Source organism: Thunnus thynnus, chromosome 2 (genome assembly GCF_963924715.1).
Source record: "Thunnus thynnus chromosome 2, fThuThy2.1, whole genome shotgun sequence".
Classification (NCBI taxonomy): domain Eukaryota; kingdom Metazoa; phylum Chordata; class Actinopteri; order Scombriformes; family Scombridae; genus Thunnus; species Thunnus thynnus.
The window spans coordinates 28,196,875-28,317,772 of NC_089518.1; the positions used below are offsets into that span (position 1 = coordinate 28,196,875).

At 38.7% G+C, this 120,898-nt stretch overlaps 13 protein-coding genes across 18 annotated transcripts; 8 read left to right on the plus strand and 5 right to left on the minus strand.

Moving 5' to 3' along the window:
* Positions 1 to 1,149: 1,149 nt before the first annotated feature.
* Positions 1,150 to 27,119, plus strand: septin5a (septin 5a). Of its 2 annotated transcripts, XM_067614355.1 has the most exons (12): positions 1,150 to 1,363; positions 1,533 to 1,546; positions 19,597 to 19,687; positions 20,121 to 20,207; positions 21,136 to 21,259; positions 21,413 to 21,547; positions 21,795 to 21,912; positions 22,044 to 22,145; positions 23,496 to 23,592; positions 23,703 to 23,838; positions 24,008 to 24,110; positions 25,484 to 27,119. In XM_067614355.1, exons 1-12 carry the CDS (start codon positions 1,318 to 1,320, stop codon positions 25,544 to 25,546), a joined length of 1,116 nt encoding a protein of 371 aa, XP_067470456.1. In that variant the 5' UTR covers positions 1,150 to 1,317; the 3' UTR covers positions 25,547 to 27,119. The 2 variants fall into 2 exon arrangements, with proteins under 2 accessions (XP_067470456.1, XP_067470449.1); XM_067614348.1 differs by lacking the exons at positions 1,150 to 1,363; positions 1,533 to 1,546 and adding an exon at positions 17,479 to 17,979 and having other exon boundaries at positions 25,484 to 27,118.
* Positions 27,120 to 27,167: 48 nt separating this feature from the next.
* gp1bb (glycoprotein Ib platelet subunit beta) lies at positions 27,168 to 30,664 on the plus strand. Its single transcript, XM_067614371.1, has 2 exons — positions 27,168 to 27,589; positions 29,207 to 30,664. Exons 1-2 carry the CDS (start codon positions 27,401 to 27,403, stop codon positions 29,825 to 29,827), a joined length of 810 nt encoding a protein of 269 aa, XP_067470472.1. The 5' UTR covers positions 27,168 to 27,400; the 3' UTR covers positions 29,828 to 30,664.
* Positions 30,665 to 31,296: 632 nt separating this feature from the next.
* On the plus strand, positions 31,297 to 44,060 carry dhx37 (DEAH (Asp-Glu-Ala-His) box polypeptide 37). Its single transcript, XM_067614385.1, has 27 exons — positions 31,297 to 31,432; positions 31,640 to 31,744; positions 32,448 to 32,617; positions 33,840 to 33,952; positions 34,070 to 34,445; positions 35,445 to 35,593; positions 35,699 to 35,791; positions 35,927 to 36,023; positions 36,385 to 36,498; positions 36,615 to 36,831; positions 37,828 to 37,926; positions 38,023 to 38,093; positions 38,186 to 38,321; positions 38,409 to 38,485; positions 39,014 to 39,246; positions 39,365 to 39,476; positions 39,594 to 39,700; positions 40,130 to 40,318; positions 40,565 to 40,689; positions 41,237 to 41,353; positions 41,442 to 41,614; positions 41,877 to 41,991; positions 42,438 to 42,575; positions 42,660 to 42,754; positions 43,243 to 43,316; positions 43,439 to 43,536; positions 43,639 to 44,060. Exons 2-27 carry the CDS (start codon positions 31,642 to 31,644, stop codon positions 43,713 to 43,715), a joined length of 3,468 nt encoding a protein of 1,155 aa, XP_067470486.1. The 5' UTR covers positions 31,297 to 31,432; positions 31,640 to 31,641; the 3' UTR covers positions 43,716 to 44,060.
* Positions 44,061 to 45,552: 1,492 nt separating this feature from the next.
* Positions 45,553 to 51,758, plus strand: ufd1l (ubiquitin recognition factor in ER associated degradation 1). Its single transcript, XM_067614397.1, has 12 exons — positions 45,553 to 45,698; positions 45,912 to 46,044; positions 47,947 to 47,979; positions 48,074 to 48,195; positions 48,506 to 48,636; positions 48,740 to 48,812; positions 49,344 to 49,412; positions 49,523 to 49,591; positions 49,668 to 49,718; positions 49,802 to 49,890; positions 50,792 to 50,876; positions 51,106 to 51,758. Exons 1-12 carry the CDS (start codon positions 45,696 to 45,698, stop codon positions 51,178 to 51,180), a joined length of 933 nt encoding a protein of 310 aa, XP_067470498.1. The 5' UTR covers positions 45,553 to 45,695; the 3' UTR covers positions 51,181 to 51,758.
* A 1,312-nt stretch (positions 51,759 to 53,070) lies between these two features.
* On the plus strand, positions 53,071 to 55,656 carry c2h22orf39 (chromosome 2 C22orf39 homolog). The gene is made up of 3 exons (XM_067614435.1): positions 53,071 to 53,181; positions 54,722 to 54,889; positions 55,018 to 55,656. Exons 1-3 carry the CDS (start codon positions 53,140 to 53,142, stop codon positions 55,147 to 55,149), a joined length of 342 nt encoding a protein of 113 aa, XP_067470536.1. The 5' UTR covers positions 53,071 to 53,139; the 3' UTR covers positions 55,150 to 55,656.
* A 586-nt stretch (positions 55,657 to 56,242) lies between these two features.
* mrpl40 (mitochondrial ribosomal protein L40) lies at positions 56,243 to 61,026 on the minus strand. Its single transcript, XM_067614424.1, has 5 exons — positions 60,830 to 61,026; positions 59,462 to 59,545; positions 58,067 to 58,222; positions 56,893 to 56,974; positions 56,243 to 56,764 (listed from the first exon to the last, which is right to left on the minus strand). The coding sequence occupies exons 1-5, from the start codon at positions 60,889 to 60,891 to the stop codon at positions 56,537 to 56,539; spliced, it is 612 nt and encodes a 203-aa protein (XP_067470525.1). The 5' UTR covers positions 60,892 to 61,026; the 3' UTR covers positions 56,243 to 56,536.
* A 207-nt stretch (positions 61,027 to 61,233) lies between these two features.
* On the plus strand, positions 61,234 to 66,518 carry acaa2 (acetyl-CoA acyltransferase 2). The gene is made up of 10 exons (XM_067614410.1): positions 61,234 to 61,392; positions 62,687 to 62,853; positions 62,991 to 63,119; positions 63,326 to 63,442; positions 63,589 to 63,736; positions 63,869 to 64,044; positions 64,575 to 64,704; positions 65,371 to 65,441; positions 65,570 to 65,724; positions 65,824 to 66,518. Exons 1-10 carry the CDS (start codon positions 61,377 to 61,379, stop codon positions 65,903 to 65,905), a joined length of 1,191 nt encoding a protein of 396 aa, XP_067470511.1. The 5' UTR covers positions 61,234 to 61,376; the 3' UTR covers positions 65,906 to 66,518.
* Positions 66,519 to 68,698: 2,180 nt separating this feature from the next.
* rpl6 (ribosomal protein L6) lies at positions 68,699 to 72,794 on the plus strand. Its single transcript, XM_067614459.1, has 6 exons — positions 68,699 to 68,869; positions 68,975 to 69,073; positions 70,473 to 70,616; positions 72,148 to 72,196; positions 72,311 to 72,495; positions 72,610 to 72,794. The coding sequence occupies exons 1-6, from the start codon at positions 68,723 to 68,725 to the stop codon at positions 72,760 to 72,762; spliced, it is 777 nt and encodes a 258-aa protein (XP_067470560.1). The 5' UTR covers positions 68,699 to 68,722; the 3' UTR covers positions 72,763 to 72,794.
* A 589-nt stretch (positions 72,795 to 73,383) lies between these two features.
* On the minus strand, positions 73,384 to 75,805 carry dynll1 (dynein, light chain, LC8-type 1). Of its 2 annotated transcripts, none has more exons than XM_067614479.1 (3): positions 75,685 to 75,805; positions 74,773 to 74,911; positions 73,384 to 73,778 (listed from the first exon to the last, which is right to left on the minus strand). In XM_067614479.1, exons 2-3 carry the CDS (start codon positions 74,902 to 74,904, stop codon positions 73,641 to 73,643), a joined length of 270 nt encoding a protein of 89 aa, XP_067470580.1. In that variant the 5' UTR covers positions 74,905 to 74,911; positions 75,685 to 75,805; the 3' UTR covers positions 73,384 to 73,640. The 2 variants fall into 2 exon arrangements, with proteins under 2 accessions (XP_067470580.1, XP_067470571.1); XM_067614470.1 differs by having other exon boundaries at positions 75,681 to 75,805.
* A 972-nt stretch (positions 75,806 to 76,777) lies between these two features.
* On the minus strand, positions 76,778 to 83,654 carry polb (polymerase (DNA directed), beta). The gene is made up of 14 exons (XM_067614447.1): positions 83,437 to 83,654; positions 82,155 to 82,212; positions 81,349 to 81,415; positions 80,178 to 80,252; positions 80,000 to 80,058; positions 79,729 to 79,778; positions 79,491 to 79,542; positions 79,346 to 79,400; positions 79,187 to 79,259; positions 79,015 to 79,085; positions 78,838 to 78,924; positions 78,628 to 78,695; positions 78,174 to 78,313; positions 76,778 to 78,033 (listed from the first exon to the last, which is right to left on the minus strand). Exons 1-14 carry the CDS (start codon positions 83,495 to 83,497, stop codon positions 77,939 to 77,941), a joined length of 1,011 nt encoding a protein of 336 aa, XP_067470548.1. The 5' UTR covers positions 83,498 to 83,654; the 3' UTR covers positions 76,778 to 77,938.
* Positions 83,655 to 84,051: 397 nt separating this feature from the next.
* Positions 84,052 to 88,864, minus strand: enkd1 (enkurin domain containing 1). Of its 3 annotated transcripts, none has more exons than XM_067614519.1 (9): positions 88,636 to 88,864; positions 88,187 to 88,301; positions 86,953 to 87,043; positions 85,921 to 86,145; positions 85,532 to 85,704; positions 85,292 to 85,447; positions 84,944 to 85,086; positions 84,657 to 84,793; positions 84,052 to 84,525 (listed from the first exon to the last, which is right to left on the minus strand). In XM_067614519.1, the coding sequence occupies exons 2-9, from the start codon at positions 88,274 to 88,276 to the stop codon at positions 84,365 to 84,367; spliced, it is 1,176 nt and encodes a 391-aa protein (XP_067470620.1). In that variant the 5' UTR covers positions 88,277 to 88,301; positions 88,636 to 88,864; the 3' UTR covers positions 84,052 to 84,364. The 3 variants fall into 3 exon arrangements, with proteins under 3 accessions (XP_067470620.1, XP_067470612.1, XP_067470604.1); XM_067614511.1 differs by having other exon boundaries at positions 88,486 to 88,864; XM_067614503.1 differs by having other exon boundaries at positions 88,187 to 88,864.
* Positions 88,865 to 89,418: 554 nt separating this feature from the next.
* Positions 89,419 to 98,829, plus strand: vdac3 (voltage-dependent anion channel 3). Of its 2 annotated transcripts, XM_067614528.1 has the most exons (10): positions 89,419 to 89,565; positions 92,364 to 92,482; positions 94,389 to 94,460; positions 94,692 to 94,741; positions 95,747 to 95,899; positions 96,048 to 96,100; positions 96,231 to 96,458; positions 96,668 to 96,818; positions 97,593 to 97,650; positions 97,735 to 98,829. In XM_067614528.1, the coding sequence occupies exons 2-10, from the start codon at positions 92,368 to 92,370 to the stop codon at positions 97,824 to 97,826; spliced, it is 972 nt and encodes a 323-aa protein (XP_067470629.1). In that variant the 5' UTR covers positions 89,419 to 89,565; positions 92,364 to 92,367; the 3' UTR covers positions 97,827 to 98,829. The 2 variants fall into 2 exon arrangements, with proteins under 2 accessions (XP_067470629.1, XP_067470637.1); XM_067614536.1 differs by lacking the exon at positions 92,364 to 92,482 and having other exon boundaries at positions 89,447 to 89,565.
* Positions 98,322 to 120,286, minus strand: ikbkb (inhibitor of nuclear factor kappa B kinase subunit beta). Its single transcript, XM_067614490.1, has 22 exons — positions 120,030 to 120,286; positions 117,762 to 117,883; positions 115,572 to 115,666; positions 110,917 to 111,037; positions 110,138 to 110,207; positions 107,794 to 107,882; positions 106,426 to 106,515; positions 106,224 to 106,348; positions 105,529 to 105,636; positions 105,304 to 105,433; positions 104,729 to 104,923; positions 104,512 to 104,626; positions 104,005 to 104,128; positions 103,763 to 103,914; positions 103,424 to 103,485; positions 103,197 to 103,297; positions 102,811 to 102,860; positions 102,613 to 102,712; positions 101,413 to 101,560; positions 100,982 to 101,079; positions 100,582 to 100,675; positions 98,322 to 100,431 (listed from the first exon to the last, which is right to left on the minus strand). Exons 2-22 carry the CDS (start codon positions 117,864 to 117,866, stop codon positions 100,372 to 100,374), a joined length of 2,232 nt encoding a protein of 743 aa, XP_067470591.1. The 5' UTR covers positions 117,867 to 117,883; positions 120,030 to 120,286; the 3' UTR covers positions 98,322 to 100,371.
* Positions 120,287 to 120,898: the final 612 nt, after the last annotated feature.

A 120,898-nucleotide genomic window follows, 5' to 3' on the forward strand; every position in this document is an offset into this window, starting at 1 on the left:
AATAAAGTTTGTTTAGAGAAAAAAAAACTTGATATTTTTTGAATCTGGATCAATTTGTGGGTCAAACTCCTGGAAAACAAAGTTCTGTTCTGATTGTAATATAATTCTTGCTGATGTCTCGCTTGTCTGCCCGTCTGTAAGTAAAAAAACAACAAAAAAAACCCCAATTTACTCCCAGCAAAACAGAACAATTGATACTGAAACACACAGCTTAAAGATTTTCTATGTATGTAAAAGGTGAAGGTTGAAGCTCCACAGCTTATTTAACAAACTGCTGAAAAAAAATCCAAAGGAGTTTTCAGTGGATGGAGGGAAGAGCTCCGTGTTGCTTCCTTGCAACACAGCTGAACAGATGTTCAGGATCTTTTATTTATGTTCAGTCTTTTTGAGGAGTTGTGGATCCAAATTACTGAAATGTCATCAGCGAAAGGACAAATGCAAATGAAAACGAACTCAGTTCTGAGTGTTATTTTTTTTTAAAAAGACTTTAATGTGTCCATTTTTATGTCTGACACTCAACATGATTCAACAATCACCCTTTTTAGTGCGTCAGACAATTGGTGAAGGAGAACTTCAAGCTAGAAAAGATGTGTCGCAAATGCAGCTTTTCGAGGATCTGCTGATATGATGTTGATCTTGGGATTACAGCATATTTGTGAGTGTATTCTTGTCTACAGGAAACATTTGCACTGATATTTTTAAAGAAACAGCTCAGGGAATCCTTAAAGAGCTTGAACTTGGTTCCTGTTAGCAGCACAATTGGTCTGAAGAGAGATATACAAAATATTTTTACACATGTTCAGTGTTTCTGGAGGAGATGTTGGCCTAAAGCACTGAAACAACAAAGTACATGATGAGTCTGGAGAAAGGAAGTTTCAAATGCAGTTGTTTGTCTCATGAAACATGCAGATTTGTAGTTTTCTGTGGTGAGCTCCCTGATTTGGACCTTGAATTATGGCATATTAAATAGACAGATTCTCAGGAACTGCAACCTTCTGGTTTGCTATTTTGCAAACTTCCTTCAAAACTAGAATCAATTTCTGTGACTTTTTTTTAAATAAAGAAGTGATTGAAGTGATGTCAATGTCTAATTTTGACCCTGAGCTCATCGTGTCATCCTGTAGGACCTTTGGTTGTAGAGAGCTGTCTACAGGACGACTGGCTGAGCTGTGGTGAGGAAGAGGAGGAGGAGGAGGAGCTTTGATCTGTCAGCTCAGCCCCGCCCTCCTGCTGTCTGTCCGGGGTTTGGAGGAGAGGCGAGGAGCCGCTTTCTGTGAGCCGTCGCTTCGGTAGAATCGAGGGAGGAGAGCGGCCAACATGACGAGCAACATCAGGTACAAAAGCCGGATCCCTGTTAAAACAGGTGAGCATTATTTCTGGATTTATTTATTTATTTTGTTTTGGTTTTACAATAATCTATTTATTCAGATTGAGAATCAATGCAATGATCGCTTCATGTCTCTTCTCTGGGCGTCGCTCTGCATCCGTGCACCTGCGCCTCCTTCTCTCATCCATCCTATAATGGCCAATAGAGGATAGCACAGAGGTAAGAGACGTCTTTTAATGTATCTATTTTCTGTTTTCAGTGCTGTTGAGGATGCGTTTATACTATAGGGTGTTGTAAGGATGCAGCCTCGTAAAGCACGACCTCGGCTGCAGCAGCAGCAGCAGCAGCAGCAGCAATATTTACGTTTTAAATCGTTCATTTCTTGCGTTTTATTTCGATGTGCGTGTTTGCTTTTCTGGTTTATAACGCAGCCATGCCATCACAGGCTGAGCGGTGACTGACAGTGGTGGTGGTGGTGGTGGTGGTGGTGGGGGTGGGAGGGATGAGGAGGAGGAGGAGGAGGAGGGGGGGCGGTTAGACGCGTATGTGAAGCAGGCCGGCGTCATAAGCGCTCAGGAGGAGGAGAGCAGCAGCCAACATGGTACCCAGAGCGCAGCATCCTTCCCCTCCATCCTCTCCTCCGCTGACCTCCCTCTGCCTGCGGAGTTATTATATTAGATCATGTTATATTAGACCGATTATTGGTCACTCATTTAACTCATACTCTGACCTAATAGTCAGCGTTCCATCAGAAGCACGACGCTTGTAGTGAACATTTCCTGGCCCATCGTTCAGCTGAGAAACACAGCTGCCACATGAGCCTTCAGGGGAGGTCGCATCCCTGATGACCCTGGTCCTCCTCCCCCTCTTCCTCTTCCACCTCCTCCCCCGCCTCTTCCTCTAGTGTCTGATGACAGTGGAGGGGCATTTGTTTGCATGTGCTGAGTGTGCTTTGAATTTTAAAGGCTGATTCTGTGAATTGGATCGTTAATAGATGTAAGAGTGGGCTTGAAATATCAATAGTCTGAATATTTGGGAGATAAAATTAAAAATAAGAGAGGGATTATTTTTAATGCATAAATAGTCTTTGTAGTAACTAATATTCTTCTACATTAAACACTAATAACATATTATATATATATATATATGAGCCTACTTAACCGTGTTTTCTACAGCTGCTGGTTTATTAGGTACATGTGGCTGAAACTAATGCAGATTAATACAGCAGCTCTGAAATAAATCCAACCTTCATAAAGGTTATACTGTCATTTCTTTGAAGCTCTTGTTGAGAGGTTATTTTTAGACTTCATGGTCATTTTGGAGGCTTGTGTTTATTTTGCTGTTGAACTGTAACTTCTGTTATACTTTATTCTCTATAAATAGGGTTTATAAAATATTAAAACATGTCTCAGCACAGAACAATACATTTCAACAGCCTGATCAAAAAGTTTCTGCATTAGTTTTTAGTTAGATGTACCTAATAAACTGTCAACTGAGTGTAGATTCACATCAGCTGTTCCTCATCATTCACATTTTCATTTTTGCACTCGAGTGCATCGAATCAGAATTTTTATTGACAAAGTAATACGTTAGAGTGTGTGAGGTTCTCTGATACAATAATATTAAGTGTGACACGAAACAAAATGAATGTTAAAGTAGAAATAAAGTGCATCGATCTCTTTTTTAAGAGTCCTTGAGGAAGACAGTGAATCCCAAGTTTCTCCTGATGTGTGTGCTCAGTATGTAGAGAGAAAAGTGTAATTAGCTTTAGACAAAAGTGATGTTCTGAGGTGGCATGTTCACAATTCTCAAGTCTGTCTTAAAACAACAGTCAGGCATCCAGATGAACATTGAAACAGGTTTTGCCATTGTGATATTGTTTTTAGACAGACATGAGTGAGCCTATCCTTTAAAGAAAGTGTTATATAAGGATGAGTAGTATAAGAAGTATACTTTGTCTCTTTGTGTTTTAGTATATTTTTTGTCCAGTATTTAGTCTCCTGCTGACCTTCGTCTCCCTCACTGCTGGCGGATGTAAGCTGGTCAGATTTTCATTCTCCCAGAAATTTACAGTTGGGCCAAATCCAGTTTTTGAAATCTCTGTGGTCACATGGTACCACCACAAACACACACACACACACAAACACACACACACACACACACAGAAACAAGCTTATGATGCTGGATAACCTGGATTAGTATGATTGTTGCAGATGTAGCGCTTACAGTTTGTGCAGAAACAATGAAAACAACCAAAAATTTCAATCGAAGCAACCGTTTCTTTCCTTGTGTAGATATTTGCAGCCTCTCAGATTCACAGTGATTCAGTATTTAGATTACTACTCAGTATTTACACCTTGTGAGTTCTGTCATTGGCTCTCATCCGGTCTTTACTCCCACATACTCGACTGCATCTGACCCTGTTGGATACTTTGAGAAAAATATCTCAGATTCTGGGCCAGCCAGGCTGCGGAGGAGGAGGGGGAGGAGGAGGAGGAGGAGGAGGAGGAGGAGAAACAGAGCTGGAAAGTAACTAAATGGTGCTCGGTGACTGACTGAATGCTGAGATCGTAACTGATAATCAATCCTAAATCCACCCTTCCTTCTCCTCTTCCTCTCTCCTTTCTCCTTCTCTTCTCACATCGCCTGAATGTTCCCGTCACTTCCTTTGCTGTGATATTACGTTGCCAGGCAACAGTCTTTTTTTAATCCGTTTTTCATCACTCCTTCTCTTATATGAATGAGCGGACTACGACGCCATCTGACCTACCCACAATCCTGTGTGGTGATCATTCTGCGTGTGGGCAGATATTCACTGAACATTTTCCATCACAGATCAGAGCTGAAATAGAAAATTTTGGTTTTTATCAGCTGTTAAATGTCACCTTGATACAGTGAAGCACGACAGTAACAAACAACTCCAATCACTTTCATATATAAGCCAATAACTAAAAAAACTCTGCGTCACCTGACTAAATGTAAATATTGAGATATTTCCAGTTTTATATTACAATAATCTAAAACAGAAACATCTGATTTTGATGTCAGAATATAAAAAAATACAGCAGGTTTTTCCCGCATATGTTCAGCAATCATATTACTAATAACTATAAAGTTTATTTATATCGAAACCAACAATTACAAAGTGCTTTACAAGGCAGAAACAAGAGGAACGTAGCACAGAATAAAAATTTATATAAATGAATAAAGATTATGAGATAGCCTTACAATAAAAGTGAGTTTTCAAAAGAAGATACTGAATGAAGAACAATCATAAAAGGAACAAATGCCACCACATTATTCTGATAAATGTAGAAGATGAAGTGGACGAGGCACCTGGGTACATGATAAACTTATTACTTTCTTTATGTTATACTTAATTGTCCTCCTGTTTATCTACATTGTAATTCTACTATTGCTACTTCTTACTATTCAGACTATACTACAGCTGTTACATGTCTTATCTGTCCTGGAAGAGAGATCTAAAGCTGAAACAAATAGTTCATTAATTGATAATTAGCTCAACAGAAAATTAATCTGCAGTAATTTTGCTAATTGATTAATAATTTCGGTCATTTTTTAAGCAAAAATTACAATTGTTCCCTGGTTCCAGCTGCTCAGTTGTGAGGATTTATTGCTCCTCTGGTAACACTTTACTTTAAGTCTCCTTATTTAGCATTTATAAGCAGTATATAAACGTTAAATAGTTTATAACAGACTGTGATGTAGAAGTATACACATATAAGGACATTTTAAGTGTTTATTAATGCATAGTATTTGTCAGCAATTATAACTCCTCCTATAAATATGTTTTATATGATTACAACTGTGTTTTGCTGTAATGTCATTAATTGTCTGTTTATATACCAATGGAGTTGTAGTTGTTGACAAATACATTTAGAAACACCTATATGTGCTAAAAACTACATTATAGTGTGTTACCAACCTTTTATTAACATCAATATTATAGCAAATACAAATACTAAGTCCTTATATGTGCGTATAACTACATTACAATGTGTTATAGACCATTTATTAAATGTTTATATAATGCTTGTAAATGCTAAATAAGGGGACTTAAAGCTTTTCTCTGTCATATATTAGAATAAATTGAATATTTTTACATTTCAGACTCTCAGTCAGACAAAACAAGTAATTTAAAGATATCAGCTTAGGCTCTTTTCACAATTTCCTGACATTTCATTGAAAGAACGATTTATCGAGATTAATCATCAATGAAAACATGTTACTTTAAGGAAGTTATCACACCTCGATATCACCACTGTTAAAAGGAAACAGGTCATCAGTCAGGCTGATTTCTTCCTGGAGCAGCAAACAGATGTTGAGTCACTTCACTTCAGATACACTCAGCTCAGCCTCTCCTCTCCACCTCGTCCTCCAGTACTCAGCCTTCCTCTCTTTAATCCAAACGCTCCCAACAAACAAACCCTCGCTGCCACAGATGGGACCCTCAGTGAGGACCAGCTGCAGAGCAGGAACAGGCGTATCTCGTGGGGGTTGGGTGGGGTGTTGAAACTGGGGATTGAACCCCCCCCTGTGGCTCCTGCTCTTCAGCAGAGGAGAGAAGAGGAGTCTGGTTCATCCAGGTCTTGGACTTCTTCTTTTATCACTATTTACCGTATTAACACCCAGTTTTCCCTTTGTGTTAAGTAGCTTCAGGGTTGGACAGTTTGTCTTATTCCACAGTACGACAGTGTCACATTTTTAGCTCCACATTGAAGCAATATGATGTTTACACAGTGTAATATTCAAATCCAAGATTCTGTATTTTTTTATGGCTGCTCCCCTGCAGCAAATTGAAATATTCTAGATGTCTTATGCATTATTTTATACACGAAATTCAGCCTGACATGTTTATTTAATGTGTGTCAGCCTCTGAACTGCCTGAGGATGCATAATTAATTTCAGTGTAAGCTGACAATAAAGTCATATCGTATCGTATTTCATATCATTTCTATCGTATCGTATCGTATCGTGTCGTATCAACTTTTTTCTATTTTTGGAAACTTTGGGATCTCCACTGGAATGTAAAGTAAAGTTTGGTGGGTTTGAACAATGTTTGGCTTCACAACATCAGTTTGTAGTGACTGGGTCGCTGCTTGTTCAGGAGTTTTAAATACAGTAAATAAAAAGCTTGCTGGATGGATAAACAGCTGAACAGCAGACACTTGAGATGCAGTTAAGAACATATGAACACACTATAACAAAAAACACTACATAAGATCCTTTGGTACGATCCTTCAGTCTGTTAGCATAATTATGACACAATAAACAAATAAATAAATGCTCTTAATCATAAATAACATGTAGGATGAAGCAGCTTCTGTCATCTTTGTTTTGCATGTGTGTGTGTGTGTGTGTGTGTGCGTGCTTGAGGTTTATTTGAGGTTTTTCTGGTAGGGAGGACATTTTGAGAAAGTCAGAACATATATTGGTCGGACCTCACTTCCTGACACAACTTCAAAGGGCTGTTTGAGGATTCAGACTTGGTTTTAAGGTTAGAATTGGGTTAAGGCCAGGGGATAGTGAGCACATTATATCAGTAAATGTCCTTACTAAGATAGAAGTTCAAACGTCTGTGTGTGTATGTGTGTGTGTGTGTGTATGTGTGTGTATGTGTGTTCCTGCCTCTGCACGATTTCTTTTGAATGTTTTTCTTCTGAGTGACGGTTGCTGCTCTTTTTCTCGTTCAGGTGTTTGAGGAGTTTCTGCCCTGCAGTGTCTTCAAATGCAGACAGTTTTCACTTAGTCACACTGCAAACATGCATGTAATGCCGGTGATGCAGTAGAGCGTGTGTGTTTGTGCGTGTCAGTGTGTTTGGTTCGTCTTATACCTGAAGCAAGTCCCTTCCTTTTTTCTACTCTTTTGTTCTGGATTTTTGTACGTGACACCGCAGCGCTCGTCATGCCTTGGCTATGCGTTTCAAAGAGCTTTTGGAAAGTAACTCGAGGCTGACCCAGATAGTGCAATTCTCTAGTATTGAGTCGGCCTCGATATGTTTGGGATTACAAGACTTTGGAAACAGGAATAAGAAGCCTGAGTAGTAATCCAATGAAACAAATGAAGAGAATTAAGATTTGAACTGTTCCTGGTGTTAGAAACAGCTGAAACAGCAAAAATACTTTTATCAATCACAAACAAACATTTTTGACTAGAAAGCACCTAAATGTTACATTTATATTCCTATTAAAGCATAAGGATGGTTTTAATCTAGATTTAGAGAGAGTTGAGACTGTTTGTCAGCTCTTGTTTCTTAAAGTTTTTAAGCCAACATGGATGAGAAACCCAAGAGGAAAGTCCTTTACAAGAGTTTCAACATTTTCTCTATTTTTTTATCACTGGAAATGAGAAATTTGGGGGGTTTGGATGTTTTCTTAGACAAAACAAGCCACCTCACGCTTTACTTCACAGTTTTTTGATATTGTTTAGACAAACAATTAATCAAATAATCAGCTCCATGTAAATTCCATCTAGCATCTTAAGTTGAGATGTTTTGTTTTTTTATTGTCAACGAAACCCAGGAAAAGACCAAAACCATCATCATGAGTTTATCTCTCAGTATTTTCCTTCTTCCCTTCTGAACCCAAAGACCACTGGTTCCTACTGGAGACATTAATCATTAAAAACATAAATATATGGTTTTATTAAACAAACTTATAAAAAAGCTCAGTTATTTCCTAAAACAGTTGGGCACTGTAGTTTCTAGCAAATGTTGCTCAAACAGAAGTCAATAGTGCATTCCTTGGGGATTTTTTTTTGCTGCGGATTAATACACATTCTAGTGAGAAGCAATGAAGGAACATGTCACCCAGTGCCGGAGTGTGTTTCATTGTTTTTGGACAAAAGTGGAGATCTATGGAACAGAGGAGTACTTCATATAAAGCTTTAGATACATTAAAAAAAACTTGTGGGATCAATTCATTGTTGGTCTTTTTATGGGATTTTTTGACAATAAGAAAAATATAAATTATTACCAGATGTATCTTTTCAGCTTCAGAATTGTCCTCCACCCTTTGTCCATGTGTCTCTTTTCCTTCTTTACTGTTATATATTCAGCTGACTGATTCCCTCAGCTAAATGTTCAGGGATTTTAGATGTTTGTGATACAGTTCGAGGTTATAGCAACACTCCCACTAAAGTCTGTTGTCATTGAACAGGCGGATGCTAAAACTAGCCTTCGATAGCCGAGTGTCCTTCAGTGAAGCAATTTTATTGTCGCCTGAGCAATTACATGCTGTCAGATTAGCATGTTAAAGAGCCGAGTGCATGCAGGCTTTTCATCTCCGAGGAGAGAAAACAGAGGAAAGGGGGTGGGGGGAAGCTTTATGTTGTCTCTCACTCCATCTCACCCGCCCTCACCCCTCCTATCTCCCCTTATCTCTCCCTTTTCCTCTCTCGCCTCACTTACTGGCCCACCAGTGGGTTGGCAGGCAACAATTTAGAGGAAGCATTGGGGGTTAATGGCGTGAAAGTGTCAGCTGGACGGCTGGGAGATGCAGAGAAGTCATCAGTAAAGGTCACTGCTCTTCACTGCTACATCTCAGGCCGTCTGGCTGCTCTGAACACAACACACCATTTTAAACCAAGTCGAAACACTGATTTTCAACATCATGGCAAGTCTACCAGTAATTCTTCGCTCACTTACTTAGATTTTTTTGAAAGCAGATTATAGTCAGCTATTGTTTAGAGACCAAGAATTAGAGAAATGTTTACTGTTATGGTGTTTCAGCTCAGTCAGAGAAATACATTCCTGTTGGGTTTACTGGGTTTATACCGTTGCCTAATTTAATACCCTGAGGGGTTTGCTGTAGAGCTGCAACGATGAGTTGATTATTAAATGGACAGAAAATTCATCTATTTTGATAATCAAATAATCGGTTTAGTCATTTTTTTAAAGCAAAGATGCCAAAAACGTGGTGGATTCAGCTTCTCAGATGTGACAATTTTAAGCTTTTCTGTGTCATACGTGATCGTAAACTGAATATCTTTGGGTTTTTGATTGTTGATCAGACAACACAAGACATTTGAAGACGTCACCATGGGCTCTAAGAAACTGTAGACAAAACGATTAATCAATTAATCTATGAAACAATCAGCTGATAGTGAAAATAATCGTTAGTTGTATCCCTAGTTTGCTGTTCCCACCTCACTTGATAGCAAACATTAAATCGATATATTTCTGTGTAACTGACATTACTGTAGTAGTTTACTGACTGAACGACTCCTCTGTCCTTGTGATGCTGTTGCACTACATTTCACATTTATTATTATCCTGTAGCTGCCACTTGTGGACACAGTTGCCACCACACAGCAAAGGTTATGTACAGTAGACTCACTTTAAAGGGGAACTCCAACGATTTTACACATCAAAATGTGTTTCCAGATGTTTGGGAGAACTACTGTGTATGTGAAAAAAGTTTTATAAAGTCGTTTGGGGCTCCAGAATGAGGTGTTGACATCTGATAAATCAGTGTCAGTTGCAGCTGAAGACAACAAGTTTGAAAGAAATTAGGTTACCAGACCTGCTCCTCATCTGTGCTTGAGGCTACATCAGCGGCTTCTAGCATAACATGCCTGAATCTGTACAGTTGGGTGAATCAAAGTTGCATTGTGGGTAATGTAGGCACCAGTTTTTGCATGGTTTAGCTTCATCGGTTTTGATCCTTTTCTTTTAAACTGTCCATCGTAAGATCAACATTATTACAGGGGTGCAGTGCTACATGGGTGGAGTACTCTTCTAAGGAAAGAAGATGGTCTCCACACACTTGAAATTGTTACAGTCAGGATGCCACATTGACCTTTTTATGTTGACAGTAAGTCTCTTAAATCAAAAAAGCTTTCAAAGGAGCTTCTTCTTTAGAAGGTTTTGATGCCTGCTTCTCTTTGAGTGATATTAAAGATGAGAAATGCTTCATCTGCTTAAGGAAGACATTCTCGTGCCCTCTGGGTCTTCACAAAATGGGACACATCACAACGGATACTCAGAATAGAGATCTTGTAAAAACATGTTAACCGATGGACCAATCGGAAATGATCCTGCGGTTTTAACTGGATTATATGAAAAATCTCAGTCTAGAGTGTTTGTTCTGCGACTGTCGTCTGAAAGAGTGTGTTTACAGAGTGTGTTTGTGTTGTGGTGTCTCATTACTGTACAGTAGCCTCTTGAAAGTGCTCAGCAGCCGGGAGTGATGGGTACGCTGTTGGACCGGACGCTCTGTATTTGTGTGTTTAGTGTGTGTGTGTGTGTGTGTGCGTACGCTGGCAGTGACACTGACTGCTGTGCCCTTTTGAGAGTTGTTTCTTTTAAGGCCACGACTATGAATGACTGAGAGGAAGGAGTTGAGCGCTGCCTGCTGATCGAGTGTCTGATCTCTGGATCGCTGCCTCTGTGGGAACATCCAACATACTGACTGGGTGACAAACAAACAAGCAGAGTCTCTAAAAACATATTCTGACAGACAAAGAGGCACTTCTTGTTCTCGAGAGAGAGAAAAAAAAAAGAAAAACTTGGAAGCACAAAGTCATGAGGATCCTGCACATCTTCCACATCTCTGCAAACATGTTGTTGTCCAAATGTTTGTGTAGACATACTTAGAGGTTAGTGTGGTGAAACAAGTAGTACAAGTCAACTTTATTTATGCAACACTTTCCAAAGCAGCAGACAGAGTGCTTTTAGCACTGATTTTGTAATTAATTAATCAATCGAGTAGACGGCCGACAGAAAATTAATTAACAATGATGGTTTTATTCACCTTTATAATATCAACAGAACCAATATCAACATCAACAACATAACAGTAACAACAACAAAAAAAACCACAACACAAAACTGTCCAGAAAAGTCCAGCCCCACATATCCTTGTTTTAGAAGACTTCTAGTCCCATCATCAGTCCATTACTGGTCCCAGTTCAGTGTCCCATCTCAAAAGCTTCCATCCCAGAGAGGATTGTCCTTTCATCAGTGTGTTGTATGTTTCAACAGAAAGCTCATCCAGGAAAGTTTATGAATGCCTGAACATTTCCTTTGAGTACAGAGTTCGTTTTTTCAAATACTTTTCTATACCACATTGTGGCAGAGGGAGAAGTGTCCTTAGTACATTTCAAAAGAGCACATTTTCTTGCCAAAAGTAGCAGTTTGTTAAGTAGTTTAAAGCCTCTTTTACACATGCAACCCTGAAATTTTTGGGACATTAGCCAAAGGAGATGTATGTATGAATGCAAATGTCCAAATCAGTCCGACTGCACATTAAACAGACTTTACGTTGACAGATCCCTCATACAGAGTCCGTGTAATGTCCGATTGAGCCCATGTGTGAATACAACAGGTCATTTTCCGGAGAATTCACAGTGAGCGAGCGAGCGTGTTGATGATGTTTCTATCATGTGGCGGACGCTGGATAAACGCAGCAGGCCAGCTAAGAGAAGTTTCAGAGAAGTGATACACCTGTAGCAGGTAGACTGTGCAAAAAGAGGCCTGGTTGCTTCTTAATTGTGATTTTAAAAATATTCCTAACTTGCCAAAAAAAGATTCTCTTGTTTTTTCTTGACATTTAACACATAGAGGTGTTTGATAACATAACATAATCTATTAATCATTTAAGTCACTTAACAAGCACAAATGGCAAATATTCAATGGTTTGTGCTTCTTAAATGTGATGATTTTCAACTTTTTCTCTGTTTTTTATGACTGAAAATTATAAATTTGTTGGGTTGAGATGGTTGGTCAGACCAAATAAGCAATTTGAAGACATCATCCTGGGCTCTAGGAAATTAAATGGACTTTTTTTCTCACGTTAAATCGATAAACAGACAAACAACACAGCAGACATTTTGACCTTTCGCAGCAGGAAAGGCGCAGGTGTAAATAATAACATTATTGGTGGCTCCATTCCAGATACCAAACCTAGAACTGGCTCACCTACATGCAAAGCAACTGTCATTAATGTAATTAATTCCAGCTGTGCTATTCCTGCTTTGACAAGTCAAAATACCTGCCGTGAAAAAGGGCCTGTTGACACAGAAAATAACTATTAGTTGCAGGCCTGAGCGAGAAAAAGGAAAGACAGTGTCACTAAACAAAAAAAACATGGATGCAAAGTGAACAAATCACAAAATTTAAAGTTAAGAGATCATGAAAAAAGACAAAAACAAGTGAGTCACAGCCAACTTCCTTGTAAACCTGTCATTAATCCTGACTCATGGTTTGTCCTTAATGTCCCTCTGCACCTGCAGGACATCCTACCGTCCCTCTCTGTGAGTGTTTGATCAGCTGTATAAGACCAGAGTCGAGTCACCACTGTGACAACCAAGGTGCTCCACAATAACATTTTAAAGTTGCCCAACAAGCCTGTTTTTAGTAAACTGTGATCATTTCTTGCAGATTTTTAGTTTTTTTTAATCCAGATGTTCAGGCAGTGACAGACGTCCTCTGCCGGACTGTGTGTTTGACAAGTCTTAGGTGTGTGTGAGTCTGCTCCTGTGTGTGTGTGTGTGTGTGTGTATGAGAAGAAAGGACAGCTGGCCTCTGAGAAAGACTGGGGGGGGGGGGGGTGTGGTTGTTGAGTTTGGTTGGGGGAGCTATTGTAAGACCATTTCAAGACATCTGTTCCTTTCTTCTATTCAGGTTGACCCTCCCACCCCCCCTTACACACACTCACTTACACACTCAGTCGCTCTCTTTCTACCATCACTTAAACCCTTCATCTAGTATGAATTAATTAATTAGATTTATTACTGTGTCATGCGTGTAATCTCGCCCAGCCGGCTGGAGCGGTGCGTACATGTTTCCAAACCCAAGCGACAAAAATAGAAAAGAAACTTGAACAACTTTCACAAATCTTCAAACCATCACACAACGTCAGAACATCAGAATAAACTCTAATCCAATAATCCATCTTGTCTTTTTTTCCAGGCTTTTGAGGCAAAGTTAACAAACTTAAACACGTCGAAATTAGACAGACGTTCTCATTTTTGATCATATGTACGCCAGGATTTTTGGGAGCCATTTCCATCATGATTTGTACGATGCAAAAGAAACTTTCCACTTCGCCCAAATCACACAACTCACACAATCCATCTCCTACCAGAGGAAGAAAAGCAGCTTTTAATTTTGCTTCTAGATAAGGGTGTTGTGATATATTGATATATATATATATATATTGATGATAACCGTGATATTTAAAGAATGAAATATTGATATAATGTTAATAAGACACATATGATAATATTGTATAAATAATCCAGCGGATCTTAAATCATTTACGTTTCTTTCCGTTCTCACTTTGTCTCCCTCCACCAACACCACACACACACACACACACACACACACACACACACACATGCACATACACACCTTGTGCATCTTTTATTTATCAGTTCACCTGGTTGTGTTTTCACTATCCATTAAGTGTAATTGTTATTGTTATATTGTTATATATATAGTTATAGTTACAGACTCTCTCTTCACCTCCGTACACTCATATTTTGAGTGTAATTCATTTGCCAGAAAAGAGACAAAACACACAATAAACAAAGTTAAAGATTATTTGATTGGTAACATTATTCTTTTCTCAGATTTTCTATAGATATCGCGATAATATCGTTATCATGAATTCTTTTGGCCACAATAATCGTGTCTTACTTCTAGATAAACAAGATATAACATCTGATACAGGGCAAAATGTTTGTGTGATATGTATGTATGTCTTTAATTTTGGCTTCAACGAGATATTTTCAAACCATTTTTCTTCAAACTTCAATCACATTATATACAAATAACTCCTGTAGATATTCAGCATATTCATCTCCTCAACTGCACACAAACACCTTCTTATTTATTGTCATTTTAATAAGATAATTCCACCGTCGGATCATTTCACATTTTCATTTTACTGACCCTGATACACAGATTATACCTCATCCTCACTTCCTCTTTTCTTTTGAACGTCACTCTCTGATGTTCGCATCATCCTGGATGAGAAAAGCAGGATTGTTTCATCCCTGTAGATCCCTCGAACCATTTCATCTGAGTTGAGTCTTTTGTCTCCCTCCTGTGGTGCGGAGTGGGACTGTAACATCCTGTACGTGGCATCATGACGGGGTGTGCCGACACAGGGAAAGAAAAAAGAAAAAAAAAAAAAAAAGGTCAGCTTCTTTTATTTCAAAGAGCATTTAAACTCTGCTGCCCACATCATATATGAGTCGGGCACACCCACACATACACATACGTACAGCTAAATCACATCTGGAAGCAATCGACCGCACCTCGATCACCTCTATACACACACGCACACACACACACACACACACAGACACACATACACACACACACACACACGGTCGACATGGTAGTTGATCTCCTTTACATTCTTTTCATTACAGTCTAACAGAAACGTTTTTAAACCAACGTCTTAGTCATTTTGATTTCACAGAAACCTCCCACATGCTCACAGATACATAACAATATCTGTTTTAAATTTTTATTTAAACAACTTAGTAACAGAAATAAGGTTTGATGTAAAATAGGTGACGTATATGAACTAAAATCAGCATCAAGTGAATTAATACACGCGTCACAATAAAAAGAAATCTGCCGTTTTAGACTGTGTTGCTGTGTGGATTTGCAGATAAATACTGAACAAATGATTAGTTAATTAAAATAAAATTAATTCTTGCTCATCTGGATCATCTCAGACTGTGTTGAGGGTTTAGATGTGTCAGCATTTCTTTGAGCTGTGACACAACTGCATATTCAGCAGGTTTTTAATACGGTGATTTCAAAGTTTATTTCTTATTTCTGTCATCGTGATATGTTTAGAAACATAAAATGTAGTTAATGTAAATGTTGCCTCTTCTGCCCTCAGTGTGCTTGTACTGCCGGCAGCGAGATAAACACACTTCTAATAAAGTTTTCACTGGAAACACTGCTGAAACTGTGAAAAACAGTATCAGACAACAAATTATATGATAATGATTACAAACAATGAGATTTCATAAACAATATGAAGACCAAAAGTGCTGTAAAATGAGTCAGATGTTAGTACAACAAGGAAACTGGGATTACTAAAGTTTAGACGAGCTGTCAAGAAAACAAAGTATCACCAGCGAAATATCAACATTAAGTTCTCACAGGAGGCACAACGTAGTGATTAATGTGGTTAACACGAGTAAAAGAGAACATAACAGTTATCCAACAGCAGCTTAATTCAGCAGTTACTGGGAAAGTTGCATTAGCAGACAGCTGGTATATTACTCACATTTGGAAGAAATAAACCGGAAAAGATCCTCAAACTTTTGTCTAATAAGTTTTGTTCCTAACAAAGTCAAAGAAGTTCATTTCAACAGTTTACATAAAACATATCCAGTGAATTATCTAATCTCCAGATATGTGGATGTTCATTTTGAGTTTAATTTCTCATGCTGTCAATAAAGATGTGATTTGTTGCCATGACAACATGGGTAACAAATCTCTAAACTGTGTTGTTTACTCTTTTATTTCATTGGGAGTTTTTAGGTTCCAACCCCCTTTCTTTCTTTTTAATTTTATTTTTATTTTATTATTACTCTCATAATTATTTATTTTCAATTTATTTTGAATATTTATTTGTCTCTCATTGCATTGACTGTGTTTACATGCTCACTAGTATCCTGGTTATGTTTTGTGCATGTTAACAGCTCATCCCAGGTTTGATAAACCTGGATATACTAACTGTAGTACTCCGATAGAAACCAGGATACTGTGGCATGTGAACACTTTATCCAAGTTTCTGAACCACCTCATAGCGGCTGAGATGAGGAGAAATCGAGACACACCAGCCGGCAGACGATCAGAAACCTGAACACTGTTACGATCATGTGTGCAGGGATGTGATTGACCAGGTTATTCATGTTCCATGTAAACACCACATCCCCAATATAATCAAAAACAGGATAAGGTTCAAAACCAGGATACTAATGCACATGTAAACACACTCATTGACTGGCAATGTTAATTAAGCGGTTGCCTAGCAACATAATGTTCAACTGAGACCAACTGCTGGTGGCACAGCATCATCTAAGTACATTTACTCCAACTGTACTTAAGTGCAGTTTTGAGATGCTTGTACTTTACTTTAGTATCTATATTTTATTCTACATGACACTGCAACTCCTCCACATTTTATACAGAAACATACTTTTTACTCCACTGAGTTTATCAAACAGCTATTGTTCTTTCAGATTAGGATTATACATAGAAACACATAATAAGCTTTTAAATACAGTAACTTACATTGTTAAAGATTTAAACCAGTGGTTAACTCGTGACCCCTTAAGATGTTCATGAATTGCTAACAGCCCTCTAAACTTCTCAGGTGGTTTCATTTAAATAAATGTTTGAGGCCCAAAGAGGTAAAATTATCCAACATTTTACAAAAAAAACTCCACAAAGATTAGAGAAAAGTCCAGTTTTTCTTCTTTCCCACCTCATTAATCTGATTCCTCAAATTTATCTTGTGATCCTTTGGAGGGGCCTGACCCTTATGTTGGGAACCACTGGACCTAACTACCTAACTTATATAAAAGTATAATAACATATAAGTATAATGATAATAGTTAAACTACCATACTTTTACTTTTGATACTTTAAGTACATTTTGCTATAAATACTTAATGTAATTTTACTTGTAACAGAGTATTTTGACATTGTCGTACTGTCACTTTTACAAAGGAAAATGATCCAAGTACTTCTTTCAACTTCAACCAACAAAATAATGAAAATGAACACACAGACCCCTCAGTGAACATATAGATTGACAAGTTAATTCCCTGATAATGTGATAATCCTCGCTCGGCAGGCCTGTACTTGCAGCATGTGGAGACGTTTGTTTCATTATCTGTTGTTTGTTCTGAGCTTCACTGCCGCATTTGTCACCATCAAGTTCGAACAGGTTCCTCTTGTGTCACAACTTTTAACGCCGAGGGTGACAAACACTTTCCATCCGTCCGTCTGTTACTTCTCTTTGCGAGCTGGTGGTCATTTTCTGTCAGTGCAGAGTTTTATTTTTCAACTGCTGGAGCCGGGGGGAGGGAGGGAATACAAGCTGAATGAATGAGTTTCTTTTAGACCTTTCTCCTTTTTCAGCCCCTTCCATCCCTCCCTTGTTTCCTCCCTCAAATTGCCACCTCTCTCTCTCTCTTACTGCCTCCCTTTCTCCATTTCTCTCTCCATCTCCCTCCCTCTCCGTGAGAATTCCTCCGTACCTGTCTGAACAGGGAGAGCCGGACCGCTGTAGGGCAGAGGAAAGAAAGACAGAAAGAAGGCAGGGGAAGAGAAGAAGAAAGGGAAGCACGAGAAGGAAAAGTAGGAGGAACAAAGGCACATATAGAGTGTGCACAAACAGGAAAGAGGAGAGACAATTTGGGAGCAGACGGAGAGTGAGAGAGGAGTTTTATCACGGCTCCTAATTTGCCCGTTCCCCTGTTGGGCTGGGTTTTTTTTTTTTGTTTTGTTTTGTTTTTTTTTCCACTTTCTGAGACCCGTGGCTATTTCCGTCCGTCAGTGTCGGAGCAGTTTAGGATGGATGCCATCATGCTCCAAGAGAAACTGGTGGAACGTTTACTGTGCCCGCGAGTGAGAACCGCCAGACAGAAGGTAAAAGAGTTGGATTTGTGGAGGGAAAAAAAACGGGGGCGAAAAAGTAGACAAAACAAGTTTCAAAAATAAAGATACAGAGTTTCAAGATCTCCGGTGCTCACTGCCAGCATCTTTGATGTTATCTCTTCCCCTCTGTTGAAGGTGTCTGTGCTGTTGTGACATTTCTACATCGTGACAGATTAACTGCCGAGATGATTTGTGTTTTTCTCCAAGCGCTTGTGTGATTGTTTGTTGATTTATGTGTAGCTTTCTTCACTTTCAATCTCTATGGCTCAGTGGCAAGCATGTGTGCCATGCACTGATTGCACCGCCTGTGGTCTGAGTGTGTGTGTCTATGTGTGTGTGTGTGTGTGTGTGTAAGCCTCACCCGGGGTGGGGGGGTTGTCGGAAATGCCTATGACAAGTTATGACAGCATATATGAGGATGCTGACTGTGTGTTTGGAGAGTGAAAAGAGCTTTTCAGGTCTGTTCAATGCAGCTTCTGTCCATGTGTGAATGCCCTCTGCTCTCCCGCAGCCGACGGGCCTCGAGTGTGTATTTTTATCCGCACATGTCAGCACGTACTGTAGGGTGAAGATGACGTTGGTGCCAGATGCAGCGGAGGGGAAAACCTACAGGACTGAGAACTATATTGTGTGACACAGTTACTGCAGAGACTGGTGTCCTGTGGTTCTTTGTGTGAGAGAGAGAGTAGTTTTAGTGGAAAATCTTAGATGCTGGTTATTCTCAGCTGCTCGCTGGAATGCTGTGCACGTGTTTTTCCATGCAGTTGTAGATTTTCTGTATTTTAGTCTGTTGTCTGTCTGTTGTGGTCGTTTAAATGCGTCAGAGGCTGCTAGATCCATTGTGTCTTCACATTTTAGTGATTTGATGTCTGTTTCTGTTTTATAGCCTTTTGGTTTTTAATGAAGCTGAAATTATAAGTCGATTATTCAAGTAGTTGAATAACAGAAATATAATGTGCAACTATTTTGATAATCAATGAATCATTTTTCAGTGTTTTCAAGTGTTTCCAGCAGTTCCAGTTTTCCAAATGTGAGGATTTGTGACTTTTTTTCTTGCTACTTTTCTTTGTTTTATGAGTGTTTTGGGGATTTTGTATTTGAAGTACAAACGATTGATTGATTCATAATTTATACAAAACAATAACTCAGGGCTGCAACAATCATATGTTTTTGTTATCATTAGCAGATACATTTTTTTTGATTCATCAATTGCACATTTGGCTTAAAAATGTCAGAAAATAGTGAAAAATGCCCATCACGGTTCCTGAAAGCCCAAGATATTCAATTAACTGTCACATGAGACAAAGAAAAGCAGTAGATCCTCACAAATGAGAAACAGAAGCAGAAGGAGATTTTTTTTGATTTGACTCATCGTTTGATCTTGTCAGAAAAAGACTGATCATAGTTTCAAGTTATCAAATTCCTTGTTTTGTCTTCTAAAGAAAGTCAGTTTAATATCACAAAAGCAGCAAATCCTCACAATTTAGAAGCTGGAACAAGAGAGTAATTGTTAGATGAACTGATAATAAAAATAATCATTATGAACAGCCCTATATTATTAAACTAATCACTTCCTTTATCCTTGGGTCCCTATTTTCTGTCTTCCAGGAGAAACAATATGTCGGTTTTGCAACTTTGCCCAACCAGGTCCACAGGAAGTCTGTGAAGAAAGGCTTCGATTTTACGCTGATGGTGGCAGGTCAGTTTGAAACATGACGGATTTGAATCGATTTACACTCAGTCAGCAGTTTATTCAGTACACCTTGCTAAAAATAACACAGTCTAATACAACAGCCCTGCAATAAATCTAACCTTCATGGTTCAGTATTTGTTTTAGAGAGACGATACAAATGTAGTTTATGGGGCAGTTGAATTATATTGTGTTGTATCAAGAGGTGTTTAGTCTTCCCTCATCAATATAAATAGAGATTATTACCACAAACTACAACCTCTAAATGACCATAATGTTGAAATAATCTCTCTGCAGGACATTAGTTTTAATTACACATACTTAATAAACAACAGAGATTATGTGTATGTAGTCCAGGTTGTTGGACTTACACACATTATAATAACTCTCTCTGTCTGTGTGTGTGTGTGTGTGTGTGTGTGTGTGTGTGTGTGTGCTGCAGGAGAGTCTGGTATGGGTAAATCCACGCTGGTCAACAGCCTGTTCCTCACAGACCTCTACAAAGACAGGAAGTTACTCAATGCCGAGGGTGAGTCTTTACACTATTTATCATTTCCCTGCATCAGTCATAATGGATCCACTGCTCTGTGGATATTTAACGCACGGCTGAGTAGTGATTGGTCAATAAATGCGCTCTGAGGTCTGTTATTTTTATAACCCAGAATGTCCGGCTTACATTTAATTATGTCACGCAGCTGCAGTCAAGAAGTCAAATTCAATTTGTTCATTTCTAATTGATTAAATGGCAACATTTTGTGCTGCAGACAATCGTGCTGAACTGTTGTTTTGGTGGATGTGTTCACATAACTCAGATACTTAGAATAAAATACTGTAATTCAGTGTTTAAGTTAAGTTTGGTTGATATTCTGTGTTTCTTATTGTCAATAAATCCCATGAAAAGACCAAAATCAACAATGAATTGATCCTGTTAACATGTTTTACCTGTGTAGTCAGTGGATGATATCTCACAGAGCTCCAATTTTGTCCAAAAACCGTTAAAAACACTGTTCCCTCATTATCATGAACACTGGCACTGTAGTTTATTTTCATTTGATCCCACATATATATCATCCTGCACCTGTAAATGTTCACTAAAGCACCAAACCTGCAGCTGAAAATAGTCCTAGACAAAGGCGATATTTATTCCAGTTTGAGTAACGTTTGTTAAAACTACAGTTCCCATCTGTTTTAGGAAATTATTTAGTCATTTAACACATTTGTCAATCAAAATATACAATATGACGAGCCTTATCCTTTTATGTCACATGGTTAATGCATTTGTAAAGCAGCCTGGTAATAAGTTGAATAATACCCATCAGTTATGCTAAAGGAATAGAAAAACAATAAAAACCTTTAATTGATCCATCAGGACTTATTTTGCACCCTGATCTGCTGTTTCAACTCTTTTTCTCGACATCACTCACTTTCTTCACCTTCTCTCTGTTGATGTTTTTCAGAGCGTATTAACCAAACCGTGGAGATCATCAAACACACAGTAGACATCGAAGAGAAAGGAGTCAAGCTCAAGCTCACCATCGTAGACACGCCGGGGTTTGGAGACGCTGTCAACAACAACGAGTGGTGAGCTGGAAGACTCGCTGACCTGACATGGGCCTAATTCAGCCTGTTCACTTGAATTCACTGTGCCTGAAGGAGCTGCTAATGTAGACTCTGTGTGTGTGTGTGTGTGTGTGTGTGTGTGTGTGTGTGTTTGTGTGTGTGTGTGTGTTCTAGCTGGAAGCCGATCACAGACTACATTGATCAGCAGTTTGAACAATACTTCAGGGACGAGAGCGGGCTGAACAGAAAGAACATCCAGGACAACCGAGTCCACTGCTGCCTCTACTTTATCCCTCCATTTGGACACGGGTAATAACACACACACACACACACACACACACACACACACACACACACACACACACACACACACACACACTCACACACACACACACACACACACACACACTCACACACACACACACACACACAGGGTGACGACAGGTGCAGGCATCGATTCAAAAACACCTTTTTTACTTCTGGAGTTCTGCATTTGATCATCACCTGTTTTGATTTGTAGGACTTTAATCACTTTACTCTGGATTTCTCTCCGCAGGCTGCGTCCGGTGGATGTCGAGTTCATGAAGGCTCTGCATGAAAAGGTGAACATAATTCCTCTCATCGCGAAAGCCGACTGCCTCACGCCCAACGAGATAAAGAAGCTCAAAGACCGAGTGAGTCCCAGAACTGCAGCTCCACAGTGAAGTCAGCATGTTTCAGACTGTTGACTGTAACAATTATTCTACTTTTTCTTTGTGTGTGTGTGTGTGTGTGTGTGTGTGTGTGTGTGTATGTGTGTGTGTAGATACGAGAGGAAATAGACAAGTTTGGGATCAAAGTGTACCAGTTCCCTGAATGTGACTCCGATGAGGATGAAGAGTTCAAACAACTTGACAAAGAGCTGAAGGTGAGTGAGAACAGATATTATACTGAACACTAAATAATATAATACAAACAATACACTCCTCTCTGCATTCTTAATACAGTTTTAGTGAAAACTGAATACTAGTATATATTAAATATGATTTTCATTAAATTACAAGAACACAAATCAGAAAAAAACACATTTTATTACTTACTTAGTTTCAGTTTTTTGAAATATCAGCATCTGAATCTTCTACTTCCACCCCAATACTATTGAGGTGAACAGAGATTTGCTTTTGTTCCTCACAAACACTCAGAAAACTCAACAGCAACATATCTTTCCAGCTGCAGGTTTTACTTTTACTTCAGAGAGATCGAGACACAGTTTTTATAAAATGTTGCTCGTGAGTTTTTAAACAGTTTTTCAATACTTTGAGCGAGGGCTGCAACTAACTATTATTTTTTATTATCAATTAATCTGCAGACCATTTTTTTCAATTGTTTTGTGTAGAAAATGTCAGGAGAAGGTGAAAAATGCCTCTTATTTGTTCACATCATAAAATATCTTGTTTTATCCAACCAGCAGTCTAAAACTAAAAGATATTTTGTTTACAATGATCATAAACAAAGAAAACAAGCGTTGTTTCTCTCATTGAAGAAGCTGCAGCTGGAGAGTTTTGGAAATTTTGGTTTTAAAAAAATGAATTCAAATGATTAATTGATTATCAAAATAGCTGCCAGTTAAAATTCCCCTCCATTATATTGGAGTGGTAGCAGAAATCTCAAACACAGATTTGTCACAAGATGAACACATAAAACCAAAACTACCTGCATGACTCGATACCTCTTCTTCACAGCAGACACTTGTCTGACTTGTTAGGTGATACTAAGACGATTATTAACTGCTGCATTGCTTTGTAATAGTTGCTGGAATTGAGCCATTGGAGTTATTAGTTCTACCTTTTACATTTACAGTTTGTCGTTTGGCAAGCGAGGTGACACAATCAAGCGTTGACATTTTTTTGGCTTCTAAAGGGCGTCAGGGCGGAAAACATTTGCACCAGAGCGAAGCAGAAAAAATGTCTCTTGTATTTTGGGTGAAGTGAACCTTTGAGTGATCTTAAACTGAAGTGTAGGAGCAGCTCAAAGGTGATAGACGTCCGTTAGTGACAAGAATCCACCAATCAGCTGGGAAAATCTCGGCGCTTGGAAAATAAACAAACAGCTTTTTACTTGTCTCAACAGTTAAAGTTAAGACTCTCTTGAGCTGCTCTGTGGCTTGGCTTTGTTTTGTGAATATGTATCAGGGCAGGACATGCTCGATCAGCTTTCCTTGGACCGATAACAATCTCTTTAAAAACATCCCTCCCTCCTCGTGTGTCTGTGTGTGCAGGAGTGCACCCCGTTCGCTGTGATCGGCAGTAACACAGTGGTGGAAGCTCGAGGGCAGAGAGTGAGAGGGAGACTGTATCCCTGGGGAATTGTTGAAGGTACATATATTATATATTTTGGGTATATTTCAGAAACTTGTATACAAACTAAACACAGTTTTGAACGTCACAGTTTGGATTATTAATTGATTTTACTCATTTGTTTGCAGTGGAAAACCAGTCACATTGTGACTTTGTGAAATTGAGGAACATGCTGATTCGTTCACACATGCACGACCTCAAAGACGTGACCTGCGACGTCCACTACGAGAACTACAGAGCACAGTGCATACAGGAGATGACCAGGTGTGTGTGTGTGTGTGTGTGTTGAGACAAAAGCAAAAGAGGCTGATGTGAGAGGGTTTTGTTAACATCACAGATAAGTGCTGATGTTTACAGATTTCAGTACAGATTTGCCTGCTTCACCTCTCCTCCTCCTCCTCCTCCTTTTCTTCTTCTTCTTCTTCTCTCACAGTAAACTGGCTCAGGACAACCGTATGGAGAGTCCCATCCCCATCCTGCCGCTGTCCACTCCAGATGTGGAAACTGAGAAACTAATCAAAATGAAAGATGAGGAGGTACGATGCAATATTTGACAAATAGTGAATGTTGAGATTTCTTTTAGAAGATGGGGAGCTTTTATCTTTCATGCATTTATCTTTGATAAGTCATAAATCTTTGCTCTGATACCACTGGCAGCAATCAAGTGTGATGAGGTTTAGTGTCGACTTCAGTTCATGTCTTTATACTTTAAAATAGTCACTGAGGAGCCTCAGATGTTGTATCCCTCTTTCAGTACAAGCTTTACTGTGAAATGGTCAAAGCTTGATGTGACTAAATGATTGTAAATTGAATTAAAGTCTTCAGTCTAATTGTCAACTATTCTGTTAAAGAAATAGTTAACAGTTTGTGGAAACAAAACTTTTATTCGCTTTTTTTTGAGAAATAGATGAGAAGATTAATACGAAGCTGGAGGCAGAAAGTGATATTAATCTTCTCATCTGACTCTCAGCAAGGAAGCAAATAACAGTTTCCGAAATATTGAACTATTCCTCCAACTCAGTGCATTTTCAATTAGAACAGCTAATGAACAAAGCACACACTACTACTTGAGTAAACTAAATTTTAAGGAAGTAGGGTAACATCTATAAAAAAAACCAAAAAAAACCAACTTCCTCTGCGTTGTAGACCTCTGTTGTCGTCCAAAAACAAATACAAAATCGCCGGTGAGCCGCACCGCTGCACTGGGTGACATGTTCCTTCATCTTTTCGGGTCATTTTTTAAGAAAAAAATGTCCAAATTCTCTAATTCCAGCTTCTCAAATGTGAATATTTCCTGTTTATTTAGTCATCTGTGATAATAAACTGAATATCTTTGAGTTGTGGACTGCTGATCAGGGCAAAAGAAGACATTAGAGGACATAACCTCGGTCTTTAAAAACATTGATAGACGTTTTTCACCATTTTCTTACATTTTATATACAAAACGATTAATCGATTAATCGAGAAAATAACCAACAGGTTTATCGATAATGAAAATAAACATTAGTTGCAGCTCCACTGAAAACAATGGCTGTTATTAGTCTTTGGAGACGTTTCTAAACAAACAAGGGAACATGTCACCGCAGCAGTGTGGCTGATTGACGTGTTTTGAATAGTTTTTGGACAACAATGGACGTCTACATCACAGAGGAATAAGATATTTCAGACTTTGGGTACACGCGCAATACATGTAGGATCAGTTCATTGTTGGTTTGGTTCTGACAATAAGAAAAATATTGAAAATCATCAGCCTTATCCTTTAAGTACAAACACCTACCTCAGCATCTAAATAGATACACTTCAAACACTACTTTTAACATCACACAATCTAAATCCTTCATTTGCAGCTCGATGTCGAAACACTGTGTTTACTCTCTTAAACCCTCCGCTCCGTCCTCTCTGTCTGCAGCTGAAGAGGATGCAGGAGATGCTGAACAAGATGCAGCAGCAGATGCACGAGAAAGACCAGTGATGACTCCCGGAGCAAAGCTGTGCTGTGGCGCCACCTGCTGTCTCTCTCCTGAACGACAAGCGAGACCTGTAGACATTGAACGGATATCGTGTGTTTAGTGGCAACTCTGGCTGTACATTTATCTTCAGTTCGGTGCTTTGTATAGTTCGTCTGCCTGGGAGGGTTGTTTTATCAGAGGGTTTTTTTTCTTCTCTGAAACTATCCGTTCGCCCACTTTGAGCCCCCATCCCCTCCTCCCCCTCCTGCTGTGGTTTAACAGTCTTAACATATATAATATAAATGCGTAATTTAAATTACTACTCAGTGTATCTAATTTATAAATGCGATGCTAAACTTTTTGGATATTCTGTCAGGGTATGAACATGTGTGCTACAAGATGTTTTGTAAAGACATTTAAGTTGTCTGTGATGTTTAGATTTGAACAAGGACATTGTGTTTTTTATTACGTGTTTAAGTGTGTGTGTGTGTGTGTGTTTTCGGGTGCATGAGTGTGTGTTTCTTTTATGAACTTCCTTTGATATCACCAGGTATCCGTCCAAAAATTGTCCCATTGGTCCTTAAAAAGGTACCGCAGTGACTTTGCTTTTGTTAAAAACCTAACCTTTGCTCTCTGATGATCATAAATACCTTCATAAACGTTTTTTTTTTGATCATCCTGGCAAGTCAGAATATCCTCTCCCAGCATTTTTTTATTTGCTGGCTGAGCTGAAAATGCACTTATCGCCAGTGGCTAACTGTGAATGGAGAGCCTTTGCCATAATGAGAGGGTAGGTGCAGTACAGGGTGCATGTGTAAGCATGCTGCCATTACTCATATCCGCTAAATGCTGTGGGCCTATTTTTACTGCTTTATAGCCGATGCCCTGTGCTTGTATTAAAATGCATCATGACCTGTGCTTTGTTGCCACTAAGGCATGGTAAAAAACAGACAAATAATGAGGAGCAAATTCTGTGTTGATGCTTTTGTTTTAAATATCTCTCCTTGAAAGTGAAGATGTGTTTTCTTGTGTGTGAGTTAAAATAATTTGAGTGTGTGTGTGTGTGTGTGTGTGTGAGTAATTGGGTGAGTGTGTGTGTGTGTGTGTGTGTGTGTAGACTGAGGAAAAAGTACATCTGTTGCCTGAAGGCTGTGAGCTTGGCCTGTGCCCCATTTATAAAGGTACGACAAATAAAAAAACGCTCTTGCTTCTCGTCATTCCAGCCTGGCTGCCTGTGCATTGTTTCTGTGGAGATTATCGAGTTTGTACAAGACGAGATCCAGTGAGCGCAGCACGACATCCTCTGTCACTTCCGGCTGTCGCAGAGTCAGATCAGCAGAGCTCAAGAGTGTGGGAGCTGCTGCAGGAACATTTATCTGCTGATTCATACATTTATCTCCTCCAGCCATTCTTTCCTCTGCAGAGCTGCCAGTCAAAGAGGACACAAGCATCACATAAGACATAACATTAGTATGAATGATAGAAACGTCTGTAATTTTGAGTCATAAATATTTGTTTTATAAGTAATAATCCTAGAAATCTCTTCATACACAATACATCTGATACATATCATACAGAACATCTTGTCTGCTGCATGTTATGATGCAAACGTGGATCTTAATGTGTGAGAGAAAACCCAAGTACATATTAATTCATTACTAATTTATTATTTGGAAACTAATGTGTCCATATATGTTAAATCATACGCTTCCCTAAAGAAAAAATTCTCATTTTTTGCATGTTCAGCTGATCTGCTCTGACTAAAGGACAAAATTGACCACAGTCTCTATTTAGCACCAAATTACTATTCTTTCCAGGAAACTTCCTGGAACATTCTTAGGAAATTAAGTACCAACAACATGAAGTGTTACTGAGATATGTTCAATGTCCTGTTAGAAGTCTGTGTGTGTGGGTGTGTGTGTCTGTGCTCTACATATGTGTGTACGAGCGTCTGCATGCATTGGTCTCTGACAGTGTTTTTTATCAGTGAGTGCCAGCTGGCAGTAACACACTTGGCCTCTCAGAGCGACAGTGAGAAACACAGTCGTCTACTGAAGACACTGAAGGTAAACGACTCTCCTCAGACCATATTAAGACTTTTAAGTTCAGTAGCTTTTATAGATTAGTGATATTTAAACACGGTGTCTCAGTATTTTGTGATTTCTTGCCCTCTAACCACTTACATTATGACCTCAGAAGTCTGTTTTATAGAGCATGAAGGAAACTTTAAAAAGCAAATGCTCCTGAAATGAGATATTTTACACCTAGTTGATATTTTTCATATTGATGTCAATATACAGTGTCACTTTTAGAAATCTCTTGAACTTCTATCTGCTTTCCAGTCGGCCCTATGTCAGGTCTTGAACCCGAGGCTAGTGTGTGTAGTGATCCAAACATTAGAGCCAGGAGTGTAAAATGTACTATATATATTATTTGTATGCTGTATGAGCACACAGTGTTTGTGTATTTTATGGCTGCTTTAATATATATTCCATGTTAAATGTTTGCATGTGGTATTTTTGTACGCAATACTTTATTAGGGCTGCAACTAGCAATTATTTTCATTATTGTTTAATCTGTTGGTTAGTTGTTTGGTCTATAAAATGTCAGAAAATGGTGAAACATGTCGAGCAATGTCTCCCAAAACCCAAGATGACGTCTTCAAATGTCAGTCCACAATTCAAAGATATTCAGTTTACTATCACAGAGGACTAAAGAAACCAGAAAATATTCACATTTAAGAAGCTGGAATCAGAGAAATTGGACATTTATTTCTTAAAAATCGATTATCGAAATAGTTGGCGATTAATTTGATAGTTGAGAACTAATTGATTAATCGTTGCAGCTCTACAGTATATATGACAAGTATGCCATAAAAATATATGTGTGCAACGCGAATGCATTTAAAAGTTTATCTGGAGCTTATATGAGGCTTCAGCAGTCTGAGTTAGTCGCATCATGTGGATATCTGTCACATTTACAGTCCTTTTATTATCAAACTGTTGACTGTTGTTTTAAGACAGACTTGAAAAACTGTGAACCCATCCTTTAACGCTCTACTGTATCTCTCACTGACACATTCACTTCACATCCTTTACTGAGAAAAGAGTTTCTGTAATTTCAGTCTTCCTGCACCCTAATATGGTATCTATCATACACAAGTCAGCCATCAAGAGATATAAAAGGCAGTGACTCTTTGTTTTTTTTGCTCAACTTGTAATGAAACAGATTATAAAACTCTCTTTTCTTCTCTCTTCTTCTCTTTTCTTCTCTTCTCTTCACTCTTCCTCTCTTCTCTTCTCTCTTCTTCTCTTTTCTTCTCTTCTCTTCACTCTTCCTCTCTTCTCTTCTCTCTTCTTCTCTTCTCTCTTCCGCTCTTTTCTTCTCTTCTCTCTTCTTCTCTTTTCTCCTCCTCTCTTTTCGTCTCTTCTCTCTTCTTCTCTTCTCTTCTCTTCTCTTCTCTTCTCTTCTCTTCACTCTTCTTCTCTTCTCTTCTCTTCTCTCTTCTTCTCTCTTCTTCTCTTCTCTCTTCTTCTCTTTTCTTCTCTTCTCTCTTCTTCTCTTCTCTTCCTCTCCTCTTCTCTCTTCTTCTCTTCTCTTCACTCTTCTTCTCTTCTCTTCTCTTCTCTTCTCGTCTCTTCTCTTCTCTTCTCTCTTCTTCTCTTCTCTCTTCTTCTCTCCAGTTATTGATAAGGATGAAGGGGCTTCTGCTCCTGTGTCTGCTCTTCTTCTGTGGAGGTCAAAGGTCATCAGCCTGTCCTCACCTTTGCTCCTGTGATGGCAGTCAGGTGGACTGCAGCGCCAGGTCAATGTCCTCCTCCTCGCTCCCCGCCAGTTTCCCTGCCGGCACCACTGAGCTCCGTCTCCACAACAACCTGCTGACCACCCTCCCTAATGGTCTGCTGGACGACCTCACCTCCATCCGCTCGGTCTCCCTTCATGGGAACCCGTGGGTGTGTGACTGTGGGGTCCTCTACCTGCGGGCCTGGCTTCGACGTCAGCCCACCAGTCACACGTCACACCTGGGCGTCAACTGCAGCTCCCCTCCCAGCCTGAGAGGGAGGCTGGTGGTGTATTTAACTGAAGAGGAGGTCCTGGATTCCTGTTATTACTGGTACTGTGACCTGGCTTTGGCCTCGCAGGTGTGCCTGTTTGTGTTTGTGCTGGTGCAGGCGGCTCTGCTGGTGGCCGTCATCGTGTTTCTGAGGAAGTTTGAGAGGCTGTCCAAGGAGGCGAAGAAAACCACAGAGGAGAGCTTCACAGAGGCGGACGGTCCGAGGGAGAATGAGTACAGCAGCATCTGAGATTGAGCTGCGTTGTGTGGTTGTTAGATACAAAAGGAGTAAAAGAGATGTTTATCCTTTGCACACTGGAGAGAAAATGTCTGTCAGATACTTTGAAGTTGCAGATTATAATTGCAAAGTAACTTTTTATGCAGGTGACAAATTAAAGGAGAAACCTGAATAAATCAGTGGAGAATCAGAATCATAAACAGGTTTATTGCATAATAAATTTGATTTTTCTTTTTGTGCATTACTGTATTGTGACCTTTTAAACTTCCCATAAATTTATAGAGAGTTTACCTACATTGCATGTCGATATTTTGAAATTAAACATGCAATGTGAGTAAACAACAGGAAAAACCTCAATAAACCAGTGGAGAATCAGAAACAGGTTTATTTCCAAATTGGTTTGCACATACAAGGAATTTGCCTCAGTGTTTGTTGTGCATAACAATCAAAAAATACAATGTTAGAGAAAATATAAGCACCCTCAAAGTCAGGTGATCATAAATAATATAAATATACAGATGCAGATGCTTCCACACAGGGCACCAGGGATCTCTGAATGGTTCGATGAGTGTGAAAATGATGTAAATAATCTGCTGTGTCACCACATTTTGGACCACATTGAAGCTGTTCTGGCAGCTTGTGATGGTCCAACTCCTTAACAGACTTTATGTTGGCTTTCTACATTTATAATAACCCTTGTAGTTGAAATTTCAGTTTCCTGCCATTGTATGTTTGAAAAGCTAAATAGAGAATAATAATGGAAGTGTGTGGAAACTTTTTATATTTCTCTGTTTAGCATCTTGAGATGCCTGTTTTTGAAGAGTGAATGAGAAATAGTTAAGACTAATGTGGGTTTTTAAAAAAATTGCAATCACAATCAATATATCAATCAATTGTTGATATTTTTCAATTGTATGTGTTTTTGTAATTGCAAAGTATATTATAGCAAATATTTCAGATGTAGAAAAATTGCATTTTAATACCATTTTGTGCAATTTGTTCATCTACCAAAAGAATACACATTATTCTGTACATTATATTTATGTAGGTCTCACACAATATTTCAGATGTCTTTTTGTGCATAACGGTATTTTTGACATTTTAAACATCCCGTAAATGTATTGTATAAATAAATATTATGTGGATGTGGATAAATATTTATTTATCCACATTATGTGTCAATGTTTTGAAGTTTTTTTTCTCTCAGCACTTTTTTTTTTAAATTAGTGACTGTTATATTTTGGATCCTGTTAATAAAGAAAATTAATGGAAATCCAGCAGGCATCGTGTGTGAATATTGATATAATTGAGACGAAATTATCTGATTTATTTGAACAGCCTCGAACACATTAGTTTTGAAATTTTGATCAATAAACAATACAACAATTAATACGCTATACATGTATGTAAATTAACAAACACTAGTTGGTATCTGGGGGAATTTCTTATTTTTGCAGCGGAACCTTTCTTCGGAAACAACGTTTTATTTTTTAGCGACGGACAGTTTTACCCGAAGGACCCACACATGTTTACACGTGAGGTGTGTGCAAGGCTGGATTTTTAAACATCAAGTGTCTAAATCTCAGATTATGTGGTGCGACCTCTAAAAATAAAAAGGTTTGTATTTATAATCTTTATAAGGATTAAGTCGCTTGTTTAAACAACATTTATTCTGTAACGGTTAAGCTAGTTTAGCTAGCTGTTGCTACATCGGTGTTTAGCTGCTAAAATGTCAAAATCCCTCGTTTCTAACGTAACGAGTCATTGAGTAATGAGTTTAAATACATGTGTTTGTTTTACATTTAATTTTCATACCTCAATTAGAAATGGGGAAACTAAGGAAGAAACATAACTGGAAGGGGAGGCAGCAGAGTGACCCCCAACAACCAGCAGATGAAGAAAAGACAGAAATTGTGCTGGAACTAAAAGGTAAAAACAAAAGAGAAATGTGGATCCAAATCTGTCTTAAAACAACAGTCAGGTGTCCATATGAACAGTGAAAGAGGTTTTCCTTGCTGTAATCATTCCTCTTGTTCATACTGGCAATGAAATGATCGCCTTCAAATGTGCTTGCAATATAAGTGATGGAGGACAAAATCAGCAGTGTGTTCATACAGTCATTTTGTGCAAAAATGCATTTGAAAGTTTATCTGAAGCTTATATGAGGCTTCAGTAGTCTGAGTTAGTCATATCAAGTGGATATCTGCCACATTTACAGTCTTTTTAGCATCAAATTCCCTTTGTGTTTCCCTGTTGAGCTGCAGTGGAAGTATAGTAACAAAAAGAGGGACTTTGGCACTAAAAAGACGTTGAAAGATATCTACTTGATTTGACTCATTTGGACGACTGACACTTCATGTTAGCCTCAGATAAACTTTTAACTGTCAATTTTGTCCCCCATCACTTACATTGTAATTGCATTATGAAGGGATCTTCTAATGGTCAGTATGAACAGGACAAATGATTACAGCAATAAAAACCTGTTTCAATGTTCATTTGGACACCTGACTGTTGTTTTAAGTTTGGAAAATTGTGAACCCGTCCTTAAAGTGAAATCCATGATCAGGTGAAACTGTATGGCCAGTCCCATTTAATGTCCCCTGACTTCTCTTGATGTCTTTGTTTTCGTCAGATGGAGCCAGACTGAAGGGTGTAGATGAGAGCAACGCTTTGGTCCTTCCAGCCAACAAAGCCAAGAAGAAGAAACCTTCAGTGACACCTGTTTCCACAAAAAAGCCCCTCACAAAGAAACAGAGGAAAGAGCTGCAGAAGGTGCTGGAGCGCAAGGAGAAGAAAGCTCAGGTGAGAGACGGTCTGATGCTGCAGATTGATCCAAACATGTTGTTCTAAAAGTGGTCAAGACTGTACTTACAGTTATCATCACATTAATGTTTTTAGTTGTGCTGAAACGGTTATTAATTCAGTTTAGTGACAGAAAATTAATGAACAGTTTTAATTGATCAAGTCATTTAGAAACTATTTGGATAATCTATTAATCTATAGTATTTTTTTCAAGCAAAAATGCCAAACATTCCCAAATTCCAGCTTCTAAATTGTGAGGATTTACTGCTTTTCTTTGTCTCATGTGATAGTAAACTGAATATCTTCTGGGTTTTGGACTGTCCGTCGGACAAAATAAGGAGTTTGATATCATCACCTTGGGCTTTAGTGAATTGTAATGGTCATTTTTCACAAATTTTCAAAGACCAAACAATAAGAATATTAAAATGCTGATTAACTGATTGTGGTAATAATAGTCGCATCCCTTCTTCCATGTTCTCAAATGTGAGTATTTGCATTGTTTTATATCCTCGTAAATTGAATACAGTTGAGTTTTGAACTGTCAGTTGGGCAAAACAAGCAATTTGAAGACTTCACCTTTGATTCTGAGAACTTGTGATGTTCATTTTTACTTTTTGGTGACATTTTATAGACTAAAATATTCACTGAGTGATTAATCAATGATGAAAATAATCATTAGTTTAACTCTTAGTCTTGAGTATTGTTATGTAAATGTGAATCGGGACTTAATGGTTAAATATAGATGCTTACAATTACACATCTCCTTTGAAAACCATCTGCTTAAAGGTGCTCAGACTCTGGATATTTGGGCTGGATATCGATTTATAATGTGAAAACTGTCTGAAACTGTGCCTTTAAAGTTGGTCTTGTAAGGTTTGCAGTCTTGCGTATTTATTCTTTGATCTCATAGTCCCTAATTTAAAGGCAAATTTTGCCAATTTTATTTAGGTAGAGGTTTTGTAAAGCTGCTTGTGTGTAGACAAAATTTAACTTTGCCTTTTTTTTTGGTTAAATGAATAAAAGGTTTTCTACAAAAACTCATTAGTTGTCATTATCAGGATGCCACTAGACATGTGATTGAACCAATTAATCCCTACTTGGTTATTCATAGTAACACAGCAGATCATCACATATACTGTTCATAACATTTTAAGTAACTTTATATCATTGACATAAAGGACTAGAGCACATCCCACTGACCCGTCCTGTCTGTCCTGTTCAGAGAGCAGACATACTGACCAAGCTGGCGGAGGTTCAGCTTCCAGAGTCTGAGCTGAAGCTGCTGTACACCACGTCCAAACTGGGCACAGGAGGGAAGCTTTACCAGACGAAACAGTGAGTTCATGAATGAAACATGTTAGCTCAGATAAACAAAGGAAGTACGATCAGTCCGTTTCTCAGCGGAGGATGTGGAGAACACGCGGTTTTTATATTTTTTGGGGTTATTTCCAGGTCATCAGACGAACTACAAGATGGAGACTCTGGACCGAAGATCAGCAGCCTGAGTGGAGCGAACAGGAAGAGGAAATGGAAAGTGGAGGAGGAGGAAGACGACGAAGAGGAAGAACAGAAGGCAGAAGAAAGTAGCGATCTGGAAACATCGTCTGATGAGGATGAGGATGGCAAGGACCTTGAAGTGAATGAGACCACAGAGATGAGTGAATCTAAGGAAACCACCTCTGACTGTCAGGAGGTGAAAGAAGAACAACAGACGACAGAGAAAGAAGAAAAGAGTGAGAGGAAGGTTTCAGATCAGGAGAAAGTCCAAATCAAGAAGCCGTCGCAGCCGGCCATCTTTATTCCAGTTGACAGGTTGCCAGAAATACAGGTGTGTGTGTAACATCAGAGAAAATGCGTGTAAACTACTCTTGTTTTCTTCAGATAGTTGGTGTCTTGTCAGTTTGCTTTATATTATTGGTTAATAATGCGCAGAGCGATTTGAGGCCAATATACATTTTTGTCTTTAGAGCTGCAACAATTAATTGATCGACAGAAAATTAATCACTATTTTGATCATTAATTTATCATTTTGAGTTATTTTTTTAAGAAAAAATGCTAGAATTCTTCTGCTTCCAGCTACTTAAATGTGAATATTTTACTCTGTGACAGTAAACTGAAGATCTTTTGGGTTTTGGATTGTTGGTCGGAACAAAACAAGAAACATTTTAGTTTGAATCTTGGGCTTTTGAGAAACTTTGATTGATATTTTTCACCATTTTATGACATATGTCTCATTTATAGACAAAACAATTGATTGAGGAAATAATCAACAGATTAATCAATAATGAAAATGATTGTTAGTTGCAGCATTAATCGTCTTTATACGTCACATATCTGGAACAAACTCAGAAAACTTGAGGTCTGTTCTGAGCTCTTTTAAAACAAAGCTGTTTGCCACTGCTTTTTTTATTATTAATATTAAACCTGCAACGATTCGTCGATACAACGGTTAGTCACTCATCAGAAAATTAATCATCAATTTTTTAAAATCAAGTCATCATGTACATCTTTTTTTTTTTTTAACTAAAAGGACAAATAATTGGTGGTTTCAGGTTCTCAACTTTGAGAATTTGCTGCTTTTCCTTGTTTTACATCATAGATATTTAATGACATCACCTTTGAAGAGCATTTTTCATTTTACAAAATTTTATAGACCAAATGATTAATCAATGGAGAAAATAATCATTGTTTGCAGCTGTTATTATAAATTGAATTCTCCCTATTCATTAATATCTCTCACTGATCATTTTGAATTACGTTGTTGTTGAAAGGTGCCATGTAAATAAGATCGCCTTTGCTTTAAGTTTATTTCAACCCGTCGCTGCAGGAGTCCCGTTTGAAGTTGCCGGTGCTCGCAGAGGAGCAGGTCATCATGGAGGCAGTGAGAGAGAATCCCTGTGTCATCATCTGTGGAGAGACAGGAAGTGGAAAGACCACACAGGTGCCTCAGTTTCTGTACGAGGCCGGCTACGCCAGGTAGTGCATCCTCTTTGTGGTCCTTTAAGGTCTAACTGGATACACGTTAATATCTGATATCATGTGACTGATTTCTATCCATCTCTTCGTTCTTGTTTCCTCCAGCGGCGCCGGCATTATAGGCATCACTGAACCAAGAAGAGTAGCAGCTGTCAGCATGTCCCACAGAGTGGCCAAAGAGATGAACCTGTCCACACGGTAACAAAAATACTCTCCCTGCAGACGTCTTAAAATATTTAGCATGAAGAAATCTGAAAACCACAAACTAATAGAGACTAAAAAATCTCTTTGTGACGACATATTTTGTAATGGTGCCTGTTGGCGTGTGTTTAGGGTCGTGTCGTACCAGATCCGATATGAGGGGAATGTGACTGACGAGACCAAGATCAAGTTCATGACAGATGGTGTTCTGCTGAAGGAGATTCAAAAGGTATTAACCTTACTTTCCTTAAAGAAGACTGAAGGAATATGGACTACTGGTGTGATGACTGTTTCACAACACAACAGATAACAGTTTGAGCTTCCTAATTAAGCATACTGCAATGAAACTATGGAACTGCTTATTATTCTTAGCAAATCAAATACAGCAAAATCTAAATTATTTACAACTATGTGTCTGTTGCATAAATGGCTCTAACAGTTTTTTCAATATAAATATGAATCATTAGATAGTTGAAAACTGTTTTTTACATCATTAATGCCCTCTGTGAGCCTTTAAGTGCCTTCATGTGTCTGTAATTATTTATTGTACCTAACTTGTAACTCTTGACTGTAACTATCTTGTCTTATAGGATTTCCTGCTCCAGAGGTACAGTGTGATAATCATCGACGAGGCACACGAACGGAGCGTGTACACAGACATCCTCATTGGACTGCTGTCTCGTATCGTTCCGCTCAGAAACAAGGTGATTCACGCTGCTGTGTGTGTGTGTGATGTGTTCTACAATGTGTATGACATATTTTATACTGTTTTTACTTGTTATTTCATGTACGTATTCTCTCTCTCTCCTCCTCTCTGCAGAAAGGTTTGCCCATGAAGTTATTGGTCATGTCAGCTACTCTGCGGGTGGAGGACTTCACAGACAACCGGAAACTGTTTAAGACGCCTCCGCCCGTCATTAAGGTGGACGCTCGCCAGTTCCCGGTCACTATCCATTTCAACAAACGCACCCCGTTGGAGGATTACGCCGGAGAGGCCTTCCACAAGACCTGCAAGATCCACCGGATGCTGCCTCCAGGTGCACAGACACATTATATCATTTGACAAATGAATCTATTGGTGATGGTGAAATTAAAGATCATAAAATAATAAGTGTGTTTTAAGATATCTGCTTTATATGTTTCTCCATTCTTATAAGTCACTGATCAGTTTTTTTGCTCTTCTATAAACATAAGTTATCTAACTAATGGCACATGTGCAATAAACTAAACAAAGGTTAAAGTATAAACAACTATAAACAATATCAAAACATCCAAACAACCGAAAAAACTATTCCCACTAACAAACTCATGATTATCAGTTACTATACCTGTGCAATATTATATATAACAATTACTTATTTGCTAACTCCCAATTATTTAAAGTCAGTTTTGGCTCTTACATGACCCGCCCACAGACAGACTCTCCTTTATTTGTGATATTAATGTTGGATTCAAACAGATAATGAAAGACTGATGATGATAATAAATGTATTTTTGTTAGTTACATGTGAATATTTCTTGAGGGGAAACCATTTAAACCAGTAATTTTCCATTTTTTTAACCGATGTCGGCTGCAGTATTGTCTCTTTAGGTGTTGAGTGGATCTTTTTTATTATAACATCTTATCAACTAGTCATGTTGTAACGAGGAAAGTTTGTTTTATTGAGATACGTTAATTTTGTGAAATAGTGAGAAAGCTTTGTAATATAACAAGATAAAGTGATATGATGTTATTATTAAGTTTAATTTGGTATCTAGTAATAATGAGAAAATATCTCAGAATTATGTGAAAAATATCTTGTTATAACATGAAAGGAAAACTGAAGGAAACAGTAAAATATTTTAAATAAACCAGATTAAAGAAAGAAGTGAAGAATTTGTGTAATATTAAAGTTTATACTTTTCAGTGTTGTTGTTCTAGATGTGAATTAAACACGTATCCATAGCAACGTGCAGTAAGCAGGACAGCTGTTTCTGGAGTTTGACCCGCAGTCCTCTGGTTGTTAACCTGATCCCATGTCTTCGTCCTTCAGGTGGGATCCTGGTCTTTCTCACTGGTCAGGCAGAGGTTCACGGTCTGTGCAGAAAGCTGAGAAAAGCTTTTCCCTTCAGGAAGGGAAACACAACCACCGGTGAGTGTTAACATGTAGCTGTTTGCTCACTCTCACACTCCCTGAAATACAGCATCTCTGAGCAGAGAGCATGTTTTTATATGTTACTCTGTCCAGGTGAGGATGAGGAGGCAGACACTTCAGAGGCAATGAGGAAGTTTAAGAAGGCCAAACAGAAGAAGACTGTTGTGAGTGCTGACTTTTACTTGTATCAGTCCTCCACAGATAGCAGTTTTTACAGATAGTTTAAATTATATTTATGACATCCGTCTGTCTCCAGTCGCTGCCTCGTATCGACCTGGATAACTATTCCGCTCTGCCGGTGGATGAAGGGGACGAGGACAGAGATGCGGGGATCGGAGAGGATGAGGATGAAGGCTCTGACTTGGACATCGGAGACGATCCTGCTGACACAGGCAAGATTCACCGCTAATTCTCCAAATGTAGAGGGATGTGTTTGAGATAAGTGTCCTTCGTAACGCTGCTGTGTTTTGTCTCTATAGAGGAGAAGGCAGACCCGTCTATTCCTCTCTATGTCCTCCCTCTGTACTCTCTGTTGGCCCCGGAGCAGCAGGCCAAGGTGAGATTATTATCATGTCAGCACTGAAATGGATGAAAATCATGATCCTGGAGAAGGAATTTGGTTGTTTGAGCATTTTGGAATATTTTAATTGGTAGCAAAGAGTAAAAATTATATATATAAAATAGATATCTTATATAAATATATTTAATATAAAAGGTGTAAAGTTTTCCATTTTGATTTATATTTGACTAAAATGTAAATGTAATGTACACAAGTTTCTTCGTATATTAATGGTAAGAACTGTCTTTTCTAACGTGATACTATTGTGAACTACTGACGGTAAGAAGCTTAAATGACCTCAAGTCAAATATAAATAGTATATTTTCTAACAAAAACTACAGCAGAATTAATATGATTGTGTATCTTTCTGTACTGTTGCAGCAGGAAAGTTGCATAAGTACGTTTATAAGTAGTTTAGAAATATTTAAATCTGTCTGCTGTTGCATTGTTAAACTCTAAAAAACCTCTGAAGATGTTTCTCTCTTACCATGATATCCTGTGTGTGTGTGTGTTTCCTGACTGCAGGTGTTCAGGCCTCCTCCAGCTGGTGCTCGTCTGTGTGTTGTAGCCACCAACGTGGCCGAGACGTCTCTGACCATCCCCGGCATCAAGTACGTGGTGGACTGTGGTCGGGTCAAGAAACGTTTCTACGATCGTGTGACCGGAGTGTCGTCCTTCAAGGTCTCGTGGACCTCACAGGCCTCAGCCAATCAGAGGGCAGGTAGAGCGGGACGAACAGAGCCGGGACACTGCTACAGGTCAGAGCTTTGATACTGTGCAGTTACAGTTTTTACTTGAGGAGGATATTCACATATTTTTGTCTCATCTCAGTATGTAAAATAGTTAATTTAATCAGTTTCTATGATCTTTCTGCAGGTTGTACTCGTCTGCTGTGTTTGGAGACTTCAGTCTATTCTCAGAAGCAGAGATCACTCGCAGGCCTGTGGAAGACCTGGTTTTGCAGATGAAGGACCTCAACATAGACAAGGTCAGTAAACACTGAACAACTCAGACTTACCAGCAGGCTGTGGTGTGAAATACTGCTGTAAAAGAGGAAAACATATTCTTTTCATAGAAACACCTTCATGTTTTTTTGTGTCTGCAGGTGGTAAATTTCCCCTTCCCCACGTCTCCCTCCGCTGAGGCTCTCGTTGCAGCAGAACAGCTGTTAGTCTCACTGGGAGCTCTGAAAGAGCCGCCTCGCACCGGAAGGTAAGTGTTGTTGTTGGATCTCCCTCTTTTTCTCTCTGGCTTTCTTGGATTACGTAACTATTTCTTCCAACAGTTCAGGTAGTGCTGAGGGATTTTTGTTTCTGCTCACACTCTGGTTCTTACAGGGAAACATTAAAAAACAATATTCAGTTAATCAGCATATTTTTATCATTTTAACTGACAATTTTACATACCAATGAGAGTACAACAAATTGGTATTTTAAATCCATCTCATTATTAAAGGAAATCAGATCTTGTTCATTGTTTTTTCCTTAAATCTTCTCATCTAATCACCCTGTTCTTTTTATATTTAAAATTTTAACTATCTCTAGGTTTACCCAGTGTGATCATTAGATAAATTGAGCAAATTAGTAGTCATATCATGTGTCTGTACTGTCTAAACTCTTTTTTTTTTTTTTTTCTTGTAAGCATAAAAGAGATGGAGCAGGCAAGGCTGAGCTGTCCCATCACCCCGCTGGGCAGAGCGATGGCCTCGTTCCCTGTCGCACCGCGTTACGCTAAAATGCTAGCGCTCGGGAAGCAGCAGGATTGCCTTCCCTATGTTATTGCTGCAGTAGCAGCCATGACAGTCAGGGAGATATTTGAAGACCTTAACAGGTGAGGACACATGTTTTAGGCTAATGTCTCTTTATAAGAACTCTTCCAATGTGGCCGTGAATGTAATCCACTGGAAAACAGACTGGAAGCTCTTCACTTGCAGAAATGTATTATTTTTATTTATTTATTTTTTAACATGAGATGACTTGAATTCACATGAACACATGCGTCATGTTTCAAGCTCAGTGCTCCTTTCAGGCAGTATGCATCATTTTATATTCAAAACACGTTTTTGTCTCTCCTCAGACCTGCAGGTAATGAAGACGAGAGCTCCAAGCTGTCCCAGCGTCGGGCTCGGCTGACCCAAATGAGGAGGCTTTGGGCTGGGCAAGGAGCCTCACTCCTGCTGGGGGACCTCATGGTCATGCTGGGTAAGTCTAATTTTGTTCAGGTTGCAGTATAGGAAAGTATCGTACTGTAGACTGCAGCAGAGTCTGTCAGGTCATGTGTTGACCTTGAAATGTCACATGACATCGCTTCAAAATCAGTTTTCTTCCAGGCTTTAGCATGAAGCAGGTGGGATTTATATAGCTTAACAACTGCTGAACATCTTGTGTTTGCTGACCTCAGATGGTTTAAGTCTTCATCTTGCTGCAGTGATGTACAGGTATACTCAGGGACCCTCTGACATCACTATTGGGTGCAGTTACAGGTGCAACAAAGCATCAGTGATGCTGGGTTTTGACATCAGGAGGGACTTGATTTGAAGGATCTAATTGAGACTTTCCCCCGAAAATCTATGATCACTGTTTATAGGACAGAACTTTTACATACACCCAGATGTGTGCAGATGTGTTAGCAAAAAAGTTGACAGCTCACAGGTAGAGAAAAAGACAAGAGCAGTTTTAATTATACAGCATGTTTATATGAAGTATTTTAATGTGTTTCTACTATATTTGTGCTCACATGTGACTGCAGGTGCTGTTGGTGCTTGTGAATTTGCCGGCTGTACACCTAAGTTTTGCGAGGAGAACGGCCTGAGGTATAAAGCCATGGTGGAGATCCGGCGGCTCAGAGGACAACTTACAAATGCAGGTACACACATGTGAAAAACATGGAAAACTGAACACATAATGTGCGGCAGAAACATTCCAGGAAAATCATTTGTGTTCTTTCATCTCAGTGAATGCAGTGTGTCCAGAAGTGGGAGTATTTGTGAATCCAAAGATGACTCCACCAACAGAGCACCAAGTGGTTTGCTTGCGGCAGATCGTTCTTGCCGGACTGGGAGACCATCTTGCGAGGCGGGTACAAGCAGAAGATATTCTTGATCCAAAATGGAAGAATGGATACAAGGTAAGCGCTGCTCGGATGATTGTTAGTTGTGGTTTTGGAGAATGTTCTACTGCATCGCTCTCCACCTCCTCATCAAGCCTACCCAAACCGTGCACCACCTATCCAGTCGATGGTGCTGCCGCCCAGTGGATGGCTGTCGATTGGGTCGTGCACGCTGTCGACTGGGCGGCAGCGCCGTCGACTGGATAGGTGGTGCACGGTTTGGGTAGACTTTTGAATGAAACAGCTCTCCATACTCATCTGTATCTGTTTGTACTCATAGACGCCTCTTATGGACGAACCGGTGTTCATTCACCCAACCTCTGCACTGTTCAAAAAGCTGCCGGAGTTTGTTGTCTACCAGGAGATTATGGAGACCACCAAGATGTACATGAGAGGTAAATGAGCTTTGTGAAACGCCAGAAATGTCACTGGTGTGTGTTAATGACAGTAACCTGAGTGTAAAAAAGCCCACAAACCAGATGCTTATTTCTCCTCACTGCATGACGATGGTTTAAGAAATTATATGTTTCTACTCTTAAGTTTTTTTTTCTGTTTGATTTCTAGACTTCATCTTCAGAACATAACTATGACTTTTATATGACACAACTTGACTATCGATGTGTTTACAGTGTGTGGTGTTGTGGTGATTTCTATTTTTTTGTGGTTAAATATTATGTCATCTTGTCGTCTTGTTTTTTTATTGTGTGTCAATAAGTCAAATTCCTCTTACAGTACAGTAACGTTCGGCTTGAAGTGTAGGGTGTAGTGTTGCTGCGTTTGCTGAAGTTTGGCTGATAGTTCACCATCTTGATAAATTTGTCCTCTGTTCTGTTTCTGTCAGGTGTGTCAGCAGTGGAAGCAGAGTGGGTTCCTCAGTTTCTGCCTCAGTATTGTCATTTCGGCGCTCCTCAGGAGTCGCCATCAACGTGGTTTTGTTCCTCCGCGGGCACCATCAGATGTCACCGTTCAAGCACCTTCTGTAAGTTCTGAACACCAGAGCTGTGTTTCATGCCGGAAGGCGTTTCTGCCCCACATTTAAGTAACGCCTGTGTATTTCTTGCAGTCCGTGTAGGTTGGCAGCTGCCTGCAGTGGAGATGGAATATCCAGATGGCGTTGAGCGCTACAAACTGTTTGCCAGGTTTCTGCTTGAGGGACAGGTACTACAGCAAAACCCGAAAGACTTCATCTCTTGTTGTCTGTGCTTCAGGTTTAATTGGGCATAAACTCAACCGCTCTGTCAAACAGTAACAGACCTGATCACCACCAGCAGCTAGAGCCTGAATAAAACCTGATATTTTAAAGTATCTGTAGCTGTAATCAAACAAAACTATTGTTACTGCACATAATATTAATCTATGATCAAAATAATGTGTGATTTAAAATAACTATAATATAAATCCAATCCTTCCAAAAACACATTCAAAACATACCTAATCCTTGAATAAATTAATCAATCCACATCTTTTGGGCAGGTTTTAGCCTCAATAAACAACATACTGACATGTTGTTGCAATTACCAGCCCAAACATTATGTGCCATGGGTTAAAAGGAACATTAAAATCTGAAATGTTGTCAACCACCATCTGCTGGAGTCTGTTTATTTTATACATCATGTTTAAAGGCTAATACTTTGTGTGGTTTGCAGGTCTGTCCTAAACTAAAGAAACACAGTGGCCACCTTCTCTCAAACCCCTCCATCATGCTGAAAACATGGGCAAAGTAAGTTGGTACTCTCTCACACACCCTGCTCTGACCTCTTCTCCCTTTTTTTCCACTCAATAAATAGACTTTTGTTATAAGGATCAACCTTTAGTCTGACTGTTGTGACTTTGCCGCTGTAGGCTGCAGCCCAGGACGGAGGCTTTGCTGGGAGCGCTGGTGTCAAAGAGAGTTGACTGCAGAGAAGCCCTCCTCTCCGCCTGGAAGACTGAAGATAAATGTGAGGATTTAATGTGCTTGACGTGACTCGTCTGATTTGATTAGCCTTCTTGCGTCTAACCTTATTGTTTTCTCGTGTGTGTTTTTTTTTCGGCTCCTACAGTCCTGTTGTCTGCATACTGCCAGTGGCTTCCTGAAGCCATGCATCAAGAAGTAGCCAAAAGTTGGCCTCCGATATGAACGCTTACATCTAAAAAGAGGAGGGAGAAGTAAATTACAGACTTTTCATCAGAGACCTACACTGACCTACAGATCAGCAGAACCTCCTTCTTCACTGTCAAAAGGATTTCTTCATACTCTGCTGATTGTTTTAAAGTGCAGCTGTCACAACACAACATTGCCTTTTTCACCAGTTTGTAATTTTATATACTTTATCTATGACTTGTACAGTTTTCTTCAGGCAGAAAATATTTCAAATAGAGCTCTATAATGACTTTTTAAATTGTTATCAGTGTGCTGCTGTCAGTTACAGTACGTCTGATTTGGTCTTCATAAGACTCATTAAACCTTAGTGGCTCTGAATAAGGCTGGTGTGTGGTTTATTCATGGTGTCGATGAGGATTAAACAGCAGCTTCACTAATCTCACATATAAAAGTCTGTTTACTACTCATGAGGACTATTAATCAGCCTGTGGAAACTGTTGTATAATGTCTTTTGTGGCTCTGGAGGAACTTTCTGTGTTGTTAAATAACCCTGATGATGTCAGGGCAGTTAAGGTCTAATGAGAAGAAGCTGCTGGTGGAGACTGAAAGTTCATTCTTGATTTTAGACACAGCAGTTGACAAAACAATCTCACCACAAGTCACATTTAGTAGCTTTCATGGTGCTTTTGATCATATTGGAGGATCCTCCGCAGCAGATGGAGTTTTCCCAGTGGTCGAGGAATTGTAGATATTTTTTATATGTCTGGGCACTTCATAGACTTTGAACTCTGTGGTTTAAATGGTAAAAAGGTTTACAGTTCATTCCTGACCTTTAACCATCTCACCACAAGCTGTTTTGTGATATAATTAAAAGCTCCAGAAAAGCTACCAAATGGACCTTACAGTGATATTGTTTTGTCAAATCCTAATGGTTGCATCATAATAAAGATTAGTCCATGTTAAGGACCAAAAGTCACAATAGCCTTTTCTGCTTCAATGTTGACTACTCTTTTTTTTGTTTTTTTAAATTCATCTCTTGTGAGTCCTGCAACTTTAAAGTCTCCCCACACAAAAATGTGTTTTACTTCTTGTTACTTCAGTTGGATGTTTGAGCTTCACTGTGCAGAATGATGTATGTATAGGTTTGAAACTAGAAGGTTGTTTTCACATTCATCTCCTGAAAGAGGAAAGTGTCTCAGTGCTCACCTTATAACTCAGTGTAAGGCGTGTACCTATGAGCTGATTTTGTGATATTAAAACTAGTTAGAAGCCAGTCGTGGTGCGAAACTTACACGAGTGTGATGTGGAAATTCAAAGGCTCCAGTGCACATGCACTGATGCATCTGCATATATTCTTCTACATACATCTTCTTGCCACTGCTGCTATTACTTGGTACTTTCATACTTTTTTAACATTTATACTTTTTATTATTATTATTATTATTGTTGTTGTTGTTGTTGTTGTTGTTGTTGTTGTTGTTATTGTTTTGTTTTTATATCTTATTGCACTTGGACCAGGACCAGAGTAATGCTCATTTCCTTTACATGAACAATGTGTTGGAAACACAATAAAACACTGCATTATTAAAGTGTATTATGAAGGAATGTTCTAATGGCCAGTATGAACAGGAGGAATGATTACAGCAAGAAAAACCTGTTTCACTGTTCATTTGGGCGCCTGACAGTTGAAAAATTGTGAAACTATCCTTTAAATATGATTTTAAACGTGGGTATTTTACTTGTAAGTAAGTATTTTTACATTGTGGTATTGATACTTTTACTTAATTAAAGGACCTGGGTACATCTTCGATCATTGCAGGGAGCATCTAATTGAGAACTACAAAAATGTCATTTCAACAGGCCTCTGCCATGTCGTCACTTCCGCCTGTCAGCGCGTACACTTCCGGAAGAAGCGGAAGACAACAGTGGAAATCTACAGCACATATGCAAATTTTAAAGCACTAAAACGCACAGAAACATTTCGATTTGGGTCGTTTGACAACCAAAGACGTCGACATGGTGAGCAGGCGCCTTGCTTTTGTATCTTTTGTCCGCCACTGACGATACATTTATATCAAAACAAATCGTAATTGTAGCAGTTTAGCTTACTTAGCAGCGGCTAACAACAACACGACAGCAGCAGAAAGATGCCCTGTCATGGTTCGGAAAAGGTAACCAACTCACGGTCAAAGGTGTGTGTTTTCTTAATGGAGTTTTTGGTTTGTTCCACAGTTTTCTTTCCACGTTTTCGACCACCCGATGTCCCGGGGTTTCCAGAACCGCTTCTCCACTCAGTACCGCTGCTACTCAGTGTCTATGCTGGCTGGACCCAACGACCGCTCCGACGTGGAGAAAGGAGGCAAAAGTACGTATTTATTCAAAGAGATGCCTTTATACGTCCATACACTGTTAGTTAAATGTTTCAGAAACAAACTGAATGTTTGTATATTTGGTCAGAACCCAAGAAATTTAGATGTAATCATCCAAAACCAGAAAATATAGATTAAACGATGTGTTAAAAACAACAGTCACGTGGCCAAATGATAATTGAAATAGGTTTTTATTGCCATAAACATTCCTCCTGTCCATACTGACCATTAGAAAATCACTTCATAATGCACTTACAATGTAAGTGATGAGAGCCAAAATCCAGCTGTCCAAATTAGTCAAATCAAGTAGATATCTATCAACGTTACAGTCTTTTTAGTGCCAAAGTCCCTCTTTTTGTTACTTCCACCGCAGCTCAACAGGGAAACACTGTCCGAGGAAACACAAAGAGAGAATTTGATGCTAAAAAGACTGCAAATGTGGCAGATATCCACTTGATATGACTAACTCAGACTGCTGAAGCCTCATATAAGCTTCAGATACACTTTTAAATGCATTTTTGCACAAAATGACTGTGGACACACTGTGGATTTTGTCCCCCATCACTTACAATGAAAGCATGTTTGAAGGTGATCTTTTAATAGCCAGTATGAACAGGAGGAATGATTACAGCGAGGAAAACCTCTTTCAGTGTTTATATGGACACCTGGCTGTTTTAAGACACACCTGAAAAGTTGTGAGCCTATCCTTTAATGTTTGAATGTTTTTGACTCTTTATTTTATTGGACTTTACGCTGATCTACATAAAATGACCAGGTGGAAAATGTGAAACTTTGATTCATCAGTCCACTTTGTCTTTTTCCATTTGGCAACAGCTCAGTCTGCACTATTCTGATAATCAATCAATCATTTGGAGTCATTTTATTAGAGAGAAAATTCCAAATTTTCTGATTCCAGCCTCTCAAATGTGAATATTTTCTTTATTTAGTCTTTCTTTAGTCCTCTGTGACAGTAAACTGAATATTTTTGCATTGTGGACTGTTGGTCGGGACAAAGAAGGACATTTGAGGACATTATCTTGGGCTTTGGGAAACAGCGATCAACATTTTTCACCATTTTCTTACATTTTATGGACCAAACAACTAATCGATTAATCGAGAAAATAATCAACAGACTAATTGATGATGAAATAATGGCCAGTTGCAGCCCTAAATTCACCTATGAACTCTGTTTTTATGCAGAGTTTCTCAAGTTGGATAACCCACCTGTGTAGATTTTACAGATTCCCAGAAAGGAGAGTTTTACCTTTGTATTGACTGAATGGATCAGTTTCTCATGTTGACTCATATTCAGATCTGCCTTAATGTCTGGTGCAGCCATCCTGTTGTTATGCATTAGTAGTTCTGTCCCATTATTAAATGCCATCTGATAATACAAGCTGGAGGGCTGAAAGATACATTGATTTTTATTGCACATTCTGCGTAAGACCATCTTTAATTTCCCAGAGTAATAGTACTTTGTTCTCTCTTTGTCCTGAGGTAATATTTACCTTCTGTGACTGCTGAGTGTCTTAAAATGTTGTGTCAGAGATCCGTTTTTGTTTGTAACACCAAATTCTTTGGTAAACTCACAGATACAACTTTGCCCATCACTGCAAACTCCTTCAGAATCGAACTGTCCGTCACTGTAACATGAAATGCAGGACAGTACGAGATGAAACAGTATGTTGTCTGCCACAGGTTCCAGCCAGTTCTCAGCCATTTCCAAGTAGATCTGGATTATTCCCAGTGAAGTGAAAAGTCACAAATTGTTCAAATTCATTCATACTTGTACCTCAGGTGTTTATACTGGTTGTTTAAAAGTGTTTATCTGACACTGAAGATATTTATGAGAGCTTATTTCTTATTAATGTCTCAACTAATCATCTGTTTCTTTTCAGTAATTATGCCACCTTCAGCTCTCGACCAGCTCAGTAAGTGCAAGTTAAATTGACACACCTCTTCATGCTGCTCCATGTATGTACTTTCTCCATGATTCTTACCTTTCTGTGTGTTTCCCCTGTACAGGCAGACTTAACATCACCTATCCGATGCTGTTCAAGCTGACCAACAAGAACTCAGACAGAATGACACACTGTGGTGTTCTGGAGTTTGTAGCAGACGAGGGAATCTGCTACCTGCCGCACTGGGTGAGAAACACTAGTTGAATGTTAGTGTCACAGGAAAAGAGATTGAACTACCTGCTGTGTATATGGAGTATAATGCTTAAGTAGGTGTTTGCTACATTATTGATATTTTACATAAATAGAAGTGGAAGCAAAAAAGTAGTTAATGGAAAAAAAGATACTGAGTTTATAGAAGTTTTAAAAATGATGAATGAGAGAGAACAGAGTTCAAATTTAACTTTGTTTCTTATTGTGACTGAGGTTTGACTTTTCATTGCCAATTCATTCCTTCCACAACTTTAAAAGCCGCTCTTCATGTATTTCCTCCCCTCAGATGATGCAGAATCTGCTGCTGGAGGAAGGTGGTCTGGTCCAAGTGGAAAGTGTTAACCTCATGGTGGCCACTTACTCAAAGTTCCAGCCACAGAGCCCCGACTTCCTGGACATTACAAACCCCAAAGCAGTGTAAGAAATATCAACCTGGAACATGAAATTGTACCTTTTCATATTTTACATTTAACTAAAGTATTAAACTAAGTTTGATTATGTTTTTTTTTCTTTTTTTCAGGCTGGAGAATGCTTTGAGAAACTTTGCCTGCTTGACAACTGGTGATGTCATTGCTATCAACTACAATGAAAAGGTAAAACGTTTTCTTTTGTGCAAAGTGACATCGAGATATGAAGTTATGAAGTCAGGAAGAATGACGGGAACTAGACAAAAGCCACCACAACAAACAAACAAAACAAATAATAATACAAAAATTAACTGTTATAATTATAATTGTAATAACAATGATTATTATAATAATGCAAACCAGTTATCGCTGCCAAGAGCGATTGTGCAGGGCACGTGTGTGTGTGTGTGTGTGTGTGTGTGTGTGTGTGTGTGTGTGTGTGTGTGTGTGTGTGTGTATTTATGACTGAAAGAGAAATGACAGACATGAAAAGGAAGAATAAGCAGTCTATTACAAAATAGATTGGGGGGAAAAAAGTGAATATGCAGAAAAGAGAAAAAAACAAACAAAAAAATAAGTATTAAAGCCAACCTGTAAATTGTCACCTTTGAGCACCGTCATTGTAAAACAGTAAGACTTAAAATAAATATGCAAATTAGTTTGTGGTTTCTGTGTATGTATGCCTCGCTGCTAATAAGACCAACGTGTTTGTTTCAGATCTACGAGCTGCGAGTAATGGAGACTAAGCCAGACAAAGCAGTATCCATCATTGAGTGCGATATGAATGTAAGTCCCTCCATATGTTGCTTATTATGCTAAAAATTTGATCCCAGACAACGGTCAATTATTCAGTTGTGTTCTTTAATTTTGCGTTTGTGACTCACTCTGATTCTCAGGTGGATTTTGATGCTCCACTGGGCTACAAAGAGCCTGAAAGACGACCTCAGCACCAGGAAGAACCAACAGTAAGGACCGAACCTGAAGGCACCTGTAAATTCTTGTGCTTCTGCACACTTTGACAAAACTCTCCTTCCTTCACAGGAGGAAGAAGCAGATCCCAGCAGTTACGCTGATATGGACACAGGATTCAGAGTGAGTAAATGCTGATGTGGGTCAGAGGCACCATTATGTCTTCATGACTGCTGATTAACTTCTAATCTGTTTCTCCTCCTCAGGCTTTCACTGGCTCTGGCAATCGTTTGGATGGGAAAACGAAAGGCATTGAGCCGAGCCCTGCTCCTCTTACCGCAAGCGACATCAAAAGGTTAAAATATGTTCAGCATATTATACATTAGATGGCCTGAAATTAAAACATTATAACTCCACAGTGGTTTAATAATTCAAAATGGTAACTCTGCCTAATGTTAAGGTCCATGCACTTTGGCTTTATTAGACAGGATTTGTCTGACAAGAGAAAATCTTCATTTGGCTGGTGAGCTGAATTTGGTCGTACATTTCGACACAGTGGGGCTGATTGGCAGCTGATGACACTGTGGTGTAGACGGTGAAGTTTCTGCAGTGTGAGAAATTGTCTCACATTCTCACTTTTTGTTTGGTGCTCCGACTGTATTGCAATGTCTTGAAACAGTAACTATAACTGTGCTGAGAATTGTCTCTCACAAGCTAAGAATAAGTTCACACTCTTTAAATAAGGAACATTTTTAAAAAATTGCTTTTCTGCGTTCAAATGTCGCTTTTTTTTTGGTGTCACAAAGCATGCTCAGCTTGCTTTTATTCTAGGTTTAGTTAGATAAAGTTTGTAGCTGCCTAGTGTGGTGCCAGAACTCATAACCTGACATCTCTCCAATTGTTTGAAGTTACTCAAATAGATGATGAAGAGAAAAAGAAGTGGCAATTCAGTCTGATTATCAGGCTACTTTGTCACCTGGTCATTTAACTACATGCACAACAGGACAACAGACTCACTGACAAGCAGGAATGTGTCAACATGTTGTCTTTTTTCCACTTCACAATGTGAGCATTCAGCTTCTGAAATGGTCAATATTGCGCAGTGTGTGGAAGCCCTGAGTAGCACCTGTTGGATCTTTATTTTACCACACATCACTAAACGTAAACAGCTGAAAGGTGCTATGGATCTAGACCACAACTAAAAGTATCTTTGGTATTGTGTAAAAAATTTTGACTTCTAATCTTTTGTCATACAGAGGAATTCCCAACTATGAATTCAAAATGGGCAGAATCACCTTCATCAGAAACTCAAAGCCGCTGCCCAGGAAAATTATCGATGATGTGAGTACCGTGAATGATTTTGTTAGTCGCTCCGTCAGGCTGTATTTACAGTATTTCAGTGCAGCTCCTCACCCTCATGTCCAGTACAACTTTGTCCCCCAGCACTGGAACTAAACTGGGTTTTATTTTGACTTTGACCAGGAGTTCACTGAATCAGTTTGCTATTTCAGGTTTATGTTGAACTTTTCTAATTCTCACTACTTTAATACCTCTTTTTTAATCCTCTCAGGATGACGCCATGAACAGATTCATCGCCTTCTCCGGAGAAGGACAGTCGCTACGCAAGAAGGGCAGAAAGCCTTGAAGAATCAAAGCGGAGAGACCAACATAATGTGCACGGACCCACCGTATCTATTGTCACCTACAACAGCAAAGTAAACTGCCCTTCAGATGCAAAGGGATTTTGTGTCTTTGTCCCTTTGATATTACAGTTGTACTGTTGAGGTGGGATTATATTTTATTATAAAGCTCTGGCAGCAGTTGTTTGATCAGCATAACCTGAGCTCAGTTAAATGCTGTCAGTAGTAATTTGGTATTCACAAGTCCAGACTGATTGGTTTGAGACAGGCTGAATAAATACATCACCAAGATATCAAGGATTGTTGTTTTGATATCAGATTTGAAATATGTTTCTCTTAGAGATATGTTCCCCCTTTCTCCAGAATTGTCGAATATTTACAATCCCCCAAAAATAGTCTTATCCTGAGTCCCATTTTTATGATAAAAATGGGAGCAATAATAGCTCTATACTTAAGTTTTTATTGATAATTGAAATAATTTTATGTTTGAAGATTTTTTTTCTGAGTTATAGGAATAATTTGCAAGTTTTTTCCCCTTTGGTTTATTTATAGACAAATAAAGGACTGTGTTTTGGAATGGAAATATGTGAAAGTGTTTTTTTTTTCTTGTAATATTTAAACATTTACAGTATCAGTCAAAAATTTGGACACACCTTCCCATCCACTTGAATGAGAAAGTGTGTCCAAACTTTTGACTGATACTGTACATAAACTACTTAATGGAGCAGAATAACAGACCGAGATATAATAATGTTTCCATATTCATTAATGATAGTGTCCTTGAACTGAGTCAAAGGACGAGTTCACAATTTCTCAAGTGTGTCTTAAAACAACAGTCAGATACCCATTGCTCCTGTTCATACTGACCATTAGAAGATCCCTTCATAATGCACTTACAATGTAAGTGATGGGGGACAAAATCCACAGTCCTTCTGTGCAAAAATGTATTTAAAAGTTTATCTGAAGCTTATACGAAGCTTCAGCCGTCCAAATGAGTCAAATCAAGTAGATATCTTTCAACGTTGCAGTCTTTTTAATGCCCAAGTCCCTCTTTTTGTTACTAAACTTCCACTGCAGCTCAACAAGGAAACACTGTCCGAGGAAACAAAGAGGGAATTTGATGCTAAAAGACTGTAAATGTGGCAGATATCCACTTGATTTGATTGAGTCAGACTACTGAAGCCTTCAAATGCATTCTTGTGTAAAATGACTGTGTGGACACACTGTGGATTTTGGTCCTCATCACTTACATTGAAAGCACAGTTGAAGGAGATCTTTAAAAGCCAGTATGAACTAGAGGAATGATTATGGAGGGGAAAATCTCTTTCAGTGTTCATATGGACACCTGACTGTTGTTTTAAGATAGATTTTGTGAACCTGTCCTTTAAGACACATTGCCTAGTCTGCCTTTGGTCAAATCAAACTACAGGAATGAGCAGGTCTAATGGAACAGATACAATTAGAAGTAACCTGAAATATTTAGTAGGTTGTGTTAGTAGCCAATAAATTAATTAAATCCCACAAATCAGGATGTAAAAGCCAAGAAGGATTTATTTACCAAAACAGGTATATCTCTTTTCAGATGTGTTAGAGCTTTTAATACATTTACACCAACTATGGTTACGACAAGAAGATAACACATGGGATGTTTCGTTGCATTTTGGTAAGTGCAAAAATGTTTTAATTAGTCTAAATATTTTGGAGAAACAGAAATGAAACCGGAAGTGCTCCTGGTTCAGGTCGCCTTTTTCTTCCCCTGTTCGCATTCCGTGAAGACCCGCCTTACTCCGCCTCTGATTGACTAGTACTCGTCGCCTTCGTTAGTTTGATTGGTTAGTATTAGGCATGAGGAGTGAGGTGATTGGTTTAGAGTAAGAATATAAAGGTCAGAGCCAATCAAAGGCGGAGTAGGGCGGGTCTTCACAGAATGCGGGTGGGAAAAAAGTAACGCGTTCAGGATAGCAATGCAGATAGCAATGGACCAGCCAGCAAAGCTAACATGGAGGGTAAAGTATCGAACAAATAACATTATGAATTACGTTTTTTGGTAAAGATGTTCCGATTTAGCTCATCTGTGTTGTTGTTGATAGACTGTAGATTGACAAATCTGAAAGAAGTAGGTTAGACAGTTAGCAAGGTGATTAGCTAGCGTTGCTAATGGTCAGTATAACCTTAGCAAAGTTAACGCTAAAGCAGTCAGACAGACCGAGGAAGCTTTACTTTAAAACCCGTCAAATATTTATTTCAGTCATGATTTGCTTTGAAGTGTAATCGTGCCAGATAAAATTTCTAAGAACAAATTATTGTAGATTTCTGTAAAAGTTACTGAGGTGCATCTCTGGCAACCACAGGGGACATTCAGACATGTTTTTTCCGACTCGTATTATGCCAAACACAATTAACATATCTTGCATTTTTAAATGTATTATTTAACCCTTACATACTTTTCAGCTCAAATTTGGGTTTATTACATTTGAGAGCAGTAAAAGATCTCTTAATGACTCTTCTAGTCTGAAATTTTATGACTTTTACTAAAGTGAACCAGAATATACAAAAATGGAAATATTTCAGCTTTTTGTCTGAGCACCTGATACACAGTTTACACATAGATTGTTCCAGGTTATATTTGACCCGGATTTCATTAAAAAAAAAAAAAAAAATCAAAAGTCTGCATTCAAAAATGTTGCATCCTTTACATTCAATAACATTCACTGAAGTCATGATAGCCGTTATGTTCTCCTGTTTAAGGTTATGTTGGATCTTAATATAGTGTGATTGTGAATGTTTTTCTTCCACTAGCACATAGTATTAAATCTAAATAATACATTCTCTCTGCTCTCTGAAAGCCTCATTAATTATTAATCACCCATTTATTAATGACTGATGAGGTATTTATGAATGAAAAATAGATTTGTGGTTCAGGTTCGCTATAGAGACCAATTATGAGGGGATACTATGAAGGGTAAGAATATGAACAGTATGTGAGGGTTAACCTTAATTTAACCAGGACGTCTTTTGAAATACATTATCTTTTTTTTTTAAGGCAGACTTGGCCAAAATGGCAGCGTAAAATAACAGAAACCTTCTTAGTGGGTGATTTAGTAATTAAAATATAATCATCGAAATCTTTCTTTTAAGAATGAGACGGGTTTTGTTTTGCAAATGTGTATCTGTGTATGACATATTTGTCTAATAAAATCTAACTTACAAGGTGGAATTGCTGTTCCCTTATTAGATTTATAAAAAATATGGAATCTACACAGCACAGTGCAATTATTATAGAGGACAATCATTGCAAATGTTTAAATAATAATTGAGTATAGAGTCCAGAAGGGGAATTGTTAAAAAATGTTTTTGAATGCATTTGTTTGAGTTTAAACTTCATCCCTAAGCCTACATTCATTGGTACAAACTTTGCACACACACCAGGTTTATCTCTTATTTTCATTTGTGGCCCTGTTAGCATATTAGATATAACCAGGGGAGGGGAAATGAACATTTTTCAGTTACATTAGTGATGATTCCTACCTTTGTCTGCCCATATAGCCGCCCCGGGCCTGTGACGACTATTGGAGTGAATTCAGACACTGTAAGAGCTTGTGGAATCGTTTCCACCACTACTACACTTACGGTACCTCCCCGTCCTGCCATCAGTGGAAAGAAGACTACTACAACTGCAAAGAGTGGGAGAAACACAAAAGCACCGAGGCCAAGGTACAACTTTGTCTTGTTGTAAGACTAGACTTGTATTTATTTAATGCTATTCAGGATCTCTGCATGTCCTGAAAATGAAACCAGTGAACTCAGTAGTAAAAATGTTTTTTTCTTTATGTCTACTGCAGGAAGCGTTGCAGAAGAGTGAAAGGGACAGAGTGGCAGAGCAGAGAAAGTTTACCCCTGTGTGGCAACTGAGGCAAGACCCTCCCAGAGACTGGCACCTGCCCCTGAACCAAGAAAAACCTCAGGACTCTTGAACTGTCACTCTTATCCTGCCGTCTTTGCTCCGTGGCAGCCAAAGCAAAATGAAACAGAGATTCAGGATGTACTGTATTTCACTTCATGGACATAACAAAATCCTTCAGCACCACATGTGCTTGAGAGACTGGCAGACACTCACGGCCATCTCAAGTTTTGCTCAGATATGTGTAAATGAATTGATAGTGATGGTAGCATCCAGTGGTCAGTGATGAAGATGACAGCAGCTTTTCAACCAGTGAATTACAAGATGGTCTCTGTGAAGGTAGTGTTGTCCTTTTTGTCAGTCATAAATATTTTAATCTTCATTGTTTGTGTAAACTGAAGCACAGAGGCTGACTTCACTCTGCCTAAATGAGTTTGACATTGAGTATAAAAGCTTAAGGTAAAGAAGAGGCCATATTGGGTCAAATTAGACTATTAATAAATTCTGTATCATTCATCCAAATAATGAAGGATTAGCCACAATGTTTTCATGTGGGTTAAATAAAAAAAAATGCACTACAGCTTTTGTTGGCATCAATAGGATATCTGATCTCCAATAAGCCTGTCAGTCAGATGGTCGGATAGATTGTCTCAGACTAGGACTGCAACAAAGGATTATTTTCATTATTGATTATTTTCTCAAGTAATCGATTAGTTGTTTGGTCCAGAAAATGGTAAAAGATGTTGATCACTGTTTCCCAAAGCCCACAATGACGTCCTCAAATGTCTCATTGTCCAAAGATATTCAGTTTACTATCATCGAATATTAAGGAAACAACAGAATATTCACATTTGAGAAGCTGGAATCAGAATTTGGAAATTTTCTTCTTAAGAAATGACTCAAAATGATTATCAAAATAGTTGGCAATTAATTTAATGGTGGACAATTAATCAATTAATTGAGTAATGGTTGCAGCTCTGTCTTTTAACCCCTGTCAACATGCTGTTTTTGATGCTATAGATGACTCTGTGATGAGTATATTATATAATAGTATTGACACATTAATATAATTGAAAAAGTTTTACCCCATGGAGTTGTGCATCAGTTTCATGCCTTCATGTGATTCACTTAAATAACAAGTTTTAAATAATTCAGAACAAATTGGATTCATTAAAAAAAAAAGTACATTTTAATATTTTGATTTCTTTCAAGTTACTTTTTATACAGAGACATGAATGTGGAAAAACAATTCCCATGAAAGTTCTTGCATTTGACACAAATGAAAGAGTTGAGATGACTGTAAGTCTGATACTCTTGTCGATAGTTGAAGAAAAAGATTTATGTGGAAATTGTCTTTCATACCTGCAGGCTGTTCAAAGGCTGCATCATGGTTTGTTGAATCAACAAATAAACAACAATACACACACACACAAACTGCGCCCACAACTTCTCCCTGTCCATCACTGCGTGTAGACTTTAGTGATGTCATTGTACTTCCCTTCCGGTGCTTCATGCTTGGTCTTTGGGGGTGTGTAAGTGGGACCTTCGTGAGTGAAGGGAAAGAGAAGGAGGTCTGGTTTGAGCGCCGCCTGGTACAGCTCCTCAGACTCCAGCTTTAGCTCCTCCAGCGCCTCCCTCTGTGCTTCCAGAGCAAGTTCAACACTTTGCACTTCAGCCATGTGCTGCTCCTGCAAGAACACAAGACTAATGAGCCCAACAAATGGAGCCCACAAACTGTACATAATGGAGTGCAAAGGTCAGAAGCTACATTTTCCATAAAAGCTTATGTGCTGGAGCTGTGGTGATAAGTGGTCACCTGTTTGTATCGAGACCACTCCTTCAGCAGCAGGGCTCGACCTTCGCTGTCTTCAAATGATAGCCTCGGTGCAGAGCGTTCCCTTTGTAAAGAGATTAATAAACATTTTATAGCACTTCAGTCTGCAGGTATGATAATGTCAAGAAAAGAACAATGGTACAGAAAGTCAAAGACAAATGATGCATAAAAATGTCTCCATGAAAGATATTAAAATCAGTCATTTTAATCTTGAGCAGCCATTTGTCCGACGTTGTTTTAAAGGATGGATTCACAGCTTTTCAAGTCTGTCCCAAAACAACAGTCAGGTGCTCATATGAACATTAAAACAGGTTTTTCTTGTCATAATCATTCGTCCTGTTCATATTGGCCATTAGAAGATCCCTTAATAATAAACTTACAATGTAAATGATGGGGGACAAAATCCACAAGCCTCCTCCTGTGTAGAAATGTATTTATGTGAAGCTAACATGAAGGTTCAGTTGTCCAATTGAGTCAAATCAAGTAGATATATTTCAATGTTAGTCTTTTTAGTGCAAAAGTCCCTCTTTTTGTTATTATACTTTCACCACAGCTCAACAGGGAAACACTGTCTGAGGAAACACATACTTGACTTAAGACAGACTTAAAAAACTGTGAACTTATCCTTTAATATCTGGGAGGCTTGATGCCAAAACACTGTGTTTTTAATTTTCTCTATGGAACAGTCAATAGGAGGAAGAGTCCTGCAATCTTGCTCAACTGGGGTTGTGATATAGTTTTTATCGTTTTTTGTGTCAAATCCGTCCCTAAATCAATGTCCAAAAATTAATCAATGAAATTCTAAAATTTGACAGAGGAACAATTCAGGGGAAGTGATTTTAGTCTGAAAGCCCCAAAGAAACTGATTTTACACATCAGATTAAAACCCAACAGGGAAAAAAAGTAACCTCCTTGGATGAATCAACCTGAAACCACCAAAACCAGCAAGTCTAACCAATCCAACAATGTGGTTAATCTATGCTATTTTAATAGATTTAGTAGTTTAGACTTGGACACACAGGCTGGTTTTGGGGTTTTCAGGACATCTGTTGACAATAAGAAAAATCCTCGTTCTTTAATGTATACTGTTGTCACACGCAGATGCATCAACAAAACAATCTAACATGGTCACTTGCAAATGTGAAATGAACTGCACCTTGTTTCATCCAAGCATTTGGTTGGAGTGATGAAGTCCTCTATCGGGATGAGCTCGGGTGGAACCTTCTCCAGCTTTTTCAGCTTTTTCCTCAGCCTGTCTCTTATCATCTGCTCCCTTCTGGGGTCCACTTTCTTCTTCTTTTTGGGTTCCGCTCTTACAGAAACACAAATCACTCTTTTAAGTACACATGTTCAAAGGTAATATCATCATATCCACGTCATTTTAGAGTTATACAGTTGACAGTAATTACATGTACTTAACTCTAAATCTGAATGTCCAGACTTGATTTGAAAGTGACTCATGAGTCAAGAAAAGTTGGGCACAGCTCTGATTTAATCAGCATGATACAGTTCTATTTTTATAGCAGGAACACACTTCAGCTGTACAATCTGTACTAAAAAGAACATCACAGTCATGGCTGCAACTCACAATTATTTTCATTATTGATTAATCTGTTGATTAAATTCTCGATTAATGGATTAATTGTTTGGTCCAGAAAATGGTGAAAAATGTTGATCACTGTTTCCCAAAACCTGAATTGTCCCCTTAAGTGTCTTGTTTTGTACCGACCAACAGTCCACAACCCAAAGATATTCAATTTACTATCATAGAGGACTTAAGAAACCAGGAAATATTCACATTTCAGATGCTGAAACCAGAGAATCTTGATTTTTTTCTTAAAAAATGACTCAGAACGATTAGTCAATTATCAAAATACCTGGCAATTAATTTAAAGGGACCAGTATGTAGGATTTAGTGGCATCTAGTGGTGAGGTTGCAGATTGTAACCAACTGAATAACCCTCCCCTTCATGTGTGTAGAAGAACATGTGGTGGCCGTCAAAGTTGCGAAAAATGCAAAAGACCCTCTCTAAAGCTGGTGTTTGGTTTGTCCGTTCTGGGCTACTGTAGAAACGGGCTCCGTGGAAGAGGACCTGCTCCCTATGTAGATATAATGGGCTCATTCTGAGGTAACGAAAACACAACAATTCTTAGTTTCATGGGATTATACACTAATTAAAACATACTTGTGAATATTATATTCCATTTCTGCCAAGTCCATTCTGCTAGTGCCACTAAATTCTACACACTGCACCTTTAATAGTTGGGAACTAAGTGATTGATTGACTAATCATTTCAGCTCTATTGTGGAACTTGATGTTGACATTTTTCACTATTTTCTGACATTTTATAGGCCAAACATTTCCCAATACAGTATATAAACAAAATCTTTGAATAAATTGAGATCAATAAAGTTGTTTTGGCAGAGAGCCGTTGGACACTTTAGCCTCTGTAACTTCCGTTCAGGATCATTTACTCTCATTCTGACTTTTTGGTTGAAACTTTTTCTGAGGGCAGTTGCTTTATAATAATAATCCATTGTATGTCATACCTCAGAGGAGCTGATGTCTTCAGTGTCATCACTGGTGCAAACCAAGGACTCTGAACAGCATGGTGATTTTCTCCCAACACAAAGCTGCAAAACAAGACATAACAAACAGAGTACAAGGTCAAAACATGCTGCCTCCTTGACCTGCATGTGGACTAAGGAGCATGAAGTTCCAATACAGCAATGCAAAAATACTGCACTACAAGTAAAAGTCCAGCATGAAAAATCCTACATAAGTATTAGCAGAAAAATGTACTTAAAGTATTCAAGTAAAAGTACTCATTTCGTCCCTCTGACTGATATATTATTATACATGACATCATTATATTATTAATACTGAAGCATCAGTGTGTAAGCAGCATGTTACTGTTGTAGCTGCTGGAGGTGGAGCTAGTTTGAACCACTTTATATGAAGTTAGCTAGTTTAGTCCAGTGGTTGTGAAATGATTAATGAGAGAGGAAAGAAGAAAAAACAAAGTTCTGATACACAAATCTGTTTTCAGATTTTGGACTTTTCCTCTAATCTTTGATTTTAGGTGAAATATTGAATCATTTGAACATTTGCTGAAATTAAACCATGTGAGAGTTTTAGAGGGGAAAAAAACACTATTTGGTGGAGCTGTTAACTCACAGACATCTGAAATGTGACCCCGACTACACACTACTTTTTGTGAGACGTCAAAAGCCAAAAAGGTTGGAAACCACTGGTTTCATCTTTAACAATGTGTTGTATTTTAAAAGCTTGTTATATTATCCATTGTGTCAAATCTTCAAAGAAAAGTAACCAAAGCTGTCAAATATATGTAATGGAGTAGAAAGTACAATATTGTATTGAAATGTAGTGGAGTGGAAGTATAAAGTAACATCAAATGAAAATACTTGCTGCAATAAACAACAGGAGTATGAGGGAAATAGGAAGCCATGCAATATTTTATTTTGTTTCCAGAGCTGGCCAATTATGAGAAGATATATACAGATATATTGCTGTTGCAATATAATACATTCAGTGGTCATTTGCATAGAAAACAGACAACTCACAGACATCTGAAATGTGACCCCAACTACACACTGCTTTTTATGAGACGTCAAAAGCCAAAAAGGTTGGAAACCACTGGTTTCATCTTTATGAATGTGTTGTATTTTAAAAGGTTATGTTATCCATTGTGACTAATCTTCATCTGAAAAGTAACTAGAGCTGTCAAATAAATTTACTAAAGTAGAAAGTAGCATAAAATGGAAATACTCAAGTAAAGTACAAGTGCCTCAAAATAGTACTTACGCACAGTAGTACTTGAGTAAATGTATCTACTGAATAACCTTCGCTGTTAGCTCCCTGTTAGCTAGCAGAGAGATTTCACTACAAACACTCACCTTGAAGCAGCAGTTTGTCGGGATAAAAGCCTGCAGAGACAACGCGACAAAGCCACAGACATGTTTCCACTGGGCGTTGTTTCACTGTAAACTCATAGTCGGTGTCAGATTAACAGAAATGCTCACATGTAGTCAAATATCACTTCGCTTGTCTCCTCCTTGCTCTCTTGAGTGAACAGACGTTACGGGACGCACAAAGATGACGTCAAGTCCACAAGTTTGCGCCGCACTTTCGAGTATTTTGTTTGCGCTGAAAAATAAAATACGGCGTGAAATCTTGAATATTTCACATACACTGTCATCAAATAAAAACAAAGTGAGATATTTATAATTTTAAATAATTTTAAAATGTGTTGATTTGACTGTATATGTAACATTTTTTGTCGAATCTTACTGCCTGAGTGGGAAATGATCCCAGCATTATTTGGGGGAAAGGTCGGAGGTACAGCAGGTCTTTATTGTCACTGCGAGGTAATTGAGAGTGATTCAAGAAGAAACTGCTCGAAAGAGTTTTATCCTGACAGTGTTGGATTGTTGAATCGGCATTATGGCACTCCTCAGAGGTAAATGAACTCTTTTTAGTTGAGTAGGAAGCCAAGAAAGCATGCAAGCTGTAGCTGTGCTGCTGTGACGATATTTGATGGTAGAGCTAAATCTTGCCAATTAGTGTAACATTATTATAGTAACTTAAAATGAATGTAATCCCTGTAAAGTCGACTTTATTTTAAAATTGTAATGTCAGGACTGCATGAAAAGTTTTGCTGATCATAACGTTACTGGAAATTAGGCGAAAGGTGACGAGGTGGCGTCACCCTTATTTGCTTTATACAGTACAGTGTGTTACTTACTACTACTACTCACTACTTTTCACCACTGACACAGATCTTTCCACTTTTCTCTTTCTGTTTCTTTAGTTTTTTGGTCCACTCTTTATAATAGTTAATGCAGACATAATACGGGGTCGAAACCTTTAAAAAAAACAACCAAAAAACTTGATACTTGACACACAACATTAACACCCACCTCTTAAACATGACAGCTATTACTATAAAGTTAGTACAAAACGAAAACAAGAGCTTATCGCTAATGCTATTAATGTAATGTCTGATAAGAGATAGATTAGTTTTTTTTATTTTAGAGTGAATACCTCATATTAGCTTAAAAACTTCTAAATAAACGTTTGTAAGGAAAGAGGGCTGTGGATTTTGTCCCCCATCACTTACATCATGAAGGGATTTTCTAATGGTCAGCGTGAATATGGGGAATGATTACAGCACGAAAAATATGTGCAAGGGTTCATTTAGACACCTGACTTTTTTTTTTTTTTAGAGTTTGCACATGGTCATACTATTATGCAGTATGTCCTTTCAAAGATGGCACCACACTTTAGTACATGTTAACCAACAGGGTTAACTTGCAGATGAAAAAGTACCTTCCTTACCTGTTTCACTGTAGATCCCTTTGATTGACTGTAATTTCACTTTTAATAGTTATTTAATCAACAGTCACAATATGTAGTTCTTTAAAAAAAAAAAAAAGTTAAAAGAAAAATATATAATATATAATATAAAAATAATCATTAAACATCAACCTTGTGTTTGTGCCTGTGTGCAAGCACGTGAAATATTCATGGGAAAGAAGAGTTTACTGTACTTTGAGTATTTAAAAAACCTCCTTGATTCAGTGGAACAATTCCTTCTTAGTGCGTCTGATGTTAGTTTCTCCTTAACATCTTTTATCTTCTGCATCTTGATACCATCCATTTCTGCAATGGGCACCACCCAGCACTGGCTGTGGCCTGGTGATGGGTGGTATTAACGCCTCACTGCTGTATTAAAATACTTTGTTTCTCTGCAGGTGTATTTATTGTTGCTGCCAAGCGCACTCCATTCGGCACCTATGGAGGTGTTCTGAAGGATCATAGTGCAACAGATCTGGCTGAGCACGCGGCCAAAGCTGCACTTGCTGCAGGCGGTGTGGCACCAGAGCTTGTAAACAGTGTCATCATGGGGAACGTCATGCAGGTATTTTAAATCAAACAGATCAAAAGTCACATTTAACACACTCTGATCACAAGGACCAACACATGCGTATGTGCTGACTAGTGTTTTGGATTTATTACTCACCTTTTCATTCGTCTCTGTCTCTCTTCTTATTTCAGAGCTCAGCTGATGCCCCCTACATCGCACGCCATGTTGGTCTGAGGTGTGGTGTTCCCATCCCAGTGCCTGCTCTCACTGTGAATAGACTGTGTGGATCTGGTTTCCAGTCCATCATCAATGGTGCTCATGTGAGTACTCCACCGAGAGCAAAGGATGTTCTGGCAGGAATATAAATGCAGAATAAATCACATTATTGTATATTTGTAAACGACTGAAGCAATGCCGTGAGGAGCTTGGTCTCTAGTAAAGTAGTAAAGTCACAGTATTTCACTTATATCAATTAAAACATAATGTGTGTTACCTTTTTCTTTTTACCTACTATGTGTGTTTATAGGAGATCCTCCTCAGGGAGTCAGAGGTGGTCCTGTGTGGGGGCTCAGAGAGTATGAGCCAGGCCCCGTATGCTGTTCGCAACATACGATTTGGTACAAAGTTTGGATTCGACCTCAAGGTTTTCTTGATTTTTATATTTTCTTGACTTTCTTATCAACAGTCCCTTGATGCTTACAGTCTGAACATCATCATGAAGGCGGCTTGTTTTAAAACTCCTAAAAGCTTTTGACACAAAGCTAAAACTTCCCCTCATCTGCTTGACAGCTAGAGGACACTTTGTGGGCGGGACTCACTGACCTGCACGTCAAAATCCCAATGGGCATCACAGCAGAAAACTTGGCAGAGAAATACCAGATCACACGAGAAGACTGCGACAAATATGCATACCAGACGCAACAAAGGTGGAAGGCAGGTCAGAGAAGCTAAATTTTAAAATATATTTTCAATAATTTCATGGTTTGCTCACCATACATGTATTATTTCATCTGAGAAGTAAAGCACATTCTTTATATTTTAAGATCTTTATGTGTTTTTCTGTCTCCAGCTCACGAGGCCGGTCACTACACAGCAGAAATTGCTCCCATTGATGTGAAAGCGAAGAAGGGCAAGGTACCGATGACTCAGGATGAACACCCTCGGCCACAGACCACACTAGAACAGATGGCTAAACTGGCCCCTGTCTTCAAGAAGGGAGGGACTGTAACTGCTGCCAATGCTTCGGTGAGCTAATTGATGACTAATCTTGACGATCTGAGGCGATCAGCTTTTATAGTTCTATCTACCTCCTCAGAGTGTCATTGAACAGACACCTGCCGACACTGGAGAACGCCCCACTGTGGATATCAGTGTGTGATTCAAGTGTGCCAAACACACTGACTTATTTTCCGCCATCTGGCATCTCCCGGTATCAAGCAAATCACAAGGCTATTTGTGTATTTCACTACAACAAGATGTTCTGAAAAACTATGCAGTTGTAATATTTGACATCTGGTGTTTCCTGGACATCAGTAGTGTTTTATGTGCTATTTCTTCATGTATCACCACAAACCAGAACTCCTGAGACTCGTCGTCTCATAGATTTTGTTCTAACCCAGAAACATTTTGGAAATAAAAAAACATTGATGAATTTGATCAAAAGTTTTTAATTAATTGGTACACACAAGTTAAGATCAGATCTGTGCATAGGAACTTTTCATGAATAAATGAATAAGTACCATTACTAACTCCAATGTGCTCTTCTTTATCTTCAGGGTGTGTCTGATGGTGCTGCTGCTGTGGTGATTGCAAGTGAGGATGCGCTGAAAGAACACAAGCTCACTCCGCTGGCCAGGATTGTGTCTTATCATGTGTCAGGCTGTGACCCAAGCATTATGGGAATTGGTGAGTGACAAATCAAGTCAAATCAACTTTATTTTCCACTTTTGTTGCACAAAAGTATAAATTTGTCCTCAGCTTGCATGACAATCGACATCAGATATGACATCATATACATTGTACGTCACAAAAACAGTAATCTCTATAAACAGATATTTGCAATGAAAGCAGAATCTGTTGGCAATGGGACAAGATTTTGTTACCGGAAGCGTTCTGGTTTCCGTTTGTAGTCTGTGTAGTATTGACCAATCATATTTGAGCAGGCTGATGTTGCATGCAGGTAAACAGTCCATGTGGAGAGCAAAAGAGGTGGAAAGCATTGGCCGAAATGCTATCTCGGAACCCATCGGCTATCATCTGATGACAATTTAGCTTTTTATTAGTTTTTTTATTAAAATTGACCAGTATTTATATGCATATATCTGTTTAAAGAAATTAGCTGAAATGTCGTCTGGACCGTCTCAAGTGGCTAATCAGACTGTAAGCAATGACTGGCACATGGAAGAGGAAGTCTTAGCCTGGATATCTGTTTGCTACACCAGAACCCCTGAAATATTGGCGTCAGCCCCCAGAGGCTAAATCGTCATCAGACAGATAGCTGATGGATTCTGAGATTACAAAAATGAAAATGAATGAATTATTATTTGACATGGTTTCCTTAAATCATCTCAGGCCCAGTTCCTGCAATCACTGAAGCTCTCAAAAAAGCCGGTCTTTCTCTCAAGGACATGGATCTTGTGGAGGTACAACACCGCAGTTAAAAACTTAAATCCTACTTGAGTTTATGTCACACATTTTATATACAGTATGTGTTGATTTATTCAGATAGTGGCTACTCGTTTGTGTCATCGATGTCATCTGCTTTACATAGGTGAATGAGGCTTTTGCCCCTCAGTACCTGGCTGTTAGCAAGGCTCTCGGACTGGATCCTGAGAAGAGCAACGTTAACGGTGGAGCTATCGCCATCGGACATCCTCTTGGAGCTTCTGGGACACGCATCACTGCCCACCTGGTTCATGAGCTCAGGTAATAATGTTGTTATTAATAATTATGTTTACAATAAATCAGCTGAGATGTCTGTACACTTGTTTGCTAAGATTAATTAACTTTTTTTCTCCCTGACAGGCGACGAGGGGGCAAATACGCTGTTGGCTCTGCTTGCATCGGAGGTGGCCAGGGCATCGCCATCATCCTTGAGAAATGCTAACTGAAGAAGCTGTATACTTGGAAGGATGCCTGAAGAGGAATATCATTCACAGACACCATCTGCTCACGTAAAAAAAATTGCTCAAATTAAACCTGATATTATTTCAAGCCTTTCACATACACATAAAATGGCAAATGTTCTCTACCATGAAGCACCGATGCTCAGCTCACCCTGGCAAACAAAGAAGAATAACGCATTACTATAAATCAGACTTTTTTTTGCTGCTTACTCTTTACTTCTTTCAGTCTATTCATACAAAAATGTGCAATAAATGTTCCAGTCCAGAGTTGCCTTGGAAGTGAATAGTAAGAGCTAACTCAAGTTTCCGATCCACATGTCTGTGGTACTGGTGGTACTGGTGTGCCAGCGGCTGTTTCTGTGTGTGATTGAAATACAGAGCTAGCTTGGTTACATTAACCCGTGTAGCATATTATTAACTCGAAAGTACTGTCAGTGTTGAGTTTAGAGGAACTGCGATATTTGCCTTAAAATGTTCGGATCCACTCCATTATCAGGGAACTGCCGAAACATGTCTGACCTGTGTTGGGTTCAGAAAAAAACGATTTTGTATTTCTGTGTCAAAGAATCTCAATAAATTACAGTTTGGAAAATACATGTGAAGTTTTGTTTTTTTCACATTTTCATACTGATTAAGCATCAGCATCAGCCGCAGTCTGTTAATTTTATAGTTAAGCATGGAATTGATCTGATCTGATGGTAATTTTTATTTTAACTAACAGCTTTTATTGTTCAACATAGGCCTGCATAATCACTCTGTTTTTTTGTTTTTATCTCTTGCTTCAAAAGCAAGTTGACAAAGTGCTTCAAAGACATAAAAACAGAAAATACACAGTGCAATTACAATTTAGAATAAGTTCAATGCAACCAAGAAAAAGAAAGATAATGAATAAAAATCTTCAGAATCTTAAATTTGTTTTTACATTTATAATTTATTTTATATTATTTTGTTACATATTTTCAAAATGGTTCAGAAAAACTGATTACATAGAAGCATAGAGAAAAGATTATTGAATGTAATTTTTTGTATATGACTTGGACATTCACATGCTTTATATTTGTAAGTTTTTTTAGACTGCAATGACCTTTATTTTTTTAATTATTTTTTTCTAAAAGGTTTATGAACAATGCATAAAAAGGGGATATCAAATCTGCATGCACAATAAATTGTAGCTTTGTTAGTATGAGCAATATGAAAAGAAATTAGACTGCAAATGTGCTTCACAATATTTAGAAGGTAAATTTTTGTGCTTTGCTGATACAGAGATTGTTTTGGGATTTGTAAAAGATTAAAGTTGCTTGTTCTGGATTTGTGTATAAGATTTTTCCATAAAAGGCCAGGTTGCCTCATACTATCCAACTCTATTGATAGCTTGTATGACCAGATAAAACAACACTATGTAGTCAGAGAAATTAGTTTAGTTAATTAACTAAAATTAAAAAAGAAAAGTGTATCCAAAATGTCGGAGAGTAACAGCCGTTAAAAACAAGCGCAACATTGATTGTATTTGAAATTTACAAATGAGCATACGGGAGAAATCTCTTTAGGACTACAAGTACCATCACATCCTTGAAACTCGACGCTACGTACGTCAACGTCATCTTGCAGCGTCCTTATATACGTCACATGCCCGGATGTCGGTCTTTTTTTCATAGCAAAGGTAAGACTGGCTTGCCTTCGTGTGACTGTTGGAATAAAATCTGTGTTCATCTGCGTTATTTAATAAAAACTACAGTCTTCAAATGTCAGAAGACGAATCTAAGTATCTAGATGATGCGTTAGACATCGTTATTACTGTGATTATTCGGCCATGTTTCTGTATTAATAAACTGTTTGGTGCATCGGTGTCGCAGGCCGCCGGGTAGCCTTCGTGTTAGCTTAGCGGCTAATAGAAACGTGTTGTACTTCGTTAAGTCTTGTTTAGTCGTAAGGTTACGGTGTTTATTCGTAAGGTTCCGCTGTCGTGTAGTTTTCAATTACTATAAATACTTTCAATTTGGGGATACGAGTGGCTACATAGTACGTAAAGCGATTCAACAGTGCTATATTGCTAATTGGCAGCTAACGATACTTGTCATGCCTCCTCTGCTATTGCAATGTCTGCGGAGTGAAGGATTCAATATATCGGATATTATTGTTGAATTTTAAGTGTATTTGTACTTTCTGCAGTATATATAGTAAGCTATTAATGTTATTGCTTCAGATGTCATTGATAACGTGGTAGTCTGGGTTATAATGGAGCTTATTGTACTGAGAATTTAACACAACTTGTTATAAATCTGTTAGAACTAGTGTGCGAAATACAAGGGGTCTCTGCGGGTCTGGGACCCTTTAATTAACAGCTTAGACCCCCTGAAAATCTCAATGAAATATTATGGTGGTCTCAACAATAGGCCTAATTATATTATTATCCACACAGTGAGGTTTATTTTTATGTAATGACACTTAAATACAAATGTGCCGTCTCTGCATATTCAAAAATGTCCAATTCCAAAGGAAAAGTGAAATGTGAACATGAATTGATACTGTATATAAAGAAGTCCTTTATCTTGGAGAAAAAAACTTTAAAAGTCCTTAAACAGTCTGTCAATCACAGAATAAATTCTGTTTTGGAAGTACCACCCAATGGTCACACTGTATTTTGCACACTGATTTTCATGGACTATTCCCTGTTCTACATTGCTTTGTGTCAGATCACTAACCTCTGTTTTAACTTGCTTTGTGTCAGATCACTAACCTCTGTTTTAACTTGCTTTGTGTCAGATCACTAACCTCTGTTTTAACTTGCTTTGTGTCAGATGGCAGAGGGAGACAAAAAATCTGCCAAGAAGAAGCACGGGAGCCGGAACCCGGTTCTGGCCCGGGGCATCGGCCGCTACTCCCGTTCTGCTATGTACGCCCGCAGGGCCATGTACAAGAGGAAGACTAAGACCACTGCGACCAAGGTGAGGGCAGAACACTAAACAAAGATGATAATAAAGTCACCAATATACACATTAAACCTGCGGATTGTATCTTGTTTTGATGTTAATACTCTGCACTTGTTGCAGATTGAGAAAAAGATTAAGGAGAAGCCTAAGGCCACCGTTGTCAAGACTGTTGGCGGAGACAAGAATGGAGGCACTCGTGTTGTCAAGCTGCGCAAAATGGTGAGTGATGTGACATCTTTGTGCAGATTTGATTTTGTACAGCTACAGACAGCTGGAACTGTGTAAATGTCATCGCTGACAGAGAAATTGAATCAAAAAATAAATAGTATACACATCCTGGCAAATCCTGAACATGTGCCTGACTGAGGTAAAGTAACTCCTGTCGTACACTGTCACTGAGATTTTTCTATTAAATTTAGGGTGTGCAGAGTTTTTGCATTCAGAGAGACATGTGGACACAAACTTAAAACTCCATAGCTAGCAGCAAACACACAACACACGAAGTCTACACATGTTGACCTAATGTCTGGTCTGAAGTGAACTGAGCAGAATAAAATGCATGCAGTGTTTTGCACCACAGACTTAAAGGATAGCTTCACAATTTTCCAAGTCTGTCTTAAGACAACATTCAGGTGCCCACTTGAACATTTAAACACACACTTTTGCATTCAGGTGGATTGGAAGGTGTGTCCAAACTTTTCACTGGTATTGTACATGAACTACTAAATGGAACAGAATACGAGACATAAGACCGGGATATAATGTTTCCATATTAAGTTTTCTTGAACTGAGCTAAAGGATGGGTTCTCAAGTCTGTCTTAAAACAGTCAGGTGCCCACATGAACATTGAATAGGTTTTTCTTGCTGTAATCATTCCTCCTGTTCATACTGACCATTAGAAGATCTCTTCATAATGCACTTACAATGTAAGTGATGGGGGACAAAATCCACAAGCCTTCTGTGTAAAAATGTATTTAAAAGTTTATCTGAAGCTAATATGAAGCTTCAGCCGTCCAAATGAGTCAAATCAAGTGGATATCTTTCAGAGTTAGTCTTTTAGTGCCAGAGTCCCTCTTTTTGTTACTGTACTTCCACCACCGCTCAACAGGGAAACACTGTCTGAGGAAACACAAAGAGGGAATTTGATGCTAAAAAGACTGTAAATGTGTCAGATGTCCATTTGATATGACTAACTCGGACTGCTGAAGCCTCATATAAGCTTCAGATAAACTTTTAAATGCATACTGTGGATTTTGGCCCCCATCACTTACATTTAAAAGCACATTTGAAAGGGATCTTTTCATAGCCAGTGTAACCAGGAGGAATGATTACTGATTAATGATTTGAGAGGAAGACCTGTTCATATGGGCACCTGACTGTTTTAAGAGTGAAAAATTGTGAATCTATCCTTAAAATTTCTAGGCTGTCTCGTGACTCCAAAATGGTAGAAAATAAAATTTTACTTGTCAATATGGGATTGAATCTTGCCATCAATTTTAGAGCATCCCAGCTGATGCTGTGCTGTCATTCCTGTCATTTTGTTCACTTTGTATGACTTTCCCTAAGGTCTTGACCGGTCCTAACCTAAAAAAATGTTCTGCGTTTGCTCTTCCCGTAGCCCCGCTACTACCCTACAGAGGATGTTGCCCGCAAACTGAAAAGCCACGGGAAGAAGCCCTTCAGCCAGCACAAGAGGAAGCTGCGCGCCACCATCACCCCAGGAACTGTCCTCGTCCTGCTCACTGGTCGCCACCGTGGAAAGGTGAGAACTGTTTTTAGCACAAGTTCATTTTGGTTTGTATTTACTCAGAGATTAGCAGAAATCATTCACATACACAGGCTAAAAAAACGTGCTCCGTGTATGACACTGTACACATCCACAATCTTGAAATGTCAAGGATTTCATTTAATTTTGTGAAAATGATAGTCTGCTCTGAGAGTCAAAGGCCATCATGCTGTTGGCTTCATGGACCAAAACAGGACAATTTATCTGTCCTTTATCATACTATAAACTTTGTTTGGCTGGTGAAGACTCTAAGAGCCAGTATTGGTCAGTATAAACTGAAAATGGTATCCCCACCATCCAAATTCAGAAAGATTCTCATTGACAGACAGCTTATTTAACACATTGGTGTTTGTGTCCATCACTAGAAAACAAACACGTGATCAACATTATGTTCTGATGCCTTTTAAAATGTAACATTTGTGACAGGAGTTGAAATTTTCCACATGCGATCATTTGAGAAACAAAAAGGATTTTTAAAGTGAGATTCTTGTATTTTATGTGAATATACAAGCAGCTGCACTTCATGCAGTGAGAACAGTTATTGATATTTAAAAGCATTACATCATCACCGGGAAAGAATTCCATTGTCTGGCAGATGGGCATTAAAATTTTATGTCAAAACACCTCAAATATTGAGTCAGCAGTTCAAGTTAATTGCTTGTGGGGGCACATCATTGTAGACAGCTAATTAGCATAGCATCAATGCTGAGTTACAGTTTGAACAGTTAAACCCAGAATAGGGAACCAAAATAGCTAAAATGTTATATAATAGACTGCAGCTCTCACTTGAAATTTGTTATAACGTCAATAATTTGCAGAAAAGCAAAATGAATGATACTTGTAGCACTCACACTCCACCATCTACTTCCTATTTAAAGACATTTACTGTACACTGTCTCTAACACAGACCTGATACTTTAACATTTTTCAGATAAAACTATTTTTAAACTGGCGACATAACGACTGAACCATCGGTTTACCTCCTTTCCATCAGTATTGTATCATATAAGATGTTAAGCCTCCAACCGTAGTGGTGCATCCCACACAAATGTTCTGCCTAACAGGCGTGCTGGACACATCACTATAATCACACAACCTCGCTGCCGCAGACATTGTCCCTCCCTCCCCACTCGCAAACGCTACACGGGCAAGTTATGGAAGCATGCGAGTGTGCCCACACACACTTGGAGCAGTGGCTGACCTAAATAATGTTACAGCTATGAATCTGACAGTTTGGAGCCCTCTTGATAAAAATTGGGAGTGTGTGTGTGTGTGTCAAGTAGATTCATTTTTCTCCAGCTCTGCATGAAAGTGGATTGCAGCTGTTTAAATTGTCTTAACAAAATGGCGTAAATATGACTGTTAATGAGCTCTCTCTTTGAGCTGAATGGTTAAAAGGATCCTTCTCTTTTCTATATGATTTGATGCAATAGGAGCCTCGTCTGCTAATTACCCTCAGTGTAGCAGCTGTATACCAAATGACGCCTCTTGTTTTTTTGTTTTTTAGCGTGTGGTGTTCCTGAAGCAGCTCTCAAGTGGTCTCCTGCTTGTCACTGGTAAGCGTGACATGTTTGCTCATGTACATTATCAACATCCATTATAATACAGTCAGTAAGAACGTCGTCCATGTTTCTGTAACGCTGATGTTTTCTTATTTGAACACCCTTTAGGCCCTCTTGCCTTGAACAGAGTCCCCCTGCGTAGGGCTCACCAGAAATTCGTCATCGCCACCAACACCAAAATCGACATCTCTGGCATGAAGATCCCCAAAACTCTTAACGACGCCTACTTCAAGAAGAAGAAGCTGAGGAGGCCCCGTCACCAGGAGGGAGAGATCTTTGACACAGAGAAAGAGGTAAACTAACTTGGATATTTGCCTTCAGAATACACATTTGTATAAATTTGTAATGGGAATAATACCCGACTCACTGGTTTTTCTGCTTTTTTTTTTTTTCTTTCGCCTGTGCAGAAGTACCAGCTGACAGAGCAGAGGAAGGAGGACCAGAAAGCTGTTGATGCTCAGCTTCTGCCCCTCATCAAGAAAGTACCTCAGATGAAAGGGTACCTGCGCTCTTCCTTTAGCCTGTCTAATGGTGTCTACCCACACAAGCTGGTTTTCTAAATGTGTTGTAATAAACAGTACCACCAACTTCACCATCACTTGTCTCTTTTCTACTGAAAGCGCGTGTGTGTGTGTGTATTTATAGTTTAGATATTTCCTCACCAGATTTGTCAGTTACTTGCCATCTTAGCAACACAAACTATTAATGTCCAGAGCTCAAACAGTGCATATAACTTGTAGATTTATGGTGTCTTGTGGGGAATTAAACTGTCGCTGGCATCTCACTACAAATAAAGACCAGAAATGGGCTTCAAAACATGTTTTAGGTGATTACAGGAACTGTAAAGAAGCAGTAATTCCAATTGTATTGGACTAAACATCCTCAACATATTGAATATGAGACACTTGTGTGATGCGGCAGTTTCACTCTCCCAGTGATTGACTTCACAGATACAATGGCTGAGTAATGCTTACTATGCAAATGACAGTTTAGACATTACTCTGGCTAATGCATGATTTCATCTTATTTTTAATATTTACATAACACACTTAATACATTTCTGTACATCAGTGCCACAAATAAGCCACCTATTCATCTGAAACATAAGTATCTGGTCATATGGGATTATAAATGTCCTGGTTCAATTGGCGTATAATGAAATAACCACACCAAACATTGGACCCAGACAGCTTGACAGCAACGCTTTAATTAAAAAATGACATGTCTAACGTAACAAGACAAAAATAAATACAAGTGTTTCATCTCTTTTACATGGCCACGGTTTTTTTTTTGTTTTTTTGTTAATCCTCAAAAACAGAAAGTAGAAAGCAGCACAGAAAAAGGCAGCGGCCCCTTGCCAAGGAATGATAAGTGCCTTTGTCGAGTCAGTCAGTACTGTATGTATGGTCAGCTGTATCGAGAAAAAGCCTTTCTCGTCTCAGCCGGACTTAAACAGCAGAATGGCCACCTGACCCAAGTAGAAGTAGATGAAATGCTTGGTCTCATGAGTCACGTAGCTGCCAAAGTTCCTCCCAACGATGCAGTGCCAGGTCGGGTTATATTTCTTGTCAAACTCCTGAGTGGGACAAAGACACATTGTTCTCATGAAATGTGTGGAGAAATGGGATCAGAAATATGTTACAAATATAAGGAAACATACAGTTTAATGAAGTATATAGATGAAGCATATAGTGTAACAAGCACACTGTACATTATGTGTTTAAAGAGCATCCCATCATTTATGGTGTCGATGGCTTCAAATCATTATTGTTGGAGTGAAATGAACAATGTTCGCTTTTACTTGACAGGCCATCACAGCTCATGTTCCTCCTCAGACCACAGTACTCTTCTTGGCGTTGACTCAATATAGCATGAAATCACTAAATGTTGCACCCAAAATGTTTTCCTACCATTCTCAATAATGTTACTGAGAAAAAGTAGTGTGTGTCATATTAAGAGGAATTTTAGAGGTACAAACGAAGCTTGAGCTGGTTGATAAATTGATATAATGACTAGACTAGACCATATATTGTCCATTTAAATCTTAACTGCTACATTACAGTTAAGAGAGACAATTTTCTAGCTATTTTTTATAGTTCAGCTAAATGAACAGTGAATGCCTCTGGCCATTTGATAATGATCATATTTGACTTCTAGGTAAAACACTATCTTATCATAATGACAATTTTACAATTAACACTTAATTTGCCAAATATGGGAAAATAGCTGTAAACATCATGTTTTCAGGGTGTTTTCCTCTCTATGGTGAGTAGGAATGTCACCATGCAGACAGAGTTGCCATGTGGCCTCTGCAGGACAGTAGGTCCAAGAGGAACCGGTTTCCTCAGGAAGAGTGGAGACAATTGCGAATACCAGGCTGGGCGGGTAACATGTATGATGCACAGGATGGTTGGTCAGAGTGCAAAAATAGCTTTACATCACTGCTGTGGAAAAGCACGTCAATTTTGTCCAAAAACTACGTTTTTTGCTTAGAAACCTGTAGGACAAAGTTGCACTGAGGGAACCTATTGAGGATGTTGGGATGCGTCAGAGGTGTTTTTATTTTTTACCTTTTTGATGTATGCAGCGATGTCTTTCTCGATGTTATACTTCTCCAGGGCCTGTGTGGCACACTCCACGGCGTCCTGCTGCATGTCCTCCGACATGTCAGCATTTTTGATCACTGCCTTTCTGTCAGACATGGTTGCCCTGGGAAACCAAAACACAGCGGAGGATTCATCATCTTCACAAGCGCATTGACACACACACATACACACAATCGACTGGAGACCCTGAGCATCCAAACAGCGCTCATCATCGATTGACTTTAACGGTATTGTATGGAGAACACAAAAAAAGGTCTCACCAACCAGTAAAGAGGGAGGAAAAACAGCTAGTTAGTGACGGAGTATCCATTATATAATAACTGACACATAATATTTGAACTAGCCATTTCTACTTGTGTTGCATAACAACTTCCATCAGCGGCAAGCTCACTGGATGCGCGCTCTGCGTAGTTTCTATGGATACGCAAAGACATTTAAGATTATCGTCTAAAATTTATCCACTAAAATCCTGTGAAATGTGAGGCTGCAAAATGAAAGCACATCGCTGCAAAATAACGTACCAAAACCTTAGACAGCAGTTAAACGTATGCTTTATTTGCCTCAACGTGCAGTATACCAAAAATAAACACCCGATTCTCTTGATAATAGAGTTAACGTTTGGCATAACCAAGACTTGACGTTAACTGAAGTAACGTTGGGATTTAATAGAAAGAGAAAGGCTTTGCTAGCAACATCTCGCCACATGCATATTCAGCGATGGATGAGCGGTTGATTACAGCTCGATAACTAACTGTTCATTCATCCCTCAAAAGGAAAAAAACAGTCTGACTGTAGGCAGAAATGTTAAAAACATTCAAATAAAATAAATGAACATTCTTATAATTTGCTGCATGCGAAATTCTTAAATTTACCTACTAGTCTCCGTATACTGTTCGTCTAGTTTTAAAGAGACGACCGCTCCTGTAGTGACAACTCCCGCGAAGTGGTTGACACAAAACTAATGTGGGTGTGTAGCGGTTAGAGACTGCTGCCTTGACGTCTTCCTATTGGCTGATATTAACGGACACGGCTCTGTTATTGGCTGATTTGAGCCTATCTTTCTGGTGTTTCTCCCTGCATTTTATTTCGAACCATCATGCCTTGCGACACTATCGTTACCGTGGCAACGGTTGTAAATAACTTTCCCATGCCTCACTGGCGATAGCACCGTGAAATAATAAATGTCATGGATGATTATTTTTTCCCTACACACCATCAAGCATACATATTTTATTTTTTATTTATTATCCCCTTTCCAACCCGTTGTGACTTATATTTTGTTAATATAGATACAAAAACAAAAATACAGTACGGAAACTATTTTTTGTACAAGAAATGATGACATACCAGCGTTACAAGAAACATTTTTCGTATATAACTTTACTTCTTACAGTTATTATTTTATCTCATCATAATAAGACCATATGTAGTTAAGAAAAAAACTTTCATATGTTGTTATAACATGGAAAAAAGATATTGTGGCAATGAGAGAAATTGACAGTGATTTAGTTATCTGTTGATTGATGCTTGGTATTTTGTTGTAGAGATATGACAAATGCCCACTGATATTGTGGACACTGTTAGGTAGACTGATCTGGACTTATCCCAATCATTGATATTGACTATTGGTTAGCACCAGTTTTTGGCAATAATACTTGGCATTTTGCCAAATGTAATGCTCTAAAATTATACTGTAAGAACAAACAAAAACATGTTTTCTCTGAGCACATTTTTCTTATGCTGCTACAATATAATGTACGTTACTGAGCACCCATTTTCATGAGAAGGGTGTGTATCACGACTTCATACACTAGAAAAATAGATACTGAAAATGTGTTAAGTGAATACTTGTACTAATACAATAAGTAGTAATACAATTTTTTCATCAATTCATCTCAGTTATATGCAAGTAAAATTTGTTTCTGCAATTCCCACCATTTCCCATCAATGAGCAGGAGACCAAGAATGATTAAAAAGCATTATTAAAATTCTTTATTCACAACCATCCACATACATAACTGTATGAACTTCCTAAGCCTAATATTCAAATTTTTTGTTACAGATTGAAATCTGTATCACCAAAATATACTGTAGTATTTCCTTCACAGTTATCTGACTTTGTTATTGTATCTGCTGCTTTTCAGAGTGATTCCCTTATGGCTTCCCTGAAGATACAATAATTTTCTGACCTAACAAACACACACAATCATTTTCACAAAACCAAATACAATAGATTCATCAAGACTACCAGCATAACAGTCATATTCACACATTATCAATAACTAAGGAAAATGTATATTCTGATTTGTCTCCCGAAAATGATAAGGATTTTGTCCACAAATTGGATGTACATAACCAGAAGCTGCCGTAAAAAGACTGTCAAGTCTTTCAACCTTAGACACTGTTTGCATCAGTCTTGTTATCCACTTGAATTTAACAACAGTACAACCACAAATTCATTAACTTGCCCAAACTTGATCAGAAATATTTCTGGTTTAAAAGTCACACACTTTAAATTTACACAGTCAAGGAGGAAAACGTTTATTCTGCTGTGTTGTCAAAATGTTTAACATCAACACATTAGCACACCTTTGCACCACGCTGTTTGTGTTTAAGGGCACCATTGTTAAGAAAAACAATTTTCCTGAAAAACATCTGTAAAACATTGGCAACAAACATAATGGGAGTAACTGTAACAGAAGCCAGGCCACATCAACACTGCTCGTCTGTAGACTGTGGTAAAGGGATGCCATAGTTTTGTCATATATAAATTAAAAAGTAGTGCGAGAGGTAAAATGTACTGTTGAACATGATTTAAAAACTTTAAAAGCTTTTTAAAAATGAGCCCCAAAACCTTCACAAAGAAACTTGACAATGGAGAAATGAACCAGAGATCATTTCTGTGCATGTGTATGTTTAAAATGTAACAGATGGTGAGCATAATAATAGTTTAACTTAAGACAGAAAAAAATGTCCAGAACTACAGTTAAAATTACTTTCATAGTTTTTTTTTTTCCAATAACACAGTCGAATAGTATATTAATGAGTGCCACACGAGTACACACATTTGTAAACATGCTTAAAGTCTTGTTTGGAGTGAAGCTGATGTAACCGAAAGCTGTGATGTGCTTCACTCGCTGCGCTCCTTTGGCTCCCTGTACCTGTACTGGATGTACTCAAAGATGTCTCTCTCGCTATCCACCAACAGAGGCTCCCCAGCCATACCTACAACAGAGCCATACAGAAAAATAACTGACATTAAAAGCCGAAAGCATTAATCATTGGTTATTGACTCATGATAGGAGTCACACAGGGCCTGGGAAGAGTTCAGAAGTTCAAATTTTATATATTTAACTGACACTCACCAGTGACCCCAAGTGGTCGTATGGTGTACTCATTAAGAGTGAAGCCCTTCTCCAGAGCGTGAGTTCTCATGTTTTTATTGAAGATATCACTTCCAGTGAAGTACAACACGCCACAGTAGTACTGGTCCTTGGGAATTAACCTTGAAGCAATGATCAAAGAGCAGTTAGAGAGCAGAGCGATTTATACAGGAGGTTGCCTTTTTACTGTATTTACGGTACATCCAAATGGACCTCCTGGTTACTGTAGTAGGTAAAGACAACATTTTAACTGAAAGATCCCGTATTTAATCCCCTTAACAAACAAAATGATGGACAACAGTCAGATATCTTAACCAAGGATTCTTTAGCAACAAAATGAATCTTTTTCCATTAACTCAGCCCATGTTGCTCTGCACAACAGTATCTGCTGAATGCCTACAATATAAATGTTAAAAGCAATATAAAAAAATGGCACCTAATATCAATACGCCTGTGAAGGTATTCCTCCTCATCTTCATCACTCTGTTGCAGTTGGCAGACTCCCTAGAAAAACAAGATCCAGCACATCGTAATCACAGTCATGCGCTATATGGGTTGGGTACAGTTACTGTACTAACTGTGTTACTGATCACAACATCAAACACATGCAGCAGAGCACATGGGAGGAAGTAAACAGCGGCCTCACCATGAACTTGGTGTCTCCTTTAGACAGAGTGTCGGTCACAAACCCAATGGACTCCAAATGGTCGACCACGGCGTGGAGGAGTTTGGGCTGGAAAAGAAGATGAATGGAGATAAATTAATTGTAAAAAAAGTAAAATTCATGGTATGATAACTGAGCTAAAGAGGAAAAGAGTCTTACTTGTTTCTCAGTCTGAGAGGTGTAGTTTGGGTGGGTCAGCAAAATATCAATATCACCACTGGATGCTGCACCTGGAAATGATGAACATGTGCATGTGAAACAATATTATGATTACCAGAGTTTGAACCGCTATCATGAACTGAAAATTAATAGTGATGAGGTGAAGCTTTACCTCTCCTGTAACTTCCACAGATTGTTCCGATATAGTCTGTATCGATCTTCTTCAACTCTCCAATAATAAGAGTCTAAACGAGGACATGAGTACACAGTGTAAGAAAACTTGAAATAAAACTAATTTGATGACAACAAACAAATCTAAATGTTTGATCACCTCCATCTGTTCCATTTCAGCTCGTGGAATCCTTTTCTCAAATTCCTCAAAATACCTGAAAGCAGTAAAATGATCCATTAAACACAGCTAAATACAAGAAGTATTAAGGATAGTTACAAACTTTTTAGCATTTAGCCAAACTCACCTGAGTCCAATCTGTTGATGATGGTTTAGCTTGTGCTCAATCTTTTTCAAATCTAAAAAATAAAACAATAACAACAAAGAACATTGATCATTTGAAATCCCAAATACCCCAGTGCCAAAACTACATTGTGCACAACATTTATTGAGCCTGCAATATAGTGTATGTAGGATAAAATATGAAAGCCTACAGAACAAGAACAAGTTTAAACAACATTTTGTGAGTCATCTGCTTAACAAACCTTCTAATGTCTTCACCCCTTCTTCAAAAAACTTCCTGGCAGCAGCAGGGCTAAAGTCAAGACCCAAGAGATTTGAGTGTTTATTACATGAAGCACAAGCAGTAAAATCTACATGGATAAATAAATCTCAAAACATTCCTCTCTGCCTCTGAAGTGGCCGTTGAACTGGTCAGCCAGTGCATTTTAATAACTTATGACGCACTTAACTGTGAATGTGTGTACACAACATTCAGAAGGTTTTTAATTTAGATTAGTAACACTTAAGACGTACCCAATTCCAGTGACTCTAGTGAGGAAATTGATTGAAGAGCTGGTGTCATCATTTCGAATCTAAAAGAAAATATAAAAGTAGCGCATCAGTCTGATTAGTGTGTTACATTTAAGCTATTATTAATCTTGTATTTATAAAGTGAAGCATGAAATATGTTTTCCCACACCCCAAGACTCACTTTTTCCAGCTTCCGTAGCTTGCCGGTTTGTAAGAACTCATCAATCTTTTCAGCTATTTTAGCTCCAACGCCATCCTGTTGAAATGTGAAAAACCAACATGAGGGCGCCAAACATTACAATGTGCAACGATTATGTAAGATGTGCAGGGTGGCTGCTGACAGACATTTTTAGGCTACAGCAGAGGGCATCACATAACACACAACAGCACACAGCAACATGAACACATCGGTGGTACAGAGGACAAATAATGATGGAGTCATTTCCAGTTTCCAGGCATCATTATGCTCTAATTAATCAACAAAAGCAGTTAGGATCAAGTCATTGGTCCCGGTGACACTGAGGAAATTTAAAAATATAACTACAATGCACAATGAATCTGAGATGTCAACAAGAAAAAAAACAGGTGTGGACATGCCAACAAAATTATGTTATTACTGTAATTAGAAAACTTAAATATTAATTATTATATGTATAGGAGGAAATTAAGCAATCATCATTCTATCAATAGATCCATCTACATAGACATCATAATTTACTTCTGATGACGATAGTCTTGATCAATAGTTACTAGTACATTTTGTAAATTTAAAAAGATTTGAACACACCTATTTTCAGGGAAATTAACATTACTGACTTTTCCCACTTGTGAGACACAATACTGTGATTGTGGTTCTGTGTCATGTCACTGCAGCCATTTAGAGATAAAAGAATATCCTGCTGATGCATCACATTTAAATGGTCTAAATTTGATATTTATTAATATAATATAATATAATATAATATATTGTATTGTATTGGCTAAACTGCGGATACAATGACTGGCTTTCAGCTGCCTTCCATGAAAGAGATAATAATCACAGGGTGAAAGAAAAGAAAATGACTGGAACCAAGAACACAAAGAAACCGTTCAATATCAAAACGTTATGCTGAAAAATGTACCGGGTGATATACTGACTCATACGCCAATAACTATTAAACATTATAAGCTTCACAAGAATATATTTACTGCAGTTCGGGGCACTGCTTTGCCATGTGACAATAAGTGCTTGCAACGCTAAATTTCATTAAACCTCTGGACAACTATCAATATATAATTTTTTTGTGCATTTATATTGTGTGTCAAAATGCACCAACATATTATTTATGAAGGCAGCTACATGACGCACATACCAGTTTCTTGGCCTCTTCACCATTTTTAATCTTGTTAGGGTACTTGGAAATGGTGGATGCTGCTTTCCTGGTGACAAAGCACAGGAGAAAAGTTTTGTAATGGCAAAACAATGCGCTAATAAAAACAAAATTCTGCTGAATTCTATGTACAAGAAGGTGAAATAATGATAAACACTAGAGCTGCAACGATTAGTCGATTAATCGATTAGTTGCCAACTGTTTTGATAAGAAATTCTCAAATGTGAACCTTTTCTTGTTTCTTTAGTCTATGACAGTAAACTGAATATCTTTGGGTTGTAGACTGCTGTTCGGGACAGAGGAAGACATCTGAGGACGTCATCTTGGGCGTGATCAACATTTTCCACCATTTTCTGACATCTTATAAACCAAACAACTAATCGATTAATCAAATTAAATAATTAACAGATTAATTGATAGTGAAAATAATTGTTAGTTGCAGCCCTAGTAAACATACTTGAGGAGTACTGCGTTATAGGTGTTTAATATTTAGTCTACCCTCATTGATATAAAAGGGGTGGACAAAATATAACAAAGTACAAGTCATCAGCACCTCAAACTACACCCTTCAAAATAACCATAAAGCTAATCAACACTTCTCCAAAACAGTTTCAATCATGATTTATTGCAGAGCTGTTGTATTACCTGGGTGTACCTACTAAATTGCTAACTGAGTGTCTGTTTTCTATGCAAATGACCACTGAATCTGTTATATTTCAACAGCAATATATCTGTCACTACATGCTGATATATGAACACCTCACTGCTGCTGAGGCTTCAGAACTTACCTGTAAGCATTGTACTTGTGAATTGCCCTGTTGACATTCTTCTCATAATTGGCCAGCTCTGGAAACAAAAATAAAACATTGCATGACTCCCTATTTCGCTCATACTCCTGTTGTTTATTACAGCAGAGGAAAGTAACAAAGTACATTTACTGAAGTACTGTCCTTAAGTACAATTTTGAGGTACTTGTACTTTATTTGAGTATTTCCATTTGATGCTACTTAATACTTCCACTCCACTACATTTCAATACAATATTGTATTTTCTACTCCACTACATTTACTTGACAGCTTTGGTTACTTTTCAGATGAAGATTTGACACAATAGATAATATAACAAGCTTTTAAAATACAACACATTGTTAAAGATGAAACCAGAAGTTTCCAACCTTTTTGGCTTTTGACATCTTACAAAAAGCAGTGTGTAGTCAGGGTCACATTTCAGATGTCTGTGAGTTGTTAACAGCTCCACCAAATAGTGATTTTTCCCTCTAAACTTCTCACATGGTTTCATTTCAATAAATGTTCAAATGATCCAATTTTTCACCAAAAATCAAAGATTAGAGAAAAAGTCCAAAAACCAAAAGCAGATTTGTGTATCAGAACTTTGTTTTTTCTTCTTTCCTCTCCCATTAATCATCTCACGACCCCTCAGATTTATCTTGTGACCCTTTGGAGGGGCCTGACACCTAGGTTGAGAATCACTGAACTGAAGTAGCTAACTGTATATTAAGTAGTTCAAACTAGCTCCACCTCCAGCAGCTATAACAGTAACATGCTGCTTATACCCTGATGCTTCAGTATTAATAATATAATGATGTCATATATAATAATATATCAATCAAAGGGGCCAAACCAATACTTTTACTACATTTTGCTGCTAATACTTATGTACTTTTATTTAAGTAGGATTTTTCATGCGGGACTTTTACTTGTAAGGGAGTATTTTTGCATAGCGGCATTTTTACTGAAGTAAAGGATCTGAATACTTCCACTGCTTTATTGCCACTATTACAGGATCTGCCAACTCAGCTAAAGGCAGGAGGAGGCATTTAAATGACATGACAGTGACTATCAGCGTCCTAGAAACCAATATTTTACTTCTAATAAACCCAGACAACAAATGCGAGAAAGAACAGCATCCGAGTATATAAATATATATATACAAATATAAACAATTTATGCAAAACTGTTTTAGCGTTATTATTATTATTCAAAACAACAACATGAATGTCACGCTAGCTAATGTTAGCTAAGCTCAACCGTATGACTCCTCTTCACGTACCGACAAGAAAGTCTGTTATTCCCTCATTGAGGGATTCCTGCGGCGCTTTCCTCTTGCTCATTGTTGAGTTTCTAAATGATCAAATATCCGTTGGAACTTCCAACTATCTTTTATGCATGAATGAAAAGTTAACAAGTCTTTGTAGTCTTAGCTAGCTTCTCACTAGCACATTAGCAAGCTAGCTCAAGCTGAACAATGACCGACAGACGTAAAACGTAGGGGGAGGAGCGTACGTCTACGTCACAAATGACCCAAAATATGAATGACGTCATCCCATCAGCTCTGGTTGACTTTAATTTGTACATGAAAAGTGTACCTACGTTGATGTATTATCAAGTTATTTTCCGTGTCCCCTGATAAACTTTATGTTGTCCTTCATTATTATTGTTTACCTATTATTTTTTAGATATTATTTGATTATGTTGTAAGGATCTTATAATAATTAAATATTACTTTTATTTATTTTAAATATTTCGTATTTTTTCATTATTTTTTAAACATAAGTAGAAAATGAGACACAACTTGCTCACTTCCCAATTAGATCTTGAAGACTGGGTGCTGGATCCTTATGGTAGTTAATCATAAAAAAGAAACATAAATAGACAAGAGGCAGAGAACGAGAGAACAATGATATTTTTAATTACATAAGAATGCATATTTTCTATTAAGCTGCTGAATGTCTGTATGTTTGTGATGTTCGATAAAAGCAGAAAAAAACCACGATTAATCGATTATCAAAATAGTTGGCAATTAATTTAATAGTTGACAACTGATTGATTAATCGTTTCAGCTCTACTCACAACTCTTACATAATAAGCTATGTTTCAAGGTTCAGTGTTATGTGACATAATGTAACAACAAAATGAAAAGCATGCTCAATTCAGCAAGTGGAGTTACAGGACCATCTCCTTATTTTCCTCCTCGTGTGTTAGGAATTAATTTTTATGTAAACTTTGTCCCTGGAAAATATTTTAATGGCCTCCTCGATTTCAGAAAGCCTGCAATCAAGATGAGCCCGACGTGAGCGAAAACTCAGGTTGTCGGCTTTGAGCGGGAGCGACAGCAGCTCTGTCACCAGGGAGCGATGGGCTATGGAGAAAGAAAAAAACCCCAGCAACAACAGTATTAGAAAGCCAAATATTCACTGTAAATATAAAATATTTAAGTAAATGTTGCCATTATGAATACAATAGCAGAGATAAAGAGCAACAGAGGCGTACTCTCTTTGAGGGACTGCAGTGTTTCCTGTCTTTCACTCTCAGGCATCAAGGTGTGACCAGCTGGAGTGGCAGGATCAGGTGCATTCCTCCTCCTCTCCTCTTCCTCTTTACGCCACTGCTCCTTCCTTTCCTTAAGACTGTGAATGTTTAAGTGTCAATGAGAGAACAGAAAAGAACACTGAAAGTATGTCAAAATAAACCTGTGGTGAAAAATTGTGTGTTTCTACCAAACAGGCTACTTTTAAGTTGATTATAATTAAGGTAAGATATGGTCTAAGAATACTCACTACTGCGGCACCTGTCCTTTGACAGCACTGGGCACTGGCTTATCTTTGAGGTTTGTGAGGGACTGGGACCGATGCAGCTGAGTCGTTCCTGCAGCCCGTGCATTATATTTTATGAAGTCTATCATCTGGCCTTTAATCTGTAACTGTATCCACATATAGCAACACAAAGAATTGAAAAAAACAGCAAATCTTGCAGATGCATATTCATGTTATTTGTTTAATAAAACATTTTAGGGCAACAGACAAGAGTTGCAAACCCTACTCTTAACAACTTCTTTGACAGACAAATGGTATAATCAATATACTATACTATAAATCAATAAGTACACATTTATTGGCTATTCTTACTTGCAAGTTCTGGTCCTCTGTAGAGGCACCAGAGTCGGGGCGTTGCATAGTCACAGGAGAAGCTTTTGAGTGTGGTCTTTGTGAGGGCGGAGATCCACTGTTTGAGTGACCCCTCAGAAAGTTTTGACACTGTGGTTTAACAGATGGGCTGGAAACCTGCATGAAAGACTGGATTAAAACTGGTCTGGAGGAAATGTACATAACTCAAGGACTTCCATTTTCCGCAGACATGCTTGTTACCTGTAGCTGGGCCATGACCCTGGATGGGACGTTCTGGTATTTGGAGGCGGTCCAAAGAGCTTTGACTGGAGCAGGACGGGACTGTGCTCGTTCAGCCTCCTGCTCTTTGCAGCGTTTCTGGATTTCCCGGAGCCGTCGCACATTCTCTTTACCAAAGTCATGTACTCGCTGTTCTGAGGGCCAAGGGTCAAAAAGGTTGTCTAAATTACTTATTAATTTTCAATATTTTCACTGTGGTCATCCAAACATTTATTCACACTTGCTATTAATCAGAAATAGAAAAACTAGGAGTAATAATACACACTGACACCTGCATTCAACACCAAACTGGACAGCTCTTTTTTTGAATAGCACAAATTTACAGACCTGAAAACATCAAATGCACTTACTCTGTCTGGGAACTTGTGTGATAGAGACCCCGTCTAGTTTGAGTAATTCCCCCACAACTCCTCTCTGTGCTCGTTCCAGAATATGGGTGGCGTTAGGGCTGACACGTGGAGGATGTGCTGGGGTACGAGCACTGTAGCAGCCAGGGTACAACACAGGATCTGGAGCGAGCGGCCCTGAGAGCAGGGTCAAAGTCCCATCCTGGTTTCCCTCTAAACGACCACGAGCTGGAAGAAGAAAGAAAATGAGTTCACTTCAGCCTAACATTTATTTCAAACACATTCACAAAGCATGTTAAAAGCAATTCCATAGATGTGATGTATCTAGGACTAATTTATAAAAGTGGTGAAGGATTTACGCTTTAACGTATCCTTAAAATAATTTCCCATAGCAATGCTATTGTTTGAAAAGGTTAGTTTACAATAAAAATCCATACGATTAAACACGATATAAACTCTGACTGGCTTAATAATTTCACCACAAATAAGGAGAACTTTGATACTAATATGATGATATGATATGGTTCTAACATGTCCTATCAAATACAGCAGTAAAACACAAACCAAACAAAACATTTTATGGGAGACAAAAGCAACTTGGATGCACAGCTCATAATCATGAGCAACATCTTCCAACAATGCCATAGAAGCCATGGTTGAGTACTGTTTTCAAATTTAGCACATAATAGTGTATCTAATCACTTTTTTGCTTTAAATATATTTGTTTTTACTCTTAATTACTCTGCCTTTGGCTGATAATGTACCAATAAAGTTGTTCAGAAGGTGTTTCCTTTATGAATCACCTGCACAATGCACTCTGAAATGGATACTAATTGTATTCATTCAAGTTTAAAGAAAAAAAAGTGCCCAAAAAGTAGAATTTACATGTTATTTCCATTAAACTGAACAACTGTCTGATTAAGCTGAACTGCATAAAGACAGGCTGATATTTACTGTCAAATGTTACTGAAATGACAGAGTAAATTGTGTTTAAAGGGGGATTTTAATTTAACAGAACATCTGACTGTATCTAACCTGAAGCAGGTCGTTTGTAGTACTGAGGAAACAGAGAAGGATCTGGGGGGATCGGCCCGGATATTGATGAAGGCCCCTCGCACATCGGAAGCTGTAAATCAACAGTTATGATATCAGCAAACATTCACAATCAAAGGTAGAACTTGACACAGTGATAAACTGAACATTGGCTTTAAAGTTGAAGCCCCCGTCCACTCAAAAATATGATTTTCTTCTTGTTCCTACAGTTGGATGTTTAAGCTTCACTGTGCAGAGTTTGAAACTTAGAGGCTGTTTTTACATTCATCTGCTGAAAGAGGAAAGTTTCTCTGTGCTCATTGAAAAATATTAAGAGGTGGGCCTACGATCATGATTTGTGACATCACAACTAGTTTAGAAGCCAATCCTGGTCCAGTATGCAACTTACAAAGGTGTGATGTGGAAAATTGAAGCCTCTACTGCACAAAAACTGAGAACGGATTTCACAGTGAAGTAAAGGACATCATGTATCCAGCAGTTAAACTTATGATATTAAATATATTTGCATTTTTATAGATTCTGGAATTTTTAACGAGGGAGAAAGAGCAGATGCATAATTGAACTTTTTTGTGGAAAAACCACATCAGACACAGATTATTATTCAAAGAAGAGTATTTTACAACATGTCTGGAGGGGATCTTTAAGCAAGATAATAATTAGCTATAAGCTAACTCTGGTACAGTACATCAAATGGTAACATTTATGCTTAACACTGTACATGGTCCCAATAAATAAATATGTATAATATATAATTACTGATTTGCCTGCAGGGGGTGCGATAGCTTATTGCATTTTTCTAACAAAATACAAGTCATTGAGTAAACCAAACCCCACAGACTGTTTCTGACTATGTACCAGTGCAGTTGCTTTGATTTTAGGTTCAGTAGTCTGTATGCGGGGCTGCCGAGTAACTAGGGCGTTATAACTCAAATAAAATCATTGAATGAATGAATGAATGAATGAATGAGTCATTCTTATGAATATGTACGTTACATTGCTTGCTAACGTTATCCAACTACATTTTTGATAATTTTTAGCTATTGTAATATAGCGTGTTGTAAAGTTGGCTAATCAACACAGGCTCATTCGACGTTGCGTGAATCCTCTGTAAACAACACAAATAATTACAGTAGCTTAGCAAACAACTACAACCGGTTTAACTTCACTGAACAGAGAAAGAAACAAAGAAAGAAACAAATATAAATCGTTTAACTACCTTTAATATGGTCTTGTTTATCAGTTGAGGATTTTGTCCACGCAGACTGATGACGCTAGGATCAACGCTTGTTTCAATACTCGTCTCCATGGTAACGGAGCCGCCGCACACAGACCTAGATCAGATAGAAGAAAACTTTCCCAAATACAGACTGCGACGTCTCGCAAAATTTGACAGAAATTCATACAAATCATTTAACTGATAAGCAGTTAAAGTTTTATTAGATGTAAGAAAAACACACACAGCGACAGACTACAAGCGACAGCCCACAAATGGTGTGTTACGGTTAGATACTTTACAGTTATGTTCGGCTGTGGCGCAGTAGATGGTAGATAGCAGAGCTTGGATTACAGTAGCAGTAATAATAATAGTAATGCGATAACAATGATAATACTATAGCCGACACCATCATTTAACGCTAATAGCTTCTCAGTCCCGAGCCTGTTCACCTGTGTTGTTGTCTTTTGGAAAACTACGAGTTCTAGCAGGTAAATTTCTGTTGTATTCTTACGGATATCCTCTGAGTTTTGCCTCGCAGGCTGATTTCAACCCTTTAAACCCCTGCGTCATTCACTAGGACTGTCAGACCCACATTTTAACTCTTTTCTGACACTATTAAATTCAAACATAGCCAATAGATCATTAGACTGTGCTGGATCGGTACATCTCCCACAATATGAGATTAACGTTTGCCTGACAGTTCAGTTAAAGGGCTCAACAAAGGACTGGTCATCAGCTAGCGGTCATTGCCCCCGAGTGGTGCAAGAGTCTTATTACACCAAAACAAGTGCAGTACTTTCATAACAACAGTATGCTCCCCACTACCACGGCTATTATGTATAAAAATGGATCATATAATTAATTTTAAAAAAAGAAAGTATTTTTGAGTTGTTGCAGTGCAATTTAAAATAACCAGACTTGAACTTTCTTTAGTAGCCTTAGACACATTTAAACCAGCTTTAATTTTTAGTGACGATTTTTTGGGGGAAAAAAACCAAAACGTAGTTGACAGCATACACCTGGGGTAGCTTATAGTTTATACAATAATACAACTATAAACCCTATTTTTCATGAATATCATAGAAACATTGGGGTGATACTGTCAGACATTTTGGCTTATCCTCAACTGACAACACTTCCTGAGCATGAGTGGATCTTCTTCACATGAGTGCTCACATAGCGGTAAACATGTGGTAAACATGTGTAAAACATTTACGAGTCGTAAGTTTCTTCCTCAATGTCAATTGCACAACGGCCCCGCCCTCGGCCGGAGGTCTGACTCGCGCCTGCTCAGTGTGTCCGTCTGCTTTCTCCTTCACGGTGTCCCGCTGCAGCGACCAGCGCACAGAAACTCTGTACACTCCGCCCCATAAATACAGGTAGGAAATAACGCACTTTTACAAAATCCTACTTTCAAAAAAGTTATGGTTTAATGTCGATTTAACTGCATGTTTCTCTTAGCTGTTGACAGGAGCGTTTTGACTGTCAGTGAGGCATGAGTCACACATAAAGGGGGTGGCAGTGCAGCAAGCGGGTGTGCCAGGGTTTTGATGCCAGTTTAGGCCTGTGCATCCCATCAGTTCACTGAAATTCACAACTTACGTAAATTGCCTCTAAATTGATCTGTCTACTGGGTAAAACGTGTTTGCGAGTACTGATAGCTGTGGCGCATGAGGAGGGTGTTATTCTCTGTAAAAGTGGAATATTTTATCTTTGCAGGGCAGCATCCAGAATGTAATAGATGAAAAATACAGAGTATGTGTGTTTTAAAATGTCAGGGTTTGCAGTGTTTGTAAGCAGGTGCACAACAGACATCTCGCTGACGCACGAACAATGGAAACCAGAGGTGGACGCATCTGGCAAATAAAAAACACTCATTTGTGCTTATGGGACATGGAGACGTGAAATCTTGTTAAACGTTTCATCTGTAAAAGCACAAGGTCCATGAGCAGCCACATAACATGAGGCCTGTTATCTTTTGGCACTGCTACCTTTACGCACTCTCCTTCCTATGTAATTACACAATCTGTAGCGCAGAGTAGCTGTTATAAACAGAGCAGTAGTGACCTACACTGTGAATATTTATTATATAAACAAAACATCAAGGTCAGCTTGGAATAATAAGTGAAACCTTTGTTATTTTAACTTTTTAAATGTTTATTAATGGGAGATTGTGGTCTATGGATGATCGCTATCCAAAGTTCTGAAATCAGGACTGTGTGTGGATTTATTAACCTCATTTGGAGGTGAAAAATTAAATTAATAATAATACAGTACAATAACAGGTGTGTACCGACAACAGTAGTCTAACTGTTGTCATAATACACCTTCAAGTCTACTGAAAGTGACTGTGGAGTAAATACGTCACCAACATTGCACTTTACATTCAAACTATAAATTGTCTTAGTGTAACTTGACTGCACTTGACCTTATCTCACACTCACACATTCCTCCCGTTATATGCCACACACACACTTGTCTTGGTTTCACGTTATCAGAGGGTTTGACCACAGTTTGGTAACTGCCTGTTTACACAGTTTTATAGTTTTCTTTTTTTTGGTTCACAATCTGTTAATTAGTGTCTAAGACAAACAATTCACACATTTTCATAATTGATTAGACAGTTTTCAAGTAAAAACGCCCTACAGTAACACACAGGTGTCCCTTAAAAAATACAAGAAGTTGGTTGCTTTTCACCAGTTATATATATAAAATGTAACAGTTTTTAAGTAAGCAGTACATTTGCTCATTATGATTATGATTATAACTGAAAAATTGGCAATTTAAACAGATTTTCCTGTGTATATAAAACATATTTTTAACAGCTGTACCTGAATATTATTGCCAGGTCTCTAATGTATGGGTTGAAATCGTCACAAAATACTATATGTTCTTCAGGATTCCCTTCGCAAAACTACTTATTTGTTCGCAAGTGATAATGTTTTAAAAGTAAATTACTACAAACACATAAAACTGTACCAACACATACATTTTTTGGAAAAATACAGAGATTTGTATTTGTAAAGATACTATTTGTATGTGTTTGATTGTCAACAGCTGCACCCACCATCTTGTTTGTGTGGGGGTTTTCCTTTCACATGTTTCTGTTGTTTATTGGTCTCATTTTGACCTTTGAGCTCGGCCAAGGCCGTCATCTGGTTGCAGCTGAACAGAATTATTTGGACAAGAGGCAGTTGGAGTGTGACTGTATATACATACAACATGGAGGTACAATGAGGACAGATACAGCCTACATTCATTTTTATGGGGGCTTTAATAGGCTGAACCTGAAGGAGGACCCATTTTGAAATCCTAGTCACATGTGTTGTAGTGTCAGGTTCACTGGGGCTAAATTTAGAGCCGAATGTTGCGACTGAGGGATGAAGGCCAGGAGGGAAAGGGTCAAAAATGGCCTGTGCGGTGACGGAGGTGAGGAGTGTTGAGAAGGTGAAGTGACAAAGACAGTCCAGGAATTGTGCGCAGTCAGCAAAATGCAGGTCAGCTGGCGTGCAGAGTTTGAGAAATGCAGAACACAGAGACAGACAGGACCCTTTGACACATTTTATAACGTATAGACAGGTGTTTGTACGTGAGGAATATGGCTGTCATAAGCACCACACCACATCTGAATGTGCAAAGGGCAAATATGGAGACAGATTACATATAGGGCTATGCTCCTCTGGCTTATAGGTGACGTGAGAGAGGTGAATGACTCCTCATAGGCTTTTTAAAAGTGCTCTTGAAGTTATGTCTGGACAGACCCTTATCCAATATAAGGTGCTATGTTATCTGTGCTCTCGTATTATGCGTACATTGTACCAGATCATCGTTTTGTAGCAATCTTCCATCTAATCAGCGCTCTTTGTCTGATAAAAATGCCATCTCTCAGTGCCACACAGGTTCTGTACACAGACCTTATCTTGTTCGCATGTTGTGCACAAAGTACATGCGTTCATCATCTATTGGCTTATGCACATACTGTACAATGTGATGCAATAGTTGGCCAGTTTTCTGAATAGAAAAGAAGCCAGCTACGACTGCATGCTAAAGGAACACGCTTATATTCACAGCAGCTACAGAACAAGCCCACATATTGTGCTGTTGTTGGTAAAAACAGTACAGGACTACTTTGCCAAAGTTTTCTATTGTCCCTCCTTGCATTTCCCTTCATCTGAAGAGACATGGCAGAGAATAAAGTGGAGAGTGTGGTGCATCAGGACAAGACAGGAAAAGACAAGCAGGCAGAGAACAAAGACCAATGTGTGACATGTCAGCACCACGTACCCAAGGGACATGGTGAGTGGGGGATGTGTGTGTATGTGTAGAGACAGATGACGCATCATCAGGGTCCCTGGATTGACATTAATCTTGTTCAAAAAGATTCCAAGATCATCTTTACCCTTTTGTCTATTCCATCGTGTTTGATTCCAGTGACAACATTTTGATTGTCTGCACTGACTCAAACACAAATGCATTAGCAGATAGAGGCGGCTAAAACCCTCTCCATCCTTTGCAGAAAAAAATGTGACGTGTGAGATTAACATTTAGGGGAGCAGTAGGACAGAAACAGTCAGTAGTAAGACATTAAACCCGTTTTACATTGTAAGCAAATGCAGGATATTCTAAATGCTCCTGCAAAGTCACCTTGTCAAAAATATCTTTACACACACACTGGATTATGCACACACACACACACACACACACTGACTCAGGGGACCCTGATGACTGTCTGAAGCCCGGTGCAGTGCAGTGGATTGCAGGACTGGTAGTTGCTGACTAACCAAACCTGCTGCTGCTTATGTTAGCTCTACTGCCATTGCTTGCATATTATTTCTTTACACACCATAGAAATTATATATATTTCCTCACATGCATAGAATTACAGGGATGTTGTTAATATTTTAAAAACACAGTAGAAAGACATGCAGAAGATTCCTCTGTTAGTCTTTTAAAATATTTGCTCCTGCACATTTTTAGTCCCTCTCTCGTAGAGAATCACTCCCATTAGTTTAACAGCCTCCTTTGCTTGCTAATGGACTGCTGCCAGGCAATCAATAGGGTTCACATGGAAGACGGAGGGGGAGGAGTGAAGCTGTATATCACCAGCACCTACACAGGCCTCCTCCAGATGGCTAGGGTCTCCCAGCTATGTTTACTGACTCTTTTTGCAAGTAAATATTTAGTGGAAAGTGCTACCCGTGCTGCTTAATGTGTGAGCGAATGAATACAGCACTTACGTGTTGCTACCACAAAGGTGCAGAGCTTCATGTGCACAAGAGCAGTTCGGCTTGTATTTGTTTGCAGCTTTAGTTGTAGCATTTTGATTTAAAGGGGCACTCCTCCGATTTTAAAGATCGCTTCTAGACATGTTGTGAGATACATAAAAAATACTCTGCTTAGGAAAATAATGTGTTTAATATGTTTGTTTGTTTTTTTACTCCATTAGAAACCTTAAAATTCCATCTATTCCTTCTCCCTCATTTAAAAATCCAGACTTGATGAATATGCAAATTTTGTATATTTGAAAAGTTAAACTGCTGGACAAAAGGTTTTTCCTCTTTCATTGTTAAGTCCGTTGCCAGTGTTTGTACACTGGAGGTTTCAAGTTTCCACATCACACTTGTGTTAGTTGCATAATCAACCATGATTGGCTCCAAACGAGTTGTGGTGACACAAATCCTGCTCAAAGGCCCAACCTCTTCAGTAGATAAAGGTGAAAACAGGCTTATAGTTTTGAAGTCTGCACAGTGAAGCCCAAACATCCAAGTGAAGTAACAATAATCAAAACACATTTTTGAGTGGAGAAGGGACTTTAAATGTGAAGATCAGCTCGCTCCTCATAGGAGGGTGTAATCCAGAAAAAAAAACGTATAGTACTTATAATATTTTCTGTTGCTCTGGAGGGAGCCTAAGAAAAGTATGGGCTTTTTAACATCTGTTATATAAACTGGAGGAATATGAAAGATTTGGGCCTTTACTTGGGTCTAAATGTAGGGTTTTTGGAGCATGACCCACACTAGGACCAAAAAACTTGATTTTGACCCTTGTCTGTTGTGAATCCCCCAACTTTGTGGAGGTGCATTGCTAAATTGCTGGAGTATCCCTTTAACTATGCATGTGTATGTAAGCGTGTGTATGTATGAATGCTTCACTATTGTGAATCAACTGTGGAAACTTCACGTGCCTGTCTGTTTCCCCTCAGGCACAATGGCCGTCCCTCCTGCATACTCAGACCTGGGAAAATCTGCCAAAGACATCTTCAATAAGGGCTATGGTAAGTCTACAAATTCTATTAATGTTCATATAAACACTTGTTGTTTCATCGTAACTGTTTGGTCAGAAGCTGTGTTGATACAGTACTGATATTAGAGGACATGTTTTCTTTGTGTCATTTTAAATGTTTATTTTTGCTGCAGCTGTTTCAGAGTCACGCTGTGCAGCACAAAGATATGTTATTATTTCACCTTTTTTTTTTTTAAACTTCCTCAATTTCCTTTCTCCCCAGGCTACGGAGTTCTGAAGCTGGATGTAAAGACCAAGTCCCAGAGCGGTGTTGTAAGTACTGCTGTCATCTCATGTCAGCCTGATGTGTTTGATTCATGTCCTCTCGTAGCTCTCTGCAGTGTAGACCAAATGGCTGACTCATGGCCTTGCAGCAAGCCATATTAGAGCGTGTTTGCAGCCTGACATGTAGTAGACATCAGTCTAACAGCCCGAGTCAGCAGAGTAACACTGTCTGTCCAGCAAGTTTCATCCTCTCCTCCTTTAGGCGGCAAGTTGTATCATGATGGGAATAAAGTGCTGCATTTCACTGAGTGTTTAGTTAGCTCCAGACATGCTCTGTCTTGGTAGCTATAAACATGTTGCCATGGTGAAACCAAAATGAGCACATTCCACAAAACCAAATTCCCAGGTTTCCCCTTTCTTTGGCGCTGCCTTTCGTTTTTTCCCAGTGAACGGATAAATTGCCGCATGTACTGTAAACTCTGTGGTTCTCACCAACTTTCTCTCTTTTCTCTTTTTTCTGCTTCTTCTTTGGACGTTCCTGTCAGATGGTAAGCGAGAGAGAGAGAGAGTGTGTGTGTGTGTGTGCGTATGTAATGATTAAACACAGGTGCACTGCAGGGTAAGCCAGTGATACCAGTTGCGTTTGTGTGCAGATGATGTGTGCAGGCTTTCCGCCAAGAGTTTCCTTCGCAGCAGTAGCTTGTCTAAAGTGGCACGGCTACCCACAGCTGCTGCCGCCATAACAGCACTAAGACACACTCACAACCCACCTCTCCCTCACAAGTCCTTCCTATATTTTCACTTTCCAACTCATCTCTTCATCTTCTCATTCTCAGATGAGCGAGTAAAAAAGATAACAAGCCATACAAACCTGTTAAGGATTGTGTGGCAGAGGAGGAGCAGGGAATGAATGCTTTCTCACCATCTTTGCCTCTAGTGTCTATAGCTGAGCTCTGATGTGGCCCACGTGCCTTTCTGCTTCCCTGCCCATCTCATTTTCCACCTCCATCTCCATCTCCCCCATCATTACGCCATCCCTTTTTTATCCTGCAGGAGTTCTCCACCTCCGGCTCCAACAACACAGACACAGGGAAGTCAGGAGGCCACCTGGAGACCAAGTATAAAGTGAAGGACCTGGGTCTCAATTTCAACCAGAAATGGAACACAGACAATACTCTCACCACAGAAGTCACCATGGAAGACCAGGTAACATAATTATCATTCATTATAAAAATAACATTGAGTACTTATGACATAACATAACATGTGATTTTACTTTACTCTCCTGAAACAGCTTTAAAGATATACATTAGCTTAGCTTATGTATTGTGTCTCCATTTCTTCTTGTCTGTAGCTGGCTAAAGGTTTGAAGCTTGGCTTGGTCACGTCATTTGTGCCCAACACCGGGTAAGAGCAATCCTGTTTATAATAAGTAGCTTTCAATGGGAATAAACAATCAATACAGATGCACAGTACATTATCAGTATATCAATAATGCAGTGTACTTTCTTATTCCTTTCCTTGCGATCTTCTGTAGCAAGAAGAGTGCCAAACTGAAGACCGCCTACAAGCGTGACTTTGTCAACGTGGGCTGCGACCTGGACTTCGACATGGCCGGTCCCACCGTCCACGCGGCTGCTGTGCTGGGCTACGAGGGCTGGCTGGCTGGCTACCAGCTGGCTTTTGACACTGCCAAATCTAAGCTCACCCAGAACAACTTCGCCCTGGGCTACAAGGCTGGTGACTTCCAGCTTCACACCAACGTGTGAGTTACTACATCTCAGTGAAGAAAGTCAAGCAAAGGCAATTTTGTTTATGTAGCCAATAATTACAGAAATGCCTCAAGGGGATGTGATGATGATGGCAGCAATGGGACAGGAAGCATTTCTCCAGAAGAAAACATTAAGTTCAGCCTGAACTCTGCTTTTTGTGTTTCTCTCAGTTCTTACACTGTGTTTTGCTGCTGTATTTCAGTAACGACGGCACAGAGTTTGGTGGCTCCATTTACCAAAAGGTGAACAGCAACATGGAGACAGCGGTCCACTTGGCCTGGACAGCCGGAAGCAACAACACACGATTTGGAATTGGAGCCAAATACCAGCTGGATAAGGACGCCTCTCTGTCTGTAAGAACTGGACTAGTGTTACAGGACCATTTCGCCGATTTTCATCCTTATCTCTAGCTATCTCAATTAGGGGTATAGTGTGAAAACTCTTTATTCGAGCCAGAGTGCATTTGGAGGTTGGGTGTCAGAGGCTGCACACACTGAGGAATTTAATGCTTCAGTTGACTACATTTACCATCACAGCTGATTGGACATCCACACAAAACGTGGCAAAATTTCCCTTTTGGAATTCCATTCCAAAATGGGACAGGGAACAGGGAAAAGAGAAATAAAACAAAACACATTTCAGTCAGTCACATTACTTACTGTTAAGCTATCAGGTAACTCCCCTGTAGCTTCTGACCTCAGACTGATATATCTGTATATATGTATGGTACAAATTATGTAACTGCATCCCAGTTCCTGTCTGTCAAGTCTCTTAAAGGATAGGTCCTAAAACAATAGTCAGGTGCCCAAACGAACATTGACATGTTTTTCTTGCCATAATCATTCCTCCTGTTCATTCTGACCATTAGAAAATCCCTCCATAATGCACTTACAATGTAAGTGATGGGGGACAAAATCCACAAGCCTCAATCTATGCAAAAATGTATTTAAAAGTTTATTTGAAGATAAAATGAGGCTTCAGCCGTCCAAATTAGTCAAATCAAGTCAATATCTTCCAAAGTTACAGTCTTTTTAGTGCCAAATTCCCTCTTTTTGTTTTGATTTTATGATTTAATGCTGTGTCTATGTTTAGCTCAAATGTTCATGGTGTTTTGTTTCTCCTCACAGGCCAAAGTTAACAACGCCTGCCTCGTTGGAGTTGGATACACACAAACCCTCAGGCCAGGTTAGTTTATCACTTGTTTCTTTGTTGCTGTTTTCTATAACAGTGCATAGACATGGCATAGCTGATACATAATCTTCCCCGCAGGAGTGAAGCTCACTCTCTCAGCTCTGGTTGACGGAAAGAACGTCAACGGTGGCGGACACAAGGTCGGCATGGGTTTCGAGCTGGAGGCATAAAGATTTGGCGTGAGGACAGACAGGAAGAGAGGAAAGCAACATAGGAGAAGAATAAAGAGCCCAAATGTGACAACACCTCAAAGGTCCACTCAGCGACACTTAAACACATCTTCCCTCTGAGTCCTTCACACACACACACGCACACAGATATGTGCACGCAGACACAGTCCACACACACATTCTTTGGCCTTAACCTTGCAACCCCAAGACCTCCAGTACTGTTACTTTAAAAGGAATCAAGCATAATTTTGTGTTAGTTACTTTTACATTTCCCATTATTTACAGATTCCACAACCAACTTTGGAGTAATTACTACCAGAATACAGCAAAACAACAGAGCTGTCAGTAGCAAAGTCATGCCAAGTCATCCATTTTTTCCAAATAATGTGCTACTTATCACCAGTGCGCTCTCACTATAGCATTTGTGTCTCAAATATGTCTGTATTCTTTCTGAAAATGAGATTTAAAGCACCAGATTTATTTTTGACTGCGTGGTCAGCTCAGTTTGTTCAGATATATTTGGGTTTTAGACAGAATAATTAGATTATTAGAGGATGCGTGTTCCGGTAGATCGTGGTTTTGTTGCATGCTTTCAAGGCTAGAGGGAAGTTTTTGACTTTTCGTTGTCACATTGACAAGTACAGCGACTGTAAACGGATGCAGTAAAAGCTGAAGAGACTTCAGTACAACAGACAAAGAGTAGCTGATCCTTCTCAGACTTTGATTCCACCGTTTAACCTCAGTAACACAGTTATGAGCTGTGAACCTTCAGTTGCCTAAATGTCTATTTTTCAGGTTCCTGTTTGGTTAAAAAAAAAAGGGGCCGATGGCAATTTGGATTTCTGTGTCACCTCTTTGTCTCGTTTTGTGTCCTGTACCTGTTCAACCTTTACCACTACATCTCACTTTACCTGTGCTGTGCTTTGTATAGGAAAGTTAGCCAACAGTTAGGACCTCAAACTGATTTTATTGAATTAATGGAATAAAGAAATGTCAAACACTATCATCAGCATTCATCTGTACGAGTCATGTATTTTTTCTGGTGTTTTTTTTTTTTTTTTTTTTCTTTTTTGGTTGACATCATTCCCAGAAAAACAGAAAGTAGTCAAATTAGTACAATAAAACACTGTATTCAAGATACAAAATTCAACTTTGTTTTAAAATCATGAAATGTCTATTTTCTGACACTATTGCAGTCTTAACAGCTATCAAACATTCAATACACATATAGACAACAGAATATCACAGGCACAACATGTAACATCTCCCATCACTTTATGTATGTAATCTATATGCAGTAAAGGTTTGTTCCAATAGTTGGGATTAAGACGAGTACATTATCTCCAAGAGGTGCAGCTTAGGAGCCAAATCATGAAGTCGTGAAGCGGTATTAATGATATCCAGCACACACTGATTCACATATAACGGACAGAGCAAATTATTAAAACGGAGTTAATCACCTTTGTAGCAGTTTCTACAGTTTAGCTACAATATCTGACCCAATTTTGTGTCTTAATGTTTCATTGTCTCAGTTAAATGAAATGTTTCAAAATCAGGTTTTAGATTGTACATCATCTATATAAATCATCAGATACTGGTGAGATTTTCTGTTTGTTTTGTCTTTCCTCTGATTTAATGTCATAATGTCCAAACAAAGCGGTATTTACTGCAGGGCTACTGGAACGCATCATATTGTACAGGTGTGTCCACCTAAATAAAAAAAATAATCACATTCATACAGTCATTCGGCATATAGCGGTAGTAGCCTCCCATTAATGATTGTCTTACTAAATTAAAATTTGTGATAACAAATGATGGTCCAACGAGACATATATAGAAAACATTTACATTTAGGTGCACAATTCAAGTCCAAGACATCTTCAGAATATAACTGAAACCCAATTTTTTACTTGTGCTGGATGTACATGCATCTTAAAAATAAAATATGTAGATTCCTGATAGAAGTCCCATATGACACATAGCGACATAACATTTTGGTAGCACAGAAATTATGGTCACGGACTCTCGTATTGAGCGCAAGATAAAATGTAAAATGTGTTTAAGGTCACTGTGTTAAGAGAGATTCATTTTGAAGCTTTGTAAAGTCTGCAGTCCTCTTCACATACAGTATGTTAACACTGTAGGAATGTGCTGATTGAGATTTTAAAAACAGATTTCTTTTGATCTGGGCATGATGAAGTACAATTTTTACCTAAAAGTATTACTTGTTCTGTTGAAACTACAGTTTGGTAAATAAATAATCTTGCTTTATTTCATTTCTCTGATATTTATCACAATCAGAGACTTTGCTTCAGTGCTCTACAGACTGGATATAATTTTTCTGTTTTACAAAGTCAGACAGGACTCGTGAGTATGTTTACCTTCACTGCCTAATCTCACAAAGCAAATATCTGCCAGCAGCTATCACTAGCTCATAAACGGTGACATCCACAGAAAAGCTGCCAACACAACCTCAATGTAATTCGACATCCCATCCACACAGAGGCAGTAGAGTACAGCGAGTAAGCAAACACTGGATCCCAATTTACGAGAGGTCACTGGAAAAACTCTGGCTTCCACGCAGCCACGTCCACTCCCTCAGCATCTAGGACAAAAACAACGGGTGGTGTTTTTAGCCTTAAGTAATAATAGTCATCACACATAGCTCAGAAAAAGGCAGCTGCATGGCAGTGTGAGAGCAGGAGAAGAGAGGACTTTGCAGTTTGATGTGAGGGAGTGTGATTATGTACATTACCTCCATACTGCTGTCTGATTCCTGGATGGTGTCATGCAGCAAACTCTGGAGACGACTCTCGAATGTCCTGCTCTCCTCCACAAGAGACTCATCACTGCAGACGCACCCAAAGCGATTCATGTGCATGTTAGTCACGTTTCTGATAAATTAATCTATGTATGTACAGAAAATGTTTTTGTGACCTCTGAAAGGTTGGCGGCGGAGCGTGTTAAGGCAAGCCTAAAGTCATCATCATCATCAGTATACAAAGAAAACTCCCCCAGCTTGTTAAATAACAAAATAATTATGTTGGGAAGTTATGTGTTTTCGTGACAGTTTGGGCGTGAATGGATGAGCCTTGGACCCTCAGTGAGAACAACACTGTGTGTGTGTGTGTGTGTGTGTGTGTGTGTGCACTCACAACTGCTGTAAACTGTGTCTGGGCGTCAGTAGAGGCGGTACTGAAGAAGGGGTTCGTAATCCATCAGGACTCCCACTTACCGGGCTGCGAACTTTACTCTACAGAAGAAAAGAGGATGCACTTTAATCTTAATTAACACAGTATACGTCATCTGTTTGTTCCGGATGATATGAAGAACCAAATTATTAACAACTAAGCTTTTGGTATTTGGATTTTTAACATCTAAACTATTTTCAATTAGAGAAGATATTTCAAATGAATTATGTTGGAACAGAAACAGATGTGCTTGAGAATTACATTAAATATATTCAATCAAAGAGAAATTGTCTTCATGTGCAGACATGCTGCTGTTCTGTGATTATAGTTTATGGAAACCAAATTCATAATATCTAATTATATTCAGTGTCTGTGTGCAGTTCGTGTTTCCTCACACAGGCGACTTTGAGCAGGTTCCACAGCTCTCTCTGTCGTTTTTCCTGCAGACTCATCAGGACTTGTTCGCTCTCTGCCATTCTCTGCACCACACCTTCAACCTTTGGCAGCAGCTCCATCACGCGCTGACGGCATAACGCTGTTTTACTGCAAAATACCCACCCACGCACACACACACACACACACACACAGACACACACACGCTTGTCACTACTGTCTGTACGAGTTTCTAATAAATCATCTTTTATGGACGACTAGTAGGTTAAAAGTAGGTTAAAATAATAAATTGTTGCAATACGGAAATAAAAAATAAATGAAAAAACATGTTGTGAACACACATTTAAACCTCTAAAAGGTTATTTGATCCTCTACCTTCTAATCTAGAGGAACATTTATAACTGCAGACCTGATGACTTTGTTTAAAAAAATGAAAAGCTTTCACTAATAAAGGTTTGTGACTTTTTACACTTTATAATAAGCCATCAAATCTAAAGTTATAAATGTTGGCATGCCATTCATTAAGGGTTGTAAATGTTTTGCTGTATACGTAGCCATCACATTTATAGTAAATGTAATTAAGTAATTTCAGCCCCCACACAGCAGTGATCCACCAGCACAGGTGTTTTCACTTTAGTTTTTTCCAAATATACCTCTTCTCTGTCAGAGACTTCTCAACAGACATTATGACTAATCTTGGCAGAAAAAGCACCGTGACAGCTAATCACGTTCACAGATGTCACAGTAACATTTCATGCTTTTCTCTGAATACAAATCTACCGTTTGAGGTCGATGCAAGTGCGGTTTCGTTCTTGTTCATGCTTGCATAATGACAATAAAGTCAACTTGACTTGACTTGTCAAATGAGTGGGAACGATCGGAAAGAATCCATGTTAAGGACTTCCAAACGTCCGCGTCATCTGACAACTCAGAAGGTTGCGTGATAACTGTGTTGGTAGTACAGGGAGTTCAAAATACTGTGCATTGACAGGAAAAGAAAAGTATTTCCTGTTTGCTTCAGTTTTTATGCAGATAGACACATTCCACAGAGCTGCTCAGGATTCACAAGGATATATTTTAAGAGTTATTCTTCCTCGTATGATTTCTGCAATGTAACGTGTGCCCTGTTCTACTGTACATGATCTTGTACTGGAATTAAACTGTATAGTGTGTATAGTGTATAGTGTGTTGTGTGCGAGTACCTGAGGTGTGTGTAGAAGTCTCTGAGCTTCCTCTCGTAGAACTGCACAGCCTGAACCACCAAACGCACCACCTCCTGACTGTCCCCTGAGCACCGCTGGTCTGAGCAGGGGAAGGACATAAAAGTAGGTTTATTTTCACACAGACACACCATGACGAGTGTTAAGTAACAAGTGAAAAGATGCATGAAAAATCCAAACCTCTGGGTTTCTCTCTCAGTTTGCGGAACAGCTCCATGGCCTTTCCTTCACTGAGGATCATAGAGGGGAGGAGAGCAGTTCAAGAAGCAGTATTTTGTGTTAAACCTTTTCTTCAATGAAATTTGCTGTCTTATTTGATGTGATCTTGAGTACTTCCTAAAAATATTTTATAAATCGTTTGTTCTTAAGATTCAATCATCTATGTTTAGTCATTATTTTGTTTATTTTGTTCATGTCAGGAAATGAATGCCTGTCTCCATCTTGTCAAATGGTTGATGGACCTCTATGTTGTATTTTATAATATATTAATCAATCAATAGACCTGTTTACTGTTTGTTTACTGTTGTTTTTTATTGTTTTTACTATTAAGTTTGCTTCAGACTTACAGTGTGTCCAGCGCCTCCCCGCTCCTCCACGGCTGTCTCTGCACATCCACTATGTCTGGCTGTAGCTGCATCATCTCCTCCTCCAGTTCACTCACCTTGGCCTGGACACACACATATGGGTTTCAGTCTTTTTTAGGCACATCTGAATAAACCTTACACACACACACACACACACACACACACACACACACACACACACACACACACACACACACACGTGAGTCTACCTGACCACAGCTCACAGCAGTCTGCTCCATCTCTCTCCACACGCCCAGGAGTTTCTCAGAGGCTAGAGGATGTAAAAAGACTGTCATTAGTCAAACTGAGTTGTTCTACACATTCAAATCTGGATATATTTTTTGTGCATTTTCCACCTGAGATGAAACATCCAAATTAAGCTATAAATGTATGACAGATTCTTTATTTCAAATCTGCAATCTCATTTCAGATTTCATGACATAAAGTCATGACAGCTACAAAAACTGAGTGAATACAGTTTTGACAGGTGTAGTGTCAACTTCCTTTAGTCATTTACTATCTACCAATATGATTTTGTAACACAGTACCGATCCCAGTGGTTGTCTGCTCCTGGTATTTATCCATATCTATGTGAAGGCTGGTGGTGAAGAAGTCCAGCTTGGCCATGAGTCTCTGGTACATAGACACCATCTCAATTTTCTGTTTGGACAGTGAAGAGTTGTGTCTCAGTAGGCTCATGCTGAAAGAAAGAGGACAAGAAATGTGTTGATAAATGTGTGTTTCAGACAGTATATATCTGTGTGTGTGTGTGTGTGTGTGTGTGTCCTACATGGCAGCTTTCTGTCCCTGCTGCAGTCTTTGCCAGTCTTCCTTCAGGGAGCGGATTGTGTGCCATGCCTGGCCGCAAGTCCTCCTCAGGGGGCTGTAAGCCAGGAGGTGCTTAGGGTCCGTTTCTGTTAGAAAGAAAAAGACAAAACACATAATAAGAAAAGAAAAAAGGATGTTTAATATTATTTTTTCCTTCTATTCAACTGAGGATGAAAGTTTGTAGTCTTAAAACCTGGAAGCATTTCAGCTTTTCAGTACAAGCATAAAAAAACTGTGGTTCACATAAAGCAAAAACATTTCACATTTTGTTCTAAACATTTGTAGCAGCACAATGTTTTTTTCTCATTATATCACCAATGTGTGCGTGTGGTTTAAACACGCACACATCGGTGATGCATACTTAATAGTTGTAAGGCAATAGTGTTTTAACCGATAAGGCAGTTTCCAATGAAATTAACTGAGAAAAAGAAAGATAAACAGCACTGAAGATGAGTAGTTGTTGACTCACGGACAAAGCGGATGTTTTCAGGGAGGATTCGAGGTGCAAACTGGGGCTCATAACTGCAAGAGGAGCGATCAAACAGGAAGACCAGAGGCAAGTCTGTCCGTCGCCCGTCTATCTCCTGTCAACACAAACATAATATTATAACTCAGTGCATTATCACACTATGTTGTTGGATATTCTGTACCAGTTTTGTGTGTGAGGTGTTGATGTTAGATATTACTGTGTAATCTATGGCGCACTGCGTGGCCAGTCCATGAGGCTCCAAGGCTAATCCTGCCTCCAGCAGCAGCTCCTGGTTGGCTGCAGGGATGTTGGTGTCTTTTTCGATCCTCAGCTGCAGGTCAGCAACAGTCTCGTCATCCGAGACTGAGTATGTCAGGATCTTAGCGGACATCATGTTCAGGACATGAACCAGCTGAGGGGAAGTAAGAAGAAATTTGGTTGAGCACACTGAAGAAAGAACATAAAAGCAGCCATCCTCCCAAAATAATGCCAATCAAAAAAGATGCATCATTCCTTCAAATTTAATCGAATTCGAAACACTGGTGTAACACTTTGAAAGTTAAAATGTTGTCTTTGCATATAGTGTCCTCATTGTTTGGCAAAAACAGACAGACTATGTGTCCACATGGAGGACAAACTGAATGATCCTTTTGGCTTTTTGGCTCTGCGTGCACATCTCTTGTGATTGTATGTATATTTCCTTGTGTTTTAACTTAATTTTTATCTGACTTTTTATATTTTATCTTCTATTTCAATATTTGTGCAAATAAATGAACGAACAAACAATCTAACCTTGAGCTGCAGTATGATCTCCAGCTGGGAGAAGCAGTTGCTGGGTGTGGTTTCGGGGTCTTTGCCTCTCTCCTGAGGAGACCACTTCAGCATCAGCTGCAGCCACCTCTCCAGCTTCTCTAACAACAGACTGTTGAAACCCAGTTGACAAGTTAGACTGAGATCATAAAAGTGAGGAGAGAGCGTTCATATGTGTACGTGTGTGTCTGTCACAGATAAAATCACCTGTTGAGGTTGTTGGGCTGCGGCAGATGTTTGGAATAGCGGACTTCCCCCGCCAGATCCTCATAGACAACGATGTCATCATCTTGCTTCAATCTCAGTTTATTGTGCCTAAAAAGGATGGAGATGGATTATATGAAAGGAAACCCCTTTTAACTTTTTCCATTTGTAAATGTATGTAATGTTTTTTTTCCCATCTTATCCTATAAATGTATCATTGTAAATTCCTCCGGTTACGTGCCGGGAACTGAACCTGCATTTCTGCAATAATGGGAGGGTCATTTTCCGCTTTGTAACACAGGCCCCCCAGAGTGTCACATATTTCATAAATCATATTACCAAACGAAACGAGGTTCACTGAGCTTGGCACAAGCCACATATCCTGCAATTCTTTGTGATGCATTGTTTATTTATATATTTCTCGTGTGTTAAGATCAAGTCACGTAACAATAACACTTATCTGGAATCAAGCTTATCATTCCTTAACATTCCAAAACATCACTGTTCAGATTATTTTGCAACAGCTAGACTAAAGAGGTGCCAAACCCATAAAAAAGAAGGAAGAGATCTGAGAAATTTGAACACGTTTCATCGTTATTCAGGAAAGAACATTGGAAAAACATGACGTCAGCCCCCCCATGATTTGAACAAATCATTAATTTGGTTCAGATAAAGGAAGTTGTAAAAGGTTGTACTACCAGAGAACTGGTTGCCAGGTTGGTAAGAAGGGGCGAAATCCTGTAATACACTCAAACACCAAAGTCCCAAAGCTCCAATAGTCCACAGTGACCGTGTACTTCTGTCTCTCAATGAGCTCTGGAGCCTGAAACATGGAAGTAAGTTCAGCTGTAACCGTCAAGAGTACAACAAGGAAAGTCAGGTGGAAAATTTGTCACTTACCAAGTACTGCAGTGTTCCCACAAATGACGTGCAAAGGCTGCTCTGGTCCAGCTCTTTAGCATAGCCGAGATCTATGATCTTGTGGATCAACTAAGATTAGGTATGAGAGTGAGAAGAAAAAAGATGTTATTGGCATAATTTTATCCTATAATAACTATTTTATAACTTAAATCCTGGAAGATTCAGGAACACATGAGCAGAAATCAACTTCTGATGCAATTCTGCTGATTCTGCCATTACTTTTATTCCCTCTGTAAAGCACAAATTTTCATTAAAAACCAAACCCAGATATACATAAGAACTATTTGGAATCTGTGGCAACAGGATCAGATCAGACAAGGCCTTCATGCAACAGATCTTCTTTAGCCATCAAATCCTCATTATCCTCTTGTAGTAAACCCCATTATAATCAGTGAGACATCTTGATCAAATAGTTTCATCTGGATAGTTTTTTCAGCATTTTTCAGCTCCAATCAGTTTCATTGTAGAGCTCCAGAAGAACACTTCAAGCTCCAAAGTCAATCGCAATTTCTCAGCAGTTTTTTCTCTCTTTTTTCAAGATATCTTGGTTTTCTGAGTTCAGCTTGACTGTCAGTTTTACTGTTGATGTGCTTTTCCATTGCATTTTGCATATGGTGTATTTTTGCAACTTCAGTTCATAAATGAGTGTCAGAGTCTTTTAACTGATGTCGTCTTTGAGTCTTATAAGCCACGATCTTACTCAATAGTCATCACTCTGGCTTTGCGAAACAATTTGATAAATGCAGATCCGACTCAAACAGTATTTCACAAGTTATTGATAAATTTGCAGAGACAACAGAGAGACAGCTAGTATTCATGCACCCATCTTGCCAACTTCTCATTGTGTACATTCTTCTTTATCACCCCATTTGTCAGTATATTGGATGTGTTTCTGTAGACAAAAACAAGTGATCACGAAAAATATAAACTTGACTGCTTAAGCTTGTTTGGTTCAGTTTCTATAAACACAGCAGTGTGCATAAACATGCATTATATAACCTCTTTAATATGTCTGGCCTCAGTTATATATGTTCTTCATTTTCCTGCATGCCGTTACAGGCTGGAGGGAGACATGTTGTGATTTGTTATATAACATAACAAAACAAAGAGAGGCCCAAAGAGAGGAAGGTAAGAGCAAAGCAAGCCCAAAAGCTCCATGTAAGTTTGCAGGCATAAGTTGAAGGATTGAGTTTTCCACATTAAATATTCAGCGCAGCAATATATGGATGTGAGAGAGAGACTTATCCCACACAACCCACATAAAGACAAATTGCCTGTGTATGATCTCTTTGTTGTGGTTTGGGTATATTTGTCATAACAAGATGGTTCAGGGGGTGTTTAACTCACTCTCTTCTCGCCCTGCTGCAGCACAATGTTTTCGGGTTTCAGATCTCTGTGGATGATTCTCTTCTTATGGAGGTAGGTTAGAGCCGATGCTGAGGGAGGAAAGAAGATATACGGTAGAAGAAGAGGAAGAAGAAACAGGGGAAAAGACCAGTTTAGAACTAGAGTTGGTACAGTCTGACACGAAATCAAAATTCATTCAGTCATTCAATATAAAACCTGGAAAAGATTTACGGCTTTCTCTGATATACAACCAGAGTTTGACAAGCTATTCTGGAGCTTTCAATCACATCTCACAGCTTCTGCGGTGGACGGAGTTACCTCAGTTTTCATTGAGCTAGTGTAACGGGGGACTATATTAGCCTCACAGTTTATAGCTGCATCGTTACCTTGGATACTATGTAGCCAAGTATTAAATATTAAATATAAGATAACAGCATAAAATAATAATAATAACACAAATATGTACACCGCACAACTATTTAATATATATTCTACATTAAAAGATTTTGCTGTTAGACATAGTGACCATTTAAAGCACAACTAATGTATTTAATGTAACATGCAAGAGGCATATGTTACACTAGCTCGTTTGTCATCATGTGACCTAAATATGGAACTTCTGTCACGTGATGTCGTCTGTCTTCTGTCTTAATTGAGTCATTATCATTTGACTGATTATCTTGTGTGTGATATCATACACCACTCCAGCTTTCTAACTGTTATCATGTGACTGAATTTCCATAATTTCGTTCACATGATGACAACCGAGCAAGCTCCCTCCACTGAGGACGGCCGTGAGCTCTGAAGCTCTGAAAGCGAAAAAAGTTAGTTAAGTGAAAGATTTTTCCAAACTTTCATGTTCAAATGATAAACATTAAAGCAGCACGTAGACATTATACTATTTTCATTTGTATCGTTATTTAAGGTGAGATAAACTTTTCTATCTCCTATAGTAAAAACAAGCTCAGTCAAGTCCAGAGAGAACAGCTGGCGGCAACATGTTCTTCCCGCTACAGGCTGCTCAAGAAGGAAACCGTAGGAGTATTTTAGTTGACTGATTTATTCAAACCACAAGCACGACTAAATTAAAGGATGTCAATAGTGCAAATACACCGGTCATCCTTAAAGAGTAACTTTACACCAGGCTGAAAAGCAGTGTTTCTCTGATTGAAAGTTTCAGGTGACAACACCCAACGTCACTGATGGGCTCTTTAATAAAACTGATAAGAGAATAAGATTATGACTATATTACATTTTATAGCCTTTAAAACATCTGATATCATCTGTTTCTGTGTTCACTGAGTCTATTTATCCAGAGTCCTTATCATTTGCCCGATGTTGTTACATCTAATGTCATACAGCATTCCAGTTTCCACCTGTCACCGTGTGACAAAATTTCCTTTGTTCACATGACACCAACTGAGCAAAATGTGCCACACCGGACAGTGATGTCATGATGTACTGACACTCCCCTGGAGTACACTTCTATCTCACTGCAGGAAGGTGAGAGATCAGGCCATTTGGAGGTCAGCAAGCGCAAGATTTTCGGCTGTTGTGAAGTCGCTCTTTAGTAAGACTCGTAAAACTATGACTGTAAACATGCTGTAGCGTTTAATGTGTACAACATGAAGTTAACGTTTGACAGATTATGTGATTAGGTCAATTAAATTGTGCGTCAAAGTGTGACTAGTGTGTTTGCTGGCAATGAATGTTCAACCCAGCGGAAATCATAACCTTTGGGCACGTAACTCTGTGGGTGTGTGTGTGCGTGTGTGTGTGTGATAGAGACAGAGAGTTTGTGGGTGTGGGTGTGCATGCTTGTTTCTTTACCCTAGCTGGTGAAGCAGTTTGAAGGGATCACTCATTATCAGGAAATGCCCACCAATGGGTCACAGGAAAAGGAGTTTCTGTGGAAGTGTGTGTCCACATGTGTCACATGTGTGTGTGTGTGGGTTTTTGCTATTCTTCTCGCCACACTCGATATACTGTGCTCCATACCATATGTCTCCTCTCTTGAATTTGTTTATACAGTGAGACACATAGTGAAAGTTGATGCGACTGTTCCTACATTATGTTTGTGAGAGAGAATGCGAGTGTCCGATCGCTGACGTATGCTTCTGCCCCAGTGTGAGCTATCGCCATGGTGACTAAGATTTGTGGTCTAGGTTCATCGGTGACATCATGATACCCGTCACACCACCTTCTCCGTAATAGAGGAAACTAATCACGCTGCCAGCTCATTCAATCACATAATCAATCACATAATAAATCTGTCATTCTCACATCCACGAGTTAAAACGTTACAATAGTCACATTGCAGGTGGAGATTGAACAGGATACTCACAAATGTCTCGTAGCAGAATCAAAACGGAGCCCTCCCTCATTCCACAGCAGTTCTCCAAGAGGTTCAGATACTGCAGAGAGCACAAGCAAAGACATTTGATACTTGCTTAACGTAAACACAGAGAAGAAAGATCAACACAGAGCTTGTTTCATATTAATCTGTCCTCTTAGAGTATGTCCTCTTTTAATCTTTTAATCTAAAACAGCTGTTTTCCGTCCATTGAGTGCATTATGTTTCTGAGGGATCTGACATTCATTGGAGGTCATGAACAGACTCAGATTGTACTCTCTCTCTCTCACTCTGTCAGGACTTTTTTTACAAGACATTTTTCGGGAGATATTTTAAGAAACTAAAAAAGTTTTGGAAATTTACAAATAAATACTTTTGTGGTTAAGGTTTTGATTTGTTTCACTTTTAACAATATATTTAATTTGTTCCACTGCTGGAAACTTGTGGCAGGCATGACAAAAGAGGATGGTGCTGTTTTTCTTTTTTCTGTCACCAGTAACCACTTAATCTGCTTAGTTTTTGACCATCTGGGATGCTTTAAAATTTTTATGACATTGTGGTTTGTGATGGTTGGCATTTTCCTCTTCTGATGGCTGCCTGGTGCCAATACTGTCTATCGCCTCAGGCTGCATACTTGGTTGGTTTCCAGTGTTTCCCCTACCATTGCCTTTGAGGGGTGGCCCCCCTCAAAGGTCTCTGGGCTCTTGTCCAGTGTCCTAAACACATTCACACCAACACACACACACACACACAAACACACAGACTTGTACCTTTCTCAGATCCCCTCCCTGGCAGTACTCCATGGCCAGCAGTGGCAGGTCATTGGTGGCCACGAGTTTCTGCATTCCCTCAGGAACCTCCCTCGCTGCGACCACATTAACATGATCCAACCTGAGGAAGTAAAGACGAGCAGACAGTTAGCGGGGCCGCATCTTTATCATTACTGGGATATGAATTGATACATAATCTAATCAAAATGCAAAGGGCTGCCATAATAGATGCCAGAGATGTATAAAGGAGGTAGTTTGTGCTGCACTTGGTCAGAGCTGTAATACAGTCCACTGAAACTGATGTTGAAATTGATTTGATGATTAAAGAAAATTTTAAAATCTAGATCTAGACCCGTGGTTCCCAACTTTTTTTGGCTTGAGATCCATTAAAAAAACATTTACTTGCAACTCTGGTTGTATATATCAACCTTTAAGTGATTTATTTTTCTTTTATTTGAATAGGTTATAGAGGCCTGAAGATGTAAAATCATCCAGTAACTCACAAGAAAAAAGCAAATGCAAGAGCAAAGTCTGAAAAAATAAATATGATTTTGTCCAGCAAAATCCTCTCATGACCCCTCAGATTTTTCTTGTGACACCCCGATGGGTCCTCACCCCCAGGTTGGGAACCTGACCTGGACCAACTGTAACATAATTTATCAATTTTTCCTGCAATCAGAGATGCAGCCTTTAATCTCTGTTTTCTTACAGCTTATCATCATCGCAGTGCCAACAATTTTATCTAATATTACACACTTTCACAATTATATACAAACCTATTCATCCAAAGTATACATAATTCTTATTTCATCACAAATCAATTTCACTCCTCTACTCCCTCTTTGTCTCTATTACTTTTGACGTCACTGTTTCCCATTTTTTTTTACAGTTTTGTAACTCTGATTGAAACAACCTGTTCCTGACGGTCAGGCTCTGTCTACAAAAGCAAAGGAGAAATATAAAGATAACACACTCAAACAGATACTAGAAAAATTACCAGGAAAATGGTTTACACTGTAACCACAACATTGCAGAAAGTGTAATCAGTGTTGTAACAGCTGCAATAGCAGGAGATAGTAGTCAGCAATAGAATAACAAGCTGAAAGTTTATTAATTCATTAACGTGTTTGTTTTATTGCATATCAAAGTGCTTAGACACATTAGTGGCCTCTTTAACAAACCTAAATGATCGCAGTGTAGTCATATTGTGAGACTGATGTGAAAAAGAAAGTGTTGGAGCGTGTAAGATGAACTAGTGAACCTGCATGAGATTGCATTGCAGTATTTTAATTTTCTTACAGTAAAGTTCGACTACAACATTCAGCAACCAAGAAATTTAAAAAGTAAATGGTAATACCAGCTCTATAAACATGTGTACGAGCTCAAAAACATTGTGAAATTGATGTGTTTTTCAGTATTTGTGCATGTGTACATCTGTGTTAAGTGGCTGTAATACTATAATGGTAGGTTGACTTGTATGTGTCCCCATGCCCTGTGGTTTTTCCACAAGTTGAGCGTGGGTGCATGGGAGGTTTGTGGTCATGACCACGTCTGTCTGAAAACAACACACTTGTTAAACTGGGACAGGGAAAGAAATGGTTTTATTTTCGAGATTGTACCAGCAAATGACAAAACACTAACACACACACGTACACACATTTCGCAACTCACAAACAATCAAAACTGGCACAATGGGCCATCCAACTCAGTCAAAATGAAAGTGTAATTAGGAAACACAGACGCGTGGGAATGAAACATACACCAAAGTGGAGCAAAGCAGAGGTGACACATTAGCCCGTCAGAAATAACCACCGAATGACCAAAATAACCCAAAGTTCCACGTTGTTATGAGTATTTAAATATTTAATGTCCTTAATGTGATTTGCACTATTTCAGGATACAAATTTAGTTTTTGTATTTTCAGAAAACAAATGGCTGCATAAAAGTCAAATGTCAAACTCATCAGCACACAGCTTGTCATGGAATGTGCCACACTGAGTCACATGTCAAACCAAAACTTGTTTCACTTGCCTAAAAGCTTCAAGGCAACGTCCAACGAGTTTCAACGGCAAAAACAAACTGGGAAATTACCGATTTCTTCAGCAGACTTGAAGAACAAATGTGTCATATAAATCAAGATGCATCACTGTGGAAAACTAAAATCATGAATCTCAGGTCGGATGATTAAATGACGGATTCACAGTTGTTCAAGTCTGTCTAAAAACAACAGTCAGATTCCCATATGAACTCTGAAAGAGGTTTTCCTCGCTGTAATCATTCCTCCTGTTCATACTGGCTATTAAAAGATCCCCTTCAAATGTGCTTTCAATGTAAGTGATGGAGGCCAAAATCCACAGTGTGTCCACACAGTCATTTGTGTGCAAAAATGCATTAAAAGTTTATCTGAAGCTTATATGAGGCTTCAGCAGTCTGAGTTAGTCATAACAAGTGGATACCTGCCACATTTACAGTCTTTTTAGCATCAAATTCCCTCTTTGTGTTTCCCTGTTGAGCTGCGGCGGAAGTTTAGTAACAAAAAGAGGAACTTTGGCACTAAAAAGACTGTAATGTTGAAAGATACCTACTTGATTTGACTCATTTGGACGCTGAAGCTTCATATTAGCTTAAGATAAACTTTTAAATACTTTTTGCACAGACGGAGGACTGTGGATTTTGGCCCCCATCACTTACATTGTAAGTGCATTATGAAAGGATCTTCTAATGGCCAGTATGAACAGGAGGAATGAGGAATGGGCATCTGACTGTTGTTTGGGATAGGAATGATTATGTGAAGAAAAACCTGTTTCAATGTTATTTGGGCACCTGACTATTGTTTTAAAACAGATTTGTGAACTCTTCCTTTCATAAAACCGAACAAAACAGTTTGGAAACCAGGTCTTTTTCACTCCCTGCATATTACAAAATGAATCTCTGCTGATTGATTGAAAGATATTCTGATCAAGTTTGTTCAGTACTGCAGAGACACTAACATAAGACCACCTAATGTGACACCTTATCAAGAGTGTCAATGATAAGGTAAGGGAAATATACTGTAACAGGTAAAATGAATAAACACAACTGTTTTCCTTGTGTGACAAAATGTAAGGAACACCTCCGCCACCCACTCCCCATCTTCTTGGCAGCTGTCAAGCAAACCAGCCAGATCTTTTGTTTGTACTTAAAGAATGAGAAATGAGTCAATTGTAAGAGGTAGTTTAATTGCAATCTGTGCTCCAGTTAGTTGTTCATCAACTTTCTCAATCAACTTTCTCAATAACTACGTATAATAACGCGTCACAACACTCCCATACAGCTTGGAGAAAAGCACCCATTGTTCCATGAAGGCAAAAAAGGTCATACAGATCTGGAGCCAATCCCATCTGATGTCTAATTTTGGAAGTTGAAAAGGCTCTATTGCAAAATTTCTGCAATAGAGCGTGAATTAATTGCCGTCACATCCTCTTACGGTAAATAAATGTCTGACTGTATGTTGTCATCATGATCACCAAACAATGAGAACGTATTGCATTATGCGAAACCGCAGGTTATTACTACTTTTGTGCTCTTTGTGCTAGGAGGTAACGGAGGAGTTGTAAGCTTGCGTCAAGTTGCATGCCATCATCATTAGGAGCACTACTCCTGATCAGTGCGTTAAAAGACACAGAGAAACTAAACAAAATCAAACAACCTCAGCAAAACAAATAACCACAGCCAACAACACATGTTCTGAAATAATAAGTCAAATAAATAAATACAATATATTTTTGCCCTAGAACAGGTATACTTATTGCACTAGAATAACTAATTATTGCACTAGTATGGATATAATTATGCACTGGAATGTAATTTTGCTACGTGATTACCAACAGGTATGCATCTCTTTATTAATATTAGACAGTAAAATAAAGTGTTTTCCCTGCGGGGATGGGAGAAGACACAAAATCAATAAAACACTGTTGTGCGGGCGTGAATGGTCAGAATGTTTGCGGGTGAGGGCGGGAGTGGACACACACTGTGAGAGCAGGTAGTAATGGTCAGCAGAAATCCAGTGGGAGCGGGATTAAGAAAACAGTCCTGAGCAGGGATCTACTGCAAGTCAAAAGCCCAGGCTTCAACCTGCTCTGAAAGCTCAGTTTGCAATGTTCCCTCTACTTTCTCCTGTGATGACATCAGATTGCACATATCCACAAACGGCTGTCTGTTCCGTAGCCTTTGTTGCTAAGGTTGTTCACTTTGTCCACTTGTATATTTCAGTTCAGATTCAGGCTCGAACATGTATGAAAGTATTTGAGAAGTTCCCATTTTCAGTAAAGAACAAGAAAAAGAAGTGAAATCCTGCTTCTACTGTTTGTTTACATAGACTCTGGAGCTTCTGGAAGCTAACCAATCAGAACAGAGTTCATCGGGAGGGAGGGGCTTAAAGAGACAGGAGCTAAAACGGCCTGTTTCAGAGGCTGAACCGAGGGGCTGCATAAAGAGCCAGTATAAGATAAAGAAGGAGTTTCTTGAACTGTAAATCATGCTAAGATATCAGTCGAGCCCTAAAATATGAATAAAGACCCGTAAATGTGCATGATACGTCCCCTTTAAGGCAGCTTCATTATGTATCTTGAAGCCTCCAAGCAGGTTGATGCATGTAAATGAGTGAAACTGACCTCTTCATGATCTGGATCTCCAAACACCATCGCTCTTTATTTCTCTCACTCAGCTCCTGACGGCACTGTTTTATAGCAACCTGCTCCTCTGTGTCCTGAAAGCACACACACACACACAGACACACACACACACATTAGAGATATTATCTATAAGCATTTGATTGGGAATTCAAATTAAAGTTGATAAATAGATTGTAAATTAAGGTTTAAAACACTACAAGGCAAATTAGTGGGGGCAACTTTTCAATATTATTTTATTAGTAGGCCTTAAATTTGTATATTTGCATTTTGCAGTGATGTTAGTTATTTACAATAATTTCCATCATAAAATAAGCTTTTTTTCGCAGAAGACGTTTTGACATGTCACAGTAGAAGAGCACAGGTTTAAATAATAAAATTAATGGTGGCTGAATCCCATTTAGGTGTCTCAGTCTCAGGGTCGTTTGCACGCCGGCTCACCACCACATTGCTATGACTCACTGGGAGACTTAAATAGAACAGAGCCATTGTTTAAGTTATTAGTAGCACCTGTGCTTTTCATACAAAAACAAGTCAAATGTCTGCTGTGAAAAAAGATATCAGTAAACATGCAAACACTGAAACAATTCTTCTTTATTACGATGTTGATAATGCAAATTAAAGAAACTTTTATAACTTCTAAAAGCTTGACTACAGTCTAGTGTATGTGACACTTGGCCAATTGGCATTAAGCCCTTTATTTCTTCTGTAAATGGCCTTACAGTAGACAATTTATGCTAAAAAATGATAACGAACGATAAAAAAGGGAATGGCATATAAATCACGTGCACACTTTTGCCCACTGAGCATCAAACACATACTGATGAGATCTCACTGCCTGTTTCTCATGGCATCATCAAGGAAAACACAGCCTCCCTGCTTCCCATAATGTGACCTACAATCTAATAATAACCCACAGTATTGTCATTAATACAGGGAGACGGGAAATCTCCTACAAAGGAAGTTTAATCATCAACAGTGCCCTCTTCAGTGAAATCATTTCCCGCTTCTGTCACTCCCATTGCCTCCTACAGCCTGGTCTGCATTGGCATCGATGATCAGTACTCCTTCACTGCCATTAAAACGTTAAAAAACAGATCGTTTCATCTTGAACATGACTTCCTACATGACATGATTACTGTAAACAGCAGCAGAATTAAATTATATGACAACTTTGTTAATTGCCATTCAATTCTCAAAGACACTTGAAATGATGTATTTTTTAAATGTTATACACCATACAGGTGTTTCTCACCAAAGTCTGTGGGTATTATGAATGTAAACAAACGATGATGTGTGTTTCACACATTGTCACTCTGAAACTTGCACTCTGCAAGAAATCACAATGGCCGTAAGTGTGGCACCAAGGGAGCAGCAACCAGATGCTTCCTGTTTAATTTACTCCAGGTGTTGAGAAGTGTTTATGTAAAAATCTTTGATATTTGAAACTAAAAGAGAAAAGATTCCTAAAGGATCATATTCTCAAGTGCTGTACTACAGTGAAGGTGAGTAATACAACTGAAGTCATACAGTCGTACAGAGAGGAAGAGGAAGGTCCACTAAGCGGGTGTGTTCATGTCCCCGTGGTGTTCGCTCATTTAGGATGCAACTCTATAATGCTCTCATCCTGTGACTAGGAGCGAAATCATTACAATAGACACAATTTCTACTGTAACAGCTGCACAAAGAGGACTGCTTCCTGTCATGCTAATTGCAAAAACCGAGAAGGTAAAAAAAACCACCAAAACTAAAAACACCATATCTCATATGTAACAAACACAAATAACACCAAATATCAATACAAACAGATTCAGTGTGCTGCTTTTCATCAACTCAGAGAGGTTTAGGCTAAGCAAACCGAACTCACTGTGACATTCCTCACGTGCAATCAGAGTGTGTTGCTGCATTTTCCATTTTCATTTTGATGTTATTTTAATTGCACTAATGGTGATGTTGATATTAACATTTACAGGAACAGTCAACAGGTTATCTTCCTTCCGAGTGCTGAGGATGCTCAAATGTTTATAGTCTATGTATATATCTGTTATAAACATCCTGTTTTTGGAGGCTTTTAAAACTATTACTACTATCCCACAGCCACAAATAAAAACAAATTTCCCCAAAGGGAGAGTAAAAACGTAACCGCGTGTTAAAAGCATGGGGGTTGTGTACCTTATTTTGCCATCTTGTGACATTCCCAAAACCTCCAGTCCCAAGCCGCTCCTTCAGCTCCCAGGGCCCACAGCTCTGCTGCTGCTTCAGGGGGACTCGATTCATGGCCGCTTCAGCTGGTCCTACACCCAACAAAAACACACACAACATTTAACTCAGTAAGACTTGGTGTCTTCAGACATGCTAGCAATCCTGTGAAATACTCTTAACATTGGATGGATGAAAAATGGAGATAACTTTACTATTTCTATTATTACTGCTTGCCAAAACCATCTGACAAGCAGTTCTGATGGAGTACTGAATTTACTGAGACATCTCAGACAAGTGCTGAGTATAAAACTTGTTCTAGGGCTTTATGTGTTTAGAGAACATTTAACATTTGAGAACTTTGGCTCAGAAAAAAAGGTTTTGGTATGGTATTGGCAGAGAAACTCTGATATCATATTAACATTAGAATAAAATATTAACATGATATCCAGCCTTATCTCAGAATAAGCTCATCAGGCAGCTCTACTTTGTCAGAATTTGGTCAAATTTTCTGTCAAAGCTTTGTTTTTTCAGCCTCACATGTACTTAGGCTGTGCTGCTTTGAGCATAATTAGCTTCTAAAGTTACCAAAGTTGATAAAAAACATATATAAAACTCAGTACAATGCTGTTCTAATGGTAGCATTTTAACATGCATAAAATGTATATGTTAACATGCTAACGTTATCATGTACACCTGACTTTTAGCATGTTCATTTTAAAATTTTACCATGCCCTGGTCGCAACAACATTTACTTGTTGCAGCTTCTCAAAATGTGAGGATTTATCAGACAAAACAAGACATTTGAGGACATCACACTTAAGAAATTATAACTGGCATTTTTCTTTATTTACTCTTAACAGACAAAATGTTGAGAATCAATTGAGAAACTAATAATGCATTTAATTTGTACGGCACTTTTCTTTTGCAGTGAATCTCAAAGTGCTACAGCATTAAAAACATATAACAAATAACATAAGTAAAATAAGTTAAGATGAAAAAGCCTTCCTGTTAACTGCAGCCCAGATATTGTCATATATATATATATATAGGTGACAAATTAAAGGAGAAACCAGTACAGGTCTGAATGCTTGACCCCTACAGTGAGGGGATCTGGTGGCTCTGTTATGCTGTGGGTGGCATTTTGCTGGCATGCTTTGGGTCCACTTGTCCCCTTAGAAGGAAGAATGGTGTTCCTCAGCCTCGGCATTGATTGTATAAGTCTCTGAACTTTTCTGGAGGGATGAACACCATTCTTCAAAAAGATATTCCCTCATTTGGTGCTTTGATGATGGTGGTGGAGAGCACTGTCTAACATGTCTGTCCAAAATCTCCCATAGATGTTCAACTGGGTTGAGATCTGGTGACTGTGAAGGCCATAGCATATGATTCAGCTCATTTTCATGCTCATCAAACCATTCAGTGACCCCTTGTATCCTGTGAACTGGGGTATTGTTATCCTGGAAGAGACCACTCCCATCAGGATAGAAATGTTTCATCATGGGTTAAAGGTGATCACTCAGAACAACTTTGTATTAATTTGCAGTGACCCTTCCCTCTAAGGGGACAAGTGGACCCCCCAGAGAACAGAGCCACCAGATCCCCTCACTGTAGGGGTCAAGCACTCAGACCTGTACCAGTTTTTCCTTTAATTTGTCCCTCTTCTGTATGTTGGCTGATAAGAAGCTGCAGTGAAGAATTGCCAAAGGTATGTTTGATGTAATTTAGAAAGTTTGTGTGATATATCATTATTATCATTATTTGTGTTCACGTTTTATTTACTATTGATATTTGGTTTGTCAAATAGCAACTATTCATGCATCAGAAACTCTCCAAACTTAACTCTGGTTGTATAAAAATGGTTTAATGTTCCTTTTTGCAACAGGTCATCTCACACAGATCAATATAACAGCTAAGAATCAATGCATTCTTTATATTTACTTTATATTCTATTACAAATCATTAGTAGCTATATATACAGTAAGTATCCCACAGACTCCAGGCCGTTCAGTCAACACGTTGACTTCATGCTCTACTGTGAATATTGATCTCACCTCTCGGCTTATAAAGAAATTAATAGGATTTATGCACAAACGCTTTAGTTTGTGCATACTTTCAGTATTACATTTCCTGTTTTCTAAGGTTATTACAGTGTATTACGATGTACTTCTCTCTGTACGGATGGTACTTTTCATGCACATAAGCGCCCCAACTTAACTTGTTATTTTAACTAAATCCTACCTTAGACTTCGTAGCCAGCGTTCATTCACACTCTTTCACACCTGAGTGTCTTTGAACACAGTGTGGATCCGCTCTTTTTTTTTTTTTTTTTTACCGAGTTTAAGACTTTGAACGCTCTAGTTCTGAGAATCTGGCGACAAAACAAATCTCAAAAACTTGTACTTCCTCATACTCATGTTTCCTGTAAACCTGCCGGGACCCGCCCACGGGAGGCAGAGTCCTCGGCTCATGTCTGCTCGGTCCATAGAGGGGTTTCCACAGAAGTCGCACAGTTTGAAGCCATTTATGACGTGGTCTGTGTCATTATTCTTCCAGACCATGTTGAAATCTTACGTTTGTACAAAATTAAAAGATTTTTCCCAAATAGTGAGAGGGAGTCAGCAGTTTGCTTACGCCAACATGCATTGTTTTTATGGATTAAAAAAAAAAAGCGTAAATTATTTAACCTTGAAGAAATACTATTTCTCAAAAAGTTGTTTTTTTTGTACAAAAAATATCTTTTTGAGATTATAATAAATAAATGAATAAAATACTTACACCATGCCCACTGAAAATTCTCAATTCTGATTGGCTGGTGCCAGGTGTCCGTTAATTTCCAATAACTGCACAGTATAACTGATAACTGCACGGTATAGCCGGACACCTATGACACAGGTTGTTGTTTTTTTGTTTTGTTTTGTTTTGTTTTGTTTTGTTTTGCCTGAGCCTTAAGGACAACAGTTTTTACAGAGCCTCCACATCATCCATTGCAATTGTGAAATGTACATGTCTGGTATCACACCTTACATGATACTTTAATGGCTACATGACAAAAAGAAGCACTGAATTGAAGTGTACAATGTATCGCTGCTAATTAAAAAAAGATTTTC

Coding starts and splice junctions, on each gene's coding strand:
- septin5a (XM_067614348.1), top strand. CDS start 17,905: ATGGATGCCATCATGCTCCAAGAGAAACTGGTGGAACGTTTACTGTGC. Junction 17,980..19,596: donor TGAGAACCGCCAGACAGAAG/GTAAAAGAGTTG, acceptor TCTGTCTTCCAG/GAGAAACAATATGTCGGTTT. Junction 21,260..21,412: donor GCTGTCAACAACAACGAGTG/GTGAGCTGGAAG, acceptor TGTGTGTTCTAG/CTGGAAGCCGATCACAGACT.
- c2h22orf39 (XM_067614435.1), top strand. CDS start 53,140: ATGCAGATAGCAATGGACCAGCCAGCAAAGCTAACATGGAGG. Junction 53,182..54,721: donor CAGCAAAGCTAACATGGAGG/GTAAAGTATCGA, acceptor CTGCCCATATAG/CCGCCCCGGGCCTGTGACGA. Junction 54,890..55,017: donor ACAAAAGCACCGAGGCCAAG/GTACAACTTTGT, acceptor TGTCTACTGCAG/GAAGCGTTGCAGAAGAGTGA.
- rpl6 (XM_067614459.1), top strand. CDS start 68,723: ATGGCAGAGGGAGACAAAAAATCTGCCAAGAAGAAGCACGGGAGCCGG. Junction 68,870..68,974: donor CTAAGACCACTGCGACCAAG/GTGAGGGCAGAA, acceptor CACTTGTTGCAG/ATTGAGAAAAAGATTAAGGA. Junction 72,496..72,609: donor TCTTTGACACAGAGAAAGAG/GTAAACTAACTT, acceptor TCGCCTGTGCAG/AAGTACCAGCTGACAGAGCA.
- ufd1l (XM_067614397.1), top strand. Junction 48,196..48,505: donor TCTGCTACCTGCCGCACTGG/GTGAGAAACACT, acceptor TCCTCCCCTCAG/ATGATGCAGAATCTGCTGCT. Junction 49,891..50,791: donor ACCGCAAGCGACATCAAAAG/GTTAAAATATGT, acceptor TTTGTCATACAG/AGGAATTCCCAACTATGAAT.
- enkd1 (XM_067614519.1), bottom strand. CDS start 88,276: ATGGAGACGAGTATTGAAACAAGCGTTGATCCTAGCGTCATCAGTCTG. Junction 86,146..86,952: donor CTACAAACGACCTGCTTCAG/GTTAGATACAGT, acceptor TTCTTCTTCCAG/CTCGTGGTCGTTTAGAGGGA. Junction 85,087..85,291: donor CAGAGGACCAGAACTTGCAA/GTAAGAATAGCC, acceptor ATGTGGATACAG/TTACAGATTAAAGGCCAGAT.
- gp1bb (XM_067614371.1), top strand. CDS start 27,401: ATGTTCAATGTCCTGTTAGAAGTCTGTGTGTGTGGGTGTGTGTGTCTG. Junction 27,590..29,206: donor GTCTACTGAAGACACTGAAG/GTAAACGACTCT, acceptor TCTTCTCTCCAG/TTATTGATAAGGATGAAGGG.
- dhx37 (XM_067614385.1), top strand. CDS start 31,642: ATGGGGAAACTAAGGAAGAAACATAACTGGAAGGGGAGGCAGCAGAGT. Junction 41,354..41,441: donor AGGACAACTTACAAATGCAG/GTACACACATGT, acceptor CTTTCATCTCAG/TGAATGCAGTGTGTCCAGAA. Junction 41,615..41,876: donor AATGGAAGAATGGATACAAG/GTAAGCGCTGCT, acceptor TTGTACTCATAG/ACGCCTCTTATGGACGAACC.
- mrpl40 (XM_067614424.1), bottom strand. CDS start 60,891: ATGTCTGTGGCTTTGTCGCGTTGTCTCTGCAGGCTTTTATCCCGACAA. Junction 58,223..59,461: donor AAGACATCAGCTCCTCTGAG/GTATGACATACA, acceptor TGTTTCTGTAAG/AGCGGAACCCAAAAAGAAGA. Junction 56,765..56,892: donor AGTGGTCTCGATACAAACAG/GTGACCACTTAT, acceptor GTGTTCTTGCAG/GAGCAGCACATGGCTGAAGT.
- ikbkb (XM_067614490.1), bottom strand. CDS start 117,866: ATGAATCGAGTCCCCCTGAAGCAGCAGCAGAGCTGTGGGCCCTGGGAG. Junction 102,861..103,196: donor GGGGAGGCGCTGGACACACT/GTAAGTCTGAAG, acceptor TATGATCCTCAG/TGAAGGAAAGGCCATGGAGC. Junction 100,432..100,581: donor AATCAGACAGCAGTATGGAG/GTAATGTACATA, acceptor TTTTTGTCCTAG/ATGCTGAGGGAGTGGACGTG.
- dynll1 (XM_067614479.1), bottom strand. CDS start 74,904: ATGTCTGACAGAAAGGCAGTGATCAAAAATGCTGACATGTCGGAGGAC. Junction 73,779..74,772: donor TCGCTGCATACATCAAAAAG/GTAAAAAATAAA, acceptor TGTCCCACTCAG/GAGTTTGACAAGAAATATAA.
- vdac3 (XM_067614528.1), top strand. CDS start 92,368: ATGGCAGAGAATAAAGTGGAGAGTGTGGTGCATCAGGACAAGACAGGA. Junction 96,459..96,667: donor TTCCAGCTTCACACCAACGT/GTGAGTTACTAC, acceptor GCTGTATTTCAG/TAACGACGGCACAGAGTTTG. Junction 96,819..97,592: donor ATAAGGACGCCTCTCTGTCT/GTAAGAACTGGA, acceptor TTCTCCTCACAG/GCCAAAGTTAACAACGCCTG.
- acaa2 (XM_067614410.1), top strand. Junction 62,854..62,990: donor TCATGGGGAACGTCATGCAG/GTATTTTAAATC, acceptor TTCTTATTTCAG/AGCTCAGCTGATGCCCCCTA. Junction 63,120..63,325: donor CCATCATCAATGGTGCTCAT/GTGAGTACTCCA, acceptor GTGTGTTTATAG/GAGATCCTCCTCAGGGAGTC.
- polb (XM_067614447.1), bottom strand. CDS start 83,497: ATGAGCAAGAGGAAAGCGCCGCAGGAATCCCTCAATGAGGGAATAACA. Junction 80,059..80,177: donor AGCTACGGAAGCTGGAAAAA/GTGAGTCTTGGG, acceptor ATTTTCTTTTAG/ATTCGAAATGATGACACCAG. Junction 78,696..78,837: donor AAGGAGACACCAAGTTCATG/GTGAGGCCGCTG, acceptor TTGTTTTTCTAG/GGAGTCTGCCAACTGCAACA.